Source organism: Dermacentor variabilis, chromosome 4 (genome assembly GCF_050947875.1).
Source record: "Dermacentor variabilis isolate Ectoservices chromosome 4, ASM5094787v1, whole genome shotgun sequence".
NCBI classification, from domain to species: Eukaryota; Metazoa; Arthropoda; class Arachnida; order Ixodida; family Ixodidae; genus Dermacentor; species Dermacentor variabilis.
In genome coordinates, this window is record NC_134571.1 from 45,668,265 (window position 1) to 45,812,443 (window position 144,179).

Sequence of the window (144,179 nt, forward strand, 5' to 3'; positions counted from 1 at the left end):
GTTGCTTGAATAGGCGAATTAAAGCTTACAAAAATAATAAAACACACGAACTTAATGTCTGCATGTTCTTGTTTTAGTTCGCACCGCAGCAAAATAGATGTACTTCCGTTTCGTCTGCTTGTTCCTACGTCATGCAGTCGCGCGCGCAGACACCGAAACTATGTCATTTTCTACAGTTTTCCAGGCGATCATGCTCCGTGTTCCACTTGTGTCTGTCTCGGTATTCGTGTAGCACTGAGTTATACCGCTAGTCAGGTGTCCTGGTGCACAGCGCGCAAAATCGTGCGCTGCGCGAAACGAGAGAATCACAACAGCTCGCGTGCGACACCGTCAGCAGAAGTGCGCCGCGCCGCGCCGCAGAAAAGCGGATAAAAAAAAAATGAAGGCGGAGTCCGCGACGTATGCATCAAGCGATATCCTCGAGGTCCGGTATGGGAGAACGCAGGGAAAGAATTTTGCTTGCGGAGGCTAGAGCGGTCTAGACCGACACTACCTAGACAAGAAGGTAGGTGTTGGCTAGACGGGGCAAGTGGAGAGAGCGTCTCGCTTGGAACTGGAGCGCGCCTCCTAAAGTCATGGGTTCGCGGCACTGAAATATTTTTGTCTCTGCTATTAATGAGCCGATTTGAAAAATTTTTGCGGCGGAACGCTTCCTAGAGCACACGCAACTTCCAGCGTATAACCAAACTTTGCTATAGAGCCTGCTGAGGGACCCTTTAAGGGCCCCTTACCAGGCCCCATAGCACCCCCCACCCTTGGTGCTACGCCCTGGACGGAATGGCAACCCTCGCACATGGTCCCTGTGTTTACATAGAAAGATGCATTGTGCCACCGAGCACGGTCTGTATACGTAATATTGATTTCACTATGTAACTGTGTGCTTTCCAATTTCTCAGAACGTCTGACGTATTTTTTTTCTTATGCCAGCTCTGATATTCTGCAGTCGATCCCATCTACGAGATACATTCCATAAGAAATAACGCCAGTACTTTACGTGGTCTGATGGTGCAGTGCGGTGTTTATCTTGAAAGAAGTCTTACATTTTTAGAAACCAGACGTTTCAGGCACCTCATTTGGTCTATAATGAAAAATAAACAGAAATGAAAGGTACCAGCAAAAAAATAAGAATTTGAATCCAACCATAAGGGTTAATACATATAAATCCGGGCGGCTCATTGTGTACAGGCTCTTGCGCAATCTGCTTTAGTCCCTATGTCCTCAACGATAATGCCTTTCAAATGTGACTTATATTTTCCCAAAAGTTCCACCTGTATAGCCCCTTACTGGAGCACCTATTTTAAGGTCGCTTCTTTGGAATAGGCTTGTGCAATGCACTTCATCGGCCAGCATTCAGCTGCCCGCCACTCCTAATTTAGCGATCAACGTATAATGACACGTAGCGATGGCCGATTGCAGACGGCATTTGCAAAACCACGGAACAAGCGAAGCTTCCAGAATACTGGCCCCCGCACCTGCATGTATTCGTAAAGCTCCTTTTACATATATGTATAGGTAAAATGTGAACATTTATTGCAGTCGCATATCCAGTTCACGTTCTCTCAAAATGTCACAATGGCTTTTATGGCCTGGCACACGCAGTCTCTTGGCCATGAATTTCAAAGAAGCCTTTTCAGAATTTGGCCGGCTGTCGAGACGTGCCAGATTTGGCGATTGCTTGTCTTTCTTGCAGTTTGTCTTCGGAAGCTTTCGAGCTAAGAGGCTTTATTTGTGGTCGGACTGACAGCTGCTGTCATCAGCGCCTGGGTACAGTAGCCTAGCGATCTGCAAGCGACAACCCTACGTGTCCTCGACACCTGAATCTACGGTGGAGATCGTCACCTTTTGTGGCTGTACCCTGGTACTCAGGATATCACACACGAAATGCTCAGGGAGGCCAATCTAGAGCCAAATGTTCCAGATGACTAACAGGCATGACGGATAGCAAATGCACTTGATACCGCAGCACCTGCATCACGCAGGGCCGCATGCGTTTATTTGGTGCCCCTTTGTTGTTGCTTTAAGCATGAAATGGTTTTAGCTCCCGTTGTCAGCGGCCTTCAAGTGACTTTGAGCCAAAAGACAGAGACAGTGCAGGCACTTCAAATTAGAAGATCCGGTGAGAATAAATCGAGATCATCCGGGTAACCAGTCAAGACTTAAGAAAATGTGGTCTCTGTGCTCCAACCCTCTGTACAGGACCGCATTACATACGCTAGTTACTGCCCAAACAAGTTACAAAAAACATTGCTTCCGAGTTCTTCCTACTGTTTGTTCACAATATCACTCAAGCTGCAACTTCTAGTACACTGAAGTTTTAGTTCTCATTTCCAATAGCGACATTCAAAAGGCAGATACAAGGCACGATATACTTCATCTTTTGGCACCGAGACAAGGTTGCCTGTGCTCTTTTGAATGCCAGCAATGCTAGAGTTGTGCGGCGCGAGTTTTGCGTCGCCTCGAGAGATGGCACCACGCTGCGCCTCCTTCACGCGCTCCTCTTCTAGCTGGGCAGCGTACATATGGACCAGTGAACAGTATGGCATGGTGCGGTGTGGTGGGGTATGCCATTGCAAACAAGTACTACACCCATTTTAAGATTGTGGCTAGAATCACCTCCAACCAATCTGCTTTGCTGGTTGCCATTTCATGCTTACATCTACTGTGGCAAAGCAGATGAACGTTGCAAAAGCAGTTATGGCTTTGTATCCGGTTACACCGAGCCGGACATTTTCGGCCCAGTTTTCTTGGAAAAAGAGGCGCACATTAGAATCGTGTACATACCGCAATCAGACATTGCGAGCTGCTACTAGCGCTTGAAAATCTTCCTTGAGCAGGCCAAAAATATGCGTTTTCAATGGGCGATTTCATGTGTTCAAAACATCCACTGTCCCCCTAAGCCCCAACGAGACAGTCACTGCCACTAAAGGGGTCGCTATTGAGGTCACCATAGGGAACAGGCACGAGCAGGCTGACTGGTCAAGTTAGAATTATCCGGCAGAGGCTAATTTTAGGATCGAAATAACGAAAGTTTAGGCCCACAGAAATGCATTAGTGGGTGCCAGGACCTTTGGCCGAGATCGAGTTAAGCAGAGTCAAATTAAGTGGAGTTGAATTAACAGAACTGTCCTGTTTTTGAAGTTGAATGCAAAAAGACGCCTTAAAAACAAAAGAAACTGACTTTATTTCACTTAACATGATGTCAATACAAGCACAATGTCTGACAGATGGTCAAGTTTATTGGCAACCTGTCGACAATGTGCCTCGCTTGCAATAGCCAATTATCTCCCTGCAACTAGGGTATTCTGTTCTTGAACTGAAAAAACAAAAACAGTGATGGTACACGGAAGTCACCCTCAACCCATTCTGTTGAAAAATTTGCTTCCTCAGAGCTCCCTCCTAAAGGATATCAGGGAACAATGTAATCAAATTCAGAATCATGAAATCCTTCAAGCGTTATGTATATATGTGTACACAGCATGTAGAAAACATTCTTATTACTGCACACAAGGTGAAAATAAAAACTAACCGCATCTCGCTACTCGATGTCACATCCTTGGGAAAGGCCTTCAGAGAGGTTAACATTGCTAGCTACTTCCCGAAAGGAGGGTTTCGCACTCTGCGATCCTACGGCTTTCTGCATTGTATATGTACAAAAAAACAAATTTACAAGTGACAAAATTACAGCACACATGACTCTTTTGTTCCTATCCATGAACCTTCTAATACACACCATGGCTTTTCTGAGTGGCTCCACAGACAACAATAACCTTTCAGGACAATGCACAAAAGATTCCAGGACGAAATGGAAGCAGCCAACTGTTATGCTAGACAAAAAAAGTTATGCTCATGTTTAGACGTTGCAATGCAGTGTCATAACTCAACCAGATATCAACTTCTGCCTCCTCTGGTTACCCAGCAATGTGGCTCTAGAAAGTGCATATGGTGACAAAACTGGGCACTACATGCACATATTTCCAGCTTCCAAGGTCACGAAATTTACGTATTCGCAGCCTGTATACTAAGATACGTAGAAAAACTTGCGTTGAAAAAAAAAAAAAAAAGATGCAAGCCATTCATATTGCCCTCTTAGAAACGTGGAAACTGTATGGTCATACAAAAGCAGCAAACCACACCGAATTTATGGGCTGTGGTAAAAAGGTTTTCCTTCTAAGCCCAGAGCTACCTATTATTTCTGAAGGCATCATTACATCCACCTGAATGCAAATTCAATCGTCTTTGACACTTCCAATGCTTTACTCCCCTCAGCAGCCATTTCAACACATCATCTGAACAACTAAAAGCTGATAAAAGCAAGCACGCTTCTGGGAGGGGGGGCATCTTCATCCCATCCGGTTCTCGTAGAATAAAGCAACATTCTTCACTCCATGGTTCCTCACTATAGAGAGGCTATGGCCACAGAAGTGAGGCAAGCGCAGGTAAGCGTGACTGTCTTTTTGCACAGCTGAGTGTAAGTAGCCTTTATGTCTAACCGTCATGTAATAGGCAGGCACCCTGTTCCTCTGTGCCTACATTGCAGTTGGACAGAAGGCGTGAAAAGCGATGTCCCACATGCACGGAAAAAAAAAAAAGGCTCTAGCCGAGCACATTTGTGGATGCAGGAAGGGAGAGAAAATTCATCAATGGTACAAGATGAAGTACGCAGTCAGGCTTGGGGACGGCCATTAAAACATGCCAAATCCCTTCGAGTAGTTAATGGCTTTGAGCAGGCGGTCAGCCAGCTTCTCCTTGGAAGAGTATTCAGGCAAGAGAAGCACGTTGAAGCAGGTGTGCGCTGTTGGCAACCTGCAAAGAGAGAGACAGAGTCCCGGAGCGCTCGTTACAGAGCAATTCACACCTGAACACACATTCACCACAGACAATGCCACGAGAACACAATCAAGAATAAGTATATACAGCAGATGTCTGTTAAGTCAACCCTGATGGGACTGACGAACTTGGTAGAATTATTCAGTGGGCTCACTTGACCAAGAGGCTGAAGAAACTCAAAAAGACACCGCTGAGTAATTTGGCACTGTTTGCACAGCTCTAACCCGAATTCAACGTGCACCCACATTTTATGGGTTCAAAGTAATAAACTAATGCAGAAATGACATTGGAGCTTTTAAAGAAAGTAGAAAACGTACATGCACCCAACTTTTTCAGCAAAAACAAAGCAAAAAAAAACTTAGCCTGCTTCTGATTTTGGCAATCGGAAAAAGACAAAACCAGCAAACTTTACTTTCACAGAACCAAATTTTTTTAGACCTTATGTCCATTGTCATAAATCACAGACAGTACTCTATTGGTGTCTACATACATGTCATTCTTCGTACAGACCATAGCACTTTTGACATTCCGAATAAAAAACTCTGCAACAACTGCAAACAGAATGGTGGTCTGCACCTAGATTTCTCTAGTTGGTTCTGCGAGGGATGCGGTACTCCGGAAGAAAATATGACAGGACTTGTTGCCACTAGCTTAGCATATAAAATAACTTATCTTTTCAATGAGCTTTTGCAATCAAACACTGAAAGTGGTGCTTTGTCGTCATCAAGCTACGTGAGAATGTGTTCTGATCACATGTAGCTATTTCACACAGGTAGCTGGGGTGGTATACAATCAAAGCTTTGTCAATTGCTGTTCACATATGTTGATCCCTTCTGTTGCCAAGTTGGAATGTTTGGTTTTTGATGTGCAGGATTAGTAGACTGTGTAGACGGTCTCACGAGCTTTGAGGATATCAGCAGGCACTTTCTGCATGAACAGCGACATGACATGATCAGGATTTTGCTTACACTTGTGTGAAAATTCCCCTTGACTTTCACACAAAGCATGATGTAAATTGCGCTTTGCAAACACAGTCTCTGTGCTCAGGCTGCAATACTATCACTATGCAAGCTTTATGGTTGTGTCAATGACATAGCCTCCAAGACTGCACCATCTCGGGGGCCACATGAATAGGGCATGCAATAAGGCAAATACTGCCAAATAAATCAGGTGTGTGTTTCGAAATTTTTCCTACATCTTGTTTAATTCGACTCACCGGATAATTCAATCAATTTCCTTGGTCCCATCAGGGTCAAATTAATGGCAGTCGACTGTAATTCATTGTGAGAATATCGTATTCACTTTAGAATCTTTCTAGGGCAGGTGGAAAATAGGCATTTTCAATGAAAGGTAAAGTGTCAACACATTCTCTGTGCCCTAAGTGCCGCCAAGACCGATGCTGCCACTATTGGAGTCACCACTAGTGTCAGGTGTGTGCCTGCTGACCTGTCAAGTCCGAATTATTCGGCAAAGGCAATTACAGGATTAAAATAACCAAAGCTTGGGCCCATGAAATGTATGGGTGCCGGCTGGCACCTTTGGTCAAGATTGAATTAACCTAAAATTGAATTACCCAGATTCGAATTAACGGAAGTCTACCTTAGTAGTAGAACATAACACACTGTCAAGAATACTGCTGCTAGTATATACCGTCAATATTTTTCAGTCCAATGATTCTTGTAGGAATCATAACGTAATCTTTCATAAGAAATATGCGTCACCAAGAAAAACGAACACTTAGACTGATCCAAGAAAATTTAGTCTTAGCAACCATAATTACATAATTGGGCAACTTGGTGATGTGGATAAGCATTTTGCTCCTCAATATTTCGCAAATGCCTGTGCGAAACACACTACTAAGATATGTCATATTTTTGGAGCCTCCTGCCTTAGGTGGCACAAAAATGGTCTTCAATATTTCATGGCCATATTTAAAGCTGTTGTATCTGAAGAACAATATGCTGCCCCCAATGCCTTGATTTATTGGCAATTCATGGGAAAAGCTTTTGATATGTTCCCCAAAAACTCCACTGGGAATTTTTTCTAATTTTTACATGTCTTTTATCATTTAGATGCATGAAATATAAGCTTACCACTTCAGTACTAAAATTCAGCCTAGAAATGGCATTACTCAGGTAAGTAGTGCCATTTTTGGGAATAAAATAGAGGAGTGCAAACCAAAAACTAATTTATAACAAATGCCCAACCTCCCTCCTACTACTCCCTGATTATGCAACCGCAGCAGTCACTCAACTTGCGTATACATAATAACCTTCGAATTCCATTGACCGAGAAACTAGCATGCAAGGCATGGCACACTGGGAGAAGCCCGTCCTGATGGAATAAAATGGTAATGTAAATAGCACAGCCATGCTGAGAACATGCATGTGCAGTTGAGCCTGGTTATAACAAACCTAAGCATTACGGGGCGTCTGTTCATTATACCCCGAAGTTTTTAGTAAGTGGACGACAGCTTAAAGAGAAAAAAGAAAGTGGCTAGTCAAAGCACAAAATTTCTTTCTTTGCAAAGAAGTTTGTGATGCCCATCCGTTTCTGTCGTGCAGACCTGATGAGGGCGGTCTCCAGTTTACTTAAAGCAGAAGCGTGCTCTTTGCCGAGACCCTTGGCATAGACAGGTTGCCTGAGCCTCTCCCTATGTATCCCATTGCAACAGGCACACTTATAGGTGCTGGCTCTAAAGTTTCATTGTCATCCGATTCCTCCACATCCCTCTCCGCCTGCACTTCACAAGCGATGCCCTAGTCCGTGCACGGTTCTGCAATATCAGCATCTTCATCAGCAGGAATAAAGTCATCCCAACCAGTGTCACAGCCCCCATGTCGGAGTTGACAACGTGCTGCCACAAATTGCCATTGGATCGATTTTCTTCGGAAGCATCAAGCTTGGCATCGGGCACTGCATCGATGAAACTGGCCTTGCAGAAACAGCTCCGCATGCAAGCGGCCGTCGCCTCCGCCCAGGTCGCTTTTGCCATCTCAATGGCTGAATACAGTGAAATTCAAAGCGGCAAGCTAGCAGCCGGGTGGTCAACAGTGATGAGCAAGCACTCCACTATGCGATGCCCTAAATGCACGTATTATGCCCAAATCAAGCTGCTGCACTTTCGAAGTGGTATTTGGCAGCAGGAAAAGTAGAGCAACTGCTGTCAGAGAAGTTTGCATGTTGTGCGCTGAGCAGTTGTCGAGCACGAGCAGCACATGCCTTCCTTGCCTCTGCATGTCGCAGTCAAACTAGCCCAGCCATTCTGCGAATAAATTGCGCGTCATCCACGCCTTAGTATTGTGCCTGTATCGCACAGGTACACAGCTCGGAAAGCAACGCAGCTTCTTTGATTTTCCGATTACAAAGGGCACATGTCGGTCGCTGCCATCCATATTATTGCACAGAAGCACTGTAACGCACACTTTACTATACTTGCTGCCAGCACACGAGTCACCTTTCATGGTGTGCGTCTTGTCCAACAGTATCTGATAAAATAATGCAGGTTCATTTGTGCTATACATGTCCTGCTCCGTGTAGCTTTCAGTAATGGCTCGGTTTTTTACAAGCCAGGTGGCAACGTCTTGGTCACTTACCGAAGCCGCCTTGTTGACACTCGATTTAATAACAATACCATGCCGCACTCTGAATCGATGTAGCCAGCCATTGGCTGGGCAGAAGTCAGGAAAATCTAGCAGGAATGCAAAGTTTTTGGCTTTGCCCAGCATCATTGGTCCATATATCGGAATGTTGCAAGCCTGTGCGTTGGTGAATCACTTAAGCAGCGCGTCCTCTGCGTCTGCGTAGGTGGCCTTCCGCAGGCGCTTTCTGTGCGTCCCATTAGCGACAGAGCTAGTGATTTTTTTTTTTTTCTTCAGAATCATTGAGAGGGTTGATTTCGGGTTGTACTTCTTCACCAACTCGCAGTTTTTAGCGCAGTGAGACACTCCCTTCAGAATTGCTCGCTTCGTTGCCATGTTCAGCGCTTTTAATTTCGTGACTGTTGCAGGCACCGCATTGCCGTCCGCTGTCTTGAATTACAACTCAGGCCCGACTAGAACGAAGCACGGAAATGAGGAAGCACGAAGACTAGTGTGGAGAGGCCTGCTTCACGGTACAGGCCAGAAAACAACTTCTGAACATTAGCCGGCGCCGTAGCACGTGCACCGAGACAGCCGCACCGAGACAGAAAGAGTGAGGAGGAGAGGCGAGCAAAGTTGAGAGGACGGGCGGGAAGCCAATCTTGGAAGCCACACGCCGACACTCGTGGGCAGTGCGTGTTGGCGAGGAGAGGGTAGAGGGGCACGAAACGAATAGCTCGCCTCCGAAGAGACTTGGGAAAACAGACCGCGTGCGCAAAGGGGTCGGAGGTTGTTATTTCGTAAGCCGGTTGTTCGCTGTAACCAATCAGCAGGCTCAAAGACGTTCGTTATATGTGCGATTTTATGCCATTGAAATAATGCATATTTTGACGGTCACACAGCTCGCGTTCGTTTAAAGCGAAAGTTCATCTTAAGTGGGGCCTTTATATGTGGGCTCAACTGCATTCCACTTTTGCCTTGTTTTTCATAACACTTAGAATAACAAGTTTGGGTCAAAGTACTTGATTGTCAGACACCAATTTTTGCAGCATGGTGTACGCTGGATCATCACAGAAGATTCTGTGCCACGTCCTCTGTCATCGACTGTAGTGATCAGCACAGTAAATGCCATGGTTAGCTACACATGTTCATAGTATTGCATTCTGCCCAAAATAAAAAATAAGAAGAAGTGTGAAAGTATGCTTTGTTCTAATCAATGACGTTTATGACAATGATTGTGAGTGCACCAATGGCAATTGTATGACTATATGCCGTTTATCAAGGAATTTGTATGAAGGAAAGTCATTAGAAATGAGTGCTTCTTTTTGTTTCCCCAATGAATGAACTATCATTACAGATTTGGTTTCACACAACAATTTTGTCACAATTCTAACTTTATTACCAGAAGCCTACTTGACGTGAAAAATATGATAAAGAAGCATCTTGTAATGCGGAATCTCAAGGGAACGGATAAATACTGTATTTGACCAAATCTAACGCGCACCTTTCTTCCGAGAAAATGGGTCAGAAAATTTCCTGTGCATTGCAGTCGGATATGAAACCAAAGCCATATTCGCAGAACCAGTGATCACCTACCGTCAGAGCCATCAGACAAAGCATCACCACTATAAAAAATGGAGACAAAGCGTGATTTCGTAAAGGTTGTCGTCGGTTCATTTTGTGGGAGACACTATCATGTTTGCGAGATTTCGCATCACTCGGCACCAGATGCACCAGAGTGATTGGCCATCAGCACTTCTGGGGCTGTGGCAAACTCCATACCTGTACATAGTGTCAGTAACACTGTCAAACGCATACTTCAACAAGTCTGATGCAGAGTTTCGCTAATTGATAGTAGCATATGTAAGCGTGATCGCTCGAGAATACTGTCCCGTTGTGCTTGGTATCTATGGCCAATGAAGTGCAAATGGCAATGACGACATGCTGCTATCATTATGACAGCTGGTTAAAAGAAAGTTGTTTTACCTTCTGTTAAGGTAAACTCTGCAGGCCTCATTATTTCTGATCACGAACAAGGGGTAAGGCTGTATATTTACTATATAATTTGGGCGCATGATACTTTCAGGTGCAGGTTACATTCAGGTGCATCTTTATTTTCTTACTTTCAGTCCGCAAAAATTGGGTGCTCGTTACATCCAGAGGCATGCTAAAATTGGGTAAATTCAATAAATTCCCATTAACCAAAGGTTCGTTTGATGAAAAAATGTTAGTTAATTTGAGTTTAATGGCGCAAAAGCAACTAAAGCCATGCTGGGCCAGTCACAGGACAGTAGGTGAGAAATTGACTGGAGAAGTAGCACTACATGTCAAACACTCTCTTAACGCTGTTAGATATGTTAACCGTAGAGAATTGAATGTAGCAGCTAGTTTGCCCCATGGTTTGGGCATGGTGGACAGCTTTGCTAGTTTCAGTTTCGAGAAGGCTTTGAGAACGTATCAAAACAAAAACATAGCACTTACTACTCCAGTCGACGGCAGAATAACATGCGGTCATGCCAGGACAGTTAAAATTATCGTATGGCGCACAGTAAGGCATCCGAAATGTTAGCTTTGTCTGTTTTGGTCGGTTACAGGGCAAGTGGTGCTGCTATGAAGGCAGTCCGGGTCCGTACGTGCTACGCATTAAAATCTATCAAATTTTTGCCTGCTTCAGTCGTTCCGTTTACTGAGTTTCAAAAATGTTTGTTCTGATTACTGGAAGTTATTTTGCTCTACATAAATACAAAACTAACCAAATTAGAGGCAGTTGTTCTGTTTAAGCAAAAATTTAATATAAGGACGTCCATTTACCAGATTCTAGAGTACAGAGAAAGCACATACTGGTTATATATATATATATATATATATATATATATATATATATATATATATATGTATATATATATATATATATATATACGTGGGTGGTCAAGTCATTCTAATTGGGATTCTACTGCTTTTATCAATCAATGTGTCCACTCGGGGCTTGTTCACGAGAGACCAACACCAAAGCACAGACGTAGAAAACAATCAAATGTCACAAAAGACAAAGTTCCCACACACCTTTCCGAGTCTGTACCATGGCGCGCAATTACCAGCTTGAGCTTCGAGAGGCCTCCCACGGGCACCCGGTCACTGCCCGTCGCAAACTGAAGCAGCTTTCGCTTTTGTTCCTGGCTGAACTCATGCACCAGCTCCCAAAAATGCCTGCGGCAGATGAAAGAAGAAAGAGAGAGGCAGAAAGATGTTCATTAATTGAACAGAAAATGTACGCATGTTTAAAGGCAACTCCAGTGGTTTTTCCGGCAAGGTACCTAGATTAGGTTCATTAAAACAAAGTAGAGAAGTGCATCAGCACTGCTTCAGGTGCACAGTGACATGCGTTTGTCACAGATAACATGTCACTGCTTCAAGAAATTAATTGATCAGATTGTTGAGTGAAAATAACAATTCTAATTTCACTTCTTACTTCATTCACTTTCTATTCCATTGTCTGTTTGTCTGTCAACTCGTTTTAGTTTTATATATCTTGCGCTCTACCTAACAGCATTCTTACTTCTTTTTTTCTGTTTTCAAGAAGAATGCAGAACTTATAATGGTGACAAAACAGCATGTAGCAAAGTGTAGCACAGTTGTTTTCATGACCATATCTGTTTATGTATCCCGTATGCACTACAACTAAAATGTTGTGCACCCCATCACCCAGACAGGTCAAACACTGCAACTATAATTACTTAATCCTCAGATTACATCAGCTTTCACAATAACTGCAGCTGCAGAAATCGTGATAGGTGTGCAGTTTCAAATGAGTTCCACTTAACAGTTTCACTGTTGAGTGGAGGAGAACGGGAAACCATGAGAGAGGGAAAAAGAGCTTCAACACATAGGGGTACAGGGGTGAAGAGGAGCTGGGGTTGCCAAGGAGATAACAAAATTTAGAATAGTGGAGAACCTTGCCACAAAGCGTGGCTTCACAGTGTTTGCATATAATCCGCACCCCCACTTTACTGTTCAATTTTTTTACATTTTCGTCCAGGCTATACATGCCAAAATAAGCTAGCTATACTATAAAGCTTTGCACTCAGCAACACAACTGGAAGTGAAATGGAAGGACAAGCACCTTACCTTATAATAGGACTGTTGGCTGTGTAACCGTCATACTCAGTCGACTCTTCGAGCGCATTGAAGTCAAAATTCTGCAATAATAAAGACAGATGCAAAACCATTGAAATTCACTTGAGAGTGATTAAATGATTGAACATATTGTAAACTCATTGTATACCACTAGTCCTATGGTGTATGCATGCAGTTGAACCACAATACAATGAATTTGGTAAAAATTGCACTTTCCTTCATGATATAGTCAATCCTGGATACATCGAACTCAAAGAGGATTGTGAAATACCTAGTTTGATATTCTGATGATTCAAAATACAAAAGATGCTTACCTGAAGCTTGTCTGAGATCCCCGAACACCTTGGTCAGTTTCCCGAGATTGTGAAAAGCGGGACATACCAATTTGCTTCCCCAAGACCAAGTCAAATGCTCGAAGATTAACTTAATTTTTGCTCATGAACACTGCAAGTCGTTTGCGCTGCAAAATGGTGTATGCAACGCTAATCCTAAAAGCCTGCATTGCCCGGACATGAGACTGCGGTGTGCCTCGCAGGCGTCCAGGTACTTGTAATGCGTTTTTATCAAGGCAGAAATGGATAAATCACAGAAGCAAACTAGCCTGCATTGATACATGCTGTGCCCCAAACAATGCACTTGTACTGCAAATCACATGTGAACATGGCTGGCCGCGAGTCTGTTACGATGTGCCATTTGTACCAAACCCAAAAGAGAAAATTTTCCTTGAAATATAATTTTCTTTTATTGATCCATATTTTTTCCCCTATACAAGAAACCAAAGGTTCCCGAACAAAAGGTGCTTCCTTGCACCTTTTTGGCACAGTTTGTATGGGGCCCATACAAACTGTACATGAAGGAAATGGCACTATACAAATCAGGTAAATATTTCAATTTCTGCTCACATAGAGAGAAAAAAAAAAGAACAGTGTACATAAAAAGCAGCAAACAAACAATAAACTCAGTTGGTTCTACTAGCTAGATGGTTTGGCAAGATCCAAAATGTAACAGCTCAACTTGGGACAAGAACATAAACTGAAGAGCAAACACTTGTCTTTCTATTCTTTGGTTCAAGCCTTCATACCATGTCATACGGTCCCATTTTGTTCGCACTGAGATGTTCAGAATATTTAAATGATGAGCGAGTGTTTTTGAGAGCCTAAATATCATCCTGCAACACACAACAGCAAGAGAAGAATAAAATATTACCTTGCTGCCACAGACAAGCAGTTCCACTTCCTCTGGCCGGAAAAGCATCTCCAAGGGGGAGTCATCAGTCACGAGCAAGAAACCGCGACGGAATGCACGGAACTGCTTTTCTATGCTCTTGTTGAGCAAAAAGTCTGTGTACAGGTCAACAAATTCCTGTTTGGGAACAGAATAAGAAAGGAGTAAATTTACTTCTTGTGCACATTAGGCTGACCTCTATAGTTTAAAATGTAGCTGGCACGCCTTCATGCCATAATTTAGCATACACCTTGCCTCTACAGTAAGAGCACGAAATCAAAAACACACACAACAATAAATTAGTAAATAAAGCACCAGCTTTATGTTGGCTGCAGTTGGCTATTTGATTGTTTCATCATAGCTTACAACACAGAACATGGTGCCACTTACCCATTTGTTGTCCTGGTTGACTAGAACAGTGTCGCCATTTTCCTTCAGGTCGTGGGAGAGCACGGTGCCAAACACATCCTTGTAGGTTATTCTAAAGCTCTGGACAAAAACTTCTTCCATGTCATCCCCTTTGTAGTCCAGCAGCTGCTGCAAGCCATTTGCTAAGCTCTGCATAGAGAAGAATGAGAATTCAAATCAAATGAGTTTTACTTTTCTTTTAGAAAGAAAGAGCTGCAAAGAGCTGCTGATTTCAGCACCTTGATGAGGTGGCAGCCCAAATGTGTAGCAGCAAAAGGCACAACACACAGATGAGATGCACATTTGCTAGAACTCTTCCCAAACACTATCTGTAAGGCAACAATACAAACACACCCTAAAAGACAAGAGATCACTGTTGGAAACTGCAAATTCTATTCAATGCATAAACAGAAACACACTGTGGCAACACAGTAGTACAGGAAATACAGTAGAGCCTCATTCATAAGTTTTTGAAAAAAAAAAAAGACATGAGAAAAGACATACTAACCGGGAAAATGTATGATCCAAAGTCACTAAAATATCTGACAGACTCAACTGTAGTTGACATCTAAGTAATGCTAGCATTACGCAAATCATTGCAGCAGAAGACGGCAACCTGCTGAGCTGAAGGGGCCTGAGCAGGTGTCATTTTTGCAGCTTCGCATGTTTGCTCAAGTTTGGCCTGTGTCAGCAGCTTCTTCCAGTGGGGCATTCCAGCAGGAAGTTTTGACATGCCCACTAGGCACGAATCATGGCAGCAAGAGACTGGTGGGGCCCTGCAGCTAGTGGGGCACAAGCGACCCGAGATGCACATTGTTTTCTATTGCATGGTGTTTTAAGATGGCAACAGGACACCAAAATGAGAACAAGCTGGTTGGCAATGCTGGAATACGATGCCGCCTCAGCAAAACATGATGCTCACTTCACGATGCCTGCGACAGGGAAGGGAGTCACGTTTGGTCTATCACTTATTAAAAGCGTGAAGAGCACTGCGCCCCACGGACTGTGAAACAGATAGGTGAAGATGCTTATCGCAACAGGGTTGGCAACGACAGCTGGAAATGCAGCTCTGACAAACCAGGAGGAGATTTGCTGGTGTTGGACTAAGAAACTGAGTGCAGTTGAGATGGGCGGGCAAGTATTGCAGGGAAGCTGCTGCAGTAGGCGGCTACAGTTTTTGTCGCTCGCGCCTTGCGCTTTTTCTTGTTGACATGGGATCTAGCGGCTGGAAAACTAACAGGACTGTATCAACGAGACTCTACTGCATGCCCTGAAGCCATTTTAGAGCACAGTTCTTAGGTGGCTGTTCCTGGATTGAGCATCAGCATCTTTCGGCATAACCATGCGAATGCACTTTTGTCACTGCTTGCATGTTCATCGTTGTCTTCTTCCACAGCGGGCTCGTCGGTGTCCCTCGGCATAACCACGTGAATGCGCTCGTGTGACTGCTCATGCGTTTGTCATCGTCTTCCACAGCTGGCTCCGATGTCCCTCATCATGCCAGTGTTCCCATACTGGCCCTCGCGCTCGTGCCATTGCTCATGCTTCGTCATTGTCTTCTTCCATAGCCGGCTCCAATGCTGCTGATTATGCCAGCGTTCCTGTACTGCCCCTCCCTCAGCGAAAGCACTGACCGCACTGGCCCACTGTAAGTCAGTGAAGTAATATCAGTCTTACATTCTTTGCCTCAATACACTGTGAAATTAAAACACGTATTCAGTTGCTCCCAAATTTTACATTAGCGAGTATCATAATCATCAGACATTTTTTTACAGAGGTGACAAACAACAATCTCATGTTTCACAAAACTATATGAAAGCACTGGAAGAGTAATTCAGTGTCTGAGGTACAGTCAAACCTCGATATAACGAACCTCGATGTAACGAAATTCGCAATGTAGCAAACTATTTCCATTTCCCAATTTTAGCTGCATGAAAACCACATATTTTCTTTTGCGATTTAACTAAGTGACTTCGTGATGTGGTTTCGATTTAATGAAGTTTTCGGCCATCTCAAGCATGAACTTGGAGCCTGTATAGCTAGTTCACCCAGCAAAAAACTATAAGAATGTCGGCCGAGGCAAAAGTTATTTCAAAGAATATTTTTGCATGAAAAGTTTTAGCGGCAAAACTGCCGTCAAAGTGTGTGTGCCAGTACGCAGTAGGCAAAAAACACCACTGCACCATTTGTCGCATCGGTAAACAACTTGCAGAGACAGTGGGGCGTGCAGCAGCCCGCAGCGCTCGGAGAAACGCATGGCCTGACAGTGCCTTCTGAACAAGAAGGATGGGGAGAGAGTGAATGCATGGTAACGTGATCAAGCACATGACGGAGAGGGGGAGAGGCAGCAATGCATGCATCTCCTTCTCTTGCGTGTACACTCTCTCTGCAGCAAATGCAAAGGTCGAGTTGAAATGGTTTTACACTTTTGATTTTAATTTGCATGTGCCAGCTGTGGGCACTAAGCGTGGTCAGCCATGGCGGTCAAGATTTACGGCATCGGATGATGCAACAGACACAAATCTCGGATGCGATGAGCCCTGTCGATGCATTGCTCCTGGTGCAATTTCCACTGCATGCGCTGGCGCTCATAACCGCACTATTATGGCCTGACGACAGGATATTATCCCCCACCAGGAATTTTCTGAGAATTTGTGAAGGCGTTTTTCATGTTGAAACTTTCAAAGCTCGAACTAACTAAATTTGCGATTTAATGAAGTTTTTCGCTGCAAGTACAACTTCATTATATAGAGGTTCGACCGCACATACATTTTACATGATGCATAACTATCAAGCATGATTTTGAGCTCAAATTTTTTTTCCAAGTGAATGAGACAGTGACAACGCCCATCGCAGAAACAAAACAAAATGCACTTCTCATATTTGATGCAACATGCCCCATGATGAGAATTCCACTGTTAAGAACAATGGCTACTCGTGAACAAAAGCCAACTTGTTTCAGCCAGATTTAAATTTCACTTGAACATCTTTCTTTCTTTTTTCTTCTTTTTTTGTGAGCAAAGACGTTTTAACTAGTTTTGACAACTACTATATTTATTCGAAAATAGGTCGAACACGAATATAGGTCGACCTCTAGATACTGATCTTGCTGAGAAATAGAGAAATAATTTGAATATAGGCAGGTCCATACCTTCTTTAGAAAAACAAAAAATTGGAACATGGCAACCCTTTATTTACCCTAAGATCGGCTACTAAATCTTATTTGTCGATGCCTCAAGCTGCATGCACGTCAGAACTGCCAGAGAAGTCGTCCTCATGGGACGTCTCTTTGGCACCTTAAACTACGTTCTCCTCTATGCCATAGCGTGCGTAGGACATGCAGTATTTCTTATAGTCAGCCTGGATAATCTCCATATTGGCTTTATGATGGGCGCAACGGAGGAACTCCATTAGCTCAGTACTTTCGCTAGCTTTGCTCAGGAATATAGGCCGAGATTCTTTGATCATGAATACAAGTCAACAGCTCACATTGGGCAACATTTTTAAAAACAAAGAGTCAACTTCTATTCAAATAAATACGGTAAGCGAAAAAGCATGCAAATAATTAAAGGTATCAAGCAACTTGCTCCAAATGTTTGAACCGATGTAGAAATGGATATCAACAAGTGATAAATGTAGCAACAGTGCTGAACGACAACACTCCATAGTAATACACTTTAGATAAGGCTCGTTAATCCACACTGTGCATGATGTAGCAGGCTTTTTAGAATTCCGAGACAAAACCATGAGGATTTTAGTTTTGCTTTCAAGTCCTTCTAAACAAGACAGCATCATTTTAAAGAAAAAGAATGATCAAGATCTTGTGCGCTAAGCAGCTGAATGCCTGAGAAATTGAGCCACCATGGAGGGTTAAGTGTAAGCTTTATTTAGGCTGGCCTCTTCCTCAATCAAAGTTAATGTAAAATGCACAAGTGCTTTTGTTAGGCAACCAGTGAATCGATGTGAACAAAATTGCTTCAATTTGAGTTCAAGAAAACTTTCATCCTAGTGATTACTGAAAGCAAATCGCAGCAAAACCTCGTGAATAGGTAGTCACTTAATAAGTCATTCCAGTTTAAATATAGTCACAATGAATCCCCCACCCTGTTGCCATTGAACCTAATGTGTTGTTAAGCTGTAGTCGCTTCATCATCATCATCATCATCATCATCATCATCAGCCTGGTTACGCCCACTGCAGGGCAAAGGCCTCTCCCATACTTCTCCAACAACCCCGGTCATGTACTAATTGTGGCCATGCCGTCCCTGCAAACTTCTTAATCTCATCCGCCCACCTAACTTTCTGCCGCCCCCTGCTACGCTTCCCTTCCCTTGGGATCCAGTCCGTAACCCTTAATGACCATCGGTTATCTTCCCTCCTCATTACATGTCCTGCCCATGCCCATTTCTTTTTCTTGATTTCAACTAAGATGTCATTAACTCGCGTTTGTTCCCTCACCCACTCTGCTCTTTTCTTATCCCTTAACGTTACACCTATCATTCTTCTTTCCATAGCTCGTTGTGTCGTCCTCAATTTGAGTAGAACCCTTTTAGTAAGCCTCCAGGTTTCTGCCCCGTAGGTGAGTACTGGTAAGACACAGCTATTATATACTTTTCTCTTGAGGGATAATGGCAACCTGCTGTTCATGATTTGGGAATGCCTGCCAAACGCACCCCAGCCCATTCTTATTCTTCTGATTATTTCCGTCTCATGATCGGGATCCGCCGTCACTACCTGCCCTAAGTAGATGTATTCCCTTACGACTTCCAGTGCCTCGCTGCCTATTGTAAATTGCTGTTCTCTCCCGAGACTGTTAAGCATTACTTTAGTTTTCTGCAGATTAATTTTCAGACCCACAATGCTTTGCCTCTCCAGGTCAGTGAGCATGCATTGCAATTGGTCCCCTGAGTTACTAAGAATATAACCAACCCTTATATATAGCTTTCATTGATTACGAGAAAGCGTTTGATTCAGTCGAAACCTCAGCAGTCATGGAGGCATTACGGAATCAGGGTGTAGATGAGCCATATGTAAAAATACTGGAAGATATCTATAGCGGCTCCACAGCCACCGTAGTCCTCCATAAAGCAAGCAACAAAATCCCAATAAAGAAAGGCGTCAGGCAGGGAGATACGATATCTCCAATGCTATTCACAGCGTGTTTACAGGAGGTATTCAGAGACCTGGATTGGGAAGAATTGGGCATAAAAGTTAATGGAGAATACCTTAGTAACTTGCGATTCACTGATGATATTGCCTTGCTTAGTAGTCGCTTAACGCATGCCAAATAGTTAGTGCGTAGTACTTCATTTTTCGGCGCATACATGCATGGAATTACTAAATGTCGTGTGCGCTGACCATAGATAGCGAAATTGCAGCTTACAGACCTTTCTCGGACTGAAGTCACCACCGATGGTGACGTCAAAACATGCTTGCCATGACCTGTTTCCTGTTGCCATAGCTTCTAGCAGTTCTATGTTCTCATCATGGATGACGACACGGATGACGGCCCTTCCACATCCAACACGGCTAGTGGTTTGACCATCATGAGGGCATGTTCACAGGAAAATGGGACCTGATGGAGAAACTGGCTTGTGGCCTTGCTGAGTTTGAGGCTGCCATCATCACTGCAAGTCTGGCGTGGCGGCAACTGAAGATCAGAGAATTTTTGCTGCCTGCTGGCAAATAAAACTTGTCTGTGTGTGTATTTCAGTGCGAATTTACAAGTTTTTGGACCAGTAGATCTACATAACTTGGTGCACACCTCATCCACATTCTCTGCAAGCTACGTAATAACGAGGTTTTATTTTATATAATTATGGCTGTTCAGGGTCATCCAATTTTTGTGATGTCTGTTGTAGATATCACCACAATGTTTATTGTGACGTTTCTTTTGTAGAAGAGGCCTGAAAAGAAAGCTATTTGTCTCCAACAAAGAAGCAATTCCAGATCTGAGACATTGGAGCCATTGTGTAGGCAGCATTGTTATTATTATCGTCACCGCCAACATTTTTGTCATTATCGTTGTCAGGCAAGTTCACACTGTCATAGGTGGTATGGCGTTCAAGGCTTTCTTTCATGAGGAGCCATGTGCAACATTGTTTTTTTTTATGTGTTACCATTAGGAGTGTCAAAGTGGAAAAAGTGTATGCATATGAAGTGTAGGAAGCTGGTCAAGTGATGTGTGTGTGTGCGTGTGTGTACGTTTGCATGTATTTATTTAATGGTCTGCTCTTGACCATTATCAGCTGCACTTCGCTTCTCAAAGAAACAGAAACCACACGTTGCATTGTGGTCAACAGGGTTTAAATGTAAATGGTCAACAGGGTTTAAAGTTTAAAAGTAATGCCCCTAATGTCTTTCTCTCTCTTGCCACTAAATAGCCACTGAATTTTTTCATTTACATTCTGAAAATTTTTTCCAATACTGCCAGGAAAAAAAAACAAAAAAAGAACCATACAGATTATGTATAGTATACAACAAAAGAGCAAATATACAACTTTATAATTTCGTAGCAGAAACGTATTGGACTTCTACGAACTTCATTCGCTAGTCTCCAAACAAAGCGGCACTTCTATAAAACTTGTATAATGAAAGAGCTATTTGTTACTTCAAATGCTATCAGCTACAGGTTACAGTATAGCGACAGTATAGTTGCAGAGCCACAAAGTTGCAAACATGATACTCCTAATAGTAACTTCCCAATTTTAGTAAATTCATGTAGCCAATCTGAGGACCTTAGAAAAAGCTGCTTCCAACATCTATCGTATTTCAACTCTCATGCAATGAATTTCATTCAAATCATTGGAGCACAGTCGTTTAATGAGAATTTTTGAATGTTTCTCATATATTAACGTGAGCGCGTTAAGGAGCTCTTATCGCAGAAAATCCAGTGTCGGCGTACTGCGTCTGGCATTGGACGTCGTTTCGGCAAAAAGATTTTCAAACAACGCATACCCAGACCTGCGATGTGACGCAAGGAATCGACTGGACTAATTGAATTTCCCAAGCTAAAATATGCGGAATCATAAACACACAACCTACAGACATGATAGCGCTTAGATTGTAATTTGAATATATGAGAAAACATAATTCTGTTACACGAAAACTCAAACAAACCCCTTTTTTTAGCATTTCTACAATGCATAGACTGGAGAGGGCATCCACGATTTGCTCATGCCGGCGCGTAAATATCTCAGAGTTCACAGATTGGTGCGCCCACTTCCTTGAACTTCCGATGACGCTCGCCTCCACCGCATGCAAGAGGCCGCATCTCTACCAGAAAGCTCACCTTCGTGCACCGCGTTGGCCGTGAGCATTTCCCGGTAAACATTACAGTTACATATGCTGCAGCTGCCGGGAAGCATGAGAAGCAGTCAGGGATCTTTTAATGCTATCGCATTCCACTTTCAAAGGCTAAGTTTAAGCATTCTCTAAATCTTTTATACGAAATAGACATGAGGTACAGCTTCCTCTTAGAAGGGAGGTTTTACCTGCTTTAACTTATTTACATACATGGGAAATGCAGAAATGCTCTCTTTAGCCAATCACTAAACCGATATCAATGAAATTTGTTGCGCTGCCATAACAACATGTTTTGTAATATGCAATAACATCATTCTACCATTGCACAAAAAACATCAGTCTGCCTTTTATTTACGCATTGTATTTGAATTATACTTGTTCCACTTAAAAGAGAAAGCGGAATCCTGCGGACTATGGGAAGTAGAATTTGGATGTAGGGCCTCATGGCATTTATGAAAACTGTTGAAAAATGACAAGCTAAAAAAAAAACGCTGACAAAGTTTACAAATCAATAACTCTGCACCAGAAACAGATATCACATCAATATACAGTTGAACCTTGATATAACAAACAGCGTGGTGATCGCAATATAGTCTGATACAGCCAGAATTCTATATATAAAATCACATAAGAAACGCATAAAAAACTTCTGCAGCTCAATCAATGAACCAAGGGCATGATCAGGGATTGTTGTTCGGAACGTGCGTTCGGTTGCGCTGTGTGCAATTGGCCTAGGACACGTCGACTTCATTCGGCGGGAGCGCGCGGTCGATTGCGCCGCACGCAATCAGTGTAAGCCACGCCGACTTCGTGAGCCATGCAAAGTTGGCGCGATCTAGGCCAATCGCACGCTCTGAACAACAATCCCCGATCACGCCCCAGTCATGGCACAGCAAATATTCGAAGCTTAACCAAAAGCATTTATTTATTTTGCTGAAAGTACTGCAGTAGTGTAGCCTGCTTCTTATTGACAGCTGCATGCTTAAGCACCGAACCCTCAATATAGTCTAAACGATCCACAAGCGATAGGTCGGTGCCCTCTATTGCACCACAGTAGCACTGTAGAAGGGCCAAAGCAGCTACAGCCTCAGTTGAAGTCGGGAGCGGAGCAACATCAGTGCTTGTGGGATCAACCTCAGCAGCGTCTTCATTTGGCTGCTACTTTTGCTGCGATATCCACGTCTGTCAATTGAAGCATTTTGAAACACTGTCGATCACAAAGTATTGAGTGGCATCTGCCAAGGCGTCTATAAATGAGCCCAGTGAGTGTGTGCTGTCACAGGTCTGTGTGGATGCAAACCACTAGTTCTCGCAAGGCGTGGCAGGTGCAGAGTAGGCACCGAGGAGGAGTCAGTGTGCCAAATGCAATGCGTCACTGATGTCAAACTAGCCAAGCCACCGCGTGTGTACGCCACTACATTCATATAGCATCCTCGGTGCGATCAATGTGTGCAACTATATTGCGCAGCAGTCGGGAACACCCATCACGCCAACGCTATTTTCGAGGGTGTTGAGGGAAAGCTCACCGCCTATCCACGGAGCGCATGCCGTCTGGGATGGTAGAGTTCAATATATCCATTTTACGTCTGACCCCGTTCGAAATAAAAAATTAAAAATGCATGCGATTTTCTAAGTGATATAGAAAGCGTGCAATATACGCAATTCAATATATCCGTGTTCGATATATCGAGGTTTGACTGCAATAAACTGCATTTGTTTGAGCATATTAAGTGGACAAATCTAGTATATGAAAGTAAAATTTGTCCTATCATTGCAATGCTTATGCGGGTTACAAAGTCCTACTTACAGATTACAGGTAACCAATTAGATGTCTTAATAGCGACCATTCACAAAATTTAGATATTGTTTTTTACTGCTGAGTTAGCATTGGTAAACTTCCATGTTTCAGTTTCCTAATATGCACCAATTTGAAAAATCTTTTTGTAACACTGAGGGCCAAAATAAAATCTGCTCCCTGTAGTCAGTACCTTTCATTTTTTTTGTTAATGCAATAAACCCCATTACATTTGGTGGAGTATATGTCAAACAAAACAATTCCTCTGTTCCCATGTGTTTAGATAGGAGCAGATGCGTTAAAGCTGAGACACACGGTCAGCACAAAACAAAAATTTTCTGTGCTCACAGGATTCCAGTCCTGAAGATCATGGAAGGTGCCCCTGCGCCCCAGCAGTTTCCGGTAGACGACCATGGGGAAGTGCACGTCCAAGATGACATTGTTGTAGATGGCCAGGCCCAAAATGATCCCAATCAACTTGAACTGAGCGTCACTCTCGAAAGACGTCGGATTGAACCAGTACGTTAGGGTCTCACCGTTCAGAGTGAACATCGCTGAAAGTAGAACCGCCATGCCAGCACTGTGAATGGTAAACTCATTCTTTTGTAATACACACTGAAAAGATGTTCACACCTGTCAACCTTATACGTTTTCAGTGCTGTGCCCAAGTTATCTCATTCTGGCATCTGTGCAGACCTCATACTTACAGTTACTCAGACAGAAATTTAATTTGATCCACTTTGGAATGACTTCCACACACAAAAGGTGGAAATGCCAGAAACACATTGCACTCTAAAACACGGTTCTCATACCTAAAAGATGACACTTAGCACATATCGGGATGGGGAAACTAATGCTAAAGTTGGTCTCAACATGACAGACCAACTTTATGACACAACTTTATGACCAACGTCATGACACAGAGCAAGATTTGATGACATCATGTAGCAATAAGCTTAGACATAATGACATTGCTCAATACAAAAAAAAAACAAGAGTGTTACATGCACTTCTTCTGACAGTGCTTGTGTGTAGCCCTTGCAGTGATTACAGGAATGGAGCGAACCAATGTATCATGACGTTGTGACGCATCCGCTTCCCGGATAGTGAAACCAAGACCAGTTTATGTAAGCAAGTATGTACATGTATTATAGTAAATTACTTAGGGTGCTCTGACACTTGCCAATATTTTTGCTATGGTGTAGAGGGTTTAAACCTTCATTCAACACAGAAACATGACAAGTAAGAAATGTCCTGCCAACACACCTGAAAGTGTGAAAATTATGCAAAGCCAAAAATTACTACATATTGGTGAAAAATACCAAAAGTTGTTTTTTCACTCAAGTTGTTCACTGTTTATTTACAAAGTTCACAGACTTCGTGCTGCAGGGACTTTGTGAACATGCTGTTACGTTTCGCCTACGACGCGCGGTTTAGCCGGCGCGATTGCAACAAAGCGGCAGACATTTTGGCCCGTTCGGCGTCGCCGCTACGCTCCCCGCCAGGCGTTTCCAGGCGTTTCCAGGCGTTTCCAGGCATGTTCCGATGCCACGTGTCTTCATGTGCGTGTGTGAGTGTATGTGCCATTGTGCCCGACCGGCGGCGATGCGACAGCAGGGGGTCACCTTCTCCTCCCAGTCATTGTGCCCGACCAGAGGCGCTACGAGAGCCGAGGTTACCTTCTCCTTCCAGTCATTGTGCCCGACCAGAGGCGCTACGAGAGCCGAAGTTACCTTCTCCTCCCAGTCTTTGTGCCCGACCGGCGGCGCTACGACAGTGTGCGTCACCTTAGCCCATTGTACAATCACGTGCTCGTCTATTGAGGGGTTCTTTCTTGCCCTCAACTGCGAGAGTATAAAAACAGCTGCCCCCGGACGCCAAAAGGAGGGCTCCGATTTCTTCTGTTGAGTAAAGTGCTCTCCCGTCTCTCTACTTCGGTCAACCTGACCGCCAACTCTTTGCGATGTTAAAATAAACAAGTTGTTTTGTTGTTACCAGTCGACTCATGCTTTGCCGGGACCTTCGGATGCTTCCAGTTGTACCCCAGGCCGCCAGGCCAACGCTACCCTTGGGGCTTGCGACCCAGGTACAACCACGTGCGTCAGCGCCGAGTTCCCAACCGATCGCACCAGCGGTGCGACCACAACAACTCGTACCAGCGGTGCGATCCAAATAACTGTCTGCCAGCGGTGAGATCGCGACAACGGAGGCCAGCAGCGAAGAGATGCAGTTGACTGTATGCTGAGCAGCTCAACGACGATCCGGGAGCAGTGCAACGAGCCCTGTGTGATGACTGGTTGCCTGCAGCGGAACGACTGCGCTGAACTCTTGGCTGTGAGGTTTGGTGAGTGCGGGACTTTCTTCTTCTGAGCTTTGCCAGGCTTTTGTTAGTGTCAGAAACAGAGCTGGTAATTGTGGTTGTCGTTGCTGCCGGGTTAGATTGCGGCAAGACAATAGAAGGCAGTAGAGAAAGCAGCATTCAGAGCAGCCATGGATTTGAAGTCGTTGCGCAAACCGAAATTGCTGGAGCTTGCAAGAGAGTTGGGTCTGGATGTCTCAGACAAACTAAGAAAACCTGAACTGGTAAAGGCTATTCTTGAGTTAGAAGCTGAGGATGACGAGCTGTCGGAATGCCTTGAGACCATTGAGGAAAGGGAGACTGCAAAAAGACAGGAGCGCGAACTTAAAGAACAAAAAGAGAAAGAAAAAGAAGAGCGCGACCGTCAACACGCTTTGGAAATGAAGCGTCTCGAGATAGAGATAGAACGCGCTCGTAATGGAAGTCAGGCACACGGTGCAGGAGAACGCGTATTGTTCAAAATGACTGACCTGATGCGGCCGTTTAAGCTTGGAGAGGACATTGGTTTGTTCCTGGTTAACTTTGAGCGAACGTGCGAGAAGCAGGGGTTCTCTCGGGAAACGTGGCCACAGCGCTTGCTCACTTTGTTACCCGGCGAGGCGGCCGACGTAGTCGCTCGCTTGGATAGAGAGGAGGAAGAGGATTTCGACACAGTGAAATCGAGTCTTCTAAGAAAGTACCGGCTGTCTGCGGAGGCGTTCCGTCTGAAGTTTCGGGAAAATGAGAAAGGCAAAAGTGAGTCATATACAGAGTTTGCGTATAGGCTTATGTCAAACATGCAAGAGTGGCTCAAAGAAGAGAAAGCGTTTGGTGACCACGATAAAGTTCTGCAGTGCTTCGGGCTAGAACAGTTTTATAGTCGGTTACCGGAGAACGTGCGATACTGGGTCTTGGATAGGCCAGACGTTTGTACGGTGGCTAAAGCCGCTGAGCTAGCCGAGGAGTTTGTGACGCGTCGGGCTCGCGGAGCTAAGGACGGTCAAAAGGGTGAATTTGGCTCGAAGTTTGAGAGGCCGAAGTTCACACCCATGAGAGCAAAGGGGAACACGCGTAGTGCGGATGCGAGTGGAAGCAGTGCGACCGAACCTAAGGAGACGGCGGCAGCCGAAGCCGAACGCAGAAAGCGGTTCGAGATGAGGCAAGCGCGCGTTTGTTATACGTGCCAGAAGCCGGGTCACTTTTCGGCGCAGTGTCCGGAAACAACACCAAAAGTTGTGTTTTTTTCAATAGGCAGCACTGACGAGAACATGAAGCTTCTCGAGCCTTACATGCGAGACCTCCTCGTGAACGGGAAAGAGTGCCGAGTGCTTCGCGATTCCGCAGCTACGATGGATGTAGTTCACCCCTCTTACGTAGAACCCCATATGTTCACGGGCGAGTGCGCATGGATCAAGCAAGCCGTGGAAGCTCATAGCGTGTGTCTGCCAGTAGCAAAGGTGCTTATTGAAGGACCTTTCGGAGCGCTTGAGACGGAGGCGGCAGTGTCATCTATGCTGCCCCCCCAGTACCCGTACCTATTTTCAAACAGGTCCGATCACCTCCTGCGCGAGAAGGGGCTTTTGTTTGGTGAGGCTAGCGTTCAGGCCTTAACCAGATCGAAGGTTCGGGAGCTCGCTGCAAAGGCGGTAGTTGCGGGGCCGATGTTATCAAACAACGAAAAAGGGTCAGAGGCGCAGCAAGCCGATATTCAGAGCACGCCCGAACTGAATAAAATTGAGCCTGTAGCGTTGAAGGCGCCAGATACTGGAGAGGAAACGCCCGACACGGGAAAGTTAGAAGAGCTATCTACTGATTTGCTCATCGCGCCTACGTCAGACGGACTTGATAGGTTGCTAAAAGTCAGCCGGTCGGCTTTGATAGCCGAGCAAAAGAAGGACGGTAGCCTAGAAAACATACGCTGCAATGTCAAGGAAGGTATCGCCAGGAAAAATGCGCGTTTTGTGGAAAGAGGTGGAGTCCTGTACCGGAAGTATCTAGACCGCAGAGGAGTGGAGTTCGATCAGCTGATCGTGCCTCAATGCTATCGTCAGGATCTGTTGCGCTTGACGCATGGGGGTTCGTGGTCCGGACACCTAGGAGTTAAGAAAACTAAGAACCGTCTCTTGCAAGAGTACTATTGGCCAGGGTGTTTTCGGGACGCAGACCACTTCGTGAGGTCATGTGACACCTGTCAGCGGGTGGGCAAACCAGGGGACAAATCGAGGGCGCCGTTGAAATTGGTACCTATCATTACGGAGCCTTTTAGATGGCTCGTTATTGATACAGTGGGACCTCTGCCGGTAACAGCCACGGGGTACAGACACATTTTGACTGTGATCTGCCCAGCGACAAAGTTCCCTGAAGCAGTGCCGCTTAAAGAACTCAGCTCAGTTGAGATAGTCAATGCACTACTGTCCATATTTGCGCGAGTTGGTTTTCCTGCAGAAATCCAATCAGATCAGGGCACAGTGTTTACTAGCGCTTTGACGACAACTTTTCTCGAAAGGTGTGGGGTAAAGCTGCTACACAGCTCAGTGTACCACCCACAGTCGAATTCCGTTGAGAAGCTCCACTCCGTCATGAAGCGCGTGTTGAGAGCCTTGTGTTTTGAACATCAAACTGACTGGGAGCTGTGTCTGCCTGGGGTGATGTTTGCATTAAGAACCGCGCCGCATGCAGCTACGGGGTTTTCGCCAGCTGAGCTGGTGTACGGTCGCTCGCTTCGGTCTCCGCTTCGCATGCTTCGAGAATCATGGGAAGGCAGGGGCGACGACCCAGTCGTGGTGGAGTACGTGCTTAAGCTCCTCGAACGCTTAAGAAGGGCACAGGAGTTGTCAGGTGAAGCAATGACAAAGGCCCAGCAGAGGGCCAAGGTTTATTATGATCGGACCGCCAGGGCCCGTCGTTTTGAGGTGGGCGATGAGGTCATGATATTGCGCACATCGCTAAACAACAAACTAGACGTGCAGTGGGAGGGCCCAGCACGAATTGTTCAGAAACTGTCGGACGTTAACTACGTGGTAAGTCTGCCAGGAAAGCGGAAAGCACAGCAAGTTTACCACTGTAATCTGCTCAAACCTTATAGACAAAGGGAAGCAGTGGTGTGCATGATGGTAAACGTTCCTGAAGAGCTTCCGGTCGAGCTTCCGGGACTAGGCTCAGTGACGAACAGGGAAGACACCGGTCAAGTCATTAGTGACCTTATCAGTAAAGCACCGCTGTCGCCTGAGCAGAAAACCGAACTACACCAGCTCTTACAAGAGTTTCAAGGTCTGTTCTCTGAGAGGCCTGGTAGGACTTCTGTACTTACTCATGATATAGAACTTACCTCCCCAGAGCCAGTACGATCCAAGGCGTATCGGGTGTCACCCCGCCAGAGCGATATTATGGAGGCTGAGGTAAAGAAAATGCTACAGCTCGGTGTTATTGAGGCAGGTGAGAGTGATTATACCTCCCCTTTGATTTTAGTTGAGGTACCGGGCAAGGAACCTCGTCCTTGCGTCGACTACCGCAGGCTTAATTCCATCACTAAGGATCAAATTTATCCGATCCCTAACATCGAGGAGCGCCTTGAGAAAGTTAGTAGCGCTCAGTTTATTTCCACCCTAGATCTTGTCAGGGGTTATTGGCAGGTTCCACTCACAGAAGAGGCTAGTAGGTATGCGGCGTTCATTTCACCAATGGGAACATTCCGTCCTAAAGTGTTGAGTTTTGGTTTGAAGAACGCGCCATACTGTTTTTCAAGCCTCATGGATAAAGTGTTGCGGGGACAGCAAGAATTCGCTTTACCGTATCTAGACGACGTAGCGATATTCTCCGCATCCTGGTCTGAGCATATGGCACACTTGCGGGCAGTGCTAACCCGCCTGCGCGAAGCGGGCTTGACAGTAAAGGCTCCTAAGTGCCAGTTAGCACAGGCCGAGGTTGTCTACCTCGGTCACGTGATTGGTCAGGGTCGTCGCCGCCCCTCTGAAATAAAAGTGGCCGCTGTGCGAGACTTTCCGCAACCGCGCACAAAGACCGATATTCGGTTGTTCTTAGGTGTCGCCGGCTACTATCAGAGGTACATCCCCAGGTACTCTGATATCGCGGCTCCCCTGACGGATGCTCTAAGAAAGTCAGAGCCTCAAACAGTCGTCTGGGACGAGACAAAGGAAAGAGCTTTTAGCGCCCTAAAGAGTGCCCTAACAAGCCAGCCTGTGCTACGATCGCCAGACTATACAAAAGGGTTCGTTGTTCAGTGCGATGCTAGTGAGCGAGGCATGGGCGTTGTACTGTGCCAACGGGAAAAGGGAGAAGTAGAACACCCCGTCCTGTATGCTAGTCGTAAGCTGACCAGTCGTGAGCAGGCGTATAGCGCCACCGAGAAAGAGTGTGCATGTCTCGTGTGGGCCGTTCAGAAATTGTCATGCTATCTAGCCGGCTCGAGGTTTATCATTGAGACGGATCACTGCCCTCTCCAATGGCTGCAGACCATCTCTCCCAAAAATGGCCGCCTCCTGCGCTGGAGCCTCGCTTTGCAACAATATTCCTTTGAGGTGCGTTACAAAAGGGGGAGTCTCAACGGTAACGCCGATGGCTTAAGTCGAAGCCCGTAACGTAGGAATCAGCCTCAAAATTGTTTGCTACCGATGTTTTTCTTCCTGAGGCAGGATTGTTTAACGTATTGCTTTTGTTTAGTGTTTCAAAGTGATGATATGCTTTCTAGTGCAATTTTCCAATTTGTGGACGCGTTCTGAGTGATGCTAGACTACTGTAAGGAACTAGGCAGCGGTATAAAAAGGGGAAAGAGCCTGGCAGGGCTTAGTGAGGGTTGTGCCGTGCTTGCTGACTGAGCGGTTGAGTTTCAGCGTAGTTCTAACGCTTGCCGGGAACGAGAACAAGAATGTGAACTCTCCCGAAGTCACTTTGCAGTGTCCTGTGTGAACCTGAACGAGAGAACGAGGCCTTCTCTGTGCGCTGCGCTCAAGAAACGTCGAGGGACGCCCGACTTCTGTTATGAGCATCATCAAGCGACATCCCTCCGGACAGCGGATGCAGTCCCCTGTCCATCGGGATCTCCTTCCCCCGGCGGGGCGGTCTGTTACGTTTCGCCTACGACGCGCGGTTTAGCCGGCGCGATTGCAACAAAGCGGCAGACATTTTGGCCCGTTCGGCGTCGCCGCTACGCTCCCCGCCAGGCGTTTCCAGGCGTTTCCAGGCGTTTCCAGGCATGTTCCGATGCCACGTGTCTTCATGTGCGTGTGTGAGTGTATGTGCCATTGTGCCCGACCGGCGGCGATGCGACAGCAGGGGGTCACCTTCTCCTCCCAGTCATTGTGCCCGACCAGAGGCGCTACGAGAGCCGAGGTTACCTTCTCCTTCCAGTCATTGTGCCCGACCAGAGGCGCTACGAGAGCCGAAGTTACCTTCTCCTCCCAGTCTTTGTGCCCGACCGGCGGCGCTACGACAGTGTGCGTCACCTTAGCCCATTGTACAATCACGTGCTCGTCTATTGAGGGGTTCCTTCTTGCCCTCAACTGCGAGAGTATAAAAACAGCTGCCCCCGGACGCCAAAAGGAGGGCTCCGATTTCTTCTGTTGAGTAAAGTGCTCTCCCGTCTCTCTACTTCGGTCAACCTGACCGCCAACTCTTTGCGATGTTAAAATAAACAAGTTGTTTTGTTGTTACCAGTCGACTCATGCTTTGCCGGGACCTTTGGATGCTTCCAGTTGTACCCCAGGCCGCCAGGCCAACGCTACCCTTGGGGCTTGCGACCCAGGTACAACCACGGGCGTCAGCGCCGAGTTCCCAACCGATCGCACCAGCGGTGCGACCACAACAACTCGTACCAGCGGTGCGATCCAAATAATGCACTCTGTCTATAGTCACAGCTAGAGTGATCTGCGGCACAGACAGACAGAAATACTATTTGTAAGATTTCTTAATGAAATGGTCACGCAAAATTTTGTTTGCTGTTGTACATTACTTCTGTGAACTACATGGCTGTGCCACGTATAGGTTTGAATAACTGAGCGGGTTCACAAAATCTGGCTCTGCACATTGCATGGCGAATGAGTTTTTCGTGTTCTTTCAAAATCAGTTTTGCCCTAAACTGTAGGCAAATAAAAAAATTGAAGGCTCATATGACAATCATAAAGAAGATCTAGAAATCACCCATTTCCCAATAAAATCATGAAAGCTGGAAAGTATGTTCCTTATCCAGTACTATTCCTGCAGAACAACATATTTTCCCCCTTTCTCCGTGGCTTAACAACAATCTAACAAGTGAAACAACGAAGACTGACTCACCTATGTCAGGGTTGAAGATCTCCTCCACAACAAGCTGAAAAAACTCCTTAGACACACCGCCTTCGTCAATTCCCTGCTCCCCTTCAAACTCCACTACCAGCTGCTTCTTCAGGCTTGACGGGCTCTCCATGGCGACCAACTCTAGCTGCAGCCAGGAAGCCAGAAACACAATGTTTGTAAACTCACCTCCTCAACAAGTATAACAAATTGACATGAGACAGCAGCTTTTACTCAAATGTGCCTCTGCTGCTACGACACCAGTACAGTGAAATCTCATTACTATGAACTTCATTCTATATTTCTCATGTTAACGAAGGTATAAAAGAATTCCCCAAGCAAAAGCCCATAAAACATTTATGTAAAAGTACGCCAGTACTATGAATTAAAAACACAGAATATTTCAAAATAAAGAGCAAAATTTAATTTTTTTTCTGTTAGCACTTCACAATAGCGAATTTAATACATGAAATATTGCGCACATTTGCAATGAAGCCATGAAACCTTCTGCATGCCACTATAGTACCTCCATCATCAGCAGCAGATCTACCTGGATTACTGTGACTCTTATCCTGTGAAGTTTTTGTTTTTATATGTTTTAGGAATAAACCCATTTGCCGATATACTGCTTGTAAACATACACAATACCTCTTGTATAACCTAATTTTGTGTTTTCAAAACAATTAAACTTCAAAATAAAGAACGATTTTCGGCGGTCCTGAGATTCGTTATATCGAGATTTCACGGTACAGATCAACTTGCTTATGATGATAACGAGAAAGCATAAAAATCTGACAAAGTTGAATTTTGTAACATCCAGACTGATTTGGTATGAGGGTTACAATAAAAGTATAACTGGATCATGTATGGAGGTGTCATGTAAGTTAGGCGCAGACACAAAATGACACATGGAACACTGACACAGAATTGTGAATACATGTTCAATGTTTTTTCTGGTGTCCTTGTGCCTTGGTGCAAGTACTCCACATGTTCCCTCAAACTCTTGCACCTTTATTTTTATTTACACTACACATTTACCAAGTTGATGTAAACTATCTGAAACATATAATGTAGGTAGCATTGTAACATGTAGCATGTAGTAACATGTAACAGGTAGCATGTAGTAGCATAATGTAAAAAGCACATCACCACAACCTTTTTACCATTACAGGTGGCAACATTATAATTCGTCTACACAGTACAGTGAAGACTCAATAACAAAATTGTACTTTGAGCCAAAAGCATGTTGAATTTTATCAAGTTTATAAATGCATTGTCAGGCAATGCAATACCTTAATGTAATGTTCCTGTAATAGCCCTGCAGTCTAACCTGTCTTGATCAGTAGTAACAACCAAATGAAGCCAACAGACAGTGAAGCCAATGAGAGCCTAGGTGAGATTAAGTGCTATATTTTAGAACAAAATGAAGAAGTAATATTGAAAACAGAACACTGTCACTTACATTTTCTTCATTATTTCTATATTTCAATCAAAAACTACAAACACTATGCCCTATGCCTTCCTTAAATGTATTTGGTTATTAATAGCAATAAATCAAGACCCTCAGTTACCCCAATGTTTGTCGCTCACTATCCTGAAGGGGAACGTTCAAGCAAGACATCTGCACACTACAGAAAAGCAATGCAGGGAGTAACAGCAAAGCAGTGTTGCCAACGTTTTCTTGCACTAAGTTGCCAGGCCACAGGCCAAAGCAACCAATTTTTAGCTAAGTGTCGCCAAGTAAGGGCAATGATGGCTTAACTGCAATTTTGTGTTTTTGTTTTAATTGTTTCTAGACATCTTCCTCATTATTTTTAAACTGAAGCTTTAAATTGCTTCCTGCCGTGGTGAGTCAACAATCAGAATATGTAAAAGAAAAACAACTACCGCGCTATGCATAGAAAAGAAGCTTTGATGCAACTAGATTACTCTCTTCTGTATGTCTTTAAAGCTAGCAACAAACGGAGGAACATATGAAGGCCCTTGGAATAAAATGAGAGTAAGGTGTTGAAATTTGCCAAAGTCCCTGGCTATGTACGTCGTTAAAAAGGATGCTAAGGCTACAAAAAAGCAAAGCTATTGTTAATGTGACTACAAACTCACTATACTTAGCGACTTCCTTGCTAAGTTACCAACACTGCAGCAAAAGTGCCACGGGTTTGAGGCAAGATAGCTGGCTCATTATCACTGCAAAACAAAGAACTCAGCTCAATAACCAGCACCGGAATAAATACCCTGTGAAGTGCATCGTCGATGAGGTGATCGCGGCGCACGTTGAGCCGAAGGTAAGGGTTGGCTGGTGCGCCACCCACCAACATTTGAATAACCGACAGGTGCCGTTCGCTGTACATGCGGATGCGGTTGTCATAATACAGGCCCAGCGCCTTCACAGCGGGAGTCAGAACAAAAGCATGGCCCAGGAAGGAGAAGTGGCCCTCCTTGGTGTTGGCCCCCCGAGAGTGGACAAACCCTCGGTCTGTTTCCAGCTGCTCACTCAGGGGTTCATTGTAAAACTCTTCCCAGGGTATGAGTGGCTTGCGGCAGTCAGCCACCTAGCGCAGAGAGCATGGAGGCAGGAATTCATGGAATTAGGCCTACACGAATAGAAAGTCAGGAAGGTTTGTATGTCTTCATAGTTGACTAAGCAGTGCAAAAATGATGAAACTGAGAGAAGGAGTAATCAGAACCATTAGAGTGGCCTTTGCAATTGCCAAAAGCCAATTTTAGGATCGAAATAACAAAAGTTTGAGCCCATTGCAATGCATGTGTGCTGGCCGGGACCTTCGGTAAGGATTGAATTAACTGAAAAATCGAATTAACTGGAACTGAATTAACGGAAGTCTACTGTACTTGGTTTAACTTTAACATCATGAAATTGCTCATTGGGCTATAACGGCTTCCTTAGTGGAAGTCTCTGTATGTACTTTGACCACCTGAGGTTTTTTAAAGGGGTGCTGCAACACTTTTTGAGTACGTTCAAAAAAATTCCCCCGGAAATTCTGTGGTAGTTGTCTAAGTATGCGTAAGCGTTGTGCCACTTGCTCATCTTCACACAGCCCAGTGTCGTTATCAATGTTATGGAACTTGATCCGACCAATATAAGCCCTTGTCAACCCAAATTGGTTGTTCGCTTAACATGTTCGATAGCAAATATGAAAAGGCAGGTTTAATTAGAATAGATTTCACTATGGCACTCGAATCCATGACCGTTGATGTTATTAACGTGAAGTTAATTAGGCACAGTTAATTAAGATAGAGTTAATTAAGGCTGAAGGATCTACCAGTCGTGGTGTGAACCTCTTTTCTTGCTCTGTCTTTTGCGAGTGGTTTTTCCCTTCGCCTATGTACCAACTGGCCCGGATTTCAACACTTTTTCTTGATTATTAAGCCGCTATTATTGGCCACTATTATTTATCATTTTTATAGATGATATTGTCTCTATCCCTGGTACCTTTGACGTCATCATGTATGCAGATGACACAGCAGTTGAACGCGATGCCAATGCACATCTTTTTCATCTATTCAGATAGCTAAAATGGAACAATCTGACATTAAATGCCTCCAAAACTACATACATGATATTTCGTCCTACCAACAAACTATTGTACAGAAATGTAATGCTAAAATTTGAAGAGAGCCTAATTAAACAAGTTGAAAAACAAAAATTTATTGGGGTATGGTTTCAAGACAAACTAAGTTGGACTACACATATAAGTTATCTAATTTCAGATTTAGCACGTACAGTTGGATGTTGGCGTAGGATAACCAACCTTATACCTCTCTGGCTAAAGCGAACTCTTTATTATTCTCTTTTCTATTCCAAACCTACATGTGGTTTACTTGTCTGGGGTACCACTACAAAAACAAATTACAACAAGCTTGTTATACATCAAAAAAAGGTTTTACGGTCTCTTGAAAATTATTATGGTAAAGTGCAATTAAGAACGGCTCCCTTATTTATAAAACATGGTATACTGCGGCCAGACCAGTTATATTATTTCAAGCTATTGCAATTAATACACAAAAACATACTCTACACAAAAGATGAAATAATTGCTAGCTATTGTCTTGTCTAAGATTCCAAAAACTACGCACTCCCAAAACACAAACTGAATACGGACGATAAAAAATGGAATATCAGGTAGCTGATGTATTAAATAAGGTTGAAGAAAACTTGAATTTCAGTACCACTATAAATATTTTAACGCGACAGCGTTAAGGAGCTCGTGTCGCAGAAAAGCCGGTGTTGTCGGTGTCGGTGCGTTGGCCGTGAGCGATAAATCCGGGAAGGCACATCATGAACAAAAAACAACTTGCAAGATGGGGTGGGTGGGAATCGAACCAGGGTCCTGCCCCGACACGTGGCGCGTCACTCGCCCCATGATCGCGTCCACCTTCATTGCGCGTCGCAGCCCGGTTGTCTGTGCCGATCGCGACATTTGGCTCGCGTAGATAGTTTGAGTGGGCAGTGCGAACGGGGTGCGATAACACGATCGCGTTCCACTCTTGAAGGCCAAGCTTAAGCGTCCTTCAATTTTTCAAAAATAACATAAAAAATTTAATCATTCCTGCATTAAGATACTCTCAGCAATATTTGCTGTGGTTCTTTATCCACTTACTAATTGATTTTTTGGTATGTGTAAATATACAAACGCATGCAACATGTATGTGTGTATACAATATCTTCGTATGTTGTATGAATACAGTTGCATAATAATTTATTAATAGTTTATTGTATATATGTACTTCATACATTATGTAATATAGACATGCATAGACATTGACACTGTTCTTATAAAAGTGTAAAATGGTTATATTGTGTGTTTTTTCAGTGTTTTTTGTTTTGTTTGTGATGAAAGAAAGACTGTCATCTTTGCCTAAAACCGCATGCCGAACTGTAAAGGGTCAGAGGCCTTTGTCAGGCATTTTACGCCTTTAGCCTCTGCCCCTCTAGCAGGCTCTGTATTAGGTCTGTTGAAAATAAAGCATTCTAAAAAGAAAAATTTGCGCACTTGAACCCTCAACCTGTGGTGGGAGTCGAACCCACAAGCTTTGGCTCTAATTAAGGCGAATTAACGTTAATGTAGCGAAGCTGTTGCAAAAGCAGCACTACATTTGCCGAGGGGGTGTGCAATGTTCTTCTTTGTGGCATCGGGCGTCGGTGCATTGTTCCCGGTGACACTGGGTATTGCGCACTTGTATTTCCCGCGCTTGTTCTGCATTGCTGACTACCCTGGAATGTCGTTATCTGGCGGTGGCGGCATGGCATCTTTCCTCTTGTTGGTTGTGCTCATGAGAGTCCTGCTGTAGTTCCCCGCTCTACACAGAGTCGTTTGAGTTGTTTTCTGTATTGAGGCTGATACTCTGTATTTCTGCATTTCCGTTGTTCTTCAGTAACCAGCTGCGGTTGTCTTGGTCGCATTACAATAAATGTGACAGGGCCATGGCAACACGAACTGCCGCAACGTGATGCTTGCTCATGTCTATACAGCCCAAGGTAATTATCAACTTTATCGAACATGGTCCGACCCTTATACATTCTGCAATGCTTCATTGATGGTTCGGATGCTTGTGTAGAGCTTTTTCTTTATGCAAACATATGCTGTTCTGTGTGTTGTACGGTTCAGTCAAATGAATTTCGGACGAAAGTTCGGACACCTTGCAACCTCTCGTCTGATTTTTCGGACACTCCTTGAGCCAACTTGATCGAAAGCACCATGCACTGACTCTGACCGGTGCATAGTTCGACTTGCTGAACGCCATTTTTGTTTTGAACGCAGCCTCCTTGCTGCCCCACGAAGTGGCGCTACTGCAAATCCCCGCTCATCATCATCGTTTCTGCCTGGTTCGATAGAGTGGCTACAATAGTTCCGGTCTCAGCTTAGTAAGCCATGTCAAGACAATTCAGCAGCTGATTTGTTTCTTTCTTCTTGCACAACGCTTTCGTTTGTGCGACTGGTGTCAGCATGACGGCGTGGTGATGTTTGCTTTGTGTGCTGTGTCAAGGTTGCGGTAACCCAACGTGGCATACGGAAACATCGCGTCAAGTGTCTAATGGCGCCGACAGTGCCCGCGCAGACTGTGCTGGGGAATGCCGGCAAGCGGGTGCCGGCATTTGTCGTCTTCCGATGTGCTCCCTACTGACGCCGAAAATGTTCTGCCGAGAACTGTGCAGTGGTTGCGTTGCGATTGCAGGCACCGTCTCATTTGACAGTTTCACAGGTGCTGTACTGACATGCGCAGAATGCGACGACGGCGAGATCATTCGTCAGGTTTCTGCTGCACCGCCGGACGATGACTCCGAGTCGGAAGATGACGCACCATGTGCTACGCTGCCGTCGCATGCGGAGCGTGTACAAGCAGTGGCTGTGCTTTCAGCCATACGACCCTCTCCAAGATTCAGGCTTATCTGATTGCGCGCAAACGAAACAGCGTGCAACAGCGCATTCACAATTTCTTCTAGCCTACTGCTGAGCCCGAATAAGTCATCATCATCATCATCATCATCAGCCTGGTTACGATGATGATGATGACTTATTTGGGCTCAGCAGTAGGCTAGAAGAAATTGCTGCTGAGCCCGAATAAGTGCGTGGAAATAAAGGATTTCTTCTTTTTTTTCTTAATATGCTTTTTCGGACACCTGTTTATTCAGACATTTCCGCAGTCCCCATGAGGTCCAAATAAACGGTCGGCGAATGTACTGCATTTTTCAATAAAATCATAAAAGTTGCCGTGTATGTTATTGTAGTGAAACGAACCCCTACATGTGCTGTGTTTTTCATGAGGCCATCAATGCCTCACAGGCACCCACTGAGTGATGATCCTCCAATGATGCACAAATTATATATGGCACAGCCAAATATGACACTTCTCTTTAACCAGTACAGGTACTATGCTGATGTGTGGTAAGTAAAGGTGGTATTCCCTGGTACAGTTTTTCAGTACCAGGCTATAACATGATGTTCCCATTTGTTCCCATTTAAAAGAAACAGTTGACGAACATACAACCTCTGTCAAAAGAAACAAAGCCAATCTGTGCATGATCACATCTAGCTTTGGGCCACCTAGTCAGATTTCTGTTTCAACTGCATTCCTTGAATGCTTTGGTGTGAAAAATTTGCACTTGTCTCCCAAAGCAACCTTATTTAATGCCTAAATAAAACCACTTCTGGCTCTGACAAGTTTGATGTGATGGAGTCGGGGCTCAACAACTACCGAGTTCCTAGTTGCTCTATTTTTTCTGGAAAATACTGCCCCACGATTCATCAAAGAAGGTTGAAGACGCATGGAAAATGCTGGAATGGCAATACCTTGACACCCAGCAGGTCACACAGTGGGTCGTCCTTGAGCATCTGAGATGACGGGTCCTTGGGCCGACCATCGTCTGTGGCGAGTACTTCGTCGTCGTCATCTCTACACTGCTCTAGCTCACCTCCAAGCACGTTGGACATGAACAGAATTTTCATAGTCTGAAATCATGGCCAGAGACACAAATTACGCCCTTTCAATCAAACTTTGAAGCATGCAAGGGCGAGACTTTTCTTTAATGGAAATATTTTGTTTAAATACAGAAACACATGGCGCTGTGTACCCTGAAGAGTCACTACAGCTAATCAGAAACTCTGTAGCAGAACAATATGAAGGAACTAGAGCCCTGGATACTGGAGGAATAGTGCAATACTATTTAATTCTCCTTGGACAGAATTAAATTTGTGAAATTTGAATATGACCAGAGCGTTTACTCGAGGATTTGTGTAGCACCTCCAGAACAATCAGCGGAAGCCTACAGCAAGTGTTCTATAAGATGTGCTAGCTCACTCAATATGTACTAGAAACCTAGCTAATTCCCATTTGGTGCCATATTCTTCAACAGTTATCCACAGTGATTCACATCACCATGTTCTTACAGTGCTGTAGACAAGCTCTATGTGTGCAAACAAAAGGATCACAATGCAGGCAGAAAAGGCTGACAAACTACGTTGACACTTTTCCACTTCGGACATTAGTCTTTCCAAAGCAACTTTTAAAAACTCGGCTACACCTATTCAGTTTTCCTATCCAGGAAATTCAAGTCAGTATACATACAATAGGCACTGAGTAAAATGGTGCTGCACGAAACCAACCTTGATGGAGGCCACCAGCAGCTCATCGTCGGCCACGCCAAAGTCTCGGCCAAAGTGTCCCTCAATGACGCGTGCCGTCAGCACCTGATGCAGCGCGTTGAGGGTGTTGCGCAGCCTGTGGGGAGGGCACTGGGCTCCCCATTGCTTGGCCAGCCGCGCCTGGGCCTCTGGCGGCAGCAGGGCACAGGCCCGACACAGGGCATGCAGCGCACTCCCACACAGAGGTCCCTCGAGCAGCGGAAGCTCCAGCAACACCACAAATACTGACAGCAAACTGGGGTCCCTCTGGTATGCCTTGTGGTACCTGCGACAAGATGGGGCAAGACTTAATTCTTTCGTTACCACGCCTATTCAAATTGATCACCGGTGATCGATGCTTTAGATCGTCGATTTGAACATGTTGGAGCTGTTTCTTATCCACTTAAGGCCATCCAGTAGTAAGTACAGGCACTGCACTTTCGTAATCAGTTTAACTTTACGCGCTCCAGTGATGTCGTGATTTTAACGGCCATTTTGGCGAACTAATGTGCATATGTTGTAGCAGAAAGAGGTGTGGCTGTCCACCTTCTGCCGCGCTCGAGAAAAAAGGCATACTGCTCACGATTACGCTGCACTAGCATCAAAATTTTGTAATGAAATGACACCCAGCAAGCCAAGAATTAAATTATATTGCATCGTAATTATATGCAATTATTGCAATTATATGTGTATACATACATAATACAAGAAAGCTGGCTTGTCTCTTGCACATGGTTTTATCACGGGAACCACATCTACATTTTTCATGTCATAATACAAGCAAGCTGTGCTTGTTCGCGCTGTCTGAAAAGATGACTACGCATTCATGCAGTTGGGCAAACTGTCTCACAGGAAAGCTAGCTTTACAATTATGAAAAAGCTCTATTGTACAGTAGTCCTTCTAAACTGTATATTCATTAGCAGAAGAAGGTTAACAGCACCAGAAAGGAAGGCCAAGCTCCTCTTTCTCAAACTTAGTGCTGATACCCCTCATCACTGGTATGTCACAGACACCATGGATTTAAAAGCATTTTGCTGTATTTTGGCCATTTTGAAGCACGAAAAGTTCCCAAAACGTACTCAGTGGTGTTTTCTTTCCCCCTTGAGAACATAATACAGTCCCACTTTAACAAAAACGATTGACTAGACCCGAGTTCTGTCAAAATTCGTGATGTCGCAGCTTGCCGGTGTGGCAACTTCAGGACAGCGTCACTACCAACGTTTATTCAAGAGCGACATGAGCATGCTGAAGTTATAACCTGAATTTTATTTGAGAGATCACAAGCATGTTTATAATTTTCGTGAAGAGATTAGAAAATGACATCAGCATAATGGAAGCTTTGGAGAATTGCTTCGCACTCCTAGCAAGCCCTCACAATTATGTTTCACAGCAAACAGCTTGCCTTATTGCACAAACACTTATCAATAGAACATTGTGACAAAACATGGTTTTACTTTGTGAACACTGAACACAAAAGGACAGTGATGCACTTAACTGCAGCACAAAGAAGGTGCCTTACTTGAGGCCAATTTCCAGGTTTTCACAGAGGATCATAATGGCATTCACTAATGCGTCGAGAAAAGGGAGGTCTGGTATAGAAAACAAGACATCATAGGACCTCCTGACAGACTCTACATCCACTGGAATATCCTGGTTCACCAATCCATTGAGTCTGCAAGAGAAAAGAAAAAAGAAAAGAAGGTGATCACCTTAAATGCCCAAAAGTGTACAATGTACTGGACAATATACGCAGATTCAAAGGCAAAATTAGCTTGAGTGAACTGCAGACTAATTAGAATCAAGGAAAAATAAGTCTTAATTTTTGACTGCGAACCAAAAGGACAAACTTAGAGTGATCATCTTCTGTGTAAATATTTTCAGTCAAGTTCATGAGGCCTGGGCATTTGATTAAACAGAGACCTAAGTGAACTACTCTCACTAAAAATGTAAAAATTAAATTCCAGGTTTTTATGTGCCAAAACCAGAATATAATTACTAAGCCCATCCTAGTGGGCTCCTATGGAATAATTTTGACCACCTCGGGTTCTCGTAACGTGCACCCAACACACAATACACGAGCAGTTTTTCATTTCGTCCCCATCAAAATATGGCCGCTGCGAGCGGGATTTGCTCCCATGCCGTTGGGCTTTACTAAAAATGTAAAACAAACATTTCACACATGGATAGCCTCGATTACATTTTCCACTTGTCTACTAGAAGCAAATAAGTGGTGCATTTGGTTGGAGAAGGGCGTGTGTACAACACGAACAAGTTCCAAGTACAGTTTATTCCTGTACAGCCACTGTCAGGGTTTTAATTTGAGGAATCAAGAGACATACTAAGCAGCTTCATTCTAATAAACAAAGGCTGTAAGGAGCCAAGGTTGAAAATCTTGGATGGAAGATGCTTAAGCTAGTACTTTTAAGGTACTCAAACAGACATTTCCACCACAATCTGCAGGAGAAACAAGAAGACGCTTTAAGGTGTGTTCAGAATAAGTATGACGGAGGCTGTACAGCTGTATAACACTACACTACCTTTCTCTTGGCCACATGATCACAAGTTCAGCACTGGACTACTTAAATACTGATTTATGCACAATCATTTGTGTCATGTCTTTAATAAAAAGAGCTGAGTGGCTGGCTCAAAGTATATGAAAAAGGTCATTACTGGTTTTGCAAATCTTACAAGAAAAGAAGACCGAATGAAATGCTGCAAGCTGAACATCCCACCAAATATGGTAGTGCCTTCCTCAAAGTGGTCGTGTGGCAACACTCAGTGCGCTAAAATGAAATGAAATGAAATTTAAAACATTAAGTACAGTTAACGTCAGATTTTTCAGACTCTCTACGGACCTTCGAAAACATCCGAAAAATCAGACAGTCCAAAAAAATGAATGCATGTCTTTAACTGCCCTCAGGAGCTCAAATTGCCACAGCCACATTGAAAATAGCTTTAAAGATCTGCCAATAGAATTATTAGGAGTCTCGGAGCTAGCACTGTGACAGGAGACAGTCGGTGCCCATGTGTATAATTTAGGAACACATTTTATGTCCTGTGACAGCGGCCCCTTTCTTACTGCTCCAGCAGTAGAGGAGTAAAGAAATCACTAGACACGTACTGCCACCTGACGAATGAAACAACAATTAAGCCATGGACAAGCGTCTCTCGCTTGAAAAGCTCAAGGAGTGAACAAATACCACAAGGACGAGCTGCACTCATCCTAAACACTTTGGGGACGCATTGGTGATCATCCAAAACAGTTAATGGGTTAATGTGCACCTAAATCTGCACAACACAAACATTGCAAAATTAAAATGAACATTGAAATGCACAAACATTTTTGCATTTCACGCCCATCGAAATGTGGCCACCGCGACCAGGATCAAAGCCACGACCTCAAGCTCAGCAGCACAACTTCATAGCCACTAAGCTACCACGGCAGGTGTCAATTGAAATGGAGCAACATTGAGTATGCAGGAGGTTCAATTTGCCCACAGAGCAATGTCAGATGCTTTTTTCCTTTGACACCCACTGGACAGAACAGGCAAGAACAAGTCCCACACACAAATTAGCAAACTGTGAATACGGGGGCTTTACAGCTTTTCTGCAAAAAGAAACACCATTGAGTCAGTACTCACTCCTTTAACATAGCTGCAACATTCCTAGACACACCATCAGGCACCGCTTCCGACAGACCAGCCTCCACAAGCATGTCGTCGCTATCGTTGGCTACCATTCCCCCTTCCAGTTCAAGCGAGTCCTGGTCCTTGTCCATGTCACCCTCCATAGTTCGCAGGTCTTCCTTGGTCAGGCCTCCGTCCTCTGAAGAAGGCGACAGCCTCCGTGGAAAGCTGCGCTTAAGGAACTTCTCCCGTGAGAACACCTGGCCCAGCGCATGGATGAGGGGTGTGTAGTTGCCGCAGGAGCGACATTCAGACACCAGGCCAAGGAGGAGTTCCTCAGTCAGCATGCGATATGTCCGCGGAGCCTTTGGAGCCGTCTCTGCCGGTGCTGTTGTTCCAGAGGTGGCTGTCAGAAAGCAACAATTGTTTTCTGGCACATTGCACCATGATTTCCTTCGAACATTTTTCGTACTCATAATCTGATCACATTTCCCGCTGGTCGATCTGGAGCAAAATTTTTGGCTCCTAAGTGGTGAATCCAGTTTCTACTCGTCGATCTGAAGCATGTTCGCGCTTTCCACTGGTTGTTGTGGATCACCTCCTCTAGCTTGTTCTGCTGCCGAGGTGCGGGTATATTGCTTCCGTTTTTATGTGAAATTGGTGAGCAACATTGTCCCTGCTGTGGGACAGCGACTTTTGTTGCCATGAAATCCTGGAGAGCGGAAGTCAAGCACTGTTTTGAGAATCACTTTTCGTGACATGTGCGCAACAAGTTCCAGTATAATCTACTGCGGAGCACTCTTGCTCTTCGCTGGCAGATTCGGACTGGTGAAATCATAGCACTCGTTGCAGTATTTCAGCAGCTGCTCCAGAATGACCAGTGGAAAACACCATAAAAAAGTGTCAAAATTACAAATTGTAATGGTCAAAACGTATATTTATAAACGGCACTCTCAAGGTTACGTTTATTAACACTCATGGGGTAGGTCTAGTACGATACCCAAGAAAGCAAATGGGGGGGGGGGGGGGCAGCAGCTACCACAGCTCAATTGGTAGAGCATCGCACATGCCGTGCAGAGATTGTAGGTTCAATTCCCACAGGCAGCATGTTGTCATTTCGTTCACTTCATTTTTAGTTTCCTTATTACTTCTACATTTCAATTAAAGCAACAGTGAATTTTTCATATCCTTTCATTGGCTTCATTGTCTGTTGGCATCATGTGGTCGTAACAAACAAGAAATGGAGCCCCTCAGTTCCTGTTATCCACATTTCTAATAAAAATAAATGATGAAGCTACAGGCAGTACATCGATATCTCTGCAAGAAACACTACATTTCATACATTTTTCTCACCGAATATCATTTGACTCTGTGCTGAGCCAAGATAACAATGGGCATGGGTAGAGACAATGTGTTCAAGCTATACTACATTTAAAACAACCTGTTACAGTGTTCAAACTTACTGTAAAGTAAGGCAATGCGCCATTTAGGGGCAACATCAACTGCCCTGGTAGAGCTCGTCTGGAGCCAATGAATTTGAGACTTGGCGACTCTGAGCATATGAAATGCAATGTGACAAGGAATTTCTCACTGCTTTTCTTTTTCTTCGCATAAATCTACTGGCTAAGTATTATTTGCCAAAGTCAGATATAGATGAGCATGTGACTGCACATGGTGCTTGAACATGTGACGAACAGGAAGCTAAACAATTTGGTACTGAAGTATCACTCACCAGGCTTTTCCTGTGGGGAAAGGGTGTTCTTTACACTCATCAGCTTTTTTGGCAGGACCGTTAGTGGGCTGCTATCATTGAAGGTGCAGTACAGGTCAATTTCCATGTCCTGAGGGCGTAGCTCATCTCTTAAGCTTGAGGCTGCAAGAACTGTTGTGGTGATGCTTGCACCATTTGCTAAAGAAAGGTAAAAGGAAATGAACAAGTTCTACATTGGAACGTGCCAGTTGCTTCCGTGAAGATTAAGTAACCCTTAACAAAAATTTAGTAGAGATAAGAGAGTTTATTGCTTCAGCCACACACCCCATTTGCGCCAATAGCCATCAGAAATTAGCAAAAAAAAAAAAAAAAATTAAAATCACATTCTCAGTTTCTATAGCTTTTTTTTTAAAACCTGATTCCGAAATATTGTCACTGAAAACCATGGTAGAAGAATATGAGAGATGTATGAACTGGCCTCCAAGCAAGAAAGAAGACTCCCTAATGTTACGCACTTTCTGGGACAGATGGCAGGGGACATTTGTCAGGGTGCCCCTGACTTGGCACATGTGCATTAGGAAAGCACACTCAAGTATAGTAAGCAATAAAATGCATTCCAAAGCTTATTTATGTGCATTTTCTGTTTTTTTTTTTTTTCGAGTGCCAGTTATGGATTGTTTATGCTGAGATAATTGTTAGGCTGCTTCGGATTGGGCATAAATGGGCATCAAATAACATATAGATATACAGGCTGTTGATCCACCTGGTGGTTTGTAGTATGTATGTTAAATTACCCCCCAATGTAATAACCACAACTACCACAAAGAAGCTGGAAATACAAATTCAAAGCAGCCAAACCCCTATACTAAACCCTTAATCACATGACAGTACCGGGGAATTGCAGAAAGACACATCTGTGTAATGAGCAGGTGCCACATGTTTGCTGTCTCAGGGAGGATTATTCTACTGGAAGAAGGACCAAAGGGCACTTTGTGCATCAAGTCAAATGCGGATTTGTGCAGATTGTCAGTTAAATCAATGGCAGTTTCTCTTTTTGCGTTCAATAGTGGCTCCCACAGCTTAAATACCTTGAACAAGCCTGGTCAGCATTTATTGATTTTCATTGTTATACCGATAGTCTATCCCGTGTTGCTGCATAGATTTGAACCCCTGAATGCTGGGAAACCCGCACATGCTGCTGTATAAGGCATTAGCTCAAATGTCTTCTTTAGTGATGGATAATTAAGTGCCCTTCAATCAACCAAGTTGTGAATTTTCCTTTTTGCTAGCCACCATCGCATCCAACTTTTTTATTCATGCATGGTTACACTCACACACTTTCTATGAGGGTGCGCCTGTTACGAAGTTTGCACACATAGAAATAAAATTATACCATACAGGCATTTCCCTGTATTTGCGATAACGAAAGTAGTATCAATCATGTTGGAATTGACCTTATGTGATTAGATGCAATGACCTGAAACTATTAAAGCATTCCTTTGAATGAAATTTTGATTTTTCGCAAGTTTTATTTATTGTTTTTTCTTGTGATGCTTGCATTTTCATCAATGATAAGATTTTACTCTGCTGTACATGCATTTCTCACTCTGCAAGAGCCCGTTCGAGCTTACAGTATTCTAAATAAATAAAATTGTGTGGCTGTTTCAGAAGCATCTACAAGAGTACAGGCATTTACTGAAGAGAGATAACATGACCGTTTGCAGATGCAACCAGCATGCAGACACTACAGAGAGAGCCCCAGAGCATTTACAAGATCTTATTGGTGTGGTAAAACATACGAAAATACCCTTATGCATTATAACAGTGTACTAGATTGTGATGCGCTGTCCATCCACTGCACATGACTTGGTGCTCGAAATGTATTTCGTGGCAATACTCCACTGGCTGAAGGGATTGATCCTTCCTGGCGATTGCACACACTGTTAGGCCATCATCATCTTTTGGTGCAAAATACACAAGAAATACTTATAGCACGACTTGTACCTCTTAATACAAAAAAGGACAAAGCATTTATTCCCCTGTTATGCACTAAAAAGTTTGACACACTGCTGAGAAAGTGCATGCAACACAACCATGTACTCTCAATTTTCCATTAGCTCAATGTAAAAAAGGGGCCCTCCGCAGGCCCCGAACTACACACACCATCTATCGGCTGCAAAAATCAAGTATAAAGCGCATGCAAGAGATCTTGCGCGTGACAGTGACAAGTGATGCGATGGAGATGGCTGTCGTGTTCGCTTGTTGCCTACAAGTCATACCCCATGCGAATGACGACTTTGAGCAATGTTTCCTCGGTGTTGCCTGTATGAAGGCAGCAAATGCCATATTTACTCAATTTTAACGCGCCCTCAATTGCAACGCGCAACTGTTTTCCGTGATTTAAAAAAAAGGAAAAAAGAAACAGCCTTCATTTTAGCGCGCACCCATTTGCCGCAAAAGAAAGAAAACTCCTTTACAGTACTGCGCACTTCATTCTTTCATACAGGAATACAACTTTCTCTTATTTGGAAAAACGAAGGTTTACTCCCAATGCACTAAAGTTGCAATAAATAAAAAAAGTTGCAGTTTCTCCCGAAAGGCGAAGCATTGATTACAATAGCAAATTAGTAGCCAGTTATACGAAAAGTAAGGATAGCAGTTTTATCGGCCGTATAAAGTTTTAAACATTCGCTTACTAACAAAATTAACAAGTATGGTGTCACGCGTGCACAAGCAAGCATGAACACGCCTCACACAATGACCGCGAAAGCACTATCAAAAGGCTGGAGCGGGGAAGTGCTGTAGCAGGAGCAAGCGAATTGACCTTTGTGTGGACTTTTACTTCAATGCGCACTAAGCGATGAGAACACAGCGCAGTGCACCTAGATGCGTAGACTCTTTCTCCATTGCAGATTGCTTTCAAGATAGGGGCCGCGCCGTATATAGCAGCCACCGGAGTAGAAAGCTTCTCCTGTTTGCGTCAGTCCTGCATGCAAGTTTCGGGAACTCCAAACACCCGTGATGCAGCCTGATTTTCATCCGTCTCCGCACGCGTGATCACTTTTCTTTTAATTGAGGCATCGTGATGAACTCGGCATGTCTTTGCAATCAGCACTTCCATGCTGATAGAGCAAATGCGAACAACGGTAAGACCAGGAAGCTGGACAGTGCACTAAACAAGCACACATACTACAGCACGAAAAGCTACGACAGCTAGGCTCGAAACGCGTGTGAGGCGGCCATTTTGAAATGCTGATGGCGATATGGTAACGCAGATTTAGGGCCATACTTGATTCTAATGTGCAGGCTATTTTAGGACTCGTTTTATTGGAAAAAAGTGTGCAACAGATTCGAGTAAATATGGTACATGCTGAAACTGTCCTGACATGTGCTTTATTATTTTAAGTTGATGGCACGTGCTTGATAGTAAACATCAGCATAAGATATTTCTGAAGGTTTTGCACTAGATTCTTATCCTTGCACGTATCAAAATTTAATCGTTTGCTCGTTCCGTGTGACAACTGGTAGTACTTGACTGTGCACATGCAGTTCCAGTTTCCTGCTATTGGCAAGTCGCTCATGGCCCTTCCTGGCAAAAAGTGACGAATTCTGTATTCCCGGAGCCAAGCGACCGAGCGGCAAGAACGAGCGAACTGCTCGTGTAATGGCCCGTTTCGTAGTTCAAAGCCATCGCCGTCGCGCACAAAATCACTCTCATGGGTTTGGATTTGAGAAACTATTGCTAATCACGAAAACACTCTTCCATGGCACTGCGGCGCAGTTCTTACACTTCTCATATTCTTCCACCATGCTGAAAACCATGTGTAATTGCTAAAATATTGTGATGCATCAGCCAAGGTGGCGAAAAATTTCCCCAAAATCATGAAAAAAAGCATTTCTTATCAGTTGTCAATGTGAAAGTATTAATGTCCAATTGAACAATGCTCAGCAGTCCTTTGAGTTGTGAACTCCTCATGGGCAAGCGAGTGGGTTAACACACTTGGCGTGTTTTGATTTAACCTGACCAAGGTGCACTTCAATGCAGGCGAGAATTCATGTGTGCGAGAATTCGCGTGTACGAGAAACGCGTGGATAACACAGGCTTCTGAAAGCGAAAGCGAGGGTGACGTAGCGTCTCTGTGATGCCCTCTCCCCTCATGCAACACCTGGCATGCTGGTGTTCCGTTTCCTCGCACTGCTCTGTCAAGGTGTGCTCATAACACAGTGTCGCAGCCAATGGGAATTAAGGCTGCTACAGATGCCAGACACCAGCTTTTTTGCTCAATGAGCCATTTGACGCTTTGGCATCAAAATTGCATTTTTCAAGCCACGAATCACTGGAACGTCACGACCGAGCACCGCTATCTTGGTCTCGTTGGAAAGCGCATCTCTCAGTCTTTAAGTTTACTGCTTCAGCTGATTGAAAAAAATTATTGAAGGTCGTCCTGGTGTCTCCAATTGGCCGGGCCTGTCGTAAGACTCCAGCGTGTTCCATTTTGTTGTAGTGCAAGCTGAACAACAGGGACAACAGAAAGGCACAATCGACACACACACAGCTCTGCATGTATGTCAATTGTGCCTTTTTGTCATCGCTGTTGTTCAGCTTGCGCCACAACAAAATAGAAGATGCCATACCAACAAGCCCCTATTAGCTACATTCACCAACTCCAGCGCAGTTTGCCATTGGTTCGACACTCACTCCGTAGGGGCATCGTCTGGTCTTTGCACCTTGCAAGCAATCCACCACCGCGATCTCGATGAGTGCCGAGATCAGGAGAAGCAAGGCCGATCCTTCCATTTCTGGTCGTTTCAGACTGACGGCTAAGCATTCTGTGCATCGGCAACGTGGATTTCATGGCCAAACACTTCGCACGTGGAATGCTTGGACCTGCAGCTAAGCCTTTCAAACAGTGATGCCTCGTATGTCATGACCAAGCACATTGAACTCGCAATCCTCGGACCCGCGACCATCCTCATCGCACGCATGCTCTTTGGACCCGTAGCTAGGCATTTCATGCACCGTCCCCTCGGACTTGACGATCGAGCACATCCTGCACAAACTCCTTGAACCTGCGCCTCAGCCTTAAGTACATCGGCAACTCAGGCTCTGTGACCAAGCACATCGCGCATCGAAGTCCAGTGTTTTATTTTAGGTATTTATTTTTCATGGTCACATTTTTGACAGTGCAGGTCGGGACATTCTAACTTTCCTGGCTTGATTTTTCAATTCATCCACAATTTAAGTGTGTGCCTGGTGTGAAGGTGTCAAGAAAAATGAAAAGTGCAAATACAAATCTTTATGTTCGAAAACAAAAGGGGGAGGGGAAGCCAAGACGGTCACGTTTAGTTGTGCTCACAATATACAACAAACCATCCACTGCATTCTCTAAGCTCTTCAGGCCCTCACAAGGTTTAAAGGAGAAAATGATTGTACAATACAATGTTCTCAAAATATGGTAGCTGGTGCAAACAATGGGTAACAAAGGCACAGGGTAAATTTCCACGTAAGTGCTGGCTTAAAAGGCGTGCATGTTCCTTCCGCATTGCTGCTCTTGTACTATTGCCTTTTAAAGTGCAGCTCCTCAGCTGTCACCTAGGGAAACAAAAATTGGAAATTCTGCTGAAAGCCTTCGTTTAGTCATTTGGTCATCGCTACAAAAGGACGAAAATGTGCCACTGAATGCAACTGAGACATTATGCGAGTGATGCTAAGAGGTAAGCCTCTATGCTCCACAAGAGACAACCATCGACAAGATATATGCAAACACAATTATGGGAACCATTGTGCTGTTGCGGGATATTGTGCAACATTTGGTCTGCAACCTGGCCAACATGCTCTTCACAGAGCAGTGCAGGAGGATGTCTTGTGGAAAAAAAGGCCAGGAAAACACTTCAAACTAAAGGCAAAACACTCCATTTGATAGGACATCAATGACTACAACCCTGGTGCCTTTTGATAAAGAATATAAGGTACAACTTTGAAAGCCATTTTTTCAAAATTGCTTTTCTTGCCTCAATCTTGGCAGCGCATGCCACAGCCATCAACCTTCCATGGCAGGTCAAAATGCACTGACATTACACCTGATGCAATATTTCCAGACACCGTTCTTTATGCATTGTGGTAGAAAACTATGCAAAAGAAGGCCTAGCAGACGCACGGCTCACCACTTTTTTCACTTTGTGTTATTGTTTCGGAGACAATGGGAGATCTGTTCGCAGCGCACTCAGAGTCCAACTCCATTTCCTGTGACGCTCCAGCAGGTTCCGCTGATGTCGCACCTTCGCCACATGCTGATGTGGCATTGCTACACTGATCACTTAACCTACCTGCAAGAAAGCGCGAGGCAAAAAGAAAACAAGAAGTTAGAAAAGGAAGTCAGAGGGCCTTCAAAGCAACCTTAGTGTAAATATAAACAGCAACAGCTGTTCACTTGCTTGTCTTCTGCAACCGTCACAGCTTGTTGCCGTAACTTATTACTTCTGTTACTTTGCTGCTATGATTACCTTAAGCATAGCTCAAAACCAGAAAGGGAAGCAGCTTCAGCTTTTAGCAGCAACAGTGAGGTCTTTCTTAGGTGGCCCTTTGTATTTATCTTTTATCTTTTTTTTTTTTTTCAGACTGCTTTCAAACATTATGTGCGATATAACCAGCACGCACTGATTAATTATTACCCCATAGAGTCCTTTAAACACACTGAACCTGAGTATACAAGAACTTCTGCATTGTGCCCCAAAAGTATTGCAACAGCAGCAGTACACAAATCAAACCCATGACTTCGTGCTAAGAGGACAACGCAACAACATTGATATATAAACAAAGTGCAACCATACTATCAGTTATTGATCCTCTAGCTGCTCCAACAGGCACCTTGAAATTTTTCTGATGGCCCATTTCTGTTTCTACCCTTGGCAATCTTTCACAAATTCTAGTGCATCACTATGATCCAGGTCTTACCAAAGACGATGGAAGTCACTCATCAGCTGCCTGATGGTGGGGCGTGTTCGCAACAACATTAGTGAGTGCGATAATATTGAAAGGCATGACCGTTTTGCTTGACTGGCAAAACATTTCAGCTCTGTACATGCTGACTTAGGCCCACAGCTGTATCATACAAAAGGGCTGTAACAATGAGTAGAGAGAGTAGAGATGAAAACTATAATCAAACACTTTTTATAAAAGGGATTCAAAGCATAATTAGGCATCTAAAAAGTATCAGAACACAACTGTGTTTGCATTCTTCACCTCTCAACCATCACGTCAACCACTATAGTACTATTTCTGACCTCAAAAGCCTTAAGGGGGGATGCGGGTTTTACATTGAGAAAAAGGCAAAAAAAAAAATCGATTTATTGAAAATCACATTTTCAGTTTCTATAACCCTTTTTCTATCCGGTACCCAAATATCATCACTGTAAACCACTTAGAAGTGCTATGAAAAATTCATTTTATCAGCCAAGGTGGCGAAAAATCTCGCGGAAATCAAGAAAGAACAGCGTTTTTCACGCCACAATATCTCCGGAACGGCGCGACCGAGCGCCGCCATCTTGGTCTCGTTGGAAAGCGCATTTCTCTGTCTTCAAATTTGCCACTTCAGCAATCTCCTCCATACCGAAACAAGCGCACAAAAAGCAAATGATTGAAGGTCATGCTGGAGTCTGTGATTGGCCGCGCCCACCACGTGACTCCAGCGTGGTTCGCCATTGGTCAGCTGTCGACTCCATAACTACAGTAAGAAGCCTCAATCCCTCGAGAGCACCACAAATATTTACAGCACCTATTCAATATACACACGACTTGCAGTTTGCAGTGCAGTTTAACACGTGAGAAAGAAGATTCTTCACATCGCCAGAAATGAAGGTCACATTACTGTTGTACAATAAAATCTTGTTAATTTGACTCTTGTTAATTCGGAAAATTGGATCATTCGGACTTGTCCTCTGGTCCCGGCAGGCATATGCATAATTTAATGCAACAAAACTCTTGTTAATTTGGACGTATTTGGCCTCACATCAGTTAATTCGGACAACTCTCGGAGCTCAGCGTGTGCTGGAGGGCCACAAATGTGTGACTCAAAAGAGCAAAAATGGCATTAGCGCATCGCTAGTCCACATCACCATAGCCATCAGTGGAAAGCGCACGTGACAGAGTGCCTTGATGCGCGCACTCTTGCTCAGAGTGGTGCCAGCTTTTGAAAGGGCAGGTGCCGCCTCCTAGGCCTTGACGGCAGCATGACCGCCATTTTCACGCCTCCAACCGGTCATTTGCGCGTGGTGTGCATGTTGTTAGGTTGGGGCTCGCTTTCGTCACCATGCCCAGGTGTCGCGTGCCACAGTGCAGCAATCATTCCAGAAACGGCTGGAACCTGTACTGCTTTCCAAGAGACCCAAAAAGAAGGCTTTCTTGGACAGTAAAAATCAAACGTGACAAGTGGCATCCAACGAACACGTCATCCATTTGCAGCGTAAGTAAACATTGATTTTTTAGAATGTGCGGTAATTTGATTAGCCAGTATTGCATAGCGCCCCATTATTTCTGTATTGGGTGCGTAGGCTAACGTCAGGCAGTCAAACGTCGTACAGCGTACTGTCCGGGGCATTCAAGGAACGACACCGCCGTAAGAAAATGCATCAGATAGAAGGTCGGCATATTATATGGAACACAAAAGCACCCATTCGGCATCTCATGCTGGTTGAAGGGCCTCGAGTACAATAATACATTCAGAAGTACTGCCATGGATATCATAGCAGTGTTGCGTAGAAAAGTTTTACCCTGGCTGCAGTGCTTATTTATTCGTGCACACGTTCGCACGACTCGGTCGACCTTTGAAGGCCTCTACCGAAATCGCAGTGATTTAATACAAAACATATGCTGTACCTGCGAAAAATGTGTAACGTTACGAGGCTGGACCCATGCCCACTTTGTGTATATCGCCGTCTGTACACTTGTGAAGCGGGGACATTTAGATGACAAACAAAGCACACGCTATTGTGCAGTGTTGTGTCATTCTCACCTAATAATTAAATTCGACCCCATTAGGAAATTGGAGACTTGGCTACCAAGCTATAGATGGAATGAAATCTGTAATGCCCGCTTTAAAATCACACCTGATAGACCTGGTCCTTCATTTCTTTTATTTGCACGAATATTTTAGAGCAAAAATTGAAAGCGTTATCCTAATAGCAGGCTAAGTCCATGACGCTCATTGAAGCGGCTTACGTGAAAGTGCACGTGAGCTCAGCTGATCTATTTTTTTTTTTTTTTTTGTCCAAGTCACTGCTAGTTCTTGCCACGAATCATACTGCATGCATAAATAGAGGTTCAATGACAACGAAAGGCATTCGTTTTTATTTTACCATCCTGTTAACATCCAATTTTGATTTTCTTTGCAGGCCACTTTGAACCAAACAACTACGAGCGAAACTGTGCAGATGGTTGAAAAAAGATGGAACTGAATGCAGTCCCAACTTTGTTCTACGTAAGAATAAGGCTCCACATACACCTTCGGCAGTTTCCAGCCGGCAGTTCGAATGGGCATGCAAGCAAAACTTGTACCGGTGTCAACCTTTCATAAGAAATGGACACACTGAGATCACCTGTACGCTTAAAAGATTTTGGTTCCCATGTGCATGCTTTCTAATCCTGCACTTTGCTTCATAAACATTCCTTACTGCACTTGGTTGGTCCTGTATGTGCCTTTGATTTTTGCTTTCGCTATTTTTTTAAGGTGAAATGTATCATAGAACATACAGTCAAATCTCGTTACTACCAACCCCACATTAATGAATTTCTCAAATTTACGAATATTTTAAAAATCCCTGCCAGACTGCCTATATCTTCAATGTAAAAATAATTCAGAACTACAAATTTCAATACAATGCATACTTCAGAATAACGCACATAATTTATTTTCCCCTTTATAACCGAAGGACATCATTATTACGAATTCAGCTAAAAGTAACAATGCCGCAACGCTTGCGTGAAACAAAAACCACGAGTGCAGTAACTATCATCATCACCATGTCAAGTGCCGACTGCTTCACCACAAACTTCACCAAGAACTTCACGACAAAAGTTTGGCAACGTTTGCGCAAGATCCAACGATGAATGCAGCTAGTGACGGCATCAAAAAGAAGTGAAAGCAGTTTTCGCTGCAGGACAAATTGGGCTATTGCAGGAAATCGACACAGGAAAAAAGCAAATCGACATGTGCAGACAGCGTGGCATTGCTAGAGTGTACTAGAATGGGGGAGTGGGTCCAATGGAGGCCACAACAAGTGGCGAGAGTGAAGCAAAATACGTTGAAATTTACAGCGGCGCTGCCATCGCCTTCTTCTGAAGTTCCAGCCAGTCCGGTGCCTCGGCGGCCCAGCGTAACCGCACATACGAGAGGTGGTTACGGTGGCGCCGAGCTGTCGTCTGCTCAATGCGCCATCGTCTGCTCGACACACTATCGTGCTTGTGTTTTTTTTTTTTTTTTTCGTCACTTTTTGTACCTAGTATGTGCGAGAAAAAAAAACAATACAATAAAATTACTGCTTTGCCATGAATTGAGGTTCCTCGCTTCCGTCTGCACGATGCCGTCTGCACGATGCAGTCTTCACGATGCCGTCTTCACGATGCCGTCTTCACGATGCCGTCTTCACGATGCCGTCTTCACGATGCCGTCTTCACGATGCCGTCTTCACGATGACGTCTGCACGATGACGTCTGCACGATGACGTCTGCACGATGCCGTCTGCACGATGCCGTCTGCACAACTTATACACATGCAGACAGCCCTCGCCGATGTCTATAGTTTGTCTGGTAACTCGGCGACTTGGCAGAGTCTTCGAAGGATGAGAGGATGAGCACACCTCGGTGAAAGAACTACTGTTGTGTAGTGGGTTGCAAAACCGTATACAGCAGATTGAAAGGTCAGGCCAAGCTCTCGCTCTTTGGAGTCCCTAAAGAAGAAGAAAGGCGCCGGGTGTGGGAGCTCAATTTTCACTGCACCGATCGGCCCTTTAGAAGCCACCGACTCCATTTGTGAGCTGCACTTTGATGCAAAGTACATACTGAGGCCTTATGTGCATATCATTGAAGGCTAGGAAGTATCTACACAGCCACTAGAAAGTCTGCGCTTCAGTCTGATGCGTTACCCACAATCTCTTGCCGTATCTTCCGGAGTATCTCTATGAGCAGCCCACACGCGAGCAGCCCATGGAAAAGAGAACGGCCTCACATGCAACATATGAAGGCCGGTCGTCAAAGAGAACGCACCTGCTCTCAGTTGAACCGTCATTGACATTAGAGGCATGTGACAATGGAAACCTGCGCGAGCTCGAAGACAGACAGCAGGTAACATCCTTCCTAATTTAAACTAATATAAACAATGTGTTTTGCTTTATTGCCCCAGGGGACCTGGAAAACCAACTACGTCTCAGACGTATGATGAATAAAAATAGGGGGTAAAAACGGCTATTCCGTAAATATTCTCAAAACACACAATTAACCTACAAAAAAATGTGCTGCACGTAACGAATAATGTGGCCTACATTCTCCCTAAATGTCAAATTGCTGCAGTTGTTAGGGCATTGGGGAAATATTGTTAGCATTCAATATATCGCCTTGAGAAAGGCAGAAAACGACGGTTTACCAATTTTTATTTAACACCTAATTAAGTCACACGGTGGATTTATTCCTGTACCTCGTCCAGACCATTCCTGTACATGAACCCCATTTCTTTGCAATATGAGCTCTGAATTTCATTCCCTCACGACACAGTAAAAACACGCACATAAGGTTTAAAAAGGAAAACAACAAACGCGATCCATCTGATTGCGGTCGTGCTTGAATGCAACTGCAACGCTGCCTTCGAGCGCGGCCGTGCTTCTCTTCGGCACCCTCCGACGCTGCTGGCCAGCGCCTCCGGCGTGGCATTCAGAAGGCGATGGTGGCGCCATCTGTATTTTCAATAAAAAATGCCTCAGCACAGAGCCCTCATTGGACCCACTCTCCCAATCTAGTACACTAGCATTGCCCTATCGACCATCGCAATCATTCTGAAAGACCGAGACAAGCTTGTCAAGCTTCACCAGGAATTGCAACTCACTCCTACGAGGAAATGGCTGCGACTGGGAAACTTTCAAAATGTGGACAAAATCTGGAAGAGATGCCAGACTGCAAAATCTTCCCGTGTCTGGCCCACTGCTCCAAGAAAAAGCCCGCGAATTTGCTGATGCGTTGATATCACTGGCTTCAACGCCAGTGCCGGTTGGCTTTTTCTTTTCCCCTAAAGGAATGTAATAACTTGGCAGGTAGTCTTGGGCGAGGAAAAGGCTGCTGACAGAGAAGGCACGGATTCCTGGCGCAATGATCGTCTTCTAGAGGTGGCTGAATCATACTCTGAAGACGATATTTTTAATGCGGATGAGACTGCATGTGTTTATCAGCTCCTGCCAGAGAGGAGGATGCACTTCAAAGGGCAGCAGTGCAATAAAGGGAAGAAGTCAAGTGACAGTCCTACTATGCAGCAATGCAACAGCCACGAAGAAAATTAAGCCACCTGTCATTGGCAAGTATGCGAAGCCTCGCTGCATGAAAAACGTCATGTTATTACCGTACAACTACCACACCTACAAACGAGCCTGAATGACCAGAGAACTCTTTTCCGAGTGGCTCATCAAACTCGGCAACAAAATGAGGCGGGATGACCAAAGACTTCTACTGGTTGTCAACAACTGCTCTGCTCACATTGTGAATGTTAGCCTGACGCACGTTCGCTTGGAGTTTCTGCTGCCAAACAACACATCCTTGCTGCAACCCCTAGACTTTTCGTAAGGAGAATTTCGTAAGTGCCTTGTGCAGTGGTTGATTATCAACCTCCACCTAAAGTAGCCGACTGCAATCAATATTCGTCAGGCAGCGGAAATGCTCACAGGAGCTTGGTGAAACCAGAAGACGTCCACCATTAGCAACTGCTGGCGAAAAGCATGACTTGTCAAAGCGCCTGTGAAGCTTGAAGATGATCTGGAGATCATCCAACAACCTAGGAGACCTGTGGACCGAGGTTGCAGTACTGCTGCCCACCATCTCTTCCTTCAACGACTATGTGGAAAGGGACAGCGCAGTGCTAACGGTGGCAGAACTGACAGGCAAAGAGATTGTTAACTGGGTTCATGATGTCGCCTGTGACGATGACAACCCGAAGGAAGATGACTGTGGGTTACTGAACACAGAATATGAGATCCTGTCGAACACCGATGTTTTAGTGCACGTGAACAAAGTCCGCACTTTCATCACTTGGTGTAATGACATAACCGATGAGGTATTGCACTGGATGATGTAGACACATTCCTAATCAGTCGCGTGTGCTGCACATACCAGAAGGAAATCACTAATTTCTTCAAATAAAGCAGCTTTGAAGCGAGTGAAACACTTTTATTGAAAAAAAGAAAAATTATGGGGTTTTACGTGCCAAAACCACTTTCTGATTATGAGGCACGCCGTAGTGGAGGACTCCGGAAATTTTGACCACCTGGGGTTCTTTAACGTGCACCTAAATCTAAGTACACAGGCGTTTTGCATTTCGCCCCCATCAAAATGCGGCCGCCGTGGCCAGGATTCAATCCCGCGACCTCATGCTCAGCAGCCCCTTTTATTGGAAAGTATGCTTGTCTGCTCATGCGTCTACTGCCAAAGTATGTCACTTTCATTCCTAGGTTTGTCCACTGGCTTATAACCACAAGTTTTTCATTACAACAATATTTCAAAATAACGAACAACTTTCAGCGGTCGCACGTGATTTATAATATCGAGATTTGACTGTATTATGTATGTATGTCTGCAGATGATATCCTTCTTGTTTTGTATATTCCTTTCAATATTTTAAGTATGCCTTTTGTTCTGGTCTGATGCCCATGTATGTACGTGTGTGGTTCTTAATTTTTTTTATCTTTCACTGTTTCTTTGTTTCAAGGTTGCCTTCTCCTCCAGTCTTAAAGGGACATTAAAGACAAATATTAAGTTAAGCTAAAGTGATAGATTAGTGCTCGAGAATCTCTAAGGCGTCAATATTATTACGAACAGAACCTTAATAATCGAGAAGTCGTGGTAAATGCATGACATGATTAGAGACTCCCCTGGGACATTCAAACACTGGCCCGATGACAAAAGCACTGATCAGTTAAATTCTGTCACTAGTAGTCAACCACTCGTTGCACAAAACATCCTCGTATTGTATTATAAGACGAAATAAATTGCTACTTGTCCAGTTCTATTTCATGTTTAGACAAACAAACTCATTGAAATTACCCTTGACAACGATGTGGGCAGTCAAATGGTTTAGTTTTCTCTCAACTGAGCACCACCCACTCTTTTGCGTTTTGGTAGTTATCGTGTAGTGCTGCGCTGGTTTTGCTGGCTCGTGAAACTTGCACAAACTGCAAATAGTAGAGAATTCAACTTCCATGTGATGGCGCCAGATGTCTGAACAGTCTAAACCACTTGGCCAAAAAGCAGCGGCAATCCACCACTCTGACTTTATCTGTCTTGGCTCGGTACTGAAGTCTGTTGGGCGTCGTTTCCCTCACCGATGGCAGCAAAGGGCGATGATGGCGTATGCGATGTAACCACTCCCCCGGTTGGGTGGCGGGAGATTTGAGTTTCGAGAAAGGTATTCGGACCCTTCGGATGCAATTTTCTCGTAAACTAAGCCTTTTCTTGGCACAAAACAAGCATTGCGAGGTTTCTGGAATGGTATTTAAACAGTCCACGTCGACTTAGTATTAGCCTTTAGTGCCCCTTTAAATCATTACGCAGTTCTGTTTTTTTTTTTCTTCATTCACAATCACTCTGAAGTGGCCAGTGTCAGACCTCAGCAAATTCTGCCATGGAGCATTTTATTTCCTGGTGTTAACAGTGCAAAAAATGTAGATGGGGACACAAGACTTTTTTGTCAAAAAAAGTGCCGTAAATTCAGGGCTGCGATCATTATGCGGTTAAATTTCCAGCGAAAAGAAAACATTTTTTTTTCATCCCACTGCGGGACACCAAAAGAAAAATGGCGGCCAGCAGAGCAGGCCGAACGTGCCGAACACGATTTTTTGTTCTTTTTTGTGAGTACATTACGTACATTGAAACAGTTTCTTCCGTATCAGTAATGAGTAATATTGCTAATATCGGCAAGTCTGCGGCAATAACGCAGCCTTGTCCACTTTGAGGGGACAGAAACAGAGATGGGCATGTTCAGCTGCCAGTAACACAGAAACACATGGCAGGTATGCTGAGGAAATTGCGGCCATTTGCCTTCACTAGTACTATCCTAACACAATACGTTTCCGCTAAGGGTGGGCGAATATATTAGCTGTGTTACAAGCATTGGCGTATGAATAGGGTACACTTCTAACGTATCAGTGTAAACGTGGCTACTATCGTTGCTGCTCATAATTTGTTGCGTGCCCACGAATGCAGACAAGAAGAATTGAAATGTGCCTTTTTTGTTGTTGTTGTTGTTGACCACAACCTTTATAAAGCCTTCAAATAATTAAGCCAAGGCAAGTTTGGTTCTAGCTTTGTTGTTTCTTCATGTAAATGTGGAAAGTGATGAAAGGAATAAAATGGGGCATATGCTTAAGAATGTTTGGTGTGTGCAGACTGCTTGGTATGTCTTGAAGAGACGTTCGTGTAGCATTCAACAGTATTCAAAAGATCGTAAACGTGATCACCATTAGGTAGACTTGGCACACAACACATCACTGCAGCAAGTTCAGGGTGCGATCATTACACGGGAAACAATAAAAAAAATCCAATTTTGACGACAAAATTTAGGGGTGCCATCGTTACGCGAGTGCGATCATTATGCAAGTAAAATAGTGCATCGTTTCCTTAATAAGCATTTAGGCAACCAACAGCACTAAGTGCTGTCCAAACTTCAAAAAAAAGCTCGCTAACGTTCACTTGTTTCCGAATGTATCCGGTGCACCGCAAAGCGGTAGCACATTTCGCATGCTACCCAGCTGCGGCAGGCGGCGTAATGGCAGCCATTGTAGCAGATGACACGGATGTCCTCACCTTCAGCGGCGCACGTGGGCATCAAGGCACCCTAGTATATGAATGACACCAACCCCAGAACTCTTTTCGCGCCTATTTACGCGTTCACCATCGCGCACAACACCGCGTAGGTCGTGTGCCTTCGTAACTGCACAGTTGTCATACATGATCGTGTCGATAGCAACCGCGGTTTTGTCTGCAACTGCAGTAAACGGCAGTTTTGTTTTGACTCAGTGTGGGCATCGGCTGCACATTCAGAACCGCAAGGTCGCCGTCCATGCTTGCCTTGACAGCGACCGTGGTTTCATCCACAGCGGTTGCGGCAAACAGTAGTTTCGTTATGACAAGCTTTCGAGGATGAAGAGCACTGGCTACATCGTAATGGACGGCAACTAGCTCACTGGTGAAAAAATAATCTGGATGTGCGCGCAGTAGTAAAAAAGCCCCTCTCAGATGAAGATGTGAGCCGCGGCCGCCCTGCGATGAAAGTCGCGAGGCCTTCACCACTGCGAGCACTAATCAGCCATGAGATGACAAGAATTCCAGCTTCCGCACTGCTTTTGTGCAAAATAGAAACATGAATGGCTCATTCATTTAGTAAACAAAGGCATGTTGACTTAGTTAGCATTTGTTTGTTTTCTTAATAGCCACAAGAATTCGACACTCAGTTGATTCGGATAGTTCCTTCGGTACCGTGAAATCTGAATTAACGATGTTTTACTGTACCACAATAAACTCAAGAGTGTGCCAGTTAGCCTGGTGCAATCGCTGAAGGCCATACAATGGCCAGTGTGACCAAAACCTGCCATATTAGCCCTTTCAACTGTGTACTCCTCCTGGAAATGCAAGGAACCCTGCTATTCCATCTGGTCCTGTTGAGTGCTCAATTGACTCAGCTTTCTGCAGAACGGTCATAGTGTGCGTGTGCACGTCAGTAGTGTCTGGTACCATGAGACCACTACGTCAGATTTCAGAGACGAGAACAGTCTTTTTTTCTAAGGCCGGTACAACATAAAACTATTCTAATCTGTTTTCATTCCAAATCTGCCATTAGCCCTCTGTGATAGGTCAAAATGGCTCGGGCTCCACCCATATGTGCTGGACCCGAACCATTCTGACCTATCTGGGAGGGCTAACGGCCAATTTGGAATAAAAACGGATAGGAATAGCTTTATATTATAGAGCCCTAAGTGCGAAGTTGCACTGCACTTTGCACGCTTCTTGAAGCGGTTGCATTAAAAGGTAATGTAGTTAACCATTGTTGCGCTCTCAAGGAATTGAGGCTCCCTGGTGTAATTACTGGGTCAACAGCTATTTGATAAGGAGATAAAAATGAGACAAATTTTCTGTCAGTACTCCTTTAAGAACTGGTGGTGTCTTAGGCAGCAACTTACACGAAGATGCTTCGGTCGCAAGCTCTACAGTGTGGTTGGAGGCAGCTCTGTCGCAGAGTGCCGCCTTGGCCATCATTAGATGCAGGGCTCGGGCAGCAGCCTCATTTGGCGACAGGCGATGCAAGCGGCCGCTGGAAGCACAGTTCTCGTTGGAGCAGCCCTCACGACCACAGCCCTCCGTCAACTGGTAGTAGTAACGCTCTATGAGTTCTTTTACTGCCAGCTTCCTACAGGAGAGAGACGACACAGGTGTCAAGTCAAGACTGTTGGGAACTCTGCATAGGTTGGTTGCTGATTGGAGTGAGCATGCACGTAATAATGAAAATGAGGAGAAAAAAAGGTAAGTCTTGCATTTGACGCTGCACTGACATTCTTTGCACACAGAGTCAAAAGTGCAATTTTTCACATAGAACTAGTTTTCAAGTAAACAAGCATTAAACCAGAAGAAAACTGTACACAGATGCAAAGGACATGTTAGAAGTCTTGTTAAGTGAACCTTTCGTGAAGAGGTTCTCTCGTACACACGTTCTACACAATGTGGCACACACGCCAATAATCTCAATGAGGTACCTCACATTAGCATGCAAAAAGTATGGGTGAGATTGTGACTTAAGGTTAGAGCAGCAGGCTTGGAGATCTGAGGTCCTATCCAACCATCAAACATGTAATTTGTTTTCTGTGTGACCACAGACAGCAAGGTCTGAGAAGCTTTGCCAAGAAAAAAAATGATAAATGCCTGCATTAATGGGAAATCTTATGAAGTGCATTCCTTGTTCCAAAACTGTAGACTTTTGTTAAGGTGAGCCTGGTGAGGTTACATTTTTGGATATGAGGAACAATGCATGAACGTTTAGATGGTTTAACATAGGCTCAATGCACAAAAAGCCTGCTTAGCAGACGCCACGAAAGTGGTTAAGCCACATTTCCGCAGTTGCAGCACCTGCTACTTGGCTCAGGGAAAGGCCCGGATTGGAATACCTTGCACATTGGGGACATTGCACAGGAGATAAAAAAACCGGTAGTGATTACACGTGACGCAGCTTATAATGCCCAGAACACTTTGCTGCATTTAAAGGGAGGCTAAAGTCACACAGTAAATCAGTTTCAACTGATCAAACAGAGTTTGAAAACCATATACTTGTTGATTTTTAGATATAAGAGGTTGATTACTAAATAGAAAATGAGGGTCAACGCTTCTTTATTTCTTTAACTTTGCGCAATAACTCCAGTGCTGGTACTTAAGTGTGATTTCGTGGATTTCAAAGTACTTTATCATATGTGGACTGTTGTAGCTCGGTAAAAGTTCCTCAAAATGGCAAAAGTTCAGTCTTTAGAGCCCTTAGAACACAATGTAGTATATATTTACAAACAAAAATTTACCTAGGCCCAAGCAAACACTGTCAAAATCTATGATGTCACAGTGAGCTGGTACGGAAACTTCAAGGAGGCAGTGCCACCTGTGTTCTATTTTTGTGCACTTTCTGCCTTACCAGCCATCTCGTCAGGATAAAAGTGGCTTTATTTGGTATTATATAAGGGTAATTTACTGATACACTAAAATTATCTTTCTTTTTAGTGCCCTTTTAACCTTTTGCCAGGCAAGGGGAAATTGTGGCTTTTGTTAAACTTAAGTTAATTAAATTATGAGGTGCTACATGCCTGATTATGAGGCACGCCTGATTAATTATAACTACCTGGAGATATTTGAATTCTGTGATTTTATGTGCCAACACCACAATTTGATTATGAGGCATGCCGTAGTGGTGGGCACCGGATTAATTTTGACCACCAGAGGACCTTTAACATGCCCCCGACGCACAGGACATGGCGGTTTCTGCATTTTGCCCCTATTGAAATGCGGCCTCGACGACCGGGATTTGATCCCATGTCCTTGTGCTTAGCAGCACAACACTGTAGCCGCTAAGCCACTGCGGCGGGTCCCTGGGGATCTTCAACGTGTACCCATTGCACAGCACATGGGCATTTATACATTTCACCCCCATTGAAATGTGGCCGCCATGCCATGGCTGGCATTTGATCCTGTGACCTCATGCTTTGCAGCGCAACATCGTAGCTGCTAAGCCACCACAGCGGGTCCCTGGGCATCTTCAATGTGCACCCAATGCACAGTACAATGGCGTTAGGCATTTCGCCCCCATCGAAATGTGGCCGCCGTGGCTGGCAATTGATCCCGCAACCTCGTGCTTAGCAGCACAATACCATAGCCACTAAGCCATAATGTTGCATTTCCGCTTTTGTGACAGCACACTGGTTTGCACAGTCCCAGAAAGCAATGATTTCTCAATTTCTGAAGAGTGCATAATATTTAATATCCTGCAAATGAAATACACCTATCTTTTTACAGCTGCCTTTTGGTTCTAATGCTGTTTCATGTTTTTTTCATGGATATTTGGTTACACCAGTAAGAGTGCGTTTTGTGGATCACTTTTGTTAAGCGCAACTTCCGATAATGCAATCAAATTTGAATTAATGAAATTAAAATTTGGTGTTTTACATGCGGAAACCCTGATTTGATTATGAGGCACGCTGTAGTGGAGCACTCTGTATTGGTTCTGACAATGCAAGATTCTTTAATGTGCCCCAGATGCACAGTACATGGACATTTTTATATTTCACCCCAACTGAAATGCGGCCGCGGTGGGTGGGATTTGATCATGCGACCTCATGCTTGGCAGCGCAATGCCAAAGCCACTAAGCAACCACGGCAGGTAAATAAATTTTTACGGTCCCTTTGAGTTCACTTAAACAGGAGTCTATAGTACTGAAAGTGAAATGCGAGTGTCATCAAGTTTATATAATTAAGCAATACTTCTGTAAAAGGCTCATGCTTAATAAGGTCAGTATCACATTTCTTATTTATATTACTAATGAATTGTTCTCATTATTTTTGTTCGGTGCTTTCAATAAAATTATTTTAACACGGTTAGATAAGTTACATGTACTGCATTCAGGACACATGCATGTTGTGAAGTCTCATGAGGCAATTTGAACAAATGTACTATATAGAAGTTCAGGTGTTTTTGAAGGGGCATATATGCCTCAATGGAACGATTACAGAATGATACAACTGAGACTTTTGCATGCGTTGCGTGTGCATGATCGACCATGACACAGCATTGCAAGGTACAGTTTAATAGGTGTGCTTAGTATCTCCACTCCACGCCCGAAAATGATACGGCTATTATTGCATAACAACTGTACGTGTCGAGACTGTTCACAGTTATGAAAGTTGGATCCCAGAACACGGTGCTAAGCGGTATTTTTACTAGACAGCCACTTCAGCGCGGGTTATATCACAAGTTGAATGCTTGTGAACTTATTGCGCTTCCTTAACGCCATATCTGCCGACAATCGTCAGGTACGGTGTTATCGGTTCCAACGCTGCTTGTGCCTTCAAGGCGAAAACTAAGGCACAGAGGTTTTAACCTTGGTTCAGTCAATTATGCGCGAGCTTCACCTCGCCCGGCCATTGATAAGTAATAGACCTAACAGCGCATGACTACCAGGCAATGTACCGTTATGCCGTGCTGGTATTCGAGGTCTATGGTAAATTGTTGTCAAACGTTAACGGCAATAATTGTCAACCATTGCTGAGGCACAATCGCACTGGTTGCTAGGCACGACCGCAAGCGCGAACGCTAGCGAGCACAGGGAGGACGTACGCTTCAATGCAAGTACACCACTGGTACTTGCGTCAAATGAACGAATATGCAAAGGCGTTCCTGCGCGCGAAATGCGTTTAACAAGACGTCTCACGAAGTTTATGTGTGAAGTGATTAGCACGGTCTAGATAAGAACAGGTGGAAGACTGAATTAACTGACTTGGAGTTGTCTTGGCCTCCGGATGCTCGTCCTGTCTCCCTGTCTCGGCGCTTGTTTGGATTCATAGGTCCCCAGTTTGCAGTCGCTTCCTTTCAATTCATCAAGCCTGGTCCTTTTCAGAGCATCTGATCGACAAGCTTTGAATAACAACTGGAGGTTTCCTTTCTTTTAATGACAGCGGTGCCTGATCAAGGGACGTTGCACGGCTGCTATTTGCTGCGCGAAAATAAAAAAACAAATGAACCGCAAGCAACGGCTGATGGCGCAGTTGCGTAACCATTGCACACAACCACAACACGCGTCTCATGATGCTGTCAGTGGTTCGGTAATATTTTAAGGCCGCAAAATAATATTACATAATGTACACACTAAGTGTGATGTTAATTCATTGACTCCAGCAGATTACCTGCTTACTTGCGAAGTCATGCATATTTCTTTCTGTTTTTTTTTTTTCTGTGCGAAAGTGTGGTCTGTGGAGAATGTGCTGAGTATTTCACCGCCTGTACGTTTCCTCGGCCATTTGCGTTATTTCTCTTAAGTGCGCTCGCAGCCGTTGTCGATTGAAGTTATTCTATATATGATAGTTCAACTTTATCTTAACTAAGGACTGATGAGATGGATAATGATCACTCTTAATGTAGTGTTCTTTTGGAGTTTTCTGCCACACGCAGAAGTAAGGTAAGCTTTGCTGAATGCGGTTAGTTGCGTCTTTAAAGAATACAACACTTTGTTTACTAGGAAGGCACGCTTATAAATAGTGGCATCAACCAAGATTTGTTGATCGGGTTTATTTACTGAGGATCTTTACGACTTTGCCAACTACTGTTGGTGGCGTAGCACGAGCACTGTCGTATCGAAGGTCAGCCGCTACGTGCTTCGAAGCATGTTTCGCACTTGAGCTTTGTGGGTGTGCAGCAGTTTGTTGCGAGTAACTAGCGTCCTTAACTCGCCCTCATCGTTCTTCATTTTGTTGTTGTTGTTGTTGTTGTTGAACACGATAGCAAGTTCCTTTGGTGTCGACGAGTCACCGACGTCAAATTTTTTGCTATCGGAAAGAAAAATCGGATCACTTCACCCGACGCTACGTTGCGAAAATCCACTCTTCGCATATCTTGTAGCCGTTGGTTTTGCAGATCCGCACATACCACCTTTACGGCTCGTTGCATCTGTAGCGTGCGATTTAGTGCTTGTGTAAACTAGAGCTGCTGTTTAAAGGTAAATTTTAAGTGTGGACAGGGGTGTGCGGTCGTTCTCACCTGTTTCTTTGTTTTCAGTCTCTGACATGACTAGCACAAGCCGCTTCGATGCCGTTTACCGGACAGCTTTATTATCAAAATATTTCATCAAAGGTTGGGGTAAGCCGGACAATCTTAAAAGGTAAGGACCGTGGATCACTTGACTTTTTGTTAACGCCCCAAAACCTGCAATGTATGATAGTTGCGGATAGCCGCGTGCAGCTGTATTTCCTTTCTATGGCGAATTAAAGTACATAGTACTCTTAGGAAACTTCTGGACACCGCGGGGCTAATTTTAGCCAGTCATATGAGTGCTTGCGCAAGTTTTTAGCAGATAATCACACACACACACATTTTTTTTCCAAGGTTATTCGACTTCAAGAAGAAGATGACGGCACGTGAAACATGCAGCCAACTTGTACCTCATGATTACCCTGTCATGATCGACAAGGTATGTATGGAATTCTCTTATTACCTCATAGCATGCTGCAATAACATACTTCACCACCATACGACTGTGTTACGAGGTTCATGGGTTTCAGTTTATTTATGCTTTTGTTCGTTGTGAATGTTTATAAATCTGGATAGTTGTAGCTAGTGAGAATGCAGGAGGTTCTGGTAACTCTAATTGGGTATTAAGCTTTGAGTGAATGACAACCATCGGTTACAGCTTGCATTTTTGCATGCCTGCAAAAGTTTGTGGTTAGAACAACAAATTTTTTTCACCATTGCAAGTGTTTTACTCTGCTTGGCTATAGAGCTGCATTTTCTCTGACTAGTTGGATCTATTCTGCACTTGTGTAGATTGAAGACCACTCAAATTACCGCATCTTAGAGGGCCACCTTGTTAGTCCTTTAGTTCAATACCTGCCTGAGTGTGTGCCAAAGGAATCGCATAAAGCTTGGTAAGTTGTGACACACCTACTTCCTTGGTCATTTTAGCTCCTTACTCTTGACTTAGCGATGCTGAAAGAACCTCATTTTGACCAGGTTCCAAGTCCTCTTGCCAAAAAGATGGGTAACTGACCCACTGAGACCTGTTTGCATACACCTTGCCGGAACAGGCGACCATGTGAGTGACATATGTGATCTTTAAAAGAAGCAGCCACTCATATTGACTGAGCAGTACAAAAGGAAGTTGCGAGAGAATGCACAGAGTGAGCCCTGATCCTTTAGTGATTTCTTGCCTACTTTTGTAAGCGTTTTGTGACGCATCCTTTTGTTTTGCAAATGTAAAATTTAGCACAGAGGCTTTTCTGTATTTACACTGTCTAAATCTAGGCTTTTTATGGGGCCTGAAATTACGTTGCAGTTGGCCTTAGATTAAAAGTATTTTCTGGCTTAGACTGTTCAACTTCTGTTTAATGATCAAATGCTCCATTAACAAGACCTAAAGCTTTCCATTTGCGAAGGAGTTGTGTTTTAAGTATTTCTTGTTCTTCGCACAGTGACACGAAGATGCAGTTTCACTCTATGCATTTACTGGTTGCTATCAGTGCATAAGAGTTAAGCTTTGTTCTTTTACAAGTCCACCAAGGTTGTAAATTATATCGGCCTTGTTCAGATAGTTGGCACTTGAGAGCCATTTTTTAGAGGCCACATAGCACGCTTAATTATAAAGGCTCGGTTTACCAGACTGCGCATGCGGACGTGGCAGCATCACACGAACAAGATAGATAATATCTTTTTGAAACGTAAAGGCCAACTGTAATTAAATTTAACATTGGCTAAATAATGAGTGGTATATACTATTGAAGCAATCAGCAAAAATTCAGGACGCATAATGGTAAAATGCGTGCACCTGGTGGCTAGTGGGTAGACCATGACCTCCAAAATTCGCGGCATGCCATGGGCATCACCCAATCTCCTAGTTCGTGCTGAGGAGTCACACTTATTCTGAATGTTCCTGATTCTCGATCATTCCCAACAAGCTGCTATGCCAATGTCTTTTTGCAGTTTTGGAATGAAAAATGTGTTTTTTCAAGCCATTCATGACATAGTCACACATATTTAAATAATAAAATTTTGGGCAGAAGCTGCTCCATTACTAAACCTTCTCAAACTAGGCTTTTTACGTAATGCAAAATTGTGTTGCCGTAAGCCTTTAAAGACACAAAATTGTATGTTGCAAAGACTGTGCACTCCTCTACTGGTCATCGCTTTTATCACTTTTGTGCTAGAGGTTAGCTGTGTTGTGATTAATATTTCTGTAAACTCTTTCCTCCTTGCAGTATTTCTGGAGAAGAAGAACTTTAACATGCAGGCCTCTGCTAAAGGAAAATGGTATTGCTTCTATAATACTGGAAAACCCTTTTTATATCCTTTTTTGGTTGCATTGGTATCTTGCATAACTACAGCACTGAAACCTTGTTGATACATTCTCCTGTGATATAATTTCCAAGTTTATATACATTTACTGTGGACAACATTTAAAGGCTTCATGCGTAACACGAATTTGTTTGTTTTTCTTTCCATTTATCACATTTGCTTTTCAAAAGGCGATGTGTCATTTTATAGAATACTTTATTTAAAAAATCCTGCAGCATTACCTGTTATTCCATAAGTGATAACATAAGAAGCATGTTTTCCATACCAAAAGAAAAAAGCTAGAATTTTGAGACAGTTTGTCTGTTGTGCTTCATGCATGCCTACTTTCCACATGGCAACACTATGCAAGAGAAACACTTATCAACTGGTGTCAGGGAGGATGCAACTAAGTCTAACAGGAGTGTCAAGTTTATCCGTGATTAGCTAGAATATATGTTTTAGCCTTTGTAGCTAAATTGAGTGTAGCTTATCACCAGCAATATGAGTAGTACAACCGTATTGCCTCCTGTATATTTACTATGTCTAGGGGGGCCCAGTGACTTAAATGTGTGAGAGCCACTGCTGCGCCAGCACGTTTTAGACATTTTTACTTTTGGCATTGCCAGAGCACTTGTCGCACTCTGTGGTCCTCTGTTATTTTCAACTGCATTCCCCTCTTTGGCACCCATTCTGCAGGCTATCTGTTTTACATATTGGTCTTGTGTGCAGCTCCATTTCTTCCTCATAATCTTAACTAGGATATAACTGGGTGCCTGCATCGGCTTTTCTGATACGGCCATCATCCTACTGCTTCAGTATTACGATTTGTCAGCATGCGATGTTCCTCCATGGCTTGTTGAGAGAAAAACCTTAACATGTGAAAAATGGTCTAAGAAAACCCAAGGACCAAGTGTGAGTATGTCTTTGTTACTTTATTAAAATATGCCACTCTTGTACAGCCTAAAGGGACACTTGGGGCACGCAGTGAACTGCTTATGCATATGGATCCCTCTTCAGAAATTCTTTCTGCCTTTTCTTTCCTCCTACCCTCTCTCTCTCATCCTTTTTTGTGTGTGCGTGTGTGTGTGTGTGGAAAGAAATGTTGCATGTCAGGGAAAACACTTGAGACATTCTCATTTTCTTTCTTGAGCATTTCTTTGAGTTTTGTGTCCAGGACATGCAGGAAAACAATGTTTTGGGACAGACTCTTGGTAGTGTTTGTGATCAGGTTCACATTGGTAACCTTGTGACGATGCTGTAGGTGCCACTAGAGGCAGCAGACATCTCGTACAGTTGTCAACGAAATTGTTTCTTACTAAGTGCTAATTTATAGTGTTTATATATCATGGAGCTTTTCATGTGAAGTACTTGTTGGCAATCGGTACCGGAGACCTTAGTGTTGTACACAAAAGGGTGCATCCACATATCTTAAAGCATGGCAGCCGCAAGGGACACTTGAAACATCTACTGCTTCCTGTCCCATTTTTTTCAGGGATGCACAGGACAATTCTCACAATTTTGCATCTGATAATGCCTTTATGCAGCACCATTTTGTTCATTTTTAGTTGGTAAAAACCAGCCTTTTTAATGACATACTGGCTGTCTGTATTTTTTTTTTTTTTTAGGAGGCCATCTAACAATTTTTTAAGTGCAGTGTTGCATATAGAATGCATTAATGTATTTCAGGCGGTCAAATTTGCACTGCGTATCTGACATCTTTGTCATGGGTGGCTGCCTTGTGCTCGAGTCAATGGCCCTGCTTCACTGGTGTGAACGGGAGGGCTTTGGACCGCTTGGCATCACAGGCATTTCTATGGGTGGCCATGTGAGTCTTGCTGCCATTGTGTCTGCCATTTTATTTCAGAGGCTAACTGCTGCACTACCTGTTTGTTTGCTTGTTTGTGTCAGTCCAGATGCAAAGTTAGCCTAAAGCTAAGCTTGGACTTGAGTTTAACTTAGGGATAACTTGGTGTTCTGCTGCTGGGCACAAGGTGATGCAGTCAAATTTTGACTTAGTGTGTAGTTGCATTCCATTAAGAGTGGAGTGTCACAGTGCTTGCATACTCATTTTTGGGTGGACGTTACTGAGCCCCAGTTTGTCACAATCAATCTGTCAATCAGTCAGTTTCAAAACCTCACTTATGTGGCCTATAAAAGTGAAGAAAGTGCCATCGAAACCGTTTAACTGTTATGTTTCTTTATTAGCACATTCCCTTTTATCCTCTATACTTTGTTTAACATGAAAAATGGCAAGCTCAAACTGTGCTCTTTGTTTTACATATGGGATGCACTTGTAAATGTTTAGAAAAGGAAGGAACCAACTAAAAAGATTTAAAACCATTTTAATGTTTCGGCTCCCCCATTGGAGCCTTGTCCACAAAATTGTTAATCAGGCTCGCGTCGTGAAACCAAAACTCTTAAATCTCGGTCTGTGTCCTGGCCCCTTTGCTTTTACTATTTTACTATGTATCATTCTGACCAGGTGGCGGCTGCTGCTTACTGCACGGCCATGCGGACGCTGTATCTAGAAAGCGATGTGCAACGTGGCCAAAGTGCGCGCCCGCATGGGCCTCATCTTCAAAGCGATCTGCTGTTTGCAGAGTGCACATATTGTCGGTGTAGCTTCTTATGCGACACACTTTCTACGTTTCGTTCGCGTTGAAACAAGAGCTGTACGAAGGCCAATTCGCTCGCTGTTACTGCCGCAATTCCTCACTCCAGTATTTTTCAGCGAGTTTCCACAGTCATCGAGCAAGATGTGTTTATGTTTACCTGTGCATGCATGGCACCGTGCTTGTTAATTTAATTAGTAAGCAAATGTTTACAAGTTTATATGGCCAATAAAGCTACTATCCTTACTTTGCGTAGCTGTCTACTAATTTGCTGTCGCAATTGATGCTTCGCCTTGAGGGCGAAACCATTTTTTTTTTTCTCCGCGCCGGTTGGCGTGACTTACGTGCGGATGGAGCAAGAGCCATCTTGACGTCAAGCACGTCGGACCGCGTTCGCCGCATCCGGTTACGTTGGCTGCGCCAGTGATTCGAAGTATAGATGATGATGTTCACGCCAACATGCCGAACTGTGTGTGCTCACGCCTAGCGGACTATATACACGCCTTAACCGAGCAAATTTTTCTCTGATTTTCATTAGTTGGAATTTTCGTAGCATCCCCGCAGAATTCGAATTAACAAGCTTTTACTGTCATTTGTTTTTACATTTATTTTTTCGAACATTTAGTAGTTCACACTTATTGAAGTTCCCCATGGTGTCCGAATTATCGGTCATCGACTGCAGTAGTCATTGAGTGATTACTTATGGCCCAATGTTTCGGACCCATTGATTACACGGGCATACCCGTGCCACAGAGATATGAATTGATAGGCGCAATGTATAGAACCAATATAACTTTATTATTCCTTTATGAATGTTAATATTTTTCAGTTTGCATTGTAGTGATCTTTCAAATTCTAAGGTTTGCAGGTCTGGGGGTAGGTTGGCAATCTATCAGGTCAAGCACTTACTACTGGAGCCAGCAGAAAAGCTCTGCCAAAAGTGTCTGTGGTAGTCTGAATTGCTAAAATTTAGCTTGGGAAAGTTAGTCACACTACATAAAGTAGTGAGCATGTATGCACAATTGCCTGTCTTAATCATGTGGCTTTTGTGTGTGTGTGTGTCTGAGAGAGAGAGGACAGCTTGCATAGGGGCTTTGCATGTTGTGATTATTAGTTGTACATTTTCACAGATGGCATCCCTTGCTGGGGCTAATTGGTACAAACCCATAGGCATCATTCCCTGCCTTAGTTGGACGACAGCATCGTGTGTTTTTACGCAGGTAAGCCAACAGTTTTTTTTTTTCATTTATATTGGTTAGCTCAGCCTTCTGTAGTGCAAACAGGACAAGATACGAAGAATGAATTACATGTATGAATGCTAAGTTCCCGTGTTTATTTGCTATGCATACATAAATGCGAACGATACAGAATTATACATCTTCTATATGACTAAAACAGCACTCTCAAACTTTTGCAGTTTGTCTTGTTCATATATGGCAACTATGCACTCGCCAAAGTTCTTGTTGCTGTGTGCATACTGTATGACTTCATTTGAGCCAGCAATCAAACACTTGCTCAAATTCGGATTCATCGGATTCAGTGTGCAATCAAAGTGCAGCAAGCCCTCGTTAACTCACTCTGATATCTCGAAATAGCGGTTCAGTAGAAATTTTGTTCTGGCCATGGTGTTGGCCTATGTTTTTCACCTTTGGTGTCAAACTGTTTCTGCGCCAGACTCCGGCTATCTCGAAATCTTAGCTTCAGAAATATCGAGGAAAGGCGACAGGGCATTGTTGGCAGCATCACTTGTACTCACTTTTACCCCGCGGCAGCTCGCTAGCTGAGCCAAATGCCGCACCGGGCCGTACTCCTCGCTTATCTTTCCCCCTTCTTTCTGTCTATCACCGCTTGCATGCACTTGCTCTGCTGCTCGCTGACACTTTGTTGTGGCTTCACCCAGTAGCGAAAGCTTTTTTTTTTCCCCTCTTGTTTAGGATGCTATGACACATCAATATGGTCACTGTGTATTAATCGTGACATTGGGCAAGATGACCGGCACTTTTTAGCAGGCAGGATCAGCCCATATGCTGTGCCTAAAAGAAGCCAGCACGCTAGCCCACAGCATTTCAGTGAGATAGCAGCTTGATAAGGACGCTCGCTGCATGCTCCCGCTACAGCGAGGCGACAATGCCGCATCACTTGTGAGCACATGTTAAAGGTGTGACAATTACAGTCTTCTGCAGTTTTGGTTTCCTAAGTGAAATTGTCCAGCATACATTACGATGCAACAAGTATCAGCGTCGCTTTTTGGATGTCTGGAAATGGTTATCCTCGAATTACTGGCTTTAAATATTGCATTAGAATCAATTGTATTGACCCTGTGCCAAGCATATTGTCTTAGCACATTGCCAGTAATGCTGTTGCCCGTGGATGTCGACGTGTCCAGTGCCGATACACGAATACTGACCGAACATATTACGGGCGATATTTTGGAACTGCTCCATGTGGTGTATATATGGCCAGAGTGCTTCTATTGATGATTTATTTATCTAGAAACTCTGCTCATCCCTTTCGATTCCCCCCCCCCCCCCCCCCCCCCGTTTTTACAGCTTTGAGTTAAGGGGGGTTACTGTAGTCTACAATGTATGCACAGATCTTTCCCAGCAACTTTGTGTTAATGGACACTACAGAAAACATCTAGCAGTTCTTTAGTAAGTAAAGCTGCAGTGTGCCTAACAATGCAGTGCCATTTCACTGCAGGGTGTCATGAGTGGTGCCATTCCATGGGAGCTCCTACAGAGCCAATACTTTTCGGACCACGTTTTCCGAGAGGAGATTGAACAACTCATCCACACTCCCGAGCAGGTGAGAATGGAATGGGCTCCTCAAGATCACCTCTGTTCACTAATGCTGATTGCATTTGCACACAGGTGTTCTTACACTATGTCCATGTAGGACAAGTGCTGGCACCCATCAAGCCTCTGTCAGGCAGCCTTGCGTAATGTGTGCTGTGCAGTACTTCATTTGACTTTGAGACCCCTGCTTTACATGAAACTAAAGTTGTTCAAATACAAATAGAATAATCTTGGCAATTGGATTTGGGAATTGACTATTGAAATTGTCAAATATTCATTTCTGTTTGAATATTGTAAATAAGAACACTTAATATATATATATCTTGAGAGGGAGAGACCACTGTAGAAGAGCTTTGGTTGGTGCAAAGATGCACCAGTGCCAATGTGATTGCTCAGTCATTCAATAAGATACTTTGCTTGTAGGCAGTCTATGCATAAATTTCTTGTCTCAATTTAGGCAAAGGAATTTAAAGAGGTCCTGAACCACATTTTATCGAAGTTCAGGAATGCATTTGATGTTGAAATGGATTTTTTATAAGTTGGCTCGACTGTAGCAGTTTCTTATTTACACGTCTCTCAGCTGACTTGTCCAAACCACGTCATGCCCAAGTCATAGCACGTCAAATTAATACAAGTATTCATCTCTTTTGGTGAACTGACTCAAACTTCAGAATTTCAATATTCGACCACCCCTAGATAATACACAAGCTGTAGGGCAATAATACAGTAGACTTCATTAACTAGATACCCACCTAAGTCCCAGCCGGCACCCATGCATTTCCAGAGGCCCAAACTTTCATTATTTCGATCCTGAAATTAGCCTTTGCCAGATAATTCGAACTTGACGTTGAATGGCTGTTTGCACACCTTTCATGTATAATAGGAACATTCTGCATGTTTTGTGCAAAAAGGGTGCATTGTAAGGCAACATATCGGTTCAGTGCAGTCAGCACATTTCATTAGTAGGCAATGGGCCTGAACCAAACACTGTGAAGCGTCATCACATATATTTCAATATATGCTTCCGACCGCCTATCCACAGCAACGCAATCATGGTGCTGCCTCCTGTAACTCAATCTAGTGGCCAATATTTGATTCCAAGGCTCACCATACGTGGTGACAAACTAAGAATTCAGTACAAACTCGACCCGCTAAACCACACTGCGCTGGTGCTCTCGTGCCTCCATACTCCGAAACATAGTTCTTGAGAGATACTAATATTCAAAGAAGTTAGCCTCTGCTATTACATCACAGGAATGAGATAACAGGGTTGGCTGGTGCATTTATTATACAAATTCTCAGAGTTCAACAGGCGGTGTACTTATAGTTGATTTTTTATATTATCACCGACCATAGGCTCATTCCTCTGTCTTTCCAGAATGCAGCATTCAAGGCTGGCCAGAAGTTTGCTCGTGACTTCTCATGCAGCATGGAGAGCTACAACGACGTCTCACTGGCGCTGCAGTCGAGCCCCGACGTGCGCCCAGCGGAGGCACTTAATTTCATGAGAGGCATCATGGACGAGTGCACGCATCTAGAGAACTTCTCGCGACCTGTGGATCCCAGCCTCGCCGTATGTGTGACAGCCACCAGGGATGCGTACGTGCTTCGTGAAGGGCTGAAACCTCTGCCCGAAATCTGGCCTGGTTGTGAGGTTCGCTTCGTTGACTTTGGCCACGTGGCTGCATTTCTGTTTAGTCAGCACGTTTTCAGGTGAGTTTAGCTGTGCAGTGCCCGAGACTTGTAAAGCCCTGCCTGACTATAACAGAAGTGTCAAATACATTGAAAAATCAAGAAAATTGATCGTCATCACCACCCTGAAATTTTTGTATGGTATCAGTTGAATCTCAAGACTGTCAACTCAGGTATATAGATTAGTAGAACAGCAAAATAAATCTATAATTTGTTTAGTCATGCCTTAAAAAGCAAATATTCACTCGCAGCTCGAAATGTGTATTCCGACAGAAAAAATGTCAAAGCGACAGACACATTCTTTATGCGCATGCACGTTTTGACCAATGGCTTGGCTTGGCCAGCCAACTTGCCGATCCTGTGACGACACCCATCGCAGGGTTGCATATTAACGATAGCGCAAAATGCGTTTATAATTTAGGGTTGTTAACGCGCCATGTATTCGCATGGCATGCTGCCAGTAGGCCAATAAAATGACAGGAGACTCTTTTTGGCTGACCTGTCAGAGATTTTATGCTTGCACTTAATTTGCATAGACCCAGTTGCATTTTTTTTCCTCACAGATCTGTGTGCACGCTTCTAATTAATATCTGATATAACAAAGGTATTTTCATGTCGGATGCGACTTTATTATAATGAGGCTCGACTGTATTGTGTTTTGTGCACTGCAAAGTGGGATGTGGCATTTGGGGCTGTATTTTGTAACTGTCAATTCATTTCCCATTATGTTCACCCTTCACCACTGGCTCAGATGCCTCTGCATCAGTTTTGTCACCACAATCAGCCACTCATCATGGTGGATAAGAACTAAAACAAGAATAGGATTGTTAGAAAATAAGGTGTCTAGTCACTTTACTAAAGTAGACTTCTTGCATTGACTGTTATGCAGCCAGCTTTCATTCAATTTTTTTTTAGTGTAGTTTTGTTTTTGTTTTTTCCTTTATTTAGTTACTTGAACTGTGTCTAAACAGGAGCTCCAAGCTAAATTCCCTGACAAGGCCTCGACACCCAAAGTTAACGTCTTTGTGAATGTTTTGCTGGTAGCCATGCCGCGGACTTTCGTACAATGTTCTCGAGAGGTGGTGCATGACAATCTAGCCTTCTCCTTGCAGAAAAGCCATGGTCGACTCTCTGGAGAAGACAAGCTTAAGGTACTACGGACGGTCACTCTTTGAGAGGAAAGGGGATGCTCCCATAGAAACACGTACAACTGCACTGCATGCCGAAGAGACGAATCAAAGGGCTACAAAGTCTGAAGCCTAGTTTTGATCTCATAGTGGTGTGGCTAGAATAGACCTGCTGTATATTGTGCAATCACTGCGTTGAAGTTTTTATACCGTCTGATAACCACAGCCTTTCACATGATTGTAAACATAAATTGTGTATGAAAAGGCACATTTTTGTTATGATTACACTGAAAAACCACTCGGTCACCAAGATTTTGCCACTTGCTAGTTCATTTTGGAGCATTAATAAGCTGATAAGTGATTACCAAAGCTGAATTTGTGTGATGAAGCCAAGAACTTTCATGCAGTTATTGCAAGCCATTATTTCAAATGTTCAAGCTTGATGTATCTTGTACATAACAGATCATGTAAATACAATACAGTGCAGTCCACTTACAACGATATCAAGAACGAAAAATTCTATCATTATAACCGATCATTGCTATATATGGACTGTCAATAAAAAAAACTGCCGAACACGCCTTTGTAGTTCCAAAACCAAATTTGCCACGTACACAAAACAATAGACGTTGTAGAAAGCAGGCTGTGAAAGATAAAATGTTTATACCTCTAGACAGCATTAGGCATGCTAAAATAGTCGGAAATCTGCTCTTGCTTTCGTGGCAGTTTCATTTTCACAACCACGGTGTGCATCTTGTCCGGCTGCTACACGAGCACTGGTGGCAGTAATCTAGAGTGCTTGAAATCAGAACGACTTGATCAGAACAGAATCGGAACAGTGCATATAACGGTCAACAATGGGCGATTGGCAATCTTGATGTCACTGCCGCGGTTGTCGTCACAACAATGATCGCCTTGTCGGAGATCACTTTGCAGGAGGAGTTGCCACTATCAGCCCTCAGAAACTCCTCCATTAGGCACCACCTGTTTCACAGTAGTGACAGGCTCCCGTGTTGGTTTCACCCGTGGGGGGGTTTTGCCCTTGATCGGCATGGCCCCTGGTTCCAACCTTGATGATTGCGGCGTTCCCAGTTTTCTTAATCATCTATATAATTGATGGTGTGAGCTGTTACTTCCAAGTCCTGCAAAATTTGCAGCTTCGTCTCAAGCAACACAGCCTTGCGCTTTGTCGGCGCCACCTTCTAACTGGGCTGTCCGCTCCTCCATGGCTGCTACCACTTCTGCGGCGCTCAATGGAAGAGAGAGAGAGAGAGAGATTGTAGAAAGGGCGGGCGCCACTTCACTTTTCTTTCTTCTCTTTGAAACACATGGAGCGCGACCGTGGGTGACACAGTGATGATGATTATTTATTGGCATTCTCTCTGAAACAGGGCAGTGGCAAATAGTCACCTAGCCTGCCTTATTTAATCAGGTATTATACATACACACGAAATGGCTGGCTCCAGCACGCACCCTTGTAAATCTCTTGGTGGCTTTCGCACTTGGCGCGCGGGTGGGTGATGGAATGCGCTACGCAGTAATGGAGGCACGAACTCACGTAGGCAAATTTTTCACCACATCTCGACTTTGTTCGTTTAAGGAAAACGAAGGCATACACATGCCATGATTACTGTATTCTAACGTGCACCCATTTTTCGTGACCAAAAGAAAAAAACCACCCTCGATTGTAACGCGCATCCGTTTACTATGACCTAAAGAAAGAAAAGTCATTTACAGTACCATGCATCTCATTCTTTCATACAGAAATACAACTTTATCTCATTTGGAAAAGAACTAAGATTTCCTTCCGGTGCACTAAAGGTGTGATAAATAAAAAAAGTCGCAGTTCCGCCCGAAAGGCAAAGCATCAATTATGATAGCAAATTAGTAGACAGCTATACAAAAAGTAAGGATAGTAGTTATATTGACCATATAAACTTTTAAACATTCTCTTACTCACTAAATTAACAAGCATGGTGTCACGCGTGCATAAGCGCACAACATGGACATGTCTCACTCAATGACCGCGGAAACCCTTTATCAAAACGCTGGAGTTAGGAAGTGCGCTAGTAGGAGAGAGCAAATTGACCTTTGTGCGGCCTCTCGCTTCAACGCGAACTAAGGGATGAGAACACGGTGCGGTGTGCAGACTGTCTCCATCGCAGATCACTTTCAAGATAGGGGCCGCGCTGTATGTACCAGCTGCTAGAGTCACTGTATATGCCTCCTGCAGGGATATGGCTCCCTGCTAGAGTTGCTATTCTAGCAGCTGCTGGTGTAGAACACCTCTCTTGTTTGTGCCAGTCCCGCACGCGACTTTCTGGAGCTCCGAATGCCCGTGATGCGGCCCGATTTCCGTCCCGTCTCCATACATGTGATCGCTTTCCTTTTAATTGTGGCATCATGATCAACTCGGCATGTCTTTGCAGTCGGCACTTCCATGCTGATAGAGCAAACACAGAAAATGGGAAGACTGACGGTGCAATAAGCTAAGCCAAAGGAGGCATTGCCTTAGCACATGTACTACAGCACATGGAGGAAGCTACAGCTGCTAGGCTCGAAGCGCGCATGAGGCAGCCATTCTCAAATGTCGATGGCAATGTGGTAATGCAGATTTAGGATTGTACTGGATTCTAACGCACATGCAACTTTTTGACCCGTTTTATAAGAAACAGTGCACATTAGATTCGAGTAAATACGGTATTCTGCATGGAAAAGGCCATCCAGAAGTGCAGTGAACAACATATTGTCATTTTTGGGTTTTTTTCTCATAGCTTTAATGCATTAGTTGATACTCTGTAAGTCTGCTCATCGTTATATGTGTTGCCGTTATAAGTGGACTGCACTAGAATAATGTTGCTGCCAACAAACATCATTTGTACATACAAAAGAGTAACTGTCTGTTGTTTTTTGTGCCATCTGTCTTTTTTTTTTATGGAGCTCGGCTTAGTGCATGCCACTTGAGAGCTTGCGAGTGTGCTTATATATTTGAAATGCTGTTTTAGCTGTAAGTTAAAATGAACTGGACTGTACACGCAACCTGTGTGAGTAGGCCTGTCATTGTTACTGTAGAACTGATGTTTTTAAAAAATAAAAGAACTTTACGTTTTCACTTCAAGAAATGTGGTATTAGTTCTCCATTTCATTCTTTGCACTGTCTTTAACCACATATACCAAGGCATGTGCAATCCTGCACTCTCGCTACATTGCTTTACATGAAAAGAGCTCAAGCACTGTAGCTCTTCCGTTTGGTTGACATTTGCAAACTTCTTTAGCTTGTGAAATGTTCAATTCTAAGGGCACCTTCAAGGAGCTGTAAAGTTAACACGAGTAAAAAAAAATTAAATTCTGGTAGTTTACATGTCAAAACCACGATCTGATACTGAGGCACGCTGTAGTGGGGGGCTCCTGCTTAATTTTGACCACTTGGGGTTCCTTAATGTGCACCAAAATCTAAGCACACAAGGGTTCTTGCTTTGCGCCCCCATCTAAATGCAGCCACTGTGGCCAAAATTGAACTCGCGACCTCCAGTTGAGCAGCACAATGCCATAGCCACTGAGCTACTGCTGCTGGTAGCTAACACAAGTAGACGCTCTAAAAGATCCTATGGCACCTCTTACGAGAAGTCTGGAGTGCAAGTATTAAAAGGCATCTCCTCATTCCCGACAAAGCGTTTTGAATGCATGTCATAGTGTTATCATAGTTGTCAGCAATCAAATACAATGCCCTGGAAACCTTCCCCGCCTTAGTGTTCCAACTAGGTACTTAAAGCTGTGCCATTGGGCTAACATGGAACAATGCCCACCATGCTCTGGATGATTATTACTATGCTGAATGAATGATTATTACTATGAATGAACGATTAACTACGCTTATCATTAATCTCTTATACACGGCCGGACATGCTTTGAGTCGCTTCTGACCTCCGTGGGTCATGTGATATTTTCTTTTCACAACGCGATATTGAAACAGATCTAAAAGCTTTTGCCTTAAAACTTAAAAAAAAAAATATGCAATGTGGACTAGCTAGTGCTCATCACCTATAATACCCCGGGTATACAAGCCACTAATTTTTCAGGGTTTGCTTTCATTGCACGACTGATGCACACATCGACGTAAGCTGAAAATAATAGCTCCTCTACAAGCCACTATTTCAATATTTAGTAAAACAGGCAATGGATCCTAACAATCGCGAACAGTGCGATCAAGAGGCTCTGTCTTCGCACATCAATGTTCGCAGCGGACAACAGAATCTATAGTGCTGCATTTCCGACTAAATAACAGTTGGCGACGTGCAAGGTGATGGAGTCCCAGCAGAATATTAAGCATACTGAGGACAACCCCATTTTTATGCAACATACGAATTGCTGCAGCAAAAACGCTGGTGAGCAGGCCGGAAGAACTAAAAATAATGCAGCATTAGGGATGCTTTGATACGAGCAATAAGAAAGATGTCTCACCTCACAAACAATGTTCTTAGAATAAAGTTCTTTTGGCCAATGTTTCCTGTGCAAGCCGTCACGCTTTGCTTGTGGTATCATAAAAACTACATAACCATCTTCAGGCTTCTTGCTGCACTTATATGTGCAACAGCACGGTATAGCACTAGCACAGGGAGCAGGAAACACAGCATACAACTTTTGCTATGCTGAGCTAATGCATCGAGCTGAGGAGAAAAATGGAGCAAGGCAACGGCAGGGAGACCAATCGTCGTGAAAAAAAAAAAAGAAACGGGTGCAAGACCGCTTTTTAAAGGGGGGAGGGAGGTATAACAAGCAAGGGGCGAGGAGGTAGCGCGACGGTGGAAGAGTTCAAAGAGTGGCGGTACTTTCAAATTATCAAGGGACTACTACTGCCGCCTCTAGCGCCATCTGGTACGTAAGAACGCTAGCGACTGCTGAGTCCGTTGTTCCATGCATGGGCATGGTGTGCAGCCTTGTCATTACAAAGCTGAGCCGCAACTAGAGTGCCTAGGTGTTGTAACGCAGAGTTCACCCATCTGCATCAAGATTAGAAAGAAATCGCAGCATCTTTTACTCATTTGTTTCTGGAAATGCTTCCTAAATCGGGTTTAATGCAAGCTAGTTTCGTTAATTTGGGTTGATGACAACACTGAACTTTATGGGTACTGGCCGGGGAATGAAAATTTTTTTCTTAGATTAAGAACTTCGTAAAATATCGGGTTTTGTCAGAGCTTTAACTATATTAAAATCGCATACAAGCACTCTTCGTTATACTGAGGTTCTAAATACATGGTGTTCTATGGACAAGCACTAACGACAAGTTAAATACTTCATTATATGAAGAATTTCGTTCTATTAAAGATAGTTATATCGAGAGTTAACTGTAAAATGCCCCACGTAGTCAAATTTGCTTGTTATTATTGCTGACTGGTGCTCGTACGACACAGGAGGAAAGTGACGGAGCGACAGCTGTCTTGGTGGCATGTGCAGATTTCCCATAAACGTTTGTGTGGTTGTTGTTGGTGCTTGTGTGTCGGAGAAAGGTATATATTGCAGCACCCTGTAGCAATTTTCATAGCAAACCCTATGGTTGACGCAGGACAGAGGTAATCGGAAATCTGGTGCACAGTAAACTTAGACCCGATAACAATAACAATAATAATGCTTTAGTCACCTCTTTTCAACTTCACCTTGGTAAAGCCCGCACATCAGCATTACCGGAATTTTAGAGCTGTTCACTGGCAGTGCGTTTTGTGCTCCAAGTTGAAAAACACAATGCTATTAGTTCACCCACCAGCAGAACACAGAGGTGAAGAGTAAACTTGCAGAAAAACGTGTGAGAGATAATTTATTTGCATGCTTGCAAAACAAATCGCTCACCTTCAAGCAACAGTTTTCTCAACATATTTTCTTGCATGTCTGCACAACTAGCTGAAGGGTTCTGATATTTTCATCTGACAGGTAATCCATTCCGTTACTCATCTATAGTGGCACAGATTAAAGCAACATATTGTTTTACAATATGAAACTTCATGATCTTTAAATTAACATCATTGTTCTGTTTTTGGTGTTTACTGATTTTACCAATGCTTATCGAATCACTGATTTTAATTGGGCACCTGAAACAAATAAAAAAAATTCACTCCCACTTCCTTCAAAACTAACAATAATCACACAACAGGGTTTATAAAAATGTTTTGCTTCACGAAATTATTAAGTGAACCACAAAATAATTCCATTAAGAGCACATTATGAGCACTAGCTCTGCCTTTCAACTACATCAGATTAAAATTCATGTCCGAGATTGCAAAATGGTTTCTGAACATGGACGTTGGCATTGCAAACCACACTGTGGACGACCACTACACTTCACAAGGACAAGAAGGTGTTGGGCCGAAATTCTGTTCACCCAGCTGTAGACAAAACAAGAACAGCGTGGAAACAGTGAATACTGCCGATGCGTATGCTTGCCATTTAGATGCTTCAAGATAAAAAAAGTTTAAAATGTCAGACTTTTTTGAGTGGCCATGACGGTGATCATGTAGCATACCACTTGACAAAAAATATTCGTGCTAAGACGAGACAACACGATCCTGCTTCTTTCCCTCTATTTCAGAGACACGAAACATTGTGGCACCCTCTGTTGCAGCAAAGCATTTTTTTCCTTCCCACTAAGTTCTGTCACATTTCCAGTGGTGAGAACATAACTTGCGCATCAACAAGGAAGCCTTAAGGATTTAAATTAGGTAAAAAAAGAAATAAGAAACCATCCCAATAAAAAGGTTACCTGGGCTTTTTATAAATACGCATGGCTATGCCTCTTACCCACCCAGGTGAATGCATCAGCAACAGCGAGCTATATGTGGCTGTTATACAAAAAGTGCAACAAAAAGTTTGCAAGAACAATGGTCTCCTTAAGTCTCGCACCTTGCGCACTGTTAGCCATGCTCAACCTACACTCACCGTTCTCTCTTCCGTGACAAGTCTTTCACACCACTTGCAGCCAACAACAACTCGTGCCGTTGTGCGCTGCAAACTCTTGTCGTGGCGTGCTGCAATGCGACACCCACATCGGCGTGAGAGGCAATCGGGGTGTACTCTTAATTTCAACTGCATGCTAATTACAGTCACAGTCACTGCTGCTGTAAGCCAAAACAAAGAACGGTCCCTTTGGCCACTTCAGAAATCACAACTGCCACACTGCAATGATGCTGGTGGCAGGCAGTCCCTACAAGTCTTTTTTTTCACTTTCTTCTTGTCGTCTTGAGCGCTCATCAGCCGGCTGAGATGGGGACAATGGGCAGGTGTCTTGAGTTTGCACTTGTGTTATCCCACAGCGATCATAGAATCTGGAACAACTTCTTCAGTTCTACCATGAGCTGCCAGTCCGTTTTGACGAGGTCGTCTCTAAAGTACTCCTTGCAGGCGTCTATTGATGCACGTGATATCTGCACAGGCATTAAAAAAAGAGAAAAACTCACTGACAAAGCGGCATGCAATGGAGCTTTGGTTTCCCTCCTACCTATTCTGTCATGTACACAATTGAAGGAACTACATGGACCTCCTCGTTAATGTAACATTTGCAAAAGTGGTACTGAAGAGATAACCATCTGAGTGAAAGAAACTTAATGCCATCTCTCACTGCTATGGCAAAACACAATTTGAGCTTTATTTCGCAGTAAAAGTGACAGTGCCGCCATTCCGTATAACTACTGCATGAACTCTCATAATGAAGGCACTCGCGTAATAAACGTACCCACAGCATTGCTATTGAAATTTGGATTTTTGTATTCTCCCTCATGATAATTGTACCCCCAGCTTTGGTCCAGTGCAGTACCAAGTGCAGTACCACGACCAAACGGCTATGCTGTAGCCTTTCGGGGAGACTAGAATCTTTAACTCTTGCACATAGGTTTAGAGCAAGGGCACTTAACCTAGACGCCTGTCACTGTGTTAAAAATAATAGTGCCACGTGAGAACAGACAAAATCAAATAAACGAAATTGTAAATTTAACACGTAGAGTGTGCATCCAAAGGGCAGCACAGCAGCAGGGGCGGTGGGTTTGATGATGGAGAAGCCGACAGAGAAGCCATGACAAGAGAAGGCCGACGGCAAGCATGCGGAAAGAGTGACTGCGATGACACTCAGGCTGTTCTTTTCGCATGCTTGCTGCCAGTGCCTGTGCAAAGGCACCTCACAGACTCGAGAGAGCAGAAAGCTTGCAGCTGCTCTCTGCAACCGCAAATTTAACACTTTACCCTGCTGTAATAGGACAGTGCGCATAGAAGAGTCCAAGTGAAGAAGGGGCAGCTGCCACTTCGTCGGCATGGTGGGCATAGTCGGGCATAGTGATGAATTTGCGAGTCTGTTACTGGCCTTTTAGCCTGTATTTGGTTTTGCCATGTGCGATGGTCCCGCCGAACGGCTATAATTTGAGTTATATATACACCTGCTGCGGGTCAGGGAACTTGTCTGCTGACAGAACAGAAACCCTGATCACACACCGATAAAACTTCGACACACCGATGAGCAGGACAACTGAGAAAGAGAGGAACACAGCGTGCTTGTCAAAACAACAGGTGTCGAAAAGCAGCACTTTCAAGGTGATGTTTGCAATAATGGCAGATGGCCAGAAGGGGCTGCGAGAACGGGCTGCGGTGGAACCATGATGTGGTTGAAGCGGCCAGTGATCTGGACGACAGGTCTGGTGATTCTGATGCAGAGTGGAATGTAATAAAAACGCTGCAACCGCTTGCAAATGGTATATGTGTATTTTTCAAATCAACAACATCTCACTTTTCAATTTTTCCTGTTTTGAAAAAGTTCCCATAAAATGTATCCCCCAATATAAGCATACCCCCCAACTCTGGTTCAATGTTTCGTGAAAAAAAAAAAATAGAAGAGAAAAAAGTGGCTGCACATTACGCGAGTATATATACGGTATATTAAAGGGGTTCTCTTTTGTCTGAACTCCACTTTATATGAATAATCTTCTGGTGCCATTGGAGTTTGAATTGGTGAGGGTCGACTGTAGTTATGTGTCTTGGTTCATGAAGTCAGACAAATAGGTGCGAGAACCATCCACCACCTAAGATATTTTAGTCGTGTAATCTGAAAAACCTCAAATTTTGATGGCAACAATGAGTCAATATTTACTGCAAATGCCGTAGTAAGCGGGAGATTGGTAACTGGGTGGTGCACTGCTTTGAGATATACAGTGCTGCATGTGTTGCCCACAGTAAGACAGGTGTGGTACTGCCCAAAGTCTGACTTTAAGTGAATGTGGCATGGCAGGCATACCTTTAAGTGCGCTAGAAACCCTGCAAAGAGCTCTGGAACAAAGCAATCACTTGTTCAGTTGTCAAGAAGGCAGTTGAATATGAATGTGAACTAATGAATGGAAATGAACACTTGGTTTGCCACTGGGCTGCCAAATATGATCAAGCCAGGAATATGTTATGCAGAAATGTCTATCGTGGCATCACAGCCAAAGAGAGAAAGAATGAGTTGGACGGATGTTGTCTAGGTGTGCTGCCCTGCATCATTTGAATTTAATTTTAACCAACTGAAAAAGTTATGTCACGGACACAAGGAGACGACAAGCAGGCGGTAGGATTCAGACGAACACATTCTCAATAGCGCTCACCCTTCAGTGTTCATGCCTCTGCATTGTTGTGAGCATCAACTAAGAAGTGTAGTCATGCATAAAAGTGCTTAGTTACCTTGCTAACAAGGAAGTCAGTGTGATCAAAGTGTCGCCCATACATCTTCGGTGCCTCTCCACCAAGAGGCTCAATTTTGATGCACACTTCTTGGCCTTTACGTGCAGACTCGATAGTCTTGTGGTTCACTTCAATGGTGGTCACTATGCCGATATCCAGGAACTGCAATGACAGAGATATCATTGTTCAGACATCTTTCTCATCTTCCCAAATCTTTCCCTATAGCACACAAAGAAATGCATTCATGTGCGGAAAAATGTGCATAATCTGCATGGGTTAGGATGAAGACACCAACACAGTATTACTATATGTAGAATGTAGGGCCCGTAGAACAATTTTCCATGACCATGCGATGTTAAGAAGCTTAGGACTTATTGAGCATTGTTACTAACAGGATTCTCACGGTGCAGTGCCTCAGTTTACCACCCACCGCTCCAGTTCATCGCCCACGGACAAGAGTAATAGAATGATCCATTTGGTCAAAGTCTCCAATTTTCTTTCTTTTTTTCTTTTTCAAACAAAGCTTGTACTGGCTCACAAGTTTCGGTAGTGGTCTGCTCACGCAAAAACCCAGCTGTTCCCAGAGCATAGCAGCTGCGGGAAGGGGGGGTTTGACGAGCTGACAGTTACGCTGGCACCGGAGCATGAGATATTAGCAAGGATTCCAGGTGCATAGTTAAGCATGCGCTTATGCCATGCGCGCGACCAATCAGAGCAGTTTCACTTCTGCCAGGAAGGGAAATCCTTCCTGAAAGGGTATCGCGCACGCTGCAATGGCTTGTTTTCAGTGAAGCTCACCTCCTGAAATCATCGGATCACGGCAGTGAAATATTTCTATCTCGGCTATTAATGAGCCAATCTGAAAATTTATTTGCGGTAGAATGCTCTCTAGAGGACACGTAACAACTTCCAGCATATAACCGAAGTTTGCTGTGTGGCCTGGTGAGAGGCCCTATAACCATGACGAAAGTCGGGTGCATGCAGGACAAGCTTCGCTACCCCAATTTTCCGGTAGGGGAAGAGTTCGTAATGTTTTTTTCTTCTGTAATTGCCAGGTGTTGTTTTATCACATGCAGAAATGTTAGAAAGAAATCGGAGGTAGAAGTTGAGAAAATCAGACTTTTCTAGTGTAGTGTCGACGAAAATCAGGCAGTAGATTGGGCTTCGAGGTGCCATAGCACCTTGGACTCTACCACAATGCAATGCAACGCCACCATGTTGGACAATAAAAACTCGTCGACTTGATTTCTATGGTACCAAAAAAAAAAACAGTCCAACTAACTGAATGTTGAATTATTAAGGGTATAAAGAAAACAATAAAGAAATGCTTACTACACCAACACGCTTGTATTTACTAAAGCAATAAGCAAATTGTTTATATTTTGCACAAAAGCAGTGCGGAAGCTGCTGTTCTTATCATCTCGTGACTTCCTTCACAGCGCGGCCAGGGCGCGGGTCTTTGTCTGAGACAGCCTTTTCACTACTGTGCGCGCATCGCGATTATTTTTTTGCCAGTGAGCTGGTCGCCAACAGATCGTCCATCCACTGCGATGCAGTTGGAGCTTTCATCCTCGACAGCTTTGCACTCAGTAAAAATAAAGCTACTATTTGCTGCAATTGCTGCGGACAAAACCGTGGCCGCTGTCGACATAATCATGTACCTTCGCGGCCGACATACGCACCGAGTCAAAACAAAACTGTCATTTGCTGCAATAACGGCGGATGAAACTGCAACCACTATCGACGCATTCACAGATGGCGATTACCATGGAGGAAGGAAAAACTTAGGAGAGGCCTGGGCGTCACTTTTTGTGAAGCTCAGTGATGCTGGAACCTCGCGTTACTCCACCATCTTGTAGGGGCAGATATTTCTCTTTCGTAAACAGAGTTGCCAAATTTGGCTACTTTAAGCCAACTTGGCTACTTTCGAAATAGCTTGGCTATTGTAAAAATTGTATAGAAATATGTGTAGCTCATGTCATGCAGAAACTTTAGCAAATATTGAGGCCATTGTACGAGCACGGCTCTTCAAATCTTTTCAAGTTGGTCCAACATCATCATCAATCTGACGCAGGCACTTTTATTTCATGCAAAGGCTTTCGCACTAGTGACGTCACAGCGTGTTCCATGGCACATCTTGCAGAGGGAGCAGTGAAGCAGCTTGCCTTGCCGATATCAAACGCAAAAGCTAAGCGATTTTTCTCAGTTACAACCTTGACCGAAACTGACCTTAGAAACAGAGTGATGATAATCTCCTAGTCTCAACTCTAAGGATAAAGTTCGCACTGCAACTGAGGAACTTGACCAGTTCCAGCTTTGATATCCCTCCAGAAATGATTTCCAAACTCAAACATTTACACCTGAACTGCAGCTGTGATTCTGACTGTGTGATAATTTTCTAGCGTGTGGTTAATATTCTAGTCACATAACATGCTAATCCAAGCGGTGTTAGCTTTAGTCATTTATACATATCCTATAATGTTTTTTTATGTTCCTATATTTACACTAAAGGCAGCTTTTAAGTGTTTGCTGTGATAATGTCTTTACAGAAACACAATAAAAGCAAAAGAAATGTTTTTCCATAATATGGCTACTTTTCACATTTCGGACCTGGCAACCCTGCGCTTGTTTACACTTCCTGCCTTCAGTGTGCAACCATGCCGGCCTGTGCAGAAATGCGCGTGCCGTAGTGATCCAAGCAACAGATTCAATACTGAGGCAACTAGGCCTTAACAGCTTCACAGTAATTTGGTGTAAAATTGGTTACGTCCTTGTGTTTCTTAATTAATTAATTAATGACGACGATGAACGCGGGAGCAGTGGGACGAGCCAACGAGCCAGCTGTAGAAGACGTCGCCACAGCCAATCCTGATGATAGTTTAGTTTTAACAAATGGACACGATGCAGGGGTAAGTAGCCCTTAACAGCTTCGCCGTAAAACACAGTGCTGCGCATGCTCAGGAGGCTAATCACATTACTTAACAAGAATCTTGCTAGCTATCAGTAACTTAGGTAAAGTCGACTGATTTTTAACAGTACCAGGTGAGTGTCGACTGGCTAGCTAGTCAGTGCCTTCTAAGCACCTTGCTGATCTCTTGCTTTTGCCGATATCATTGCTTCACAGCGTTAGAAGGAGCTGACTGGCTGGAGACCGCTTGCATGGTATTGTTAAATAATTTGCTGACTGTACCTACGAATCGAGACGTGTAGTGTGCTCTGCTCTTATTAAAGGGAACACCACGTTAGTATTCCGGCACTGATAACAACTCAGTTTATATATGAAGGCCTGGAAAAAATTTTTATCAATAGAATGTCTGTCGTATAGAATGAAATGCTTTTCCCTCTAAAGCTGAAGAATAGCGAAGTTGTCATAAATACAAATGGGGATTTTGGTTTAATAGTGGGCCACATGGTGCTTAATGGCAACCTTCTATTGCTTAGAAAGTACTGCTTTCCAGTTTTCTCCCAGAAAACAATAGTGTTTTTATTCATCTTTATAGCATGTGATTTCTGTGGGTTATTGTCAGCTCATTAAAGCCAATCTGCGGGACAGACAAAAAGCAGGGAATGCACGTCATGTCACTCGGCACCATTCTGCATCGTCGTCGGTGATGAGGGTAAAGAATTTTCAAATTAGGAGGTCCACGGCAAGTTTGCCCCCCCCCCCCCCCCCTTTTCTTCCGCATCCATCTGCAGCCTGTGTAAATGCACCTGCAGCCTGTGGCCAGCGTGCTGTCACATGATATTCTCGAACCCATCACGTAAATCAAAAGCTAGTTTTGTAACCGGTCGCTCAAAGCTACCAAAAAATACCGTTGTGCACCTACGAACAGTGTTTAAAACAAGAGGACACCATATGGTACCGTATTTACTTGAATCTAATGCGCACTTTCTTTTTTGATAGAACGGGTCCGAAAATTACGGGCGCGTTAGAATCGAGTACCACCCTAAATCTTAAATCTGCGTTACCATATTGCCATCTTGGCATTTCAAAATGGCCGCTTTGCACGTGCTTCGAGCTTAGCTGCCGTAGCTTCCTCCATGTGCAGTAGTACGTGTGCTCGAGCAATGCCTTTTTTGGCTTAAGTTAGTGCACCGTCCGTCTCTCAGGTTTTCCCGCTTTCTGCGTTTGCTCTATCAGCATGGAAGTGCCAACTGTAGAGACATGCCGAGTTCAACACGATGCCACAATTAAAAGGAAAGCGATCACATGTGCGCAGATGGATAGAAATCAGGTCACAACACGGGTGTTTGAAGTTCCTGAAACTTGCGTGCGGGACTGGCACAAACAGGAGAGGCGTTCTACCCCGGCGGCTGCTACGTATGGCGAAGCCGCACGGCCCCTATCTTGAAAGCAATCTGCGATGGAGACAGAGCGTACGCATCTAGGCACACCGCGCTGTGTTCTCGTCGCTAAGTTTGCATTGAAGCGAGAGGCCGCACAAAAGTAAATTCGCTCGCTCCCACTACCGCACTTCCTCACTCCAGCGTTTTGATAAGAGTTTCACGGTCATTGAGTGAGACATGTTCATGTTTGCTTGTGTGCATGTGACACCATGCTTGTTAATTTACTTAGTCAGCGAATGTTTAAGTTCATACGGCAGATAAAACTACTATCCTTTGTCTACTAATTCGCTATCGTAACCGATGCTTCGCTTTTCGGGTGAAACTGCGACTTCTTTTAATTATCGCAACTCTAGTGCATTGGGAGTAAATCTTTTGTTTTTCCGTATGAGAGAAAGTAGTATTTCTGTATGAAAGAATGAGGCGCACATCTTTTTTTTAGGTCACGGCAAACGGGTGTGCATTACAATAGAGAGCATCTTTCGTTTCTTTTTTTTCTTTTTTTTTTGTCACAGAAAACGGGTGCACATTACAATCGAGTAATGATGGCAGCCGTGAACATGCAACAGTCATCCAATGCACTGGCTTTCACTGGTGAGGCGGTTTGGCACCTCTATGAGAATTTGCACACCCCTACTGATTATTATGACAAACATGGCACTCACTTCCTTGGAGGGGACACAGAGTGGCGTGCCTTCCTTGACGATGCCAGCTTCGACAGACACACCGACAACAATGGGGTCACGGGAGTTGAACACAAACTGGGGCAGAATGCGCAGTCGGCAGGGGAACACGGCTACGGACTTGAACTCCTCGCGCTTCTTCTGGCGCAGCTCCTCCCTGTGGGCAGTGAACTTGTCGAACAAGTGGTAAATGATGTCGGCCTGGAAAATCTTCACCCCAAGCGAGTCGGCCAGCTCTTGCGCGTCTCGTTCTATCTTCACGTCAAAGGCCAAGATCACAGCATACCTGGGCAGCAAGGCAAGTATTCAAGCGTGGTCAGACAGGGAACAAGAGTGAACGTTCTGTATGAGTAAAACTAATGAGTTTGAATTATATCTGGGCATCAAGACCTATCAGATGTAAGCAGTGCAGGGACTTCCTCTTCTTTCTAGTCTTTCACAAAGCATCAATTTCTTTTTTTAAACACAGATAGACTTACTGGGTGTCATGTTCCAACATGATAGAAGCCTTCATGACATCCTTTTTGACAACAGGACCTATCCTGATGCCAGAATACTGCAAAGAAGAAGAAATAATAAATGTACAATGTAACATTATAAATAAAGTGCCAAGGTGGTGCACACTCCCATAATTCGAACTATACTCACTGGAATTTTAGAAACCCTAAGAAACTCGAGTAAAGCTTCTAAAGAACCTAGTGTTGATGCCTGGACGTAGACACCTCGTTCAGCCAGCTTGAAGCCACTCATCACCTCCTTCAATGCACGAGCAACTTCTTCCTGAAAAGATGGAGAAAAAAAAGGGGGGGAGGGGGAGATCGGGAGGGGAGACAGCTATTGTAGTCAATAAAACACACTAAATGCTGAAGCTACATGCCCTTTAAGAATCCTCAATAGAACTCAATGCAAATGAGAGAGTGAAGAATCTAATTAAAAAAGGTGCAAGGATCTTCCTTAGGTGCTTTGGAAACAACCTAGTAACTCGGGGTAATTTCCTCCACATGCGAGTTTATAGAGTGAGTATAAAGCAAATCTCTTAAAACGCATACAGAAACACACTCTCCTGTGCAAAGTGCGTGTACATTTCTAGCAGCTGTACCTGTTGCATTCTGGCAGGCAGGCATGCATGCGAGTACGCGAACTGGGTTAAGGGGGGAAGTGGGTACAGCTGAACCTCGCCATAACCATATCAGCAGCGAATGCGAAAACATTCGCGAGAATTTCGTTGTTGTAAAATGAGACAGCACACATAGGTAATGTGTGGCAGAACAAAACTTTGCTGTCAAAATTCCATTAGCCTACTTTGGCAAGCTTGCGAGGATGTAGAGCCGCATTGCCGATAGTACAAAGCGTGCTGCATGCGTCAATCAGCAGTGGCAGCCTGCTGTTGAGCAGCATTCTCGGTCAACTGCTTTGCAATATTTTGCGTAACTCGGCACCGGACGCACAGCAACAGTGCTCCACCCATGCAGCAGCATTTCTCCAGTGCACACTGTCACGCGTACGCGCAGGCGCGTCCGGTGCCGAGTGCGCAAGTGATCATATCTTGTATACCTGAAAGCAGTTGACAGAAATTACGGCCCCTTCGCACAAATCTACGTCCGACGCCAAATCCGCACGCGATACTTGTCGGGTGGAACTAAAACCAGCGTTCTTGAAGCAAGGAATGTGTAGCCCCAGACGATCGCTCAATCACGGCCCAATGCGTGGCACTCCATGCTATGACTGCCATCTCAAGCGCCATAAACAATTCTACGTCGGCAGGACGTGGATTTCCTTGTTCTTGCTACATTTTTCTCAACGAGGTGCACATTACGCACAGCACTAGGTGAGCAAACACTATTGTCACATGTCGGTAGCCATATGCTGCTGCTACAAACGGGCGATCATCAAACAAGGTGGCGGCCATGATGTGTTTCTGGCTCAATCGCTTCCGGCGCTGGGTCGTTTTTTAAGCAAGAATGGCGGTGCCCATGCAATTGTGACATGGTGGATTTTTTCGCAATTTTAGTGCAAAGCAATAGCATTTGAGCACATTTCGGAGCCTGCTAGCCTTGCCCGAGGAAGCAATATGCGGGATTACGTTCCAGCAAATTTCATTGATGTGGGATTGTAGTATGGCGACATATCGTCAAGAGGTACAAAATGCATTGAATCCTATGGCCGTTCACCGGGGGACATGAAAATATTTTATTGTCACGGGATTTCGTTATCGTGGGTTTCAACTGTATTAGAAAAATTTTTTACATTTTTTCGAGATATTGTAATCAAAACTTATACATGTATGTAATGTTGTGTTCTTATTTTATATCTGCAGTCCATTTTTGTTTACCTCCTCCGGTTCTAATTCTAAGTGAGCTACCTTTAAATAATTTTTGCAAAGATTTGCAAAACAGCAGTTCCCGCAATTTCGCTTAATAGGGTATCCATGGCTTTTGTACGATTTAAGGAATGAACAAGACAAAATGTATTGCTCTGCCTTACCTAGAAAAAGAGTTACAGGAGTTCAAAGTTAAGCTTCAGAAGTGAGTGAGTGAAAACTTCATTCAAGGAGTCAGAGGTCGCACTTGGGCATGCTAGGTGGCCAGGAGCCCTTTGCAGGGTGACTACCAAGTTGACATTTCCAAATCCCCTGAGTTTTCCAGGTTTTACCTGAATGCTTTGGTAAAATTTCCTGAGTGACTCAGAACTTTGTTTTATATCAAGACGGGCTGACACAATGTAGCTCGATGCTGTCACTCTCTAGCAAGCATGTTAAAAAAAAATAAAACAACTTAAATCCAGTTTGAATAGTAAAGAATAGTGTTTATATTATTCAAAAAGAAAACATAAGTGAGAGGTTAGTAAAATGCACAATGGTTCATATAGCTTCGAAAAAAAGGGTAAAGCCCATTGCAAATTGAGTCGAAAATTTTCAAATATGAATAAAAAGTGATGCATACAGAAGCAAATATTTTCGAATATGTGCTACTTCTATCAAGTGATAGCAAATTCATTTGTATAAGGCCCGAACTTTGTTACAAGTGAGATTTCCTCTCAGCAGCTGGAAAGTCGACCTCAACTGTCCTGACATACTCTCAGCCTACGTGCAACACCTGTGTTGCCTTTCACTGCTTTAAAGAGTTTATTTTGGTTTGTATGAAGGACACCTGCATCTCGGCATCAGCCAACTTTGTTTTTTGAGCTCAAGCTCCTTCAGAGAGGCGGCGGCACACTTCCTTTCCCGATCATTCCTCAATGTGTCGGTCCTTTCTGTTCTCGTCCTCCTTCCGCTGCGCGTTCGCCCCACGAACCATTTAGTCACTGGTTACACTCATTACAATGCCTCTCTGTTACTCGAGCCAGCATTAGCACGACTTTCATTGCCTTTCAATAAAGTTACAGCTAATTTTTCCTTATAGAAGCACAAATTCCCCGAGTTTTCCCTGAGTATTTCCAGACTATTCAAAATCCCTGAGAATTCCCAGTTTTCCCAGTTGGTAGACACCCTGCTTGGGCCCTGGCAGCCACCTCAGCCCTCTGGATGACCCAGACCTGGAGGTCGGGGTTGGAGCTGTACAATGTGGCCTCCCACTTCTCAGGATTAGATACTGGGGATCCCCAAGGGGGTATCCTTAGGGCAAGGCCATAATTATAGGGATGTTCCGAAGAAGTTTCATCATTGTTTTTTTAAAGAGAAGATGGTGCACCAGGTTAAACAAACAATCGCCATAAGAATCCTTGCCTGCTGTTGGTTCAACAATGGAAGAAGCGTCAGCAGGGGAGAAATGACATGTGCAGAGCGTCGAAGAAAAGAGAGTAGCAGCAGACCGGCACGCCCGAGGTTATTCGAGCACAAATCACGATGGTGGACAGGCATATGCTGACAAAGTGGTCACCAATGGAAGTGAGATCGGGTATGAGTGGGCATGTGGGACTAGTGTGTCCATCATCCATGAACGCCTACCGATTGGGTATGCTAAAGAGGTAACGCCTCAAGCCTTGCATTGCAGGGCACCGAGTTTTACCAGAGCGGTTTCTTCAAACTGAGTGCACGCCATGACAAATGTCGCAATGTCAGTGGTGACTATGTGGAAAAATAGCGCAAAGTGCAAGTTCATAATGCCAAGGTATATTTTTTCTTTTTTTGCAATAAAGTTTCTGTGAGAAAATAAATTACGGAACTTACTTTCGGAACGTCCTTCGTATATAAAAAAAGATCAGCTTTCTGCTGACAATAAGCACACTTGTTGGAGTATATTTCAAAATAGAAGTGGGAAAGGCTATGTGGTTCAGACAGGTATAGATTTGGAGCTGCCTCCAAGCTATTTCTTGTTTCTTGGGGAGGGATTTATGTGCTGGTGGGTTGAAGGCCCGGTCTAGACGGTAGCGTTGCCTAGACCGGGTGCTCTATCAACTAGCACATAAATCCCTCTCCAAGAAACCAGATAAACGTTTTCGAGTTTCAAATTCAAAAGCTCGCAACTTGCGTTCTAGGTAAAGCAGAGCAATAAGGTTAGGCATACAGCATTCCTTGCATCATACAGAAGCCATTGATACCTTATTTAGCGATACCTAAGGAGCAGATATCCTGCAAATCTCAGCAGAAAATAATTAAAGGAAGCATGCATAAAATCATACCCGACAACCTGAAGATTTGCAAACACGTAAAGCTATTGCAGTAGGGAAGGGGGGGGGGCAGCACTTATTTTTAAAAGGATTTACCTTTAAAGGGATTTACAAGCTTAATTATGTTTTCACAACCGCAAGTGAAATCCATGCCTTGGAGAGTAAAGAGTGAAAATTCCACTGGGGTACAATTTATTTTTGCAACGATTTTGCTGTTGCCGACTTTGCCAGCTTTAGAAACTTCTCTGTGTAGGTTTGCTCAAAGCAAGTACTACTCTGGTGCCCTTTGACCATCGGTAGACTTGCCAGTGTTTTCTCACACACAGATGAGCAAAACTGCGTTCGAGTTTCGTTCACAGTGCTGAATATTCTCTCACATTCAGCACTGCTGTGGGGAATGGAGAGAATACCCAGCATAACCACGGAAATTCTGTGGAACCTGAGCAATCTGTCGACACTTCGAATGCTTTCTAATTGTGACTACTGCACGTCGCAGCTTGGCTCATTCAATATGTCAGCTGGAACCTGATATGCTTGCAAGTTGGCAAACTTGACTTCAAGTGCATCGATTGCTTCTTCTTTTGATTTGCCACTCTGCTGGGGTAGGACGGCAGGAAATGCCATAATAATATGACGTATACTGTTGAATAAAGCAGTTTCCAGAGCGTGTACTTGAGCAACTTCAGCCATCTTGAGAATGACGTCTTCTAGAGGGAATTTCTGGCAAATGTAATGGCATTTGCCAGAAATTGCTGCCGTTACGTATAGATGTACAGCAGAGAACTGCTCTCTCTCAATGCAGCTCAGTGCTTCAACCACAGAGTAGGTTGTGCTGCCAACGACTATGTCTTCACCACCTTACCGGTTCTCCACAGCTCCACAGTCAACTTCCACCAATGAATGACATGCCTTGAAAATAGCTGAGCACACAAACCTAGTAAGGAGGTCCTCGAAAAGACGGTTCAAGAGGCCCCTCAGTACATGAATGTGAGGAGCCTGTGCCTGAAGAAGGCAGTTTGCCTTCTCAAAAAGTGGTATAACATTTTGGGGAAAAAAACAGCATGCCCTGTTTAGCTCCGACGACAAAAAGTAAAACAGGCACTCCTCACGAGTCACGTGGCTGGCTTCCCCAGAATCCTCGGTAAAAAGTTTCAGTTTTTTTTGCTTGAGGTCCAGAATGAGCTCCTTTCCTCCTTAGCAAGAGTTCATCGCCATCAGTGCTTTTTTTCCAGAGGCCTGCAGCAGTCTTGTGAACATGTGTAGCAGACTTTGGGGTCAGTGCAGGGTTCTTGGGGGCTTGTGAGGAAGTCTTCGGAATTTGGTATGACTCCAAAAACAAGCTCTACTTGTTGCACTTCTTTGTTTCAGATAAAAAAAAAAAGCCGAGTAGTGGTTTCAATTGGTCGAGCAGCCTCTTCAAACACTTTCCCAATGACAGCCAATGTGTCGGTGAATGCTTCAACATCTGTCTGACCTCGGCGTTGTGCATTTTTTGGAACTCCTTAAGTCTACCTTTTCGTTTCAAGCTTTTCTCTAGGTAAATGTCAACCAAAGCCTCGTCAACCTTTACAGGAAGACATGAAGCTCCTTGAGCGGCCAAGTTGATGAGATGGCACGGGAAACCAAGCCCTATCAGACCTGGTTGAGCCTCGCTCAATACAGCAGAAACACTGTCTTTCTTGTCAATCGTGACATTGGCATTGTCCGAACGTATAGCCAACAGGCTTCCAACAGGCAAATTTCAAGACTTCATCTCGTCCAGAAGCAGATTTGCAATCTTGTGACCTGTCGCTTCCCCTTTGATTGTCCCGAGGCAGAGAAGGTGGCTTTCAACACTACTCGTTTCTTTAACGAAATATGTTGCAACAATAGGGTAAAGCTGTGTATCCCTATTGTCACTGCCGTCCACAGCGATTGAAAGTACTTGCTGTTTTAGGGCATCCAGCAAAGGAGTCTCCGCGTTGGCGGCCATTTCCCGAACAATTGGCGTCGTCTATGTTCGTCCACAGGCGTAGCATTTCACTTTTTTGCACTTGGGGAGCATCTTCCGGAAAAGCAGTCCGGCATGATCGCTGACACTCAGCTGGATGTTGTGTTCAACTAAAAACGCCATGAAGAGGCATTCTGCGCGAATCACACCGAGGTCGTCACTGCGTACAAAACTTACTAGGCTTGGCTGGCTGTCCGCGACTCCCACGTATCCCTGATGCTTTTTCGAAGCGATGTGGGCCTTGGTGTCAGACTTGCCGCCATGCGAGATCTTCAAATCACAGGCACACTTGTTGCAGAATCTGAACTTCTCCCTTTTCTTCGACGGCATGAAGTACGGAAATTCTGCCACGTACGATTTTAAAAACACTTGGAAGTACTGTTGGGGCTTCAAGCCTGCCATTGCACTGCGAAGCCGCTACAGGTCGGAGTCACACTGCATCCTATGCAGCAGCTAGTCACACAAAAGGCGAGGTCAACACTGCAGTGACTGAAGCTGACTGAAGTCCAAACCTGCGCGCCCACGCGAACAAAGGCGACAGCATGGCAACAGGTTCTTGGAGGCGCTATCGAGCTTTGGATATGGATTCGTGACCCCTCTAGTAGATGACAGAAGTCACTGCTACCTTGCAGCTGCTGATGATGGTACCATGCATACGTATTGCCCTCTCGTGGTGGCACAAGGTACCAGGTGTAGTTTTACTACATTTTCAAGTTTTTTTTTTTCCACAAATAAAATGTTTTAAATAAAATTTTTCAGCACCATACCTCAAAAAACTAAGACTCTAAAAAGTTGTGGTCTAAGACCCACATCTGGCAATCATGAAGAGCCTGTATGAGACGGTTAAGAGGAAGCTTTAGCTCAGGTGCTCCTATCTAAACACATGTAAAAGGAGAATTAATTTTTCCCGGCAACCACTGCACCAAATTTGACAAGGTTTATAACATTTAAAAGAAAAACTTAAAATCTAGTAACTGTTTGTTTCAAATTTTTTATTTAGGTTCTAATCCTTTTATTAAAAATTGGGAAAAATCTCAAATTTTCAGAAAACGAAACTTAAGTTTAAGACTCTGTAACTCAGCAATGAAATATGATATCACGATTCTGTGAATTGCATCTGATAGTACATCTAAAGCAGACAAAATTGATATGTTACAAATGAATATGAAAAAATTCAGTACATAATACGGAAATACAACTTTTGCAGAACCCTTGTACACAACATAACAAATTCACGTAAGATACGAACTGACAAAGAATTTGTCTGCTTTGAATGATCTAATGGATGCCGTTTAGAGATGCACAATACCTGCTCTTGATGCAGAGCTAGTAATTTGTAAATTTCGTGCTTCTGCATTTTTTTAACTTTCGAATTTTTGTCTTTTAACAAAATTCAGGCTCCAGATCAAAATTTCGCTTCCAACAGTCACCAGAAGTTAACTTTCCCTCTCAAATGAAACAAATTTCAATAAAATCGATCCAGGGGTTATCTCAGAAAAGCGTTTCTGCGTTTCACATGCATTTGAATAGGCCGCATCAGAGTTGGGCCCGAGCTAAAGCTTCCTCTTAAGTGCGAAATTAAGCAGCATTTAATCAGTGATGGCATACTGTAAAAGGCTGTATTATTTCTGCTTTCAGCATGCTATTCCTGGTATGACTAGCTAAAATACAACTGATAAAGTTACAACAATTTCTTGTGGAACTGTCACGCTCATTATAGGTTAGTTTAACGGTACTGGCAATGGTAGCCATTCCAGAAGATATCCTTGCATGCAGGTATCTCCATACCTTGAGCACTTCAACTTCGTCAGGATGCTTGGCGACCAGGACCTGCAGGCCTGCGATGGCCTTGTCCAGATCTTTGGCAGCAATTTTCACTCCCTGGGCGCCCTTCACTTCCTTGTACTCTTGGTAGGGGTTCTTTACCCGCAACTCTTTCAGTGGCTGTGGCATAAGCAATGATCGGATGGGTGTCGTGAACGGGCCCTCATGGCCAGCAAGCACCATGGTGTCACCCTCGCGGAGGGTCCCATTCACCAGAATCACGTCGATGGTGGTGCCCAAGCCAGGAATGGCTTTTACCTGCAAAATATTTTGTCCTCAATGAGTCCCAGAAAACTAAGTCATCCATGGTCAAAACAAAGGTCAGATCAGAAAGATCACAATAATGATCTAGTCAATCATTTCACTTGTATGTGAATAACACTTATATCACCAGAGTAATGTTTACTGCAGAAGAAAGCCCTCTCCTAATTCTCTTGTGCCATTCTTTCACCAGTTTAGCCAACATTACATGAATGCATTGCCACACTTCGATGCCTTGGCAAGTAAAAGCGTAATTTTGCCTGAAAGGTCAAGCACTGAGAGCCGCAGCAAGGTATTAAGAAATTACATGAATCAAGCTTTGCAGGTTTATTGGCCCTTTAAAGTGCAGTAAACGTTGCACCCTGATGCATGTCCTGTAGGACCGTTAATAAAGTTTGATCCAATTTGCTAACTAATTAGCATGATGTCATGTGTGCACAGACAAACATGAACAGATCTCATTTTATGACCATGGGCACTGGCTTTTACCATGCTACCAGTAGCGAGCAGCAAACACTCATTATCGTCACTTGCTTCACTGTCCAAAACTTAGATTACACAACCGCCAACATTAGGTGGGCATGAAGCCACCAGCCACCTCAGCTCACCCTTAGGTGCCGCAACTGTCACAGATCACCTCCAACATATGGGAGTGTGGGCCATAATTGTGCTCATCCGTGTTTACAGCCATGAGCAGCCATGGCCAAGCCAGCCTTCTCCCCATTGGCCGGGGTAGGGGGGGAACGTGCGTGTGCTGGTGTGCTACCTTTGGGTGCAGCCATGCTACCACCAGCGTGCGCTTGATCATGTGACTGCCAACAATGAGCACACAGAAAGACTGCATGCATCATCATTGCACGTGGGCTTTATACAGAACATCACGCCAATAGCAACGGTGAAAATTTGGCTGGAGTGTCCATATAATGGTTGCCGCAATAATCCTTTTCAATTTCATCCTCATCTCATAACTATACCTCACCTTTTTTACAGGTGGCAACAAGTCATTAAACTTTATGGCATGACCCTTCCTGAATTTTATCTAACTAGGGCTCTTCCAATGTTTGCTAAGCCACCTCAATTTTGACAGTGTCGTCAAGTCAACTCTGGAGCTTTTCATCTGTCCGTCCACACTTGCAGAGAGTTTCAATAAAAAGCACTGGTTGCACGCTTCGTCAGGTTTCATAAATTTGCTGCCACTAGATCAAGTGGTGCATTTTAATGTACACAAGGCCCAAGATGATACACTAGCACCAAGGTGAAAGAAATCGAACGAAGCTAGAGACAAGAAGCAAGAGACAGTAAAGAGAAGGAATTCTGAGTTCTCCAGAGCAGACGCAGACTGCATGGAGCTGCAAATAGTTTCTACAACTGATATTGCACGATACTGGACTTGTACCTGTGCCACAATGGCACAAAAAATGACATTAGCTGCTAACGCCTTAAAAGTTCAATGCCATTTGAGCAGTGCCACATGGACATACCTAATGCCACTTGCAGTGCAGTGTATTCTCACAACTTGCTTGGCCACCAAATGCCTCCCTCCCAATGTTAGGAACCATGGCTCAGCATGAAAAACGCATTTCTGAAGTAAACTAATATAAACTCTAGAAAAATATGTTTATTAATATTATTAGTGGCCTTTCATGAACTTCTGACGTGAAACAAACCTGCTGAATTCATGACAGCTATTATCATCGCAATGTTTAATGTAATTAAGAATGCACTTGCAGCAGCAACTTCGGATATAATAGCATTAACCTCGTAACACCATCCAAGTGGCATGGGTATTACTGCAATAATAATGTATGGTCTTTTGAAGAGAAAAAGAAAAGGCCGGTTGGTTATTGCTGACATTCTATTGCTGATGTCTGATTTTCCCTTTATTCATGGCCTAACTGATTAAATTTTTTTTTTTTTTTTGCAATAGCATACCTGCCAAGAACATTAAAATTTGTAAAATACCACAGACAAACACAATAGCGAAGCGCAAGGGGGGAAGGGGAAAAAATAGCATAAATGTTTTTAAGGCTTGCCCTGAGCAGATACTTTTTCAGGGATACATATTGACTTTATCAACAATGATTTACCTTTAGATGCAGTACACAAAAAAATCAGCAGACTTGGAACAGCAAAGACTGAAAAGCGGCGCATTGTTTTTAGGTCACAGTGACATTTTCAGTGACTTTGTCGTTGCCAATTTTGCCTGCTTCAGGAACATGCCTGTATTAGCTTGCTCAAAGAAAATATGTACACCTCTTGCATCCTTTCACCATCACAAGGCTTCTAACAGAAGGTTTGAAGACTAACAAGTGAGACTTTTTTGCAACCAGAATTCATTTTCTGTAAATACTGATGCAACATTCATAAAATGGGCCCAAATTCATAGACTATACAAAAAATTCGTGCAAGTTGGCAGGTTTGCAATAGGCTGTACAGTCTAACCCAATTTTCATGGCTTTCACTATTCCTCAGTACATATCTACGAGGTATTCCAGTGCAAGCAGAAATGTTTCCCTGTTTGATGCCGGTCCACAAACCTCCAACACGGTGGCCTGGAGTTCCTCGGAGAAGGCAATGCGCTTGGCCATCATGTTCTGCGTGAGGTCCACAATAAGGCTGATGAGGTTGCCCATGCCATCGCCACTTAGAGCAGAGGTCGGCACCAGGGAGACAAAGGATTTCAAGTCCTTGTTCTCATGGAACAGAGCAGCATTGAGACCCTGGAAAGACAAGCAGGAAAACCATATTTAGCAGTTATTCTTTTCTCTCTTCTTTTTTGTTCAGAATGGCAAACTAGAGTTCAGAGAACCTCGATAATATGTTCCTATTTCTTTTTTTTTTGTCGGCTTTTATGTGCAAAAGCACAGGTCCCATTTATTTTCCATTGGGTCATGTGTACCGTCAACTCCTATTAATTCGACCCTCACGGGAACAACGAAACTGGTCGAATGATCTGGCGGGTCGTATCAAACAAAAGGCAGAAAAAATGCTAAAACACGCCGTTCATTCACAAAGCTTTAAAGTTAGCTTCACCACAGTATAGCCGTATTATGCTATGAAGCATACCAAGCGGGTAAAGGTGCCACTGTTACGGGACATAGCATGTGTTCTTTAATTTATGCACGCACATGCACAGTATCCGCTCACAGTACAAGCACCGAGACGGCTAAAATTTTGCTGGTAGGCCTTCAGAGTTTTAGACATAACCCCGCTCTTTTGTTGGCTTTAAATGTCCCCTTGACTTTCAGAGCTTCTTCATCCTACCACCTTCCTTTTCACTAGCTTTCCCAAAGAACAGATGATCTTTCTCAGCTTCTCGATGCATGGCGCGTGCATGCGCATATACTTAAGGAATGCGTACTAGGCTCCGCTAACGGTCTCATATAAGAGACACACATGGCACGAAACAAGGGCTTGAATCACCACAGCAATGTTAGAAAACATGTCCTGAATGGCTGCCAGTGCGCTTATAGGGCATCTAGGTGCTCGTACGGTGACGGGAGACACGCATAGCCCTGTATAATCAAATGCGTACTATGTTCCGTGACAGCGACACCTTTCCATTCTTCGTACGCTTCAATGCAATAAATTGCATATGCATCACTGCATAACACGGCTTTATAGCAGCGAAGTTCACCAGTCAAGTTCGAATTATCCGGCGAAGGCCGATTTTGAGATCGAAATAATCGAAGTTTGGGCCTATAGAAATGTATGGGCACTGGCTGGGACTGTCAGTTGGCATTGAGTAAACCGAGAGATCGAACTAATTAAGTCGAATTAAAGGAAGTCTACTTTATTAGCTTTACATTTGTTAATTCTGCCTTGCCGGTTGTTACATTTAAAAACTGCAATAGCGCAGCACTGTCGGTGGCACTTCAGTTCACTGCCACATGTCACCGCTAAGAATAGCTACTTTCCAAGTTTTCGATAGCTCCAATATAGAAGTTCTTCAAGTTTGTTGGCTTTCTGTTCAAATTCAAGTAAAACATATGCGAGTAGCTTTTTGCCTCATTGATAATGCAGCCCCAAGTGTTATCGGATGTAAAATTTTCCTGGATCATGTGTTATTTTCCCTTGGCCCCCTAAGAAACGCATCAACGAGGTTTAACTGTACTTTCCTAGGTGGCAGTACTAGTCCTAAACAAGCAAGAACTACAGCACATTATACAGTAAAACCTTGTTAAACCGTACCTGCTTAAACAGTAGTTTCGCTTTACAAGGAGTAAAGTCAAATCCCCAACTCAGCGGCCATCGAAAATAATGTTCTGTGTCCGCATAAACCGTACCAGCTCGTTGCGCAGGTATCGGCTAACACGTAGTCTTTCCATTTTTCGTCGCACAATTATGACATCACCATCGGGCAGCCCAGCAGGAAACAAGCCTCAGAGGTCAGAACAATGGCCTCCAAGCGGTCTGTGTGTTTGTGCATGAAGCCACATCAACATCAATATAATTTCGGTGCTGTGCCAGAGAGCATCGTGGCCATAGTTGTGGCATCATGCAAGCTAGGACTCACGTCATGCCAAAGCTCAGATAAAAAACACCGGGTGCTCAGCATAGAAGAAAAATTGGACAGCGTGCTATTGAATGTGGCGTGAACAGGTTGGTGCAGGCACGGGACAGGGATCTACCGTTGACTACAGTGTGTGGCATTTGGAATGCAAAGAAGTTGCTCGGCAGTGCTGCTGCGACTGCGAAGCGATGTCGGCTACGAGGTTTGACTTTTTGCCATCGTTGCCGAAGTGTCGCCTAACGACAGTGATAAGGACAACACGGAAATGACTTCACGGGCGATTCAGGTCCGACAGTGGCAGAAGCTGCGCATTAAGTCAGGTTCACGAATGCAATTGTTGCGACGAGAACAGCCCCCCGTAATGATAAAGGCGGCCAGTGAACTCTACAGTGCTACCGGGCCCGTGCACAGAGAATATGCAATGTCAACGATGAATCCGCCGTGCGAGTGTTTGCCGAGAAGACTTGAAGCTTCAGTAAGTTTGAGGCCGCTGTTGTCACTGCTAGGCCGCCGCGGCACCAAACAAAAGTAACACTTTTGTTGTGCGAAGTGGATAACTACTGTATGTTCTTGCCCTTTCATCGCACTCTCTTCATGAGTTCCATTTCTGACAGATAAGTGGGCAAGCTCATGCTATTTTGGTTAAGCAGTACTACAGTTTAGTGCGTACTTTTTCCGAGCTCCGGCCAACAACTTTAACGAGGTTTCACTGTACAGCCAAAGATGTCAGCACTTCATGCACATAGTAGTTCAGAGATCTTTTTACTTGTTTGCCCTAGTTTCCCGATTACTTTCGTCTGTCATCTTGACTTAACTAGCAGTAATCTTGAACTGCAACAGAATTCTAGCTAACTCGGGCTGGTTGGCACGTCGCAATTAAAATGAGTGACAGCGCAAGAAACAGATAGAAGGAAACGGACGAAATGCTGGTCCACGAAATGGTCAGCACTTCTGCTTCCTTCTGTCTACCCTGTTTCTTACGGTAACTCATTTCAATAGCCTTGAGTCTGCCAAGCCTTCAAGACAAAACAAGTTGTCCACACAAGCCTGCCAGACTATCGCACACATTATTTACGAGTTCTTTCTTGTGTGCAATCTTGCTTCCATAAGGAACTTCCAAAGCTGTTACTGCTCACTGTACCCAAGCCACTTGTTTGCGGCCAAAGCTAATAAATCCAAACTGCAATCTTCAAAATTCTAAATAAACAAAACGAACTGCTAAGTTACACCACTCTGCACCAAACATTGTTTGTGAAAGAGCTCAGTGGTGCTAGTTGCCCTATAACATCGGTTGTAAGGCTGGGTGACTGACACAACACACGGGAGTACAGAGAGAGAAAGAGAGCAAATGATAAAGGAAAGGTAGGGAGGTTAACCATGACTGAGTCCGGTTGGCTACCTTACACTGGGGAAAGGGAAAGGGGGACGGAAAGATTAAAAGAAGAGAAAGTCTACTGGGGATATCAGTTGGTCACTCAGTCCGGATCACAGATGGTGACTCAATCCGGTAGCTTTCAAAAATCGCAGCAACACTTTTGTGGCTTTCTGTAGGTGCGATATGCGAGGCCATGGTCCCAAGATCTTGTTCAAGGTGAACGGTGTTCTATCTAGTTGATTGAGAGCTGTGCAGAGGTCATGTGTTTCATTTTCAAAAGATGGGCAGCAGCACAGTAGATGTTCTGTAGTTTCCTCGACACCGCAGGCATTGCAGTCGGCGCTATCAGCCATTCCAATCAAAAATGTATATGCATTGGTGAATGCGACACTCAAGTGTAAGCGGCACAGCATTGTTTCCTCATTTCGCGGAAGCCCTGGTAACAGCCACAGTTGCATAGAGGGGTCGAGAACAATTAGTACATTTGCACATGCGCCAGATGCCAATATCTCACGCCCATTTCCAGTACTCATGAAAGAGGTTATAGCATACCTGTTCAGCAAACTGGAGCACGACCTCTCGAGTGCGCTCCTCAAATTCGAGACGCGTGTTTCGTGACTGGGCCTTGAGCACGTCTGTGATGTCCTTGTTGCGGTTGCCCTTCCAGTCGTACAGCCGGTCCACCTTGTTCAGTGCCACAACAAACGGTGTCTTGCGTGAGCGCAGCATGTTTAATGACTCAATGGTCTGTGGTTCCAGGCCATGCATCAGGTCGACCACTAGGATTGCCATGTCACACAGAGAGGAGCCACGCGAACGCAGGTTGCTAGAACAGCAACAACAGTTTCCATGTCACCAAAAAAAAAATACAAAAAACGAAAGCGGCACACTTTGGCTGGATTACATGAGAAGTTGGACATTACGTGCAAAAGAAACTATAAGGTGCAATTATTGGCAAGATTGCACTCTTAACTTTTAATTACTCTTGGACACAAGTTGCTGAGATGAAGTCTGCCAGTGCTAAAGAGGTATCTGTTTCGTAGGAATGCCAGGACTATCACCGGCTTTAACATATCAGTCTCGAAATTGTACACCAAAACACATACAAATTCCAAAATATTAAATGTAAAAGACAGTCATCATAAAATGCACTAATTACCTGAACGACTCGTGACCGGGAGTGTCAATAATCAGGAGGCCAGGAATCTTCAATGCCTTGTTTGAAAACTGAGAGAGGGAGAAAAACAGAACAAAAGAGGCGCTGCCTGATGGCACTTCAAGAGGAGAAAGAGCTGCCAGAGGTTTTTACTTAATTTGAATTCCATTCGACATAAACAGGCTATTAGAATTGTGGATGCTATTTTTAGTACTTACACTAAATCATATTTTTATAAGGTTGCTCTCAAAGTTAGCTCTAATTCGCAAAGTGTTATAATATATTTTTTTTTAACTGCCGAACTGCTCTTAGCAAGCTAGTGCAAAAATCTGGACTCCCACTAGTATTTGGCTCAGCTGCAACCAAATCCTTTAAATAATAAAAAAATAGAAATATTGCCCAACAAGGAGTACCTCTTTGACCATCTTGCATTGTTCCTTGATGGCATCAAGAGGAACCATTGTAGCACCAATCTGTTGAGTGATGCCACCAGCTTCACTGTCCTGGACATGAGTATGCCGAATCTGCAAAAGAATAAGAGGCAACCTTATTCCAGAAACCTTTACAAATGTAAACTTTTAATGAATGACAGTTGAGCATAGGTGGGCAGAATAAGTGAACACTCACCCATACTCCCTCACCAATGTTTTTGTAGACTATCCACTCACTCATACTAGTGTGTACTCAGCACTCTTTGGCACTACTCGCGTTCCTACACTTATAGACACCCAACATTCACCTGTGTTCGCAGTAGCTTCAATTCACACATGCCAGCACCCCCCTCGTGCTCATACTGTTGGTCCCCGTTGGTCACTTATGGTTGGCCACAACATCTTCGTGGTGCATTTGGGGATACCTGCCCATACTGCTCAGCTCCGGCATCCGCAGCTACAATCAAACAGCTATAGTGGACATGCCCTTGCCTAAACAAGACCCAATGGTGCTACTTGCAAACAGCGGGCCTTTATCCCACGACACAACCAGACTATGAGCCTTGGTTCCATGGGACCAACCATCAAGCACTACTGATGTAGACTGTTGAAACTGGCCTATATTTATATATTTAATCGTTTATGAACGTTGAGTAAACATTAAAAAAAGGAAACACTCCCGATCAGCAACACTCACTCGAATAGATACTCACACTGCCAACAGTCACTCATATTGCTGACAATCACTAGTGTTTATGCTCACACCTATTCAAATTCACTGTCACTGACTTTCATTCATTCTCATATTTACCAGTGCTCACACCTGTTCATACTCACCGGCACTCACTCCCGTGCATGCTCACATCCACTCACACGCTTCGTCACTAACACCCATCACATGGGAAGATTTAATTTTGTTTGACTCTAATCACATTCATCAAATTACATTAGATATTGCGCACTGCTACACAGCAGATGATAATGTCATTTGCAAGCAATGGAAATTGCAATGCATCAAAGACTTGAAGGCACAGAAAAAGTTCTGTGTACGCTCAAAATTTTCTTAAAATATATATGAATTCTTGATAAAAACTATTTCTTTTATTGTAAGGTATTTCTCTGCAGATCTTATTAATACGTTTCTGTGGTCGTACCGACTGCACTTATATGTAGGGTTGTTTGTTTTCGGGTAAAACCCGATTTTTCCCGATTTCTGAAACAACTGTGCCCACGGAATTGCTGTGCCTCCAGTTGGCGCGCAGGCGAGAGGCGGCCAAAGCGGCCGACAGACAGACAATCGTTGACTGCAGGCCCCGTGGCGCCATCTAACGTCAGAGTCCCGAACACAGCGCCTGCAGCTTGGGCACGCGCAGCGGCGATATTTACACGTCGTGCATTCGCAGCACTGCTGACTAGCATTCACGATGGGAAGAAAACGAAAGACATTGGATGATTGGTGCAAAGAACACAAGGATTTACAGACTACAACAAAAGACTCTGAAGGCAGCCGCGCGCTGGTGTGCAAGTACTGCAACACCGACATGGTCACCGATCCAGCGAAGAAGCCCTACGACCGAATTCGCGAGCATCTCGCGTCATAAGAAGTTGAAGATGGCAGTCCAAGAAGCTGAAAAGGCAGGAACATATCAGCCAACGCTCTTCGATGTTTCCTGTAGGCAGCGTGCGAAAGAAAATGAAGCGGATGGCGTGATTCAAGACTTCGTTCGTGCCCTGGCGTACAGTGGAATCAGCATGCATCAGGCGGACGGACCTCTGGAAGATTTCATACGAAAATACTGCAAGGCCGCTAAAACTATGCCGAATGGACAGCGACTTCGGATTAAATACCTGAAAGAAGCTTTTGACAAGGACATGGCGAAAATCCGTGATGATATGCAAGCCGTTAAAGTGAGTGTTATCGTCAATGAATCCCCTGACATAACCGGAGTGCCTACCATTAACACTCTGCTGTGCTATTATAGTCAAAAGGCAAAAAAGAAGCAGGTTTGTTTAGTCGACGTCGACAGAGTTAATGCTTCGAACAGCTACACAGTGGCCCAGGTAGTCGGCAAGGCTCTCCTTACTGTGGGCAAGACGTGGAAGGATGTTGTAGCCGTAGCCACAGATTCCGCGGAGTACATGCGAAAAATGGTACGTGAGATCTGGGAAGCTGAAGCGATCCACATCTTGCATGTAAAGGACTTAGCCCATTTGATCCATGTGAGCGTTGACCATGCGATTTCGTCACCTTGCATGTCTGATGTTCGATCCACAGTGATCAAGTTTGGAGCATTATTTAAACACGCTAACAAGCTGCACCAAAAGTACATCGCAATATGTGCCTCTAATAGCCTGTTTGGCGCTGATGCAAAGAAGCCTCCTTCTGTAGTTCCGAACAGATGGCAAAGCTTCTACAAAGTGCTTGTTGTCGTCATAGAAATGTGGAGCTCATTAACAGAACTTGTTGAATGCTCGCATGATAGCACCAAAGCGGAAGCTATTCGAGTGATACTTTCTGAAAAAGAGGTTCTTTATGCAAAGGCAGTCTTAATGAGAGATGCACTCGAGCCTCTTTTAGGTGTCCAGAAAACGCTTGAAAGCGGAGAACTCCTCATGCCAAGCTTCGTTCACCTCGTAAACGTCAAGCTACAGCAGACTGTCAACGAGCTTTCCACGATGATCGGTAAAAGTGATCGGGCAAAAGGTGTTTTGTCTATGTTGCCTAAGAGCAGTGCCATATTAGTAAAACTTGTGAAGAGTTTTGTGCCAAAATCTCCACAAAATGGGACTGCAGTTTGAAACGGAACGTCTCAGACAAAGAAGAAAACCAGTTGACATTGTGGAAACTGGAAGCCGTACTTGATCCGTTCCAGAAGCGGCTGCTGAGTCAGTCGTTTGATGACTACCGACCTCTCTTTAATTCCGTGATGGACGATGTAGGCTCACTTCGCGAGGAGTTCAACCTGTACTTGCTGGAAGCAAGCCCCACAAATGAAGGTGTTGAAGTGATGGACATTTGGAACGACGCAACTGTGCGTTACCCAAGGCTAGCAAATGCAGCGTTATCATTGTTGTGCCTAGCTAATGGCAGCTGTGACATTGAGCGAACGTTCTCTCAGCTAAGGTACCTGATGAGACCAGACTGGTCTCGTATGGAAACCGAGATGTTGCGCATGCAGATGATTATGTATGTTAATAAGGACATGTAGAACGTCGATGACCAGCCCTCGTGAATAAAATGTTTCTTTTCTCAAAACTGACCGTTGCCTCTCACTGCAAGTAATAATTAACAAAGAAACGCCAAATTTTGTAATATTTTCTTGAAAGCAGCCCAAAATCTAGCCCTAATTGTTACCCACCGGTTAGAGCAAATCGAATAAATTATTAGTTTGTAAATTTAACCCGATAAAACCGAATTGCGGAATTTCTCCACGAAAAACCCGATTTCTCCCCTATTATCAAGCCGAAAAATAACGCCCGATTTTTACCCCCCGAATTTGAAAAAATATAAAACCCGAAAACGAATAACCCTACTTATATGGCACTAAACATGACCCACAATGCTCTACCTTTCTGAAGTAAAGTAGATAAAATATGCCTATTAATGTTTTTCATGCCATTTCTTAAACCTTTTCTCTCTAAATATATATTTCTTTTATTACGATTGGCCAGCAAACTTGACCATTTCAGTACAGCTATCGCCATCGCGATGTTTAATGTCAATAAGTATGCGCATATAGCAGCAACCGAAATATGCCCTAATGGCATTATGAAACTTAAGGGCTTACACTTTTAATGGCATTAACCACACCCAAGTGGCACGGGTATAACTTGTGCTCTATCTGACACTTGTGAAATGAGTGTAAACTAAATATTCACAAATAAAAACGGGCAGATTTCATTTTTTTAGAGCAGTTAAATCATAGAAGCGGCATTAGGGGCCCTGAAGCACAGTTATTTTTAAACCTGAGCAACAACCTGAAATGAGTGCAATGCCTTTCAAGTAATATATACCCAATAATATCATGTAACAGCCACACCCGTGTAATGTGTAGACCCGTGTTTTGAACTAGATAGTTAAAAAAAGAAAGACATTCCAGTTTATTTGTGTTACAGCTGCGCATCTTGGATGCAGCCATGCTGCCATGTTTGCGTCGCAGCCTGTGATACGGTATCGTGTTCCCCAGCCAGACTGTTTGTTACTTTTTTATCCAGCTTTTTCTGCGGTTGCTTGATACCAACACAAGCTCGAGCCACCAGGCTTCTGACTGAGAAAGAACTTAAGGCCGAAATAAACATTATTCAATTTTATTTTTCCACATGAATAAAGTTTTTTTATATTTATCTATGAGTCACACTTTGAAAATTCACACCCAGAATTTGAAAAGTGCAGCTCTTACGCAAGTTTGTATGGTATTCCCTAAGAAATGTTTGAAAAGTGCACACTTTGAATCCTAGTTCAAATTGGGCAATGCTAAAATTTTCCCATTCCCCTTCAACTAATCGGTTCCCCTCCAATGGGGCGCGCAGCTATTTCGATAGCAATGTCCTGAACCTTGCTCTCCATTTGCTTTTTTACAGTGCACTTGCAGTAACCCTTCAAGCTCAGCATATGACACAGGCGCTCGACAGCAACAAAAGAACCAGTAAGGGGATGGGCAGGACGCATTAACAACAGCTGCTTCCCTGTTTCCAAAAAGATCTGAAGGGGTGCGCTCGTGAGTAACTCATCGTCATATCCAAATGCCCAATGATCGCCACTCGCGGTCTGTTGCATCCGCTGCAATGTCATTGTTGACATCAGATATCGAAAAAAATATAGGGGGCCCCCGATAACAACGTGAAAGTAAGCAATCTATCACAGAAGATTCAAGGTTCCCCGCCGCATGCAGCGGAGCAATATTTGGCTCACATGTTCATGCATCGTTGTCTGCTGACCAGGAACACTTTCTTACATCATTCAAATAGGGTTGCACTGCCTTTTAGTAAAATTATGAAAGGGTAGCGACTGCATGAGTGCAGAGGAGTTACAATGAGACACCACTAAGAGAATCTATTAATGAAGTGCCGCCGCCATATTTAGCCAACAATATGATGAAAAGGGCATGGCTACTGTATAAGATGCACCTAAGTAAAACACAGTATGCCAATTTTACTGAAAGAAAACCAAACTATCTGTTGGTGTGGCAAGGTGTTCTGCACAACAGCAAATGTGCATAAGGTACTTACTGTGTCCAAAATCTTAGTTTTGCCCGTATCGACATGCCCTAGGACACAAATGACTGGTGACCGAAGGTTGTCCACTGTACGCTTTTTCTCAGCTTCCTCTCTCAGTTTCTGGGAAAGAAGCAAAAAGAGGGGAAAATAGATCAGACAATGAAAAGTTGACACTCCCTATGAAACGTCACAGTGATGGAGATAAGCAGAAACATATTAGCAGCGAATAACCAAAAGGTAAAAATTTCTAAAATGTAGTGGAGCATGCCATTGAAGAGAGAACGACAGTACAGGAGCAGTGTTTCACAATGTAGACGTAATTTCTTTTGCTTCAAATTAATAGCATTTCTATTGCTTCTCAGTAAATCATGTTCTCAGATCTATGTGAACCTTTGTGCAGCAGCATCAGCAGTGGATGCAGCAAAGTGCAAAATAGCAGCAGTAAGTGCTGCCCTTCAACACAAAATGCAGTGTGCTGCAAGTGTGATTGCATATGCATGATGCCAAAATAGCATTGCGGGGAAGACCACATTCTAGCAGAGTTACACAACTAAGCAACATTTCACAAGCAGGCTTGGCCTGCTCATGAAATGTGAAAGAAACAAATTATGTGCCACAACGGCTATGGCATTCACTACCGAGCACAATGTCTCTGGTTCAATACTTGGCAGTGGCAGTCGTATTTTAGCAGGTGAATAATGCAAAGATGTTGACTTACACAATCTAGGTGCATGTTGAAGAACTAGCTTGGCTGCTGTTTGAAGCATTCAAACCACATTCACTCTTTGTGACTCGAATTTCGTTTCTGAAGTAGCAAATTTATATTCTGTGTAATTCTATGAGGAAGGTAAGACAAAACTATAATGATATTCCCAAAACAGTTCATTATATGCGAGGACCACCTGTCCCAAATTAGCATGCTGCAGCCAGCTCATGGCCCATGAAAATCACAAGTGTGTGAGGGATGGGCACGAATTATTCAAAGATTGATTGTAAGCCATACTGAAAACATTTTACATGCCTTAGGTAGTAGTAATCTCAACCCACTGCAACATGTGGGCTTTTTCTAGTTATCTGCAGAACCAAGTCTACATAAACTATGTACATAGTTGGAGTTGCTGACACTCTGCTTCCTCATGTTACTGTAAAATACGCAAGCATTAGTTGAGTTTCCTCCCAATATTAATGAAAAGTGCCCTCTCATCGAATACACAGTAAATCTTCATTAAGTCGACCCTAATTAAGAAAACTGGGTAATTCAGACTCGTTCTCTGGGCGTATCTGGCCGCACATTGGCTAATTCGGACAACTCATGGAGCTCGGCGAGTGCGGAGCGCCGCAAATGAGCACAAACTACATTAGCGTCCATCAAAATGAAGCGGCGGAGTTGGCATCACCATGGTCATCAGTTGAAATCGTACATCCGTACTGCTTTGTTGCACAACGGAACCAGGATTTCCTTACTCACTCAGTAAATAAAAGCGTGTTGACGTAGTATGCATTTGCTTATTGTTTTTCTTGATACCCTCGATAATTCGACATTTAGTTAATTCCGGCAATTTTTTTCGGTCCTGTGAAGTCCGAATTAACTAGGTTTTACTGTAGTGGTTTTTAGCACAATTTCTATTGTCATCTGGCCACTATGGAACAAGAAACCTCGGTGCAAACATCCATTACTATTGCCTCAAGGTGCAAAATTATTAGTCTCCTCTTCAAAAACGATGTGATAGAATATATACAGAAGCAAACTGGAACATGCTGGTACTGCACCATTTTGATTCTGAAAACAGAAAGTGAAACAGTAAACCTGTTGACTTTCACTGAAAACTTTGTTCCGCGACCACTACGCAACAATTAGGCAGATATGCTCATAAGTGCGTTTTTTTCACGAAATGAAAAAGCTGGTCTTTTTCGCAGGAGATATTGCATTTGCAAAAGCAACTAAGATTTTAGCACTTTTCATAAGTGTGCAGTAGAAAACTATCCCCCTGGAGCAAATTGGTGGTGCGAAGTGGAGGTCTCATCGGCCACTGAAGTCTGTGAACATGGCATGAAAAAACCTGAAACTGCTATCACAACGAGTGAATGGCTAGCAGTCAGTTGAGGACGCCTACAAGTAAGCTGCAGTGATTGCTCGAAGCAGCTTTCCCAGATGAGAATCCTGACAATTCATGTGCGGTTTTTCGTCTTTGATGATGAATGAGCATATGGATTGAATAAAGACTGTTCTGTAGTTAAATGCACTGAAGAATAATTTTTTGTTATATTTTGTTTACTTTCACCTTTGTTATTAGACAGTTTTTAGTATAGCGTACGCTATACCATTGCGTACGCTAAAAAATAACGGGTCGTCACTGTGCATGCGCTGAACGCTAAACGAAATAGCAGGTATAGCGGGCGTACGCGACGCAAACGAGTTAGCGCTAGTGTTTTTTGCAGGGTTTGCAGGAAACATGGCGGCGGTCCCGGCTGCCTGCTTCGAATTGAATTTGGCGTTGCTTTTGTAAATGCACTTCAGTCGTAGCAAATGACTGTGTAAATGGCTTTCGCATAGTCTCAGGCCACTTCGACGACAGAGTATTATGGATAACCTCGTGGTGTTTTCGAGATCGCTTCTCGTTTCGAACGAGTCGAAGCCTAACGAAAGAAACATTCAAGATGTCAGTGCCACCTATCGCTACAGGCGCGAAATAGCCGCAACAATGGCATATGGCCTCTAAGATCCGAAGATATCGCCGGCCAACTAAAATTGTAAAAAACGTGTGCTGCTTAGCGTACGCTATATTATAGCGTATAGCATACGCTATAGTTGCATACGGTCAACTAAAACTGTCTATTATCTATGTCGGATAGTCCTTATACAAGTGGAATCATCCCACAGGAATTGCCAAACCAGAAAGGGTTAACAATACTGCACACATTCCCTTAGCGTCCTCTTAAATTTCACCACAAGGCACCAGAAAGTGGTAGCACTCACCCTTAGCCGCGCGATCACTTTCTCCTTGGAGTGAGACTTGTCATCCTCACTCTCGCTGCTGTCTTCATCGGATGACTCATCGGATGAGGACTCCTCATCATCAGACTCGGAAGAGGACGATTCATTCTGTTTCTTGGATGGTTGGGGGCCCTTCTTTTGTGCCACGGTCTTCTTGGGAGCTTCAGTTTTGACCTGGACTTTGATGTCCATTTTCATCTTCTCTTCAATCGTCTCCTCTTCGTCGTCTTCCTCCTCAGACGAGGTCTCATCCCAGGCATCCTTCACATCCTCCTTCTCCTCTGGAGGCGGCTCTGTGGGCGACATCTCCTTTTGCTGCTCGTTTTGCTCGGTCGCCGCTGTGGTGTCTGGTCCCAAAATTTCCAGTTGTACTTGGGGAACTGTCTCATCCACTGTAAAGGTGACAAAGATGTGTTTGGTACATGCAAGAGAGCTAGAAAAGAATGAACAGAAAGATGCAACAGCAGTAGAACTTCCCCGATTAGTGTTGAAAGGGAAGGAAATATTAAAGAAAACAACATATTACTCTTACTGTGAAGTTCAATGGTGTGTTTTCAATATTTTCCGCTAACTCTGCGTAAACAAACATTAGAACATAACGTAAACATACGAAACATAAACAAAGTTTGAGTGTAACATGGTGATTAATAAAATTTTCAACCCCGGAGCTGTACTGTGGCTGTGATGAATGACAGAGTGAAGTGCACAGGACTAGTCTTCATAGTGTATAGAAATAACGATTCATAACGATTCATGGAACGAACTTTGTCGGATATCCAGCATATCTAACGTCGCAGTCACAAGACTAAGACCAAATGGCAGCTGTTTTTGTTGCTTAAGCGCTCGTGGTCCTTGGAGCCAATCATGACTTGCCATCATGGTCACATGCTCAAACTGGCCAATAATAGCATGTGCCGCGAATTTCCTTTTCTGTAATTATTTCTTTGTGACCGCAGCGCCGGCAATGTTGCCGACTGACGAATAAAGAAAGCCAGAAACGTGAGCTTTGGAATGATACCAAAATGGAGCTGGCAGAGCGCTTAGTTATCGAGTTATGCGTGACGAAAATCGGGCGCGATTCGTCCCCAATTCAAAAGGCAACGCTTGTGGATTTGCGTCTTCAGATCACGATAACAGAAGAACTACGCGGTATTTTGTAACCAAATGTCGTAGATAGGCGTGGAAGCACGTCAGGAACGCAGAAAATAAAAATTGAAAATTCGAATTTTCGGTCGATTTTCGGTCCCAAAGACCCGGGTCCCTCCTTAAGGGGAGATGCGGCTTTTACATCGCAAAAAATGGCACAAAAAAAAATTGATTTCTTCAGTTTCTATAACTCTTTTTCTATCTGATTCTGAAATATCACTGTAAGCCATGTAGAAGTGCTCTAAAAAATTTGTTTTATCAGCCAAGGTGGCGAAAAATTTTGCGGAAATCAACAAAAAACAGCATTTTTCAAACCAGAATATCTCCGGAACGGTGCAACCGAGCACCACCATCTGGGTTTCACTGGAAAGTGCATTTTGCTGTCTTCAAATCTGCCATTTTAGCTACCTACTCTATACAGAAACAAGCACGCAAAATGCAAATGATTGAAGGTAGTGCCGGAGTGTGCGATTGGCCGCGCCCGCCACCTGACTTCAGCGCGGTCGTCGTCTGCTCGGCTCTTTGCACCTCGCGAGTCTGGAAGTCTCCACTCGCCATAAACTCGACGTGTCAAAACAGCGCTATGCGGACACCACAGTAGCATGGCTGATCCCTACGTTTGTGGACGTCTCAGACCCATGGCTAAGCCTACCGAGCATCGACAACGTAGACATCGCGACCAAGATTCGCACGTGGAATCCTCGGACCCGTGGCTAAGCATTTCACGCATAGAAGTCTCCAACTCCGCGATCAAGCACATCGCGTGTGGACATCTCGAACTCTTGCCTAAGCATATGGTGTACCAGCGCCTCCAACTGCGCGACTAAGTCCATCGAGCGTCGACTCCTCGAGCCCGTGACTAGGCATTTCGCATACTGGCACCTTAGACTGCACAGCTCGAGCCCGCGACTAGGCACTTCGCGCATTGGCACCTCAGACTGCGCGGCTAGGTACGTCGCACATCAGCACCTCGAACTGCGCAACTAAGCACATTGAGCATCAACTGAAGGCGAGCCAGAAAATCATCTCGTGTGCACAAAATCAAAGGGCAGAGGCCCAAAAATCCACCTGTAAGCAAAAACAGCAAAAACTGCAATCTTGGTGCATTTTGAGAGATGTAAACTGCTCCAAAAACTTTGAGAGACATTTTCTTAAAAGTGTGTTTTAGGCATTCTGCACTGTCTGTGGAAAAGGCAGCATGGGAATGCCTGGACCAATTTTGATCCTGTTTGTTCTTATGTATTCCCTGAAGTGTGCTTGAGGGTATAACAGTCTTCAATATCTTGCTGAGGGCTTAGTTTTTTTTCTGCATGCTAATTTGTGAATGATAAGCTCTAGTACAATTAGTGAAGGTGAACATGATGTTCTGTGTAAAAAGAAATAAAGCGGTCTGAAAAGTTTTGGAGCTGTTGTATCCTATAGTTCTTTTTTGAGCGAAGATTAAAGCTACAGGCATGTTTTGTTACAGTGCCAGGTTTTCCACAAATGGAACACATGTAACATTCTGTAACTTGAATACTAGTCAAGGTATCGTAATGAAACTGGATATTTCTTTATTTAAGACACTTTTGAGTGTGGCTGCCACATTTCGTTGCTCTAGGTCAAAGAACAAAACGTTAGCTCTGATCCCTGCTTCCCCCCCTTGAGTCTATAGGACCACTGGCGGTGCCACGAAGCTGTCCGAATTATGGAGCATGTCCGGATTATCAGTGTCCGATTTATTGGCCAGTGACTGCAGTGATGTTTTACCTTTCAAACATCTCATATATGTTTTCACCCTGAAGCAACACAGATAACGCGATTTTACGGCTCTTATGTGGCTGACGCGCAGATGTAATGCAGATACCATGACGTCCCAGACCTTCGCAGAATCGCAGCATGCTGCAGTAGTTTACGAAGTTTACGCTTCAGGCCAGCTAGAATGCTTAGCTCCCATGTGCAGAATAGTCATGTCTCGCTGGTAGTAAAACACATCAAGCTCTTGAATAAAAGATGGTGGCTGCGCTTGCAGTTTCGAAATGACAGGTGATGGGAACTGGGTGCTATTTTGAAAGAGCTACATGATGCCACATTTTGTTTTGGACATTTCTAACGAAAGTTTGCACCTAGGTGCGGGAACACACCGGGAACAAAAATTACACTGAAAATCTGGTTTTCGGACCAAAGTGCTGCCAAATGTAACTGCTGATGCCAGCTACAGTGTGGTTAATTTTTGAGTGTTTTTAAGGGAGAGTCAATATAGAATGAACTCCCGATATAACAACTACTTTCTACAGAACTATTGAGTTCATTATAAATGGGTTTGACTGTACTGCAGTAAAGGGCAATAATTGATATAACAAAGTAATGGATATTACGAAGTCATTTCAGCTTCCCTTTCATCTTTGTTATAATGAGGTTTGAGCTTACAAGGTATTGTGTCCCCGCATCATTATCTCGCGTGTAACACCCACCTTTCTTCTCCTCTTCCTCGGGCTTCTTGCGTTGGTTCCTGTTGCGGCGGTCCATGGTGCGCGAGGTCTTCTCCTTTTTCTCTCCTATCTGCGGCACCTCTATGCCTTGCTCCTTGAGTGTCTTGAGCGTGGCCTCCATGCGGGCCCGCGCCATCTTCTGTGCCTTGGTGAGCAGCCGTCCCTCGGCCTTGGCGCGCTCCCGCCGCTCCTTCTCTTTCTGCTTCTTGCGCTCCTTGCGCTCCTGCTCCTGCTTCAGCTGCGTGTGCCAGAGATCACAGAATGACATCAGTAGCATAGCACCATTTCAAAAGGAAATGTAACAATCGTAAGGGGATGCACTGCACTTTTATTTTTTTCACACCGCTGATAAGTGCTCATCTCTGCATTTCACCAGACAATTTGAAGACATATCTTTCAATATTGGCGCTAAGCACAGGATTTGTGCAAAACTGACATGATTTCTTTACGGTTATACATTGAGGCATGCTCTAAGGTGAATAACTACAAAGCTAATTAGCTAATATTGCCTTGTTATTTCCCATGCAAGTAATGTCAGCCTCGAAGTAATCTACCTGATGCAACAGAATTGCATTATCTGCTACAAAGGTTGTTTAATAAGTCGGTTTGCACTAAAAACAGGTCTCCCTGTGTACATAAGATGGGAATGTCAAGAAGCTATTTATTGCCTATACATGACTCATCCCCACTATTTCACATTCCTCATAATAATCACAGATGAGGGGTGAGAGATGGATGTGTGTACACATATGGAGTGTGTACACAATACGATCCCAGACATAACGATCTATTGGCTATAATGACCACATTTTACATCAATTACGATTTTCCGGACTTGCCTATTGAAACTGTGTCCAGATACAAAAAATATTTTCAAAATTGTCGTAATGTTACAACAAACCCTTCGAACCCAGCTGCTGTAAAAGGAGGGTGCACATGAAGTTCCAAAAACGGAAGTGAGACTGGACCAGGTGCACAGCAGCACAGCCTCCCGCTCCACTCCGACCGTGATGAAGATTCAACCACCAATATGAGTGAGCACTGTGCTTAGATTTCGGAAGCTGCGAGGCAAGCCACTGGCTTTCAGCCATGCCAGGGTAAAGCTACGGTAGCCGTGCCTTCAAGGGATGTCTCCAGTGTGTCTCAGGGCGAAGCAGTAAAGGCAGTCATGGCCTCTGATCTAGGAGGCCATGATGCCATGCAAAATTGCAGAGAGTCTGTGGTTATGGTCAGTTGACACTTCGTTTACGTTGTTACTGCTAACTTCTACCTTTTGGACGCTGCATTTTCTTGGCCGAAGCAACATAAAAACAGTAGCTTTGCACAGCTCTTGGCGAGTGTGTAGCCATTGCACATATGCAATGGGAAGACCTTTGCAAAATGCCTGCATACAACAGTAATTTCCGTTTGCAGCCAACTAGATCATTTCACTACTGTATGCGGAATCTCTTAAGCAAAAGAATTACTGCCCAAGCACTCCGTACAGCTGATTAAGCAGCGAAGCTGAAATATGCGGCCCCAGTGTTTATCGCTGGGTTAATCCAGATGGCTAATTAAACGACGGTTTGGTAGGCTGCTGGATCCTTGGTATGCAGTTGCTGCTTGCGCTCGGTTACACGAGCCTGTTCTTGTGCCTGGGCTGCAGCATCGGCATGGTGTAGGCAAGCTTGTTCCCGGTTCTGCTCGCAGCATTGCTGATCAAAAGCTGCCTGCTCCTCAGGAGTACATATGACACATGGCCTACCCATTTCGGAGCCGGAGAGAAACTGCTGCATGCACACTCGGCTGCGATGGAGAGCAACGACGTCACTACTGGCACAGCCAATCACGCGTCTCTCTTTCTCTTTCCATCCTTTTTTTTTGGTGCATGCACATGGGGTTGCACCGGAGTTTTCAGCGAACAGGCGACAGACAGATGGACGGATCGGAACCAGCCAGGTGCTGTTTCGAAAGAGCTACACCGCTGCGATTCGTTCTTTAGATGACGAAAACTTCCAGTCAGATGTGGAAAAGTGCTGGGAACAAAAACGGAAGTAGTGAAAATCCTATTTTTGGACCAAAGTGGTCTTCAATTGTAGCTGCAGATGCCAGCTACAGTGTTGTTAATTTCTGCGCGTATTGAAGGGCAGGTCCACATATTACGAACCACTGATGCAAGGAGCACTTCTTGCGAAACTATAAAGTTGGCAATAAACGGGTTTGATTGTATTCCAATAACAACACATGAAGACACTAAAATTTTTATACCGACTGTCCCTGCACAATCAGCAAAAAAGTTGAGCTCCAGAAACAACTTACAGTAAAACTGCTGCTTTGCCAGCGTTGCCATCACTGTAGCACACGATGGTGGTGGCATGCAAAACATGGTCACAACGAAAAAAGAAAACTCCGCAAGAAGAGATGATGCGGACTTGACAACACAATGGAAAATGGCGTTGAAGGCGCAGTGAAACGAAGGAAGAAGACGCCGACGTTCGGTGATGCTGCAATTACCCCCACTAATTGATGACGATGGCAATGCCTTTTGGGCTTCGGTTTCACTCGAGTGGTGCCAGTGCTACTTTACCACACTTTCGTGTAGCGGCAGCCGTCAGCATTTGTCCGAATTAAGCGGTGCGGGGCCGAATTCTGACGAATTAACGAAGGTTTGGTCCCATAGACTAACATGCACTTTTGCTGGGACCAATAGAGCTGTCTGAATTAACAGGTGTCGAATTAATGAGCTTTTACTGTATACACCTTTACGTTCAGTCACATCAGTTAGAAGAGTGCTGCTTAAGGGGGATGCGGCCTTTGAAAACCGAAAAATCTGGAAAAAGTCAATTTTTGGAAAACCACATATTCAGTCGGTATGTCTTATAAACTACCATTTCTGTAAATGTCAACGTCTAATTTATCGCAAGACTATTTCAAATGAAGTTTATAACAAGCCACGCAGCCCTTGAGCGGCGAGCGAGCGCTCAAAATACCCCTACTTGGCGCGAACGCCATTTCTCCACCGCTCCCCCGAGCGCCACCATTTTGGTGTTGTTTTGTTCGTGCATTCTTGTCATTTTCTTTCCACGCCACCCGCGGCGGCGACAGCAGCGCGGGAGAGGCGTAAATTGCTCATGATTGGAGGGCTCATGAGAGCGTTCAAGTTTCCCGCGGGTGAGACGCGAAGCTGAGATTGGGCGAAGCGTGCACTCCTCAAAGACGCAGGGGAGCCTGCGACTCCCATTGGCTGCTGCGTGTGATGACGTAGTGGTCTCCTGCATAATGCGTCCGGCCATCGTCTGCTTTGGCTCCTCCATCACCGGTGCCCTTTGTGTGTTCCGCTTGCCATCGTCTATCGTTGAAGCCGTTCACATATTCTCCAAGTTTCTACCATCTTTACGAGATGATTTTCAACCATCTTTAGGAGACTGTTGTTGCATCCTCACCCCGACTTGTGCCCTGAGGGTGCAGACTCGTGGCGTCGTCATAACGCCAGCAAGAGTGATGGTGTGCCACCCTCCGAAGCATCGCTACAATCTTCCAGGCTCTGTTGCAGAAGCACTGCTACCTGTTTATGAGCGTCTCTTACAGGCTTCCCTTCTGCAACGCTGCCTGGGAGCAAAGATGCAGAATGCATCAGAATCATTTCAGTCCGTGCTGTGGTCCGTGATGCCTAAAGAGCAGCAGGCGTTGCTGATTGCTGTAGAGACAGCACTGCATGAGGCAGTTTTAAGATATAATGCTGGCTGCCACAGTGCCACCCAAGGGCTATGTTGATCAGTGGGGCTAACACCTGGCCACTTGGCCATTCAACGGGCAGCCGAGAAAGATTCTCTGTGCTTGAAAAAGGCCAAGAAGCGATCGCAAAAGAACGTGGAAAGGCGGAAAAAGAAGAGAGTGCCTAAGGACATCTTCAGTTACGCTGCAGGGTCATTTTAGACCAATATATGTGCTCAAAACTTTCAAAGCTCATTTTCTCAAAATGACTTTTTTGGCTGGCGAGGTTGCTTGTTCCAGCCATATCTTTGTAACTGCTCATCAGATTTCCAGAAGTTCTTTTTTTATTGTGTATCTGAATAAATTTCTGGGGGCAGCACAAGCCAAATTTTTTAATATATTTGTCTGTGATTTGTGATATTTAATCAAAATTTAACTGATAAAGTCTTAATCATCAAAACTAAATTCGGTGGTCTGCTAAAATTCTTCAGCAAGGAAATTAAAAAAAGGGCTCTGTCTTGCCCTGAGGCGTCCATCTGGGAATCATCATAGTGAATTTCACAGTTGCAGCAACTTTTGAAAAATCTACAGGCCTGGAATGAGAAAACCATGTGCACCATTCTGACATATTGCTGTAACTTGAGAACCAGTGAACATGACCGCATGAAAATTTTGTAGTTCTACTAATGCTTTTGCTATGAGTAAATCCTGAAAATATCATTAGGATATCTCATAAAACAAAAAAATTGGTATCCGAGGGTAGCCTCCCCCCCTTAACACCAATGCCAATCAGCATTGGTGTGAAACAGCACTACGAGGCAAAGTTCACGTATACTTTCAGCCTTGGCTTGATACTTCAACTTCTTTAATTTCTGGTGCAACCAAAAAGCACAAGAATAAGCACACCTATTATCAGTACACAAAAGTTCAACAGTTCCTGCATTGCTCACCTTTGATGAGCAACTAATATCTCACCTTCTCCTCTCGCAACCTTTCAGCTTCCTCCTCGGCTTTGATTTTCTCCTCTTCTTCCTGTTTCCTCCTCTCCTCTTCCTCCTTCAGCTTCCTCAGGTGCTCTTGGATAGCAGCAATCTGGACAGGAGTAAGTAAAATTGACAGTTACTTAAGTATCCTTATGTAATTTGAATGTGAAAGCATAATGACTTCTTTAAGTGATCACCTTAAATTAAAGCTCTACCTTAATCCACCTTACTTTAATTTGTACCAACCATAATCCACCTTAATCCGCTGAAGTACACCTTGAGATAATTGGGGGAGTGGGCAAGGTAGTTTCTTTAGGTGTGGGCCACAGCATCCGTCTGACGCCGTGGCTGTTCACCGTGGGATTTCGCAGTGTGAGCTGCAGTAGGTTTAGCGCAGGGAACGTGACTTCACCACTTGGTCACGTGGGTTTTCTTGCCATCGTATGTTAACGCCGGATGCCGAATTTTTCACTTCATGGGGCATATAAGGCTTTCGCCTTAATAAATATGTTTGATATCGTTTGACTGCCGCGGCATCAAACGAAAATAACGCTTTTGTCACGCGAAGTGAATGAATGCTGCATGTTTTTTGCCCCTTTCATCGCACTCTCTCTGAGTTCCGTTTTCAACAGGTAAGTGGGCGAGCTCATGCTATTTCGGTTAAACAGTACTACCATTTAGTGTGTATACTTTTTCCGAGCTCCGGCCAACTACGGTTTAACGAGGTTTCAGTGTACAAGCAAAACGCAGATATGCTTTTCCGAGATAACCCCCGAGGCGATTGTAATGAAATTTGTGACATTTGAGATAAGTTAAATTCCAATGACTGTAGGAAGCAGAATTTTGATTTATGACGAATTTTTTCTTCAAAAGTTGCCAACAATCAGAAACTTTACAAATGCGTAGCTCTGCACCAAGAACAGATATCGCAGTTCTGTAAATTGCACCCGCCAGAACATCCAAAGTGGACCACTTTGATATATTCACTTATATCTTATGTGAATTTCTTACAATGTTTGCAAAGGTTTTGTAAAAGGGTGAGCCGCTGCACCCACGTTTGTGTTGCGCACTGCGCACCTGATGCGGCAGAATTTCGCTGCGTCACCTGCCTCGCGCACCTTTCTCCCGTCTGCCTTCCACTCTTCCGAAACATGAGTCAGACAGTGCCAACAGAGAAGGGGCGAAAGGGAGACAGGAGAGAGCGCAAAAGGATGTGACTGTGACAAAGTCATGCTGTGCAGGGTGCATGGATCAAAGGCAAGTATGGCAAAGGTGTGTGGCACACAGACGAGTATGACTTTTTTTTTTTTACTTCACTGTTGTTCCTAAAATGGCAAGTTTGCTGAGGCCACAATGATCCGCCATAAAAACTGGTCACAAAATTGATCTTAGGCTGTATTACTCAAGAAATTCAAGGGGCCTTTCTAGGGCATTGAAAACATATTCTTGACATTTCAAGGGTTCCAAGGACCTGTGCACATCCTGCACAGTAGGTCACTGGCGAGAGCAATAACATTCACAATAATCAAGCATACAGCAGAGTACTACTGAAAAGTACAATTATTATCACCAGGTTTCTCTTTTCATTCCTTCATTCTCTCTCTGTACTCTTTTTGCACTCAGAAACAGCAATTTTTATTTTACTTCAAAGAAAGGCAAGTGATTATCCAGATGTAGAATGCATACTAATTTTTCTTCTTTGCCACGAGGTGGAGGATGTGTCAATGCACTAATAACTTCTCATCCACTGACCTGCTTCGAGCCAGGCTTCTTTTGCTTCTTCTTGTCATCTTCATCCTTTTTCTTCTTTTTCTTCTTGCCATCACCTGCTTCTTCTTCCGCGCCTGTTTTCACGATGTGCCAAAGGTCAGAGTTAGGAACAAACAACCCAAAATTCCCATATGACGCTTTTCATATACAAAGGAAACACAGGGAAATATACAAGGCACAGAATGCCGCAATTTTATCTATAGTAATGTGAGACAGTGACCCCCTCCCCCATTATTTCTTCATGAACGGCTTGCAAACACTTTGGGATTCCTGCAATGATTACCGGCAGACACTGGCAAGCCTGGCAGACATCAAAACAACTAGGCGAGTGAGCACATAACAGCTATCGCTGAAAAACGGGCAGCAGTGCCACTGACCTTCGGCCCCTTCTGCAGGAGCAGGCTCCTCCCCAACTGTGGGAACTGGCGTTGCCTCCTTGCTGGGAACAGTAGGGGTGGCTTCAGCCTCCTTCTTAGCTGCATCTTTCTTTTTCTGAAAGTTCAGAGAGAAAAAAAAGCAAACAGTTGGGTAGCTGTACCTTGCCAGGGCTGTACTTTTGCTTCAGATGCTACCAGACAAGCTTCCTACAATATGCTCGATGCAGCTGGCATGGTACAGTAAGACCTCGTTAAACTGTACAGTATTTCATTTTAAAAGTAGTAAAGTCTCACAGCCCTGACTCACAGCCATTGAACATAACGTGCTTTGTATCCACATAAACCATACCAGCTTATTGCGTACATATTGGTTAACACGTTAACACTTTTCATAGTGCAATCGCGGCGATGTGTCGTCCCCATGGGTAGGACTGGCAGAAGAACAAGCCTCAAGAGGTCCTAATAAGGGCCTCCAAGCACCCTGTACGTTTGTGCATGAGGCCACATCAACATCAATATCATTTCAGTGCCATGTCAGAGAGTTGTGGTGCTGTGCAAGCTAGGACTCGCTTCATGACAAAGCTCGGATAAGAAACACCGAGTGCTCAGCATAGAAGAAAAATTGGACATCATTCATCCTATCAAATGTGGCATGAAGAAGTTGGCAATGACACGCGACAAGGGTCTATCGTTGACTATGGTGTGTGGCACTTGGAATGCGAAGAAGTTGCTGGACAGCGCTGCTGCAACCACGGAAAACAGATGTCGGCTACGAGGTTTGACTTTTCACCATCGCTGCCTCTGTTGTGGCCGAAAGGTCACCTAACGACAGTGATGAAGACGGCACAGAAAGCGACTGCAGGGGCGATTCAGGTCCAACGATGGCAGAAGCTGCACATTCCGTCAGCCTCATGAATGCAATCGTTGCAACGAGAACAGCACCTTGCAATGAAAAAGGCGCCCCCCAGCTTCTGCAGCGCTACCGCACCCGTGCACGGAGAATATGCGACGCCAACGAGGCATCTGCCATGTGGGTGTTTACCGAGAAAGCTGGCTCGCAGTTTCAGTAAGTTTGAGGCCACTTTCGTCGCTGCTAAGCCGCTGTGGCATCAAACGAAAATAACAGACTTTTGTCGCGCGAAGTGAATAAGTACTGCATGTTTTTGCTCTTTGATCGCACTCTCTCCGAGTTCCGTTTTTGACAGCTAAGTGGACGGTTTCATGCTATTTTGGTTAAGCAGTGCTACTATTTAGTACATAGTTTTTCTGAGCTCCAGCCAACTACAGTTTAACAAGGTTTCACTGTACTCTTTCAGTGGCAGACTGACAATGAATGGCATTTATATGAATGCGACAAGTGGCATACCACATCGCATTTTTAGCACTTGACATTCATGCAAACGGCAGTAATGCACTAGGACAGTGTATCACATTGATGCTACCGGAGAGCACAATACGAGAACGGTAATTTGTCTCATGCAGTGCATGTAAATGCTGGCGTATTGCATTGAGGAAGAGAAACGACCGTCTTCATGTGCTCTTTTCAACTCTGCAGGGCAACACGAATCGCCAGAAACAGGTTCCGGCTTGTTTCAGATGAAGGGGAATGTGCTAAATGTTGCATGGTAATTACTGTGATTCAATAAACAATGCGACACGCTACTGTCATATTCATGTAAACGCAGCAGGGAACGGTGACACGCAGACGACATATGCACCTTTTTGGCCTTTTTCGACTCGGCAGCAGGTGCAGCTGCCTCGTCCTTGACCTCCTTGGCTTCCTCTGCCCCTTCCAAAGGCTCATCTTGGGCAGCAGCCTTCTTGTCCTTCTTCTTCTTCTTCTTGCCAGTCATAGGCTCCATGGCTTCACCCTGCAAGCAACACGTTGGTCAGCATGGTAACAGGGCACTGAAATGGCAAAATTTCACTAAATATCTAACTAATGGAAAATAAAGTGAGCTTCCAGCTCATATGGGTTTTCTCGGTAGCTTTGTGTTATTTATAGCTGGATGGCAATTTTTTTTTTCCTTTCATGAAACTTGTTCTACCTTGCAGATTTCCTTGCAAGTTATCTGCTCAACCAATCAATGTTCCTGTGCTTTGAGTCAATTAATTTGGCCTCATGTTGCCACCTACTGGCCTCAAGGTTAGCATTGGTGGTAAAGAAACCACCTCGGAGAGGCATTGGTTCTGCATTTGACCCATAAACCAGTACGAGTTTTTCAAGTGCAAAGCTATCTTCCGAAGAGGCCTGCATAGGCCTCCTTTGTAGTTTTGTGGTGCTTACAAGTAGATGAGACGTTTTCCCTTTCATGGAACTTCGACCTTCTGGACTTCTGTAGAACTGATTTGGTAGTACACAAATGTAAGTGCCCCCTTTGTTTTTTAATGCGGGTTGTCGGGTTCTATAGAATTGAATGACAATATTTCACGGAGTGCTAAGTTCAGCAGCCCGCGCCGCAGCACAAATTCTGTATCAAGTAACAGTGCAAGAGAATGATGACTATTGATCGGTATGATGACAGCAAGCAACATTTTACATAGGCAGGCACATTTTTCCACACGTTCAAAATTAGTTCGAACAGTTCAATGTTGAGTTCACTCTTAAAAACGAATACATTTCTTGTTAGAACTTGATAGCATTGATTCATTAACTTAACATCTAAGCACTCTCACCCACTTTGGTCACTGTGGGTGAGAGGGTTTGGGGAAAAAAGACAGAACTGCTTAGATTCAAGCAAATGCAGAAGAAAAGATGGCTACAGACAACCATGCAGCATCCTCATTGACTTGATTTATTACATGTGCTACACAGGTACAGAAAACAATGACTTAATGAAATTCACATTGACACTTCGACATACTTGATGTGCCACATAAACATATTAAAGCTGCTTCTGGCAAAATACATCCTCACAACTCATTCAACCATTGAATGAATACTGTCATTTTCAATGTTAGCAGCTATGGTCACACTTAACACATTTATAAACTACAGTTATATTAAAGAACTCTGTCCATTAAATAATTCTTTCCATGGTATTATGATTATGCCTGCAGCTATCATCCTCACAATATTAAATGTCATTGAAAGATGCACTTGTGGCAGTCAATATAATGGCATTAAAGGAGTACTGCAACATGTATCTTCGAGCACATAGAAAGTCTACCACACATTGAATGGATGACACTTAGCAAGCTTGAAAATTGGGAGACACATTAGGGTATGTTAATTTGATACTAATGTTGGTTCTCAAAATAATGGACCCGTAATCATCAACATGATCATGACCAGACGACACAGAGCAGGCTCACCTCTTCGCCTTCCTGACCAGCAGCAGCACCAGCAGCGAGAGACTCTTTCGTGGGCGGCGGTTTTTTGCCTTCAATTTCCAATGTGAGCTCTTCCAGCATCTTCTCAAGCTCGTCGTCATCCTGGTTCTTCTTTTTCTTCTTCTCCTTCTTTTTTTTCTCTTTCTTTTCCTCTTTCACAACCTGGCAATAGTAAGAATAGGAGAACAGCGTAAACAATTGAATGTGCACCAGTGCTAGCAATTGACAAGATGTCAATGGTACTCTTTGAGTGCCAACATTAAAGCATTGGCAACAGCGCATTTCTATTCAATACCTGCGTCCCTTGTTCTTCAATCGTAAAACCTTAAGTCCATATGCGTGCCAAAAAGCAGATTTATTTTCCCTCCTCTCCAATACAACGTACTGTGACAGCAATGTTGCACTTGTGATGCTACAAATTGTCTTGTACCCTTTTACATGTTACATAATAATTTTTAGTCAATCGTAAGAAGCCAACAGATAATGCAATGAAAAGGAAAGCAACGGGGGAGATTACTTTTATAAACTCTAACTATGAATATACTGTATTTACACGAGTATGATGCGACTACGAAAATAATGTGAGGGGGAGTTTGCACCCTTAAGAAAAAAAAACTGGTATTACAATTACAATGCGAGCTTGAGAGTTTTAAAGGCAGCCATAGTTGAGGGGGCAAAAAAAAGATGTTTTCAAAATTATTATTTAGGAATTAACTAGTGTAATATAGTGTAAATATGGTGCATACTACACTTATATGTCTAATCAAATTAGTTTTTTTTAATTAAAGAAAAGGGACTTTCCACTACAGGGAGCCAAACCCGGGACCTCAGCATGACAGGTGCGATGCTGTGTCCTTCCTTCCCCTTTTATTTTGCTCTAGTTTATCACAAATTAAGCCACTATATATTATTGTTTCGAGAGTTTAATAAAAAGGGTTCTCTCCAATGCCTTCCTTTACTTCATATGTTCGATATATATCATACCAATTAAATAGCAAATTTAGTTAAAATGCAAGGAATTAATTCCCCTATATATTTCACATAGCCTCACCTTCTCCTCTTGCTCTTCAACATCTTCCTTTGCACTGTCCACAGCCTCCACATCGTCGTCATCGTCAACATTGAGGAGTGCAAAACCACCCATCTTTTTCTTGGAAGCCTTGGGCACATCTTCATCGTCGGAGTCCTTCTGTTTCTTGTTTTTCTTCTTCTTTGACAAGGCAGGAGCAGTAGGCATCTCATCATCTTCATCACCACTCTCGTTGAGCAGGCCTCTACCCTTCTTCTGCTTTCTTTTCGAGAATAGTGGCTTGTCTTCCTCTTCATCTTCACTTTCATCTCCTGCTTTTGTCTTCCCCTTCTTCCCTTTGACGACCGGCTGTCTAGCCTCTACTTCCTCGTCACTTTCATCGCCTGCTGCCATCTTTTTCTCCTTCTTGCCCTTGGCCAGCTTGAAATCATCCTCATCATCACTCTCGTCTCCTGCTTTCTTTCCTTTCTTTGCCTTCGCAGCAGGCTTTGGTTCTTCATTTTCGTCACTATCGTCCCCCTTTTTCCTGCCTTTCTTGCCTTTGGTAGGCTTGAACTCCTCCTCATCGTCGTCATCGCTGTCATCACCTCCTTTTTTCTTTCCTTTCTTTCCTTTTGCTGTTTTGACAGGCTCATCCTCGTCTTCACTGCTGTCTCCCTTCTTCCCTTTCTTTCCCTTAGCCGGCTTAGCGATCTCCTCATCCTCGTCGCTCTCGTCTCCACCTTTCTTTCTGCCCTTCTTCCCCTTTTGCACAGGCTTTGCGGGTTCCACTTCATCGTCGCTGTCCTCTGCCACTTTCTTCTTGCCTTTCTTTGCCTTTCCGGCTGGCTTCACAACCTTCTCCTCCTCCTCGCTGTCATCAAAACGCTTTCCTTTCGCACCCTTCTTGGTCATGGCAGCAGCCGGTTTGGCATCATCATCGTCGCCGTCACTGTCGATGTCGCCACGGCCCTTCTTGCCCTTTGCCTTTTTGCTTGCTAGACCTTTGGCAGGCTTGGCTGGCTCGTCACTGTCGCTGTCGTCTAGCTTGTTAGCACCTTTCTTAGCCTTGCCTTTGCGGACAGGCATGTTGTCATTGAGGCCATCGCCACTGGTGTCCACCTTTAAAATGAAGCACACACGGCACTGTCAATCCAGTGAAACTAGAAAGAGAACTCTACAACATTTGGCAAAATCCCACATAACACAGCAAGTACAAAGGCCTAATACATTCCTCACTCACAGATTTTGCTTTCACGACAAACATGGACAATGCTAGTGTATCGTGAATTTAGGCTTGGTGGTACATATCAGCTGTTTTTGTCACCATTCAGATCTTGCTATGGTGATAGCTTGGACGAGTTGGTGTGCATGTGCCTTTCCTTCTTTGTGTCTCGTCCATGTGTGTGCTGTATGCAGAAAATCACAGATGTTTACAACATTGTGTCAACAAAACTAAATGATCAGCAGCTCCCTAGCTCTTGACTTTACGTGTTGAGAAGTTTACCTGCTTTGTTTCGATAACAGAAATGACGTCCTGTTATGAAAATATCCTGTTTTAACATGTTTGTGACAATGCTGCACAGCTTAAAAAAAAAAAAACATGCGACTTCGGCTATGTGCACATTAACAAAAGAAAATGGGTTTGTTTACATGTTCCAAAGGTTTTAGCAGGCATCCGAGTGACAAATATTTGCTCAGCATCAGACACTGCAGGGACTATTCTCTTTCGGTGTGTGATATAAGCATAAAAGACACGTACGAACAGCATGTCTTGCGCTACACGGTGGCCAGTACAAATTTTTTCTCGAACAGAGGTATACACAGGAGAGGACCACTCGGGAAAGTATTTTAGTCACCTTTTTCTTAGCGCCTCCTTTGTCAGTAATGGTGAGACTATCCATGTCTTGCACCAAGGTGTCGTCACTGCAAGTAAAACATCGTGCGTGTAAATCGATGTTTAAATAATTTCACTGTCAATATTTTGCATTTAATGTTTGCAGCTTATCATTATTTTAGTCGTCAACGTGATAACGAGGGGTTATCTGCTGCTTACACTTTATGTCCAATAAACGGCAAAAACTATTACGCCGGAAATTAACAGCTGGATAATTACTGAACCGCCTACCAGCTGCCACGCTGCACCGAGTAAGACACGACCTCTTTATGGGGCAGCTTTATTATAGCTTCCCTTGATTGAGCAACAGCAGATTGTTTTAGTATCCGAGACAGCAATTCTTTTAACAGTGCGACGAAAACACGCTAATGCGCATGAAAGCGTGCACAACTTGCCGTTGCCGGCGTTTAAAGGAAACATTACACTACAGCACCGGCACACTGGAGCACCGTCATTGACCGTGAACCTGTCAATGCACTTTGTCATCTGAGAGCGATTACACGCGCGAAGTGATAGGCTACACTGGTACTTGGAAGCTCCAAATTGCGTTTTCACGGTCAAACAACAGCGAAGGCTGTGCGGGCACACTTTAATAGTCAAAACGTTAGGCTTATTGTCGGCGACATACGCTTGATGCAATGTGCTACGTGCCGAAACATCGCATGCGTCCACTCGCTACTTACTCGTCCAGTTTGTCTTTCTTAGTCTTCCTGTCTTTTCCCATGATTGTTTACCGCACTCCTGTTATATACAATACTATAGGTTTAGATTTAGCACCAACAAAACGGAGATTTCCGTGAACTCGCATGTACGGAGCCTTATGCACTAGGCCACGCTGCCGCGTTTAGAGACATCTATCGACTCAAGAAGACACATCGCCGCAGTGTAGCAGACGCGCAGTTAAATAAAGCGCCCACCAGAAAAGTTTTCATTCACTGTCATGTAAGCCTCGTAATCTCCGCATTAGCAACCAGTAAATATAGAATAGATTTGAGTCTCAATCGTACATGGCATTGCTTGTTTTACTACGCAATTTACGCAGTTGCGCGCAATAGTTACACAAAACGGATGAGAGGGGGGGTTCGTGCGCGTCTGCTGCGAAACATCTTCGACTGCGGGTGTTCATTTGATGCGCAACTTTAGCGCACATTGCATCGCAAAAGCACAGCAGAGTGAGAAGAGCGCAGTAGTATACACTTTGAAGAAAGCTACCAAAAGTAATAATTAATTTGGAGTTAAATCTAATAGATGATAGGGTCATAGGCACGCGGTGGCTGCATACTTGATGCAGATTGTTATCTTATAAAATTATAATCAATAAAGCACGTGAAAATATAGTTTATCAAAAATATTAGGTAACTATCAAGGCTTAAAATTGTTTACATAAATTACTTAAGCAACTTTGACGGAAACCGCATAAGCTACGAATGTACGGCTAGAAACGGCCGACTCCGGTAGCCAACAAAAATGGCGCTGTTGAAGGCAAGAAAGGCATTCAAGGTTTGACGCGTGAAAAATGAAAAATGGTGAGTATTTCGAGCTCATTTTTAATCCTGGACGATGCCTTCGTCGTCGCCGTTCAAGCTGTTATTGTAATTTTTTCGCCTTGTCATGATATAGCAGGGATCGCTGACCGAATGCTTGTGAATGCAATTCACAGATTTCACCGTGGAATGCTACCTGAAACATACAATTTTCTTAATATTCAGGATGTCCACATTGTTGTCGCTTTGTAAATTACTTTAAAGCGATAGCGATCATTACGCACTCCTCAGTAACGCGATGCTAGTGACCCCTCTGAGTCGGCATCGGATCCGCCTATAGCGGACATTTAGGAACCCGGTTGCGTGAAAGTCCGTGTTTTATACAAGCCCTGATAATGCGCTTAAAGCCATCGACATCTATGATAAGGGGCGGTCGATCTTTAGCGCGGTTCCGCTGAAAGCGGCTACTTAAGTGTGCGTCCACTTGGATGCGTTGAATGCGATAAATTTGCCAGATGACCGGCCTGGCGAACGTTCGCGAAATTCAAATGCGTCAACCCGTGCGACCGTAAGCTTCCCGTGTGACTCTTGCTTAATTGATTCTTGCCGTTTCGGCCGGATAACTTTTCCTTCACATTTCGTGTACTACTGCGTTGACTTCTTCTTCCGCCGTGTAACCCGTAGCGATTTCAGTAGCGATTTGTACGAGCAGAAGCGATGGCCAGTGATCATTGCGTTTTCTTTTCTTTTTTTTTCTTCGTCTCCTCCTTCCTGCACGCAACTAATCACGACGGATCAGCGTGTAACAGACGTGGTCGTTTGCGCTTGCTTCAAGTTGTACACATTTTGCGTGCTTTCGTTCTGCAGTTTTTACTGACCCGAATGCGCTTCCGTGTGCCGCCGATGTGTTTGAAACGATGTGGGCGTACCTCCGTACACGTCGTTTGTGCAACTGCACGGAAACGCCGTTTGCTGTAATCGCTCTATTGGGAAAGCGCAACTTCGCGATGCCGGCCAGCAGTACGAAAGTTCCTTTCTCGCACATGAAATGGGACCGTTTATTATTCTGTTTATTGCTCACTGCGCATTTTTTTTTTGTTTTCGTTTCTTTTTTGTAGGGAGCAAATGGATCATTGTTGGAGAAGGAGATAGGTCACGATCAGTTTCCATCAAATGAACACTACTTTGGTCTTGTAAATGTAAGTATGTGGATTCATCAAACGTAGCATCATTGTAGTAGATGTTCACTCAATACTTGTTTGCGAGATTGTGTTTGAAGTTGCGAAGTTTCGCGTAGTGAAGTCGTGCAAAAAAAAAAGGAATGTGTGCTTGTCATGAAACAAATTTCTTTTCGGGCGTAAGCACTTGCACTCCAATATTTTGCTGTGCAATATAGTTTGTTATAATGAGGCAACATAAGCTAGAACGGTGCATGTCATCGAAAGCGCTCTGGGTGTGGTCATTGGTGCATGTGTATTGTCATGTAAAGCAACAAATGAAAATTGTAGAGTGGTGCGACATTTAACCGTGTGGACTAGTGTAACAGGTGCACTGTCAACTTTGAACAAAAGAAATTGAAGCAAATATTTTTTTTGACATTTTGCACAGGTGCACTGTCAACTTTGAACAAAAGAAATTGAAGCAAATATTTTTTTTGACATTTTGCATGTGTATTATAGTGCTCAGCGGTTGAAACAAGATACTTGGCCCCCATGGCGGCCTGTGCTTTTTGCTCCACCGTTGGGTGCTGGCGACACTGAGCTGGTGCATTATGGTATACGATGAAAGCGAGGGCCTTTATGACACATTCTAACTGCATTTGGTCCCCCGGTGCGTACCTGTGACTGAAAAGGCTCTGGTTGGCAAGTGGGCTGCGTAACGTATTTCAGTCGCCGAACACTGTACCGTCTGAACCTCTTAACTTCAGCAAGTGAAAAGCACAATGTTTCCACAATGAAAGCAACAAACCTAGCCTAACCGTGTTGAGCTGTTGTCATAGTTGTATAGTACAGTGCAGCAGTGACTACAGGGAACACCTGGCTGGTAATAAAGCCAATATAATTCAAACGCTTCTGGTTTGTCGAGAGAGAGAGAGAGAGGGAAAACAAGAGATTGATAGGGCACATTAGGTGGACAGCTATTCATTAAAAAAGGCCTGCATGCCTTCATACCATAACTCAGGTGTACCTAGTTGGAAGCCAAATACTGACTGACTGATAACTATAAGAGTAGACCATATTGTACTTTGGTACATTTTGTACATTTGACTAATATTTACACCAAAGACATTCTATTTAACTCGCATAGGTAAATGCTTCATATGTAGCACTGTGATCTAGCTATCCAACTTTTCCACATGATGTGGTCACGAATGCTCCTTGTGAAAATTTCAGATTCTTTAATGTAACATTTTCAAAAAGACTCCAGTGGGAAGTATTCTTCCCACCACCTGAATTGGTACACACACAAACAAAAAATTATTTTCGTATTACTCCGGAAACTGTGTAATACTTCATATGCCTTTCTGTGGCTTGGAAAGTAGGAAAAAAATGTTCACTTTCCATGACGCTGCCTAAAAGAGGGGTTTTGCACCAATTGGCACAGCTCAGCCCGGCCAAATGTACACTCGCATTCATTATGAGCCGCAACACTGTGCCCGCTGTCAAAGGCTCTTTAAGACTGCACAGCAGTGGTGGCATACGAAAAATTTGTTTAATAAATACTAGTAATTCGAACGGTGTTCAACTTTTCGTGTGTCGATGCCGCCGTGCAATGTTGGGGCCCGCCCCTTCGGGCATGGGCACCACGTTCCAGCTCATATTGAATGCATCTGTACATGTCTGCTTCTCGGCTGTCTTCTTGCTGCAGTGCATCAGCACGGCATGCTAGGCTAAAAGCATTTTTGAATTATGCATGGCACATTTGAGAGCACCATGATCGCTATGCACTAATTTGTAGTAACATGAGTATTTTCACACTTCACAGGCTTGCTTTAAGGTGTGAAAAAATAATTGTATAATTGGTACGAATTTAAATACTGCTGAATCGACCTTTTCCTAGAGCTATTTACAGTTTTCTTATTGGAAGTTTGTCTGAAGAGAAGGGCATTACTCGCATGACAGATCACAGTGGCCAGGTAGCTAATGAAAAGGTTTGCCTATTAACTTTTTAATTATTCACTTGTGGATATTTGTAGCACTTGCGAAATTGAAGCCAAGCAGTAGTGAAGCCATGGTGGCTTAGCATAAGTCCCAAAGCTATTGCCAGTTTCGAGGTATCGGTCCCCAAAATCTTCTAAAAGTACAATGGGATTCCACTTAAGAACGCCTGCACCTGCTTTATGTGAAGTGGTAACCGTAATGTCATTGTACTTGGTAGCGCAATTAAGTTATACATATCTTGAAAGGAGTGTTTGTCTAAGAATTTCTGCACAGCAGACATGACGTTGCTCTGCATTAATTTTGTGATTGCAGCATGGGCCCTAAAGTGAACACTGAGAAAGTTAATTAGTGAAACTTTTTAATTACTTACCTGGACATTGCGATTTCTCATGCAGGCAATTTCTGCCTCTTCTAGAAATCCACCTGAAATGGCGGGACAGCTCTGTCATGAGCTTTCTTAAAAAATATGAGCTAAACAAAGAGAGAAAGAAACATGTAGTATATGCATTATTGGTATTCCTCAGAACCATCTTTAGCAAGCCAGATTGAGCCTGCTGTAGGAGAAATTTATTTTTGGGTGATTTACAGTTAATCCTGCTGTGGTGCCTCATGTCCTGCCCAGTGCTGCTATAATAAAGTTAAGTTTGCATGGGACCTTGGGCAAAAAACTGAATCAAGAAGAACACAATAGAGAAAAGTATTGGAGCTTTGCACAAAACTGTGAACGCCTGTGGTGTAGGAGCTAGGCAAATGCAACAGCTCTGAATGCAACAGCTGGGAACATGTGTTCGAATGGAGTTCTACTATACAATAACTTTTCACTTGGCTCTATTCCTTGTTTAGTGTCTGCCACTTCTAACTGGATGATGTTGTTAAGATAAAGGAGGAGGGGGGGATACTATTTGAACCACAAAGTTTAAAAGTAAATTGAATTTAGTTGAAATTGCGGCATTATTTCAGCCCGGCTTAGTGGTACTTGACTGATGTTTATTCCTGGAGCACCACTGCAGCCTCTTCATGCGAAATCGAATTGCGGAGTGTCCCAAAACCACACAATGAGTTGCAAAGGATGTCGTATAGAGGAAGCTCTGGATAATTTTGTCCACCAGAGGTTCCTTAACATGCACCTAGATGTATGTTCACCAGTGCTTTTGCATTCCACCCCCATCAGAATGCAGCCTTGGTGGCAGGGAAATGTACCCACAACTTTCATGCTTAACTGCAGAATACCACTGAGTCACTACAGTGGGCGCCTTTTTGTATGTTATCATGTGTGTTCTGTCATATTTTCATTTCTGTCTGTATACTACTTCTGTAGCAATGATATGTCCCGTCGCTGACCTTGAAAACACGAAAGTGATATTTTAAATGCTACCCTTGTACTAATTGCGCCCTTTGCATCTTACTTTCCCCCTCAAACATACAGTTTGGCAATACCTGCTACTGCAACTCGGTGCTCCAAGCGCTCTACTTTTGCAAGCCGTTTCGGGAGAAAGTGCTGGAGTACAAGGCTCGTAACAAGCGCACGAAGGAGACACTGCTCACGTGCCTGGCCGACCTGTTCCACAGCATTGCCAACCAGAAGAAGAAGACGGGCACCATTGCTCCCAAGAAGTTCATAGCGCGGCTGCGCAAGGAGAACGAGCTCTTCGACAACTACATGCAGCAGGATGCGCACGAGTTCCTCAACTACCTGCTGAACACCATCGCCGACATCCTGCAGGCCGAGAAGCAGCAACTGCAGCAGAACTCTCAGGCCAACGCCAAGGGCAACAAGTGCACCAGCAGCGGAGACGCGACGCATCCTGTGGGGGGAGCCCCCATAGCGTCAGCTGGTGCCACGGCGCAGGGCATGCAGAACCAGATTGGGGGCGCTGCCCAGCCCCCTAAGCCCGAGCCCACGTGGGTGCACGACATCTTTCAGGGAACCCTCACCAATGAGACACGGTGCCTCAACTGTGAGACGGTGAGTCTGCTGTCTTTCTTGACTGGCAGTGGGCCAGTCCTTTCAGTGCCTTCACAGAGGGAGGGGCAATGTGGGGACGCTGGCACGATGGGTGGCATCGAAGCCAGCCGTGGAAGAAGAGGACGACGAATGCACGGGCAGTGGTACGAGCACGTCCGTGCGTTTATGCCGAGGGACACCGATGCCTGAACCCAAGAAAGGGAATCTAAGAGCTGCACTGTAGAAGTCTTGAAGGTGCTGAAAGGGGGGTACAAGATTGCAAAATATGCACACACACAAAAAGAAAAGAAAATTGCGATGCTTTTTTTCACCGCTCTCTTGTGGCAATGAAAGATACCATATACCAAAGTAGGGTGCTTGCTTCGAACAAGTTTCGTTTAAGTTCCTGAAGCAGGCCAGATTGGCAGCTGCAAACTCACTGTGATCTAAAAACAGTGTGTTGCTTTTTAGTCTCTGCTGTTCCTACTTTGCCACTGCTCGTGTGCTGCATCTAAAGGTAAATCATCATTAAAGGGAACCTGAAATGATTTTGACAATTTTGTACATACGTACTGAGTTGTTAGGGTAGGTCCTTCTGATAATGAAGGGACGCATTTAAATGCTTCGCATAAGCTGTGTAATCTATTTTGAGTTTCTTTAAAATGTGCATCGCTGCCATCACTGCAGTTTCACTCCCCCGAGTTTTCAACCGCCCCCTCCCAATTGACGTTGTTAGCCCAATTGACGTCGGTTGGGCGAACTATCCGACTGGCTACCCAGGTGGCGTCATCGGTAATTTTTCCAATGTTATGGTGAACAAATGTTGGTCATAATAGTTGGAATGTTAGTCAATTTGTTTCTATAAAAAATGCAACAGAGAGAGAATACACAAAGATAATTTATCACTGCACTCGAGCACTTCCGACAAACAGCAAGTGTCATCTGCTTGTGTTACAACATTCTCCGTGTTGACGTGAGCTGGGTGGTCATTGTTGGTTTGGAGCTTTCTTTTTATGAGAACTATGGATCACCCTTATTACATTGTTGGCTGCAAATCTAGCGTTCAGTGACATATCAAGCTGCGACATTGTGTCGCTCTGCAAGGCAACATGCGAATGGAGTGGCTGCAGCACATCAGGCTGTTGGTATCCGATCAACACCAGCATCTATGCGTTTGCAGCCATCGCTTCACACTGGAGGATTACTACCACAATAGAGAGTTTTATCCTGTCTGGTATACAGGTAAATCAAGGTAAACGCCAGCAGGAGTTTGCCATATGAGTAGAGGTGCAAACATAAGCGACCTGCATGGTGCAGCCATTTGGTGGCACAGAGCTCAGCCAGACAAAAACAGCTAATATGGCAGTAAACAAGTGTATTCTACTTTGCTGCTGATGGAAATTTTCGGCAGGATGGTAACTGTAAGCATGTTACAGTTTAAATGTTTAAAATGTTTTACACTTGGCTACTGCAATATTGGCTCCGTGTTTGACTGGTTAAGCTCTGCACTATCACATGGCTGCACAATGCAGGCCGCTAAAGCCGCTTATGTTTATGCTAAAACCCATTCATCACAGCGGCAGTAGTATGGAGGGGCTTTAGTTTATTCCTCTGCCCATCCGCCAAAACACTCAGCTCACCTGGGGTTACCAGAACACCGGACACGTTTGGCACTGCAACAGAACGCTTGTGATGCACAGTGCTTGGATAGCTCCTGGTGAGATTGACGTACAACCGATTAGTGAAGAGGTTGGGGAGGCTTTGCATGCTGGCTCCAAGGCAACCGGAAGTAGATGCCACAATGCCACATCATGACGCAGAGCCAGTGAAGGCAGAGCTTAGCTCTGATCACTCGGTGAACAAGTTGAGAAAAGGCGTGTCTAGAGAGGAGGGTAATTTGTAATCATCGCTAGCTCTCGTAATATGAGAAGCTTCACTTAAATTGTGGCCCTAATGTTTTACTGTAGCTGCACCCTATGTGTTTTCAAAATTTGCCCAAACCACTTTGGGGCCCCTTTAATAAAGCGTGTATGTACATGTCTGACGAAAGGTGTGTGCTGAGGGCAAATTTTAAATGAAAGCTGTGCTAGCCCCCAGCCTCTTACTCTGTACAGGAACACATAATGGTAGGTATGCAGCCTTTGTGTTTCTTCTTACCATCATAGATTTATATTTTAAAATATGTATGTATTTGTGATAGTTGTAAACTGCATTTGCACATTATTTTGCCCATCATGAAGTTCTACTGCAGTAAGCTGTTATAGGCTCCTTTGCTATTTCTCAAAGAATAGTCCACAAGAAACAGTTGAGATAAAAGCCAATGAAAAGCTAGTTACTGCATGTTCTTTTTCAACTGTGCTTGAGTGTCACTGGGGTCATTATTGTTCTCTTAGGCGGGCCAGCTAAAACTGTCTTATGTGGCACTTATAGATCTTGAATAACCCTCCACAAGACCCCCCCCCCTTCTTTATTATATATGTATACATATATTTTTTCTGCACTTTCTTCACAAACTGAGTGTCATGAGACATTTCCTTTGTGCAGTATGTCTGGCAACTGAAGCAGCCTAACTTCGTTTTGAGCAGTTCAGAGAGTTGTGCGGGCTGTTCAATTATTACTTAGCATACCACATTTTCGGGCACATCAAAGAATCATGGCATGGTAAATGATTTTTAAAAAAATATTTGACTTTTAAAGTATTCCTCACTTTTCCAAAGGGACACAACCCAGACACATTCACTTCGGGCACCTCGTGTGCTCCTAAGGGCTTAAGATCTCACAATCCTCACACAAGTCAATTATGCATGTCCCCTTAAAAACAAGAACCGCATGTGAATGATTGTCAACTTAAAGCAGTATCTTGCCGGTAGATCTGAAATATGCTACTGGGATACTTATTGGTTAGGTTTATTAATAGGAATTTGGGTGCTGCAATATATGGACATCATATTGCACTTGCCAGACTAGTTTCAGCTTTACCGTGCGACGAGATGAGATACATGCTGTTGCATCCATTTTCTTTTCACCTACAGTTATGTACCGCCTAATAAGCTGTGACCAGCATCCTGGGAAGTGTTGCCTGTGCTGTGAAGGGCTTTTTTTTAATATTGCATTCACATACTAGTGCTCCAGCATAGCTATGAATCATGTTCGATTCAGGAACACTTCGAGGGGTGTATGCGGAATAACATTTCCGAGTTCTCTTTTATGTCCAGTAATGGCCTTATCTGCAAATTATGGAATTGCTTATCCGAAATGTGGAATGTGGCATAGAATGTGTTTCATGGCAAAAAAATCTGAATTTCTTGCACTTCAGTGAAGAGAAGCATCAAGCTAGTTGAGAGTGTTTCGCTGGTTGGTTGATTATTGCCAGAAAAGACGAAGGCTACAGTTACCCGCCGTGGTTGCTCAG

General features: G+C 44.0%; 4 protein-coding genes and 1 non-coding gene across 7 annotated transcripts in view; 3 read left to right on the forward strand and 2 right to left on the reverse strand.

Moving 5' to 3' along the window:
• Nucleotides 1-3,162: 3,162 nt before the first annotated feature.
• Ube3a (ubiquitin protein ligase E3A) lies at nt 3,163-66,890 on the reverse strand. 2 transcript variants are annotated; one of them, XM_075688866.1, is made up of 16 exons: nt 66,647-66,890; nt 62,804-63,030; nt 51,545-51,706; nt 45,401-45,550; nt 43,684-44,074; nt 41,562-41,714; nt 40,024-40,327; nt 39,211-39,369; nt 34,135-34,452; nt 31,904-32,048; nt 23,623-23,828; nt 14,157-14,324; nt 13,749-13,904; nt 12,534-12,604; nt 11,472-11,615; nt 3,163-4,803 (listed from the first exon to the last, which is right to left on the reverse strand). In XM_075688866.1, the coding sequence occupies exons 1-16, from the start codon at nt 66,709-66,711 to the stop codon at nt 4,683-4,685; spliced, it is 2,940 nt and encodes a 979-aa protein (XP_075544981.1). In that variant the 5' UTR covers nt 66,712-66,890; the 3' UTR covers nt 3,163-4,682. The 2 variants fall into 2 exon arrangements, with proteins under 2 accessions (XP_075544981.1, XP_075544980.1); XM_075688865.1 differs by having other exon boundaries at nt 45,401-45,577.
• Nucleotides 66,891-67,123: 233 nt separating this feature from the next.
• LOC142579047 (protein ABHD18) lies at nt 67,124-81,539 on the forward strand. 2 transcript variants are annotated; one of them, XM_075688868.1, is made up of 12 exons: nt 67,124-67,324; nt 67,921-68,023; nt 68,248-68,332; nt 68,686-68,786; nt 68,872-68,953; nt 70,113-70,197; nt 71,073-71,100; nt 71,875-72,013; nt 73,931-74,020; nt 75,501-75,605; nt 76,974-77,308; nt 78,400-81,539. In XM_075688868.1, the coding sequence occupies exons 2-12, from the start codon at nt 67,929-67,931 to the stop codon at nt 78,548-78,550; spliced, it is 1,296 nt and encodes a 431-aa protein (XP_075544983.1). In that variant the 5' UTR covers nt 67,124-67,324; nt 67,921-67,928; the 3' UTR covers nt 78,551-81,539. The 2 variants fall into 2 exon arrangements, with proteins under 2 accessions (XP_075544983.1, XP_075544984.1); XM_075688869.1 differs by lacking the exon at nt 67,124-67,324 and adding an exon at nt 67,841-67,861.
• Nucleotides 67,642-67,791, forward strand: LOC142580667 (small nucleolar RNA SNORA79). The gene has a single exon (XR_012827813.1). It is a non-coding gene; the product is annotated as a small nucleolar RNA SNORA79 (small nucleolar RNA).
• Nucleotides 81,540-84,209: 2,670 nt separating the features above from the next.
• On the reverse strand, nt 84,210-135,225 carry eIF5B (eukaryotic translation initiation factor 5B). The gene is made up of 21 exons (XM_075688867.1): nt 134,861-135,225; nt 134,140-134,206; nt 132,323-133,402; nt 131,254-131,433; nt 129,657-129,809; nt 127,939-128,053; nt 127,544-127,635; nt 125,784-125,900; nt 121,098-121,353; nt 117,481-117,890; nt 114,516-114,623; nt 109,269-109,379; nt 108,859-108,926; nt 108,252-108,525; nt 104,349-104,531; nt 101,515-101,808; nt 93,777-93,908; nt 93,608-93,684; nt 93,111-93,414; nt 88,102-88,263; nt 84,210-85,826 (listed from the first exon to the last, which is right to left on the reverse strand). The coding sequence occupies exons 1-21, from the start codon at nt 134,899-134,901 to the stop codon at nt 85,719-85,721; spliced, it is 4,332 nt and encodes a 1,443-aa protein (XP_075544982.1). The 5' UTR covers nt 134,902-135,225; the 3' UTR covers nt 84,210-85,718.
• A 368-nt stretch (nt 135,226-135,593) lies between these two features.
• The window catches only part of Usp12-46 (Ubiquitin-specific protease 12/46), a 19,195-nt gene continuing 10,609 nt past the window's right edge, over nt 135,594-144,179 (forward strand). Inside the window, exons 1-3 of the mRNA XM_075688870.1 lie at nt 135,594-135,703; nt 136,780-136,860; nt 140,249-140,788. Coding sequence (XP_075544985.1) covers nt 135,701-135,703; nt 136,780-136,860; nt 140,249-140,788 — 624 coding nt within the window. The 5' untranslated portion in view covers nt 135,594-135,700. The remainder of the gene's footprint in view (nt 135,704-136,779; nt 136,861-140,248; nt 140,789-144,179) is intronic.

What these genes read in the sequence shown, in the direction of transcription:
- Ube3a (XM_075688865.1), bottom strand. Translation starts at nt 66,711, where the DNA reads ATGAATCCAAACAAGCGCCGAGACAGGGAGACAGGACGAGCATCCGGA. An exon ending in AACACAAAGTGAAAAAAGTG is followed by an intron (nt 45,578 to 51,544) that starts GTGAGCCGTGCG and finishes ACCTTTCTTTAG; the next exon opens with CAAATGGTGCAAGCATCACC. An exon ending in TGCTTGTCTGTGGCAGCAAG is followed by an intron (nt 12,605 to 13,748) that starts GTAATATTTTAT and finishes TTATTATTGCAG; the next exon opens with AATTTTGACTTCAATGCGCT.
- LOC142579047 (XM_075688868.1), top strand. Translation starts at nt 67,929, where the DNA reads ATGACTAGCACAAGCCGCTTCGATGCCGTTTACCGGACAGCTTTATTA. An exon ending in TTGCCGGAACAGGCGACCAT is followed by an intron (nt 68,954 to 70,112) that starts GTGAGTGACATA and finishes TCCTCCTTGCAG; the next exon opens with TATTTCTGGAGAAGAAGAAC. An exon ending in GCATTTCTATGGGTGGCCAT is followed by an intron (nt 72,014 to 73,930) that starts GTGAGTCTTGCT and finishes ACATTTTCACAG; the next exon opens with ATGGCATCCCTTGCTGGGGC.
- eIF5B (XM_075688867.1), bottom strand. Translation starts at nt 134,901, where the DNA reads ATGGGAAAAGACAGGAAGACTAAGAAAGACAAACTGGACGA. An exon ending in TGCTCCAGTTTGCTGAACAG is followed by an intron (nt 104,532 to 108,251) that starts GTATGCTATAAC and finishes TTGTCTTTCCAG; the next exon opens with GGTCTCAATGCTGCTCTGTT. An exon ending in ATGTTGGAACATGACACCCA is followed by an intron (nt 93,415 to 93,607) that starts GTAAGTCTATCT and finishes CTTGCTGCCCAG; the next exon opens with GTATGCTGTGATCTTGGCCT.